The sequence below is a fragment of the Callithrix jacchus genome, chromosome 2 (genome assembly GCF_049354715.1).
Source record: "Callithrix jacchus isolate 240 chromosome 2, calJac240_pri, whole genome shotgun sequence".
In the NCBI taxonomy this organism is placed as follows: Eukaryota; Metazoa; Chordata; class Mammalia; order Primates; family Cebidae; genus Callithrix; species Callithrix jacchus.
Window position 1 is genome coordinate 117584991 of NC_133503.1, and position 144179 is coordinate 117729169.

Consider the following 144179-nt stretch of genomic DNA (forward strand, 5'->3'; position numbering starts at 1 on the left):
GAAGGTGTTTGTACTTCATCCAATAGGCAACAGGGAGGCATTGAAGATTTTTAAGCAGTGACATAATGTGACCTGCTTAGAAATATAGATTTGGTGGGAGTGAGGAGGCTAGAAAGGAGGGGTATAGCTTGGGGGAAGGAAGACAAATTTCAAATGTTTCTGTGGTAATCCAAGGCCAATATGGTGGATGAGAATCAGAGCTGATATAATGGCAAAACAACTTGGAAGACAGAATGAGTTGTAAAAAGAGGCAGGACATGAGGATCTAGAGTCTCAGTGTTAGGAGCCAAGGAGAAGAAACTATCAAGGTGACTGACAAATACTTGGTTCAGTTGACCTAGTGGATGAAGTTGTTATTATGACAGGAGTTTAGAAAGCTTGGTTGGAGTGTGAGAGGGATCAAGAATTTGTCCGCAAGTTTAGAGTGCTTGTAGATCCTCCAGGGGAGATCAAATAAGCAGGGTTTTTTGGTCTTTTTTTTTTTTTTTTTTCCTTTTTGTGGAGAACAGGGTGTCACTATATCGCCCAGGCAGGTCTTGAACTCCAGAGCCCGTGCTATCCTCCTGCCTCTGCCGCCCCAAGAGCTGGAAATATAGGCAGACAAATAACGACACAGGACATATAAGCAGTTTGAAGTATTTGATATGTTCTTAAAAGAGAGCTTGGGGATACAGATAAATTCATTTTTTAACTGGTTTTTCGTTGTGTATTAGGCATTGGAGGTCTAGCAATAAGTAAGTCATAATCCTCATTCTCACTCATGAAGCTTACTTGGAGAGAAAGACAAATACGTAATCAAACACCATTCAATAAGGCTGCATTCTCAAAAGAGTGAGTATAAGGTGATATAAAGACAAAAAAGGGATATCTACTCTTTCGAGCTAATGGGAAGAGCCTCTGAGTTGGCTTTCCTAGAAAGCCACAAATAAGGCGTGAGTAACATTTATTAAGGTGATGAGTGAGAAAAAAGACCATTTTAATGGATTTGAGATTGACCAATAGTAGATGACAGTGGGGAGGGGGAGGTGATTGCTTTGGGTGAGAAATAGAGTGAAACGAGACAAGCACATCTGGAGGATGAAATCCTGGGAACATCAATGTTTAACATGCCAGGAAAGGAGGAATCAGGTTTAGAATGATAATTCTATATAATGGAACTATTCTAAATAGTGGGATTCTAAGTAATGGAAATAAACAGTGTTGAATGAAGTAGAGTCCAAAAGCGGTGATGTTATAAAAGTTAAGAAGGAGAAAATGCTCATAATGTCAGATGCTCTAGAGAAGGAAAGCTGGAAAAGAAATTTCTACTAAACATCAATCTGTTTTCTACTAAACATCTCCACTGGCTCATTCCCTCATAAACTGATTTCTTCCTTTCAAAAATTGAAAACAGGTATTCAATTACAAATTTGTAAGCAAATTTTTATAACAGCATCATTCACATGCTGTTATAAATGTATCTAGAAACGGTTCTAGATACTGGGTCATTTATGGGCTAACAAGACACAATTCCTGCTTTGGAAGGACTTGCAGTCAAACTAGCTAAAGATAGAAAGGAAGTTCTTGGGGATTTGGTGAGTAGGACTCAATTAATAAAACATCAGTGACTGTTTCCTATTTTCCCCTGTCCCTACCCCCAGACCTTGGAAACCATTAATTTGCTTTCTGTCCATGGATTTACCTCTTCTGGATATTTCATATAAATGGAATCATATGTGTCTTTATTTCTTTCACTTAGCATACTGTTTTTGAGATTTATCCATGTATAGCATGTATCAGCACTTCATTCATTTTTAGAATGGAATATTATATCTATTCTATTGACAGACTGCATTTTGTTTATCCATAACCAGTGGCTAGGCATGTGGGTCATTTCCACATTTTGACTAATGTGAATGATGCTGTTATAAAAATTTGCTTACAAATTTGTAATTAAATACCTGTTTTCAGTTTTTGAAAGGAAGAAATCAGTTTATGAGGGAATGAGCCAGTGGAGATGAAGAAGATACCAACATGTAAGCAAATAACTGATGGAGAAAGGTTTTGTAGGAGATAAAAAGGGAAAAATTGAAGACCATTGTGTCTGTTTGAAAAGGATTTGAGAAATGAAGGAAGAAACATATTGGTTGTAGCTATCAGCTCTACTAAGATACTGCGCTTTTATTGAATATTGGATATTTTACATTAAATGAGGATGTTAGTTCTTCTAAATGTGTTATGTACTATCAACAAGGACCAAATCTTGGAGGTATTTGTCCACAAATGAGTCAAAAATACCAGAATATTTATAAGTATTTAAAAAGTTTTCATTAACACATTTAAGAGCGATACAATGAATACATTGGTCATTGCTTAATACAGGCATTTAATTTGGACCAATGTCCTACAATGTGCTTAACAGGCTTTAACATTCATTTTGTTAGGACACCTCTGAGAACTCATGCCAGATAATAAGGACAGCTGGAAGCTGATTTCATAATTTCTAAGTGCAACTGAGGTAGAATTAAAGTGTAAATGCAATTTTTGAAGTGCTTGACACGAGAGAAGCTACAAAATTGCTCTTTGCTCTGACTTGTTTTAATTTCTATATGAATGTTGTATACAATAGTCTTTTTACTGTTTTTCAAGTCATGAGCAATTATAGTTGATGAAAGGGCAATTTCACACATAGAAACTCAGCATTCCAGAAGCTATCAAAATTCTACCATTGGACTCTACCTCCCCTTACCATACCATCCCAATCTGCTAGAAAAAAAATTGTGGAGACTTTTGATCCTGAAAGTATTAACTTGAATGACTGGAAATGGCAAATAGAGGTATTTTTCTAAATATAGGAATATTCTCATCCTGAAAAGGGATGATATAATTACACTTTTGTTGATTAAATATTAATTTTACTATTGTATTATGCTTCAAATCTTTGAAGCTTCACTTCCAGAAGTTCCATTTATTCTCCATGAGAACAAACAACAAAGACAACACATTCTGCAGGTGTAGGCTCAAGCAACATGGTGGCACTGATTAAATGCATGGAGTCCCAAATGTTCTCTTCTGGGTCTTGGACTCATAGAGTCACTCTCTGCCTCTGACTTGTTCCCTCCTCTCATTTAAAATTAAACATAGAGCCACTGGCAGCTTTCAGGCTTGATTTTCATCCCAGGCCTAATGGCTTACAGGTGGCAAATTTTTTTTTTCCCAGTGACAACAACATTTTCCCAAGCCTGTTCAAGGGTAATGCCAATGAAAACATTAAAAAAAAAAAAAAAAAAAAAAAAAAAAAAAAAAAAGACCGGGAAAAGGCCATTTAAAAATAAATAAATAAAACCTTTTCTACTTTTCTTTGTTCCATAAAAGCTTTTTCTTTTCTCTTTTTCTTATGTTTGATATATGGGAGCTATTCCATTTATAACTTGAGGTCTTTTGCTCTGGGGTCTCTGTATTTAAGGCTCAGATCTTTTAATGTTTAACTGTTATAAACTGACCAATATTCTGGAGAGACTTATCTAGGAAACATACTGGACTGATTTTATGATTAACACTCCCATTTTGCTTCTCCTTCTCCTTCAGAGCTTATGCCAGGAAAAAAACAAAAAACAAAAAACAAATCCCCCCAAACTGAGGGTCAATTATTCCTAGTGAATCATAACCTATAGTGTAGCCTCTGAGTAGGTATTAAAATTATATTGTTGGTGTGTTTAATGGGATTCCTGTTTTTGGAAAACGTTGCAGAGTTGTGAAAGTGGGTAAAATTCAGTTAAATTATAAATTGTGAATGCTTTCACTGCAATTGTTACTAGTGAAAACTACCTAATAACTAACTTAACATCAGTGTCCTTTCTCACCCCTGAGTTTTAGAAGTCAGGAGTTTTTCCATATTTAAATATTGTGGGAGAGATAGTAAAGATGTTTTAGGAAGATGAAAAATTCAAAATGCTTTCATATATTTTAAAATAAAAAATTGTTACCAAAAGTATGTTGGTATACCAATAGCTAAACTCATAAAATGGTCTAATACATGTTTCTTTTAACAGAGAATTTAATATTTATAAGTAAATATCTGAGATGTGTTTTAAGAAAAAAGTCATTGTCAGTAAATAGTGTTTACTGAAAATTAGTAATTGTAATTAAATCAGGATGTATTACTTGTTTAACTTATCAACTTTTACAAAACTTTAGTTCATGTCAATAAGGGCACATCCATATGTTAATAATTGATTTCTTTCTAAAAGAAAAGAGAGCTAGAAATAAACTTGCATATTATTTTAGAAGAGAAATAGGCAGCTTGGCCTATATAATGCTACTGCTATTTGCATATAAATTACTTCACAGGTATAATCAAGAAAGGTATTTACAAATAGCAATCATGAAAATAAAAATATTGGAAAATACAAATATTTTTGGGTTTATTGTCTCACTAGTGTATGTATATATCTAGATTGATACATATGCAGAAAGGAAGAGAGAAAAAATAATGACAGAAAAAAATATGAAGTAGGGGAATTTGTTTTTGGTAAATCATTGCCTCGTTTTATTCTAGACTCTTTCTCAAATCTAGACTCAATTTGTTCCTATGTGTCAAGCCCCTGCATGCCCTCTCCAGTGAGATGGTACAATCAAGCCAATCCCTCTTGGATAAAAACCTCCTTCTCTTCACCTTTCCTGGCTTCATCGGGATGCACTGGCCACATGCAAGCACACTTCTCCACACACTGATGGGGGAGACAAACACCTGTGCAAGCCCACTGGTAGCAATTAATAAGGTAGCCATAATCAGCAGTTTTTTAAATATAGATTTTCTTTTTAACCTGAGGAAGATAAGAAGCAGATTTGTTTTTTTGCAAGATAATATTGTTTTAAACTTGCCTGTAATGCACCTATGATGAATTCATTGTGTGTGAATTATAATCAGATCTAAAAAAAGTTATGTTGTGTAAATTAAGTATAAAATTTAAAAATCAACCTGTCATTGGGTGTTTGGGAGTTTTGATCTGATGAGGGAAAATTGTCAGTGACTCCACAAAAGAAAAACCCAAACCCTTCCATGAGATAAAGATCCTGACCTTCTTTTGAGAATGCTTGGAAGGACTCATTTAAGTCAGGTTCCAAACAAAGTGGAAGCATCTTGGAAACACAACGGAACAAAAGTCATTAAAAAAATTCTGCTTAACTGGTAAGAGAGAATGTTAGGGTTCCAATCCCATTATAAAATTCAACACAGAACCGAATAGTAATGTCTGTGCTTGAAACATGAAGCCTGTGGACATGGAGAATAATCAGAAGCTAAAAAATGATGGGCTGACAAATTAAAGCTACTGCAGCTTTAATGCACATGTGTTTCAGTAACCCCCAAAATGCGATGGGATGGGATGGGAGAATTGGTACTGTTAGACATTTCTCCTCTAAGTACCTGTTTTGGCTCTTGATTTGTTTAGATCATTTTATTTGAACAAAGTTTCCTGGGATTTGTATGCAAAAGGCAAGCTCAAAAAATTATCTCCTAGCTCTGATGAGAAGGCCTGTGCTGCCATTTCCTGAGTTCTGCAGACTCTGAACTCAGTTCTGAAACTGTCTGTACCAACCTTACTTGATTTAAATCAAAGATACATGTAGTGTTGTTATTATTCATGATGATTATGTTAAACTCGGAGATGCATGGATACATATAATTGAAAAATAAACCTTTATTCTACGTTTACTCCATGGCCTCCGAAAGATTAAACCGTTACTGTAAGCAGCCCATTGTTTCTTGCATGTATCTTAGATTTTATTTCCTGTCAGCTATTGCAAGAACTACTAAGAAGAATTAGTTTCACCACACAGTAAATAAATGCCTTAATGCCCTGCATTATTGTTTACACTAAGCTTTGCAAGCACTTAAGCCACAACAGATAATTGTCAAAATGATGAAGCAGTAAAATCACACACAGCCAGCAGTTACAGTGTAGATGTTGTTCTGGGGAACAGCTCATAAGACTTAGAGCTTACAATTACTTTGTTAGTTGGTTAGGGAAAGCAATAATTTATAAACATGTATCATAAACACCAAAAAGAAAAAAAAATGCAGAAAATTATTTCAGGACCCAAGTACCCTGCAAGCTCTACTTATCTATGCTTTCATATTTTCTCCCTCTATGTGATTTATTTTGCTTAAATCAGGTGTTTAAATCAATACTGCTTGAAAAGTGCCTGTGCGAGACACTGCATTGTTGGGTATCCATGAAAGAAACCAATGTCTCTTGTGGTAATTCTGCTATTTTTAAAATTAATGCAGGTAAGGGCATTGTTTGCAATTTCTGTTCTGAAATAATAGTTTTCCCACTTAAATGCGTCTCACTCTAGTCCTTTCAGAGCTTGAGTATTATCAGTTTTCTATCCCGGGGTGAGGGTAGGAGGATGAGAACTGCCTACTAGCATGGTTTTCACTGCAGAATGTCTAGGTTGCTCTATGTTTTCTTTAACAGAGACATCAGTGAAAATTATGTTCCATCTGTGGTGATGTAGCTGAGTGCAAACAGGACCCTGCTAGCCATTATGTACCTATTAGCCCTGATTACCTTCTGATAGCTGCTCACCAGTTGGTTTCTCTCACTTTGACAGATCTAGTACTTTGTTTAACCTTTAAACCAGTAGGGCAATAACACAGCTGACAGAAGGGGAGAAATAATTAAGGAAAACTTAGCCAGGACATTAAAAAATCTCTAACAAGGCAGATATTTCTGTTCAATTTGAAAACTTGTCAAGGGATACATACAGTTCTCCATAATTGCTATAGCAAAATGTTTCATAATTTTTGCTAGCTTCAAATTAATTTTAGCAATGTAATTTAATCAAATTACTAAGTGTCTTCCTTTAAAAATATCTATAATTTACACTCTCAGGAAGTAAATTTTAATATTTCAATACTTCTAAGAAAAGTGATATCCAAGAGAACTTAATTTCTGGAAGAATCAGAAAGGAAATATATTTTAAAAATATTGTGTAAAAATCTGCCAACAGTCTGTCTTACATTTTCTGAAATGGCTGATACATGCTTTTGGAAAATCACACAAGTTATAAATATGTCTAAGTTCATATTGTTAACAACTCTAAGCATTAAAACATGGTAGACAGTAATTAGAAGAAAACAAGACCTCCTAAACTTTATTGTCTTTTATTTAGAAGTACTTTTGTGAGCAACTTTAGATAATAACTTACTAGGGAAGGAGTCAGTACTGTCTCCTCTTTTCTTCTTTTCAACGTTATCTCAGCATTAACCCCACCTCTGAAGGCCTGACCTCATCACCATACTTATTCCATTTTGCAGCCATTTAGTTCCTTCAGTGAAAGGGTATATCAGATCTCTCTAGGTATTCCTTGCATTAATTCATACACACAAAGCAGAGAAGTAGAGAGTGCTTCGTTGTTGCATGAAGATATTTAATTAAAGCCAGAACAACTTCTAAATGAAAAAGCACAAATAGTCTCTCCAGATCATTAATAATTTGGCAGTTTATAAGACATTAAAATATAATGTGCTCATTATTTTCCTTAAATCTATTGAGAGTGCTACATAATTCCTCGTGCTTAACTATATTCTTTTTGGCTCAGATGGTATCAGCTAATATAGGTGTCTCACCCTTGTCAGATTTAAGATACTGACATCAAGAAACATCACAATTGTCTTCTAATTGTGTCTGACAACAAGTCTAATTTAGCATTCTTTCATACATCGTTTATCATAAGTCTTACATTCCCTGTTATCCATTCTTATGTTAATTGATTACTATCACGTTTCCTACTTCATGGTTGTATAAATATTTCTTAAGAAACAAGTTTAGCATTTCCAATAGCTAAAAAGCCTCAAATCATATTAAAACAACATATTCTCAGCCATGTAGATATATTCCATATTATTATTTAATTTTTAGAAGGATTTCAATGAAACAACTGAGCTAGAACATTGAACTGTATTAATATTATGGATCTCTTTAGTAGTATATACTTCATATTATAAAATATGTAAAAGACAAGATCCCTTCTTTTAAGGAGTTATAGTGAGGGATAAAAAGTCCCTCCACAAGTCAAAAGAGAAAAAAAATGAACATATAGTTGCAACCGTCTACTATTTTGCATTCTTACAGTACTGAAATGGTTTTTTGGCTTAATCTATAGCCCTATATAGGACTCTTAAAGTGAACATGGAAGCTTTATGAAGTATCAGAATAAAGGGGGAATGTTTGAGGATAGTAGGTGGGAGAAGACATCTTGAGGCACATAAAACAGGCTAGAGTATCCAGAAATGGGAGGAATTGAGCTATGCAATGAATAACACTGGGTTTGACATCTGAGTCAGACAAACTTAGAAAGGATGTATAGGGGGGACAAATACTTAATGCATGCGGGGCTTGAAACCCAGATGATGGGTTGATGGGTGCAGCAAACCACCATGGCACATGTATGCCTATGTAACAAACCTGCACGTTCTACACATGTATCAGAACTTCCATACTTAAAATAAAATAAGATAAAATAAAAATGATGAATAGGGAAACTTCTCAAATGGAAATGAAAATTTTGATCTCTGTGATGTAAAGTTTACTTCAACTTTTCAGAGACAAATTAGAAATCACTAGAGTTTACTATATGCAATCACCAAAATAATACTAAAGTCAGACTTATTTTTTTGATGAAGCACTTGCTGAACATCAGAAATCAGGCTAGAAAGAAGTAATGATCACCCAGGTACCAAGATACTAGGATTTGGTCAGGGTGGCAGCTACTGGCTTCCTTAAGAAAGTGACATATGAGCTGGATCTCAAAGGATGGATGTGAGACAAGGAGAGAGGAAGAAGAAAGGTGAGAAATAGCCCAGAAAGAAGGAGTGAACTATGAACAGGCTGTAAGGTAAAGAACTCAGTGCTTTGAAAGAGATTTAAAAAATTTCATGTGACTGGAATTTAGAGGATAAGGTCATGAGTAGGGAGAAATGAGGCTATGTAGGTTTTTATTATTTTTTTTTAATGTCATGTAAAAGAGTTTGAACTTTATCCTAAGAGTGCTGGGGAGTCTTTAGAAAGTTGTAAGCAGGGGAACACCATTATGATCAAGTTTGCATTTCAGGAAGATTGTTCTGTCTGAGTGTGGAGAATGCATTAGAGGTGAACAAGAAAGAAAGCAGGAAGGTAATGAGGTGGCAGTGTAGTATTCTTGACAAAATAGAATGGTTGCTGGTGTAGGTTGGGGACAGTGGGGAAGTGAAAAGGGCCTAGCTCTAACATCTTCAGCAAAAAGAAGTGGTAAGCTTGGCAGTTGTTATGATATCGGAAAAAAAGAGAGGGAAATAAAGGGGTCCAGAATGAAGCTGAGGTAATAGACATGGTGAGAGGTTACATGCAAAACATTAAAAACAAAATATAACAAAACACAGAAAGACTACAAGAGTTAAGAAAAAAAGGCCTTTTTATTTGTTTAATGAGGGGGCTGGTGGTAATGGTCTGGTAGGAGGAGAGTAATAGAAGGTGATTTTGACACATTTAATTAAGGAAATTCAGATGGAGATATTTTATGAGGAATGGCAAATATTTTACCAGAGTCACAGCGAGACATCAATGACTAAAATTCTTCAAGGGACTCTAAAGAGAACCAGGGCGGAACCATACAGTTCAATGCTAATGGGCCATCAGACTGAAAGGATTCCTTTAAGTGAGTAGGAATAATTAACAAGAAATCCACAAAAATATGAAAATTGTCTCCTGAGGTTAGAGAAAGGTCAACTAAAAGAGTGTTAACTATGTGAGGAGTCTTTGGTTTTCTGTTAGTTTTGTGACATCTGTATTCCACTGGTTTCAAGACACAGTAGTGAGTATTGATTGCTTATCTAATATTAATTAATTCCACTTTTTACACTAATAGAATGCCAATTTTGTTGGTGGTGGCAATGTGCTGAGTTTAAAAGTTACATTTTCCAGCCTTCTTTGAAGCTAAAGCTGGCCATGTGACATGGCTCTGGCCAAAGAGATACCTGCAGAAGTCATCAGGGGTGGCATCCTGTAAAACTCTTTAAAAGGGAGGTGGACTTAACTGTCATGAGCCTTTTAATTCTTTTTTCTCTTTTTTGTCTGAAATGTTGTCATGATAGTGGAGAGGAGGGGCAGGGAGAAGAAGCCATCTTGCAATCACAAGGATGAGAGTTGTATCCTAAGGCTGCCTGAGTGGAAAGATAGTAGGAATCTGAGATATTGCAGATACAGTAGCTGGTACACTGGTCCTGGTCTCCCTATCCCTGGACTTTTCATAAAGTCACAAAAATAAAATTTCTAATTTTGTTAGAGGCCAATCCAGTCAAATTAATATTGTAAAATATTATTATTAATAATATTGTAAATGGTAACAGTTATGATTTTTGAGCATTTTCTATGTGGAAGGCACAGTGCTCAACATTCTACATGTATTGTTTAATTTAATCCTTTATTATCCCATGTAATCCCATATATTTTATATTTTATCTCCACTGTCTAGATGAGGAAAAAAAGATTCAGATAATTTAGGTAAATTATCCAAAGTTCCACAATTAGTACACTTACTAAGCTCCCTTCTAAACCCGTAATTAATTTTGCATCAGTAAATGTTGACTTCATGCTCACTTTTGGACTGTTTTGCTCTTAGCCATTTGTTATCCGTATTTACTAGTGATAAAAAAGTAATCTCATTTCAAACAAGAATAAGATGAGCATTATTGGTAATTCATCAAATGGTAAATTCTTGGTAAATTCATATGACTGTGGAGATTGGTGCCAGTCCACATGTTTTCTGATGTGCGTTGAATAAAAAAGTTTGTACCAAAACTCTTAAAGACCCCATTAAACTCCTGACATCCTGTAGGGCTCAAATATAAGCCCTGGTAGTGTCTCTCATGGTCTCTTGGACAAAAAAAAATGAGATTAAATGATTACATAGCTATTATCACTATTCAGAAATGTACATACACCAGGATGTGAACACAACTGCTTCTGTTTCAGAGCTACCTGATCTCTCTTGTGTGGGGCTATCATCTTGGGTGATGGAGAACAGTCTATTACTGGAGATCATGACGAAGTTCTCTACTAGCGCCTACTGACTGAACTGAGTTAGAAATTTGTAGTAGCCCCAACTAAAGCCATAGCCAGTGAGATGGAAGCACACATATCACAGAAATTACAGATGCTTCTAATATAGGCAGAGACAAGATACTCTTGCTAAAAGGGTCAGCAAAGCACAGCAAGCGGATATGAAAGAAAACTAATAAATTCAGTTATTCTAATTTCTGCTCAATCTGGAAAGGGGGGGGCTGCAATAATGCCTTTGTCTATTCAAGCACACACACAAACTTACCTTAGAAAGGACCATCACAAAAAGAAGCTGAGTCACTTTGTTATGAGACATTTGTAATTATTTACATGAGCATCATGCTCAACCTCTAGGTCCAGGACACTATAAAGTTAAAAACATTTGTTCATATCTACAAAACTGCAATCAATTTCAATTGCAATGTGGCCATAATTGTTGAATATATAACCACATTATTTTCTCAAAAGGAGATTTGCGATAGCTGTTGTCTTCATTTTTCAAGTCAGCAAAGCCTGTGACACACATTGTAAATGCTCGTTATGGCTTCATCACAAAGTAAATACCTTTCCTTATGTGCAAAGAATTTGGTTCACACATGTTGTACAGATATTCATAAGGTTAGAGTAATTCAACTGCATGGCAGGGAGACACAATTTATGGCCATTGATCTGGTATACTAGGAGATTATTCATATACCTTCTTCTCTTTGGGGAAAAAAAAGTATGAGCCTGAGATCTGATCAAATGTGATGTCTTTATTAGACTCAGACGTGAGTCGCTAAATATCCACCATACAAATTGGGCAAGCCTTAAAGTAGATACTTTCTGCTCTCCAAAGATAATTTTCTGGAAAGGGAAAGAGATTGAAAGGCATTCCGGTATGCCTGTGTTGTAATCAGTAAAGTTAGGCCAGGAAATTCCAGATGTATCTTTATTTCTGCATTTCTTCTTACAACAATCCATACTGTCTCTTTACACAACACAAATCAAGAACTTCAAACTTTCTTGTAATTTGAATCCACATCAGGTGCTTTTCTTACCCAAAAGGGATCCTTTGCTGAGGTAATTTCTTCCTGGAACAAGACTTGCCATGAAATGTTATTTTTCTATTATATTAATTTCTTATTGCTGTTATAACAAAGTACCACAAATTTAGTGGCTGGAAAAAATACAAATTTATTATCTTATAACTGGATGTCAGACATTTAAATCAAGGTGTTATCAGGGCTAGTTCCTTCTGGAGGCTCCAGGAAAGAATGTGTTTCTTGCTACTTGCATTGTTTAGCAACTGCCAAGCATTCCTTGGCTCATGGCCTCATCATTCCAGTCTCTGATTCTGTAGTCACATCACTTTCTCTTCTCTCTGCCCTCCTGTCTTCCTCTTATAAGAACACTTGTGATTACATCAAGCCCACCAGAATAATCCAGGATAGTCGCCCCATCTCAAGATACTTAGCTTAATCATATTCGCAAAGATCCTTTTCTCAACTAGGGTCACATATTTACAGGTTCTAGGGATTGGGGATAGACATCTGCGAGGGTCATTATTCAGCTTATCACACCTGTATAACTAGATTTTTATAACGTTAAATAGTAATTTACTTTTTGAATGACTCTAAGTCACCATTTTTGTTTAAACCACAGACTCTTCGCATTGTGAATGCTAGACCTGTCTCAAGCTTCAAAATTCCAGGGGATAATGATTTTCCTGTGGCTTTCTACTCAAGAATACTATTACATACAAATTGGAACTATGAGTGAATTAACACAGCCATTCTGAGTCCTGGACTTGAGTCTGATCTTCAAATGACTTCAAGGAGCACTACAGGTGTTAGAATCCTCGGACTCAAACCAAATATATGCATTCCCATAAAACTGACCAAGAAGCTGTGGTCAAGAAACTTTGTTGATTTTTAACGAAGTGTTCTGTAAGAAAAAGGAAGATCTTGGTGGTTACAAATTATTTCTTAAAAAGACTTTTGATTTCTTCTCTCAGCTTTGCTTCAACATTATAATTCTGCACTGTTAGATGTCATGTTATGGCTGGACTTTACTTCTATTTATTTTCTATAATTTATGGAAGGGAGTGTTATCTAGGCTTTCTCCAGATGCATGGCTGACTGGCTGGCCCTTGAGTGAGCCCGAGTGGGTTTGTCTTGCTGTCTGTGAAGAGGTTTTTATTTTTTGGCTCCACTTTCCTCCTGTGAAGAGGAGGGTTATGGGGTTGGTGTAGACGTGGCCTGGGTGAACTGCTGAAGTGATTGCTACACCTTATGACTGTAAACTATTTTTTATTTTTTTAAGAAGTTATGACCCGGTGAAATGTCATAGAGAACTTCAGGAATTTATAACCCATTAAATAGGAACATTTGCTCTGTTGGAAATATTTGGCAGAAAGCTTCCTGTTACCTCCTCCCACAGAGCTGGAGGGAAAGATCAGTGAGCACGTGTCCCTCAGGCTCCTAGCTCTTGGTCCCCTCTCCCCTCTTTCCTTCACACCAGTGACCCTGCTGAGGGCAATCCCCGCCTGCAGAGCAGGAGGCCAGCACTATCCACCTGCTCCTCCTGTAACTAGATGGGAAATCTCAACACATAGGTAGTTCATCTATACTTTTGTTCTAGACTGTGTTTTCCAACATACTTTGGCCAGTAAAATAAAACAGATATGATCTTTTATTTCCACCTACTAAATCTCAATTGTTTCTGAAGAAAGAAATTTGATTAATTGGTACCAGAAACCCAAACAGGGAGCACTACAAATTGTTGCACCTACAAACTTATCTTTCATGTTTAAAATTTAAAAATGCATCATTTATACATTGCCCCATTTCCAATATAAGTGCTTTCTTAACACCTCCTCTCACTACCTCTGTGTTTGTCTCTCTCCCACCTCTCTTGCAACCCCTCTCTCTTTCACCTTTCTCTTTCTCCTTAGCTCTTCCCTCCTTCCTCTCTCTCCCTCTCTTTCACACACACACACACACACACACACACACACACACACACAAGATATGGTTTGGGTGGATCATGGGGGCAGTTTCTCCTATGCTGTTCTTGTGATAGTGAGGGAGCTCTCATGAGAGCTGATGGTTTAAAAGTGGCACTCACCCCTTCACTCTCTCTCTTTCCTGACACCTTGTGAAGACGATGCCTGCTTCCCCTTCCCCTTCTGCCATGATTGTAAGTTTCCTGAGGCCTCCCAAGCCAGGCTAAACTGTGAGTCAATTAAATCTCTATCCTTTATAAATTACCCAGTCTCAGACAGTTCTTTATGGCAGTGTGAAAACGGACCACACATGCACACATACCCCCCAGAGCACAGACGCAGAGCTGACTAGTTGAACAATTTAATTATTTTGTATATTAAACTTGTTTTGGTTGCAATCACACCCTTGAGTCTCTGGAAATCCTGAAGAAGAAGTCTTATATGTGCCAGTTATTCTGGATAATTCACTCAATTCATTTAACAAATATTGAGCATCTGTAATGAACCAGGCACTGTCTAGGTGCTTGGACTATATTGATGAATTAAAGAGAAAAGCATCCCTGCCCTCATGGAGCTTATGTTTTTGCAGAAAGAGACAGACTACAAACAATACACATAATACATATAAGTGATATAGTCTGTTGCAAGGTGACAAATGCTACAGAGAATAAGAAGAACAGGGAGGGGGTCCTGAACATGGAGAGGGGTAGAGCAGTCTGTGGTTCAATGGAGGTCTCTGAAGGTGTGTGTACAGCAGTGAGGGAAGGGGTGGAAGTGCTAATGAAAAGGAAGTCATGTGTGAGAAGAGCACAGCAAAAGGGATTGGTGTGACGTATGACATCCTTTCATGACAGGAAAGAGTGGTCTGATGTAGGAGCTCATTGTGCTCCCCAAACATGTCTGAGATACATATCCTACTACTACTCTTATGGGTATAATGGAAATAATTCAGAATTAGTTTCAAGAGACTTGCATTATAGCCTTGAGGTTCTGCTTCCAACTATGAGACATTGGGCAAGCCACTTAACATTTTGGGTCTCAAATGTTTCATTGGTAAAATGAGAGAGATAGACATATGATTCCACTTAACTCTCTCCTTCTTGGAGTCCACAGGAGCCAATAGAAAAATACAGTAGAAAGAAGAAGGCAAGAGGAGATGGAGAAAAACAAAGTCAAATAAAACAAGAATGGGTTATTTAGACAAAGGAAGAAAAAGGAGAAAAGATAATGAAAGAAAAAAACAAGAAACATGTAAAAGTATCCAGGAAGTATTCCAACATAATGCAGATATAACTATAGACAGCTGGGCAATCACCTTCTCCCCTTTTATATTTCTGGTAAGCTACTTTTTCTTGAGTGTACTGTAATACTATGAAATATATACATACATATAGTGGGTCTTCCTCCTTGTTTTCTGGCATACAACTCCTAAAATTCTTAGACTGTCCAAAGTGCTGTCTTTTTATATGCCAAAGTTGACTGACAGCCTTAGGATGGGGCTGGTCACCAGACAGACAAAGACATAATTAGAGGGGTGGGACTTTCAGCCCCACCCCAATACTTCCTGAGAGAGGAGAGGAGCTGATTACCAATGGTCGATGCTTTAATCAATTATAGCTATGTAATAAAGCCTCTATAGAACCCCAAGAGGACAGGGTTGAGAGAGGTTCTGGATAGCTAAACACACAGAGGTTCCTGACGGGCAGCACAGCCAGGGAGGGCACGGATGCTCCCTGCCCCTTCTCCTATGCCTCGCCCTACATGCCTCTTCATCTGTATCTTTTTAAACATCCTTTGTAATAAATTTTTAAATGTAAGTGAGTGTTTTTCTGAGTTCTGTGAGACACTCTAGTAAATTAGTCAAATGCAAAGATGGGGTCATGAAAACCCCAACTTAAAGCCAGTCGGTCAGAAGTTCCAAAGGCTCAGATTTGCGACTGGTGTTTTGGGGGTACAAGTGGGGTCAGTCTTGGGGACTGATCCCTCAATCCATCAAATCTGACACTATCTATCTACAGGTAGATTTACTGTAATCAAATGTTGGAATCAAATCTAATGTACATTAGAGAACATTCAGCTGGTGTCCAATGCTTGGTGTGTGGGGAAAACCCCCGATAACTTAGTCACAGAAGCCTGTGCTGATGACTGTTGCCATGTTGTGGTGAAAGCATGAGAGAAACCCTGTGTGAGATAATGTTCCTGCAACAGGCACATAAAGAACATCCTGCTTGACTCCCTAATATTCCTTGAATGTGGGTTTCTGGGGTCTCAGGTGGAACTTAGAATGCATGTTTCAGAACCCAGGTAAAATTATGGTATTCATTTTTGTATATTAGACATAAAGATTACACAAGCTTTTAGTACTCTGGTAACCTGTCCACCTTGGATAACACTCTTTTAATGGGGAAATAGGATTCAAACAACTGGGAGCATATTTTATAACTCTGATTGCTTTCTGTGTCTTAATTAATTTTGACATCATCCTAGAGTATATCTGTTTTCAAACAGATTAACAGTTGGCTTTTGCTTATCTGGCTTACATGTTTCATTTTATAGGTTTTTCCTGACAAACTCCTCTCTCCCGTGCTTGGCATCTTCCTCCCTCCTGGCCACTTCCCCATTTATTAGCACCAACCTCCAGAGGGAAGATAAGGGAAGAAATGAAATATAAATCACTTAATTCCTATAAAGGATTGCAAAAACTGGCAAAGGGGTAGAGGTTGACAGCAAAGGCCAAGTAAAGTTTAACTTATAGACCAGAAGAGATAAGGCTCTTCCTACTTTGAGCATTAAAACTAGTCCCACATAACCATGAAGGCACCTTAAAATATTGATGAGCTTCACATAGCAACTTTGCATAGAGAGAGAAAGGGGTAAAGAACTTAGGTGAAGGAGTTGGCCTTTGAAAGGAATAGAACACCACTTCTTAAAAAAAGTTAACAGTAAGGGTGAGTAATGACAGATACATATCAAGAGAGGGTAGGGACAAAATTGAGGTACTTAATGCTTGATGAACTCTATTTTCTTCCTTCTGAAAAGGAAGAGGCATCACCATCTTCCTAGGGACAGTGGGGCAAGAGGAGGCTTGAAGAGAATGAGAAGGGTTTGGAAGAGTAGGAAAAGGAGTCAAGTAAAGATCCAACAAATTTAGGGTAGTGTTCAAGAATTAGTAGAAATTCCTAAATTTTCAGAAATTACTAGCACAGTCATGAGATTTTCCTGGGTGCTTTCAGCAGCCTAGGAGCCTAGATCAAAATGAATAGAAGGGCTAATCCCCGAGCTGGAATTTGCAGGACAGCAGGAGAGTAAGGGAAGATGATGGAGAAGAAACCATTGTGAAGAGACGTTACCTGTGTTTTCACTGAAGCAGCAGGAATTTCTCAATAAACAAGCCATTTGTTAGATGTTGGGTCCAATTTACAGATGAACAAAGTTAGAAATAGCAGGTTTTCCAAAGTGGCAAAACCCTGTATTTGAACGTAGTTCTCTCTGGTTCTAGAAATGTTCTTTTTCACTGTACCCTGCATTATGGGAGTGAGTGAATTGGAGGTTTTGGTAATATTGTCATTTAAATTATTATATTAACAGTGAGATAAATCAGGTAGGTGAAATTGGAAACTAAAATAGGTACAGGTTGAGGTGTTGGGGAATATATTAAGCTTGAAGAGCAGGTTTTGAGGTAACACAGGAGCAGGAGCACATTATAACACTATCCATACATTATAACGCTGTGAATTAGAGCAGGAGACTCCACTCACTGAGTGAATTATTTTGTAAGTGGAGACAAGGTCCAGGATGTGGTCAAGACATTGAGTTGTTATAATGGAATGAAGATGAGAGCCTAGGGAAGCTCTCAAAGGAGGAGAAGAGAAATACTAAATGTACTTCTATTTAATCTAGAAGTGACACGAGATGCTGCCTGGAGATTAGGAAGAGTCCGAACCAGGTACAAGAGTCACCAATGAAAGTGGAGACAGATAGAAAAGGGGTGCATGATAAACCAGAGGCCACTAGAGAGCAGAAATATACTCCTGCTTTGTCTGGCCTGACCTTCCCATACTCTGTGAGCTGGCTGGCCCATCAATGTCTATAGTCATCACTTTTAGGCTTTCCTATAAATCCCAGTCACCTAACACATCACTTCTTTCTAACATGCACTTTCTCTGAGCTTATTTCAAGACTACATTAAAACCCTTGTCTCTTTGAGTCTAACCACATCCATCACTGACCCTGGACTTGGCTTTTCTTACATTCAAACTTCAGGATTTTTTTTTCCTAGTTAATTCTTACTAACGAGGCTACATTGTTTGTGTCCTCCTTGTTTCTTGGGTTAGAAATCCCACCCATAACTTTTACCCCAATCCCCATCTCTGTGTCTTAGAGAGTGGTATATCTGGAGGGCAGGAGCTTCAAAGAACAGCTGGCCTTCGAGTGAAGTGGCAAAACAATATTGGGCTGATTCAGAACAAAGAGTGCCATCTACTGAAAGCCCACTTAGCTGTTTAGTAATCTGTTCAGCTGTATGAGTTATCATAAAATAGACCCACAATAGCATTGTGGGAAACATAAGATGGGAGAAAAATACATGAAATGTTGTGGCTGGGTAATTCTGAGATGCTGTGGGTAAAAGTGGATGTCAAGGCCCACCCTTACCCACTGAAAAAAGGGTCTCTGAGATTGCTTTTCTTCCTATGCGATTCTGTGAGAAGTTTTCAATAGAGAGCCATCTAGAATGGGGAAGTGGCTTTTTAATACTAAAAATGAATTTTTAATAATAATTGTTTGGAGGGATAAAATAGTTTAAAATGACAAAGTGGACCAAAGTACACTATGATAAACAGAAACAAGTTATTATATGGAGGCAAGCCATCCGATTCCTGTATGGCAAGACGATGGTACCTGAATTCATAATGTACAGTGGTCCAAGCAGATTGGTTAGAGAGCAACAACCGCATGCATTTTGCAGGGAATGTCTCTCACCCTGCTGCCACTTTTTTCAGTGCTCCATATGCTAGATTGCAACTACAGATTTAGCCCTTTTGCCCAAAGGCATCTGAACCTGTGAAAAGCCTAGCTGGGGCACTGTCTATTGTTCATTGACAACTTGTCAATTTACTTCCAGGCAAAATAACTCATAAACATGATAAGTAAGGCAGATAAAACAAGAATTCTTTCACACTTTGCAACTTTACTGCAAAAATGGCTTATTTTCCATAAATGTGTGAAATCTCCCCTCTGAATTGTGACTGTGCATTGAACTTTAAAACTGTTTAGAAACAGCACAAGCATTTCACAATTCCTATCTGTAATAAGATGAATGTTAAATATTAAACATGCATTAAAAGTGATAAAACAAAAGATTTTCAAAGGTTCACTAGTATCACCATATTTCTCTTTGATTCTCAGAGTTAATAAAAGTTAAGTTTAACAATACTCTCTAAAAAACAAATGTTTAAACACTATCTTCTAAATCTGACATTTCATATATTTATATCAGCTATTATCAAAACCCTTATGTCAGTTAAAAAACTATATTAGTATTAAATTCAAAAGCAGTATGTGGCATGTTAGCATATGTTCATACCGTAATGAAGTGGCTTTTGTTTCTGATATTTATAAACATTTCATTTATAATGTACTGTTTAAATATTGAAAGCTAATTGTGAATTCTTTTAGGTAAATATTTCAAGTAGATAATAATTTTGAAATATATTAGTCTCTAAGGCAAAGCAGTCTGTTTATGTGTAGTTATTTATGAAGTCATACTCTTTAATGAAGCCATGTTCCCTAGATTCAATTCCCTGGTAATGGATTTGATTTTAAGCTTCTTGCTTACTGTGATACCAATCCCACAGTTACACTCGGCGGCCTCCTGATTTTTCCAAGGTGAACCTCCGTAACACCAAACATCTTAATTTTGGACAGACTGAAAATGAAGAGGAAAACGAGTGGGATGGGATCCAAACCTACAAGACCAGTTTCAGCTTCCTGGGTTTGTTCTTCTTTTGTGACCTTTGCCCCTGGGACACAGCCCAGTCTCCCGACATTTCCCGATAGAGGGTTTGAGAGTCCTATTAGCCTTTTCCCTTTATTTCCTCATATTTTCTTCACTTACTGTAGAATATTTATAAACAGGAACACATATGCATCTGTTACATAACAAATGGCTTTTGGGAAATAAGTGAGAGAACACGAGAAAAGAAATTTCAAAGACTGCAAAAAAGGGGGGTGCAACAAATCTGCGATAAACAAGATTTTTTGCAGGAGACAGTGTGTAACAGTAGAAAGAGCCCGGAACTGGGGGGCCAGGGACCTGGGTTCTAATTACATCATTGGCACTAAAGTTCTGATTCTCCAGGCGTCCATCAGCTACCATCTCAGTTTGGATCCGTTTTCTCCTCTTGGTGGAAAGAGGACAGTGCTGGCTGGGCTCCAGATCTCCTACTGGTTTTTGTTTTCTTTTGAACACAGGGATCTCCTGTAAGATTTTAAATGAAGAAAGTCTTCTGCTGCTGTATAAAGAAAAGAAGATGAAGAAGAAGAAAGGTACTTACTGCCAGATCTAAAAGTATATTATTATGTGAATAATGTATTCAAATGTTATAACTGAATTCATATTTTTTTCCAAACAAAATCATGTAGATTACAGATGACTCTTGTTTTTGTTTTAAAACAGGTGATGAATATTATGAAAAGCTCAATCACCTGATTTTTTTGTGCTAATATAGGGAATATACATACCTGTATCAATGAACCTTCATTTTTAAACGCCACTCTTCTACCTGAAATTTTCCAGTGTTCTTATCATATAAGCTGTGGATTTCTAAATACTAGTTTGTGTTTTAAAAAATCCTAACAGATCAATGAATTATAGATTGTATTTTTTACATGCTGTCTGATATTCCAGTTTCCACATCTGTGTATCACGGCTTCATCATACCAAATTCATCATCCTGGCCATTGGCTATATAGAGGCAGGCCTCTTCCTCCCTAACCCACCTCCATTGTATCTAACCTTACTTCCATCCTCAATTTGTGGACCGTTATTTCTCCCCTCAGTATGAACGTTCATGTAATTTCTCCCAGGAAACTAAATCTGGTTTATGTGCCCAATTCTCTGACGGTCAAGGTCATTTAAAATTTTGTTATTATTTATTTAAATATATTCACTGTGTTACTTAATCTAACATCCTTGGCAAATTAATATGTATGTCATATCCATTATTACTAAAATCGTTGAAGACTGTCACTGGAGAAACCTTGCAAAAAGAAAGAGCAGCAACCTAGGAATAAATTGTTCAGGATTGTTGGAGAAATAGAGTATTTGTCGTAGAAATTCGCCCAAGCAGATATTGTAAGACGTTAGAAGAAAAGCAGTGAGTTAAAATAAAAGAAAGGAAATAATAGGGCTTTATAAGAGTCAGGAGTATAAGAATGAGAACAAAAAAAAAAAGAGGAAAAATAAAGATATAAACCAACTGTGTATTTTGGCGCTATCAAGATACAGAACCTGTATTGAATATGCAAATTTAGAACCTATTTGTTTAATTTAAAGCATGTTGTTTCATTTAAATACACAGCAAAGAGGCTGCTTAGCACTGGACGTCAATTAATATTCTTCCAAAGGACTGGCAGGAAGCCACGGTGGACGTCTAGTCAGAGACAGTGTGTCACACTACTGTTGACTGTAAAATTAATTACCATTTCTAAACAAGAACTCTGTGATGCATATTCTTGCAGGCAAACTACACTGCCCTTCTAGCATTAAAGGTTATGAATAATTATTTTTTTCTTAAACACTCTTTAGAGGAATCACAAGCAAAAACATTAACAGTCCCAAAAATAATGATAAAAAGAACACCCATCTACGGTGGGACAAGTCGGCATTGTGAAGACAGGATTGAATATTAAGAAGTGTCACCTACCTAAAGTAAGTGTTAGACATTCGCATGATGGCATCAGCTGCTGATCTAATGCATCTGGAGCTGCCCTGTCACTAAGGCATTGCTAACCAAGGCAGAGACACAGACAAAGCTGCTTCATCATTAATGTCAGTAAAAGGATCTGGAGGAAAAATAGAGAGTCTCTGGAGACCTTGTCTGGACTTCTTGGAGCCTGGACAACAGTCCTTTCCAACAACAGTCTTTTCCAACCCAATAGCAGCTGCAACAAAGGAAAAAAAGAGGGCATTGACTTGAGTTGTCATTAAGTTCAAAGAGGGGAGAATAGTAGCCCGGGATGAACCTTTATAGTCAGAGTTATTAATAGAAAGTTCTTTTTTATAGCTTTTTGAAAATATCACCCTTATGAAGAGTGCTAAATTACCCAGGGTTATTGTTTGGCATGTGTTGACTGGTCAGTTTTAAGCTGATAAAATTGAAATCTTTTCTATCTCTGTAAAGAGCCTAGAAGAGTACAAAATTCCTTTCTCAGGGTTGTAGCATATAGATTTAAAATAGCACTATCAATCTAGGAAAATACAGTTCTGGCTCTTAGTTGGGTACAGATTGGTTCAAGGATCATATTCAATGAGAAGTTATTAATGTTTCAGAGGCAACTAAAAGGACACATAAAATGATGTTCTGCAGGGGTCTGTCTAGGGTGGTAATATTTAACATTTTATCAGTGACTTGGATGATAAAATATGGAACATGCTCATAAAGTTTCACAGAGGACTCTAAGTTGGGAGAGGTAACAAGAACCTTGGAAGACTGACTTATAATTCAAGATGACCTTGAGAAGTCAGCAGAGGAGTCATTCATGCTCAGGTTTACATCCACTGGGTAACTTAACGAGTTGAGCAATTGGCAAAATGATAAAAAGAGGGGCATGGGTAGACAAACATGAAATGCACTAAATACAAGTAACCTGGTAAATACAAATTATACCAGAAAGAAGCATGCATAATACTGGAGGGTGCAAATCACATAATAAGCAGGATTATGGCATAGTTTCATGCTCTGTGATTTAAATTAAGAATGGCATAACAGATTGGGGACTATCCAATAAAGGCAAAAATGAAAGAGCAAAAAGTGGAATGTCTTATGGTTCATGGGTATGGAGAAGTGAGGTCAAAGTCACTTAGGTGCGGAAAGAGGATGTGGAATGAATGTGTATCAGCCCTTGGGGTGGGCATAAAAATTGTTACTGATGTTAAACATGGCTTGCTTTGGATTCTCCCAAGCAATTCAGCTGCTATTGTTCTTCCCTGTACCAGGAGCCTGGGGCTGGTCTAGAAGCCTGAAAATTCCTCCCTGCCTTGCACTCCCAGCCTCTTTGGAGCGAGTGAAAGCGCATTCTGTCATAAGCTAGTCATGGGTAAAGGGCTCCAAGGCCTTCCCTACCTAGTGTAAGATTGGAGCCTGGGAGTGAGGCGTTGCTCAACTGATCCTTGGTGGAAAGGCTTTTGGCCTTATGGAAGGTGTAAGTCTCACTGTCATTTAAGGAACATGATATTAGCTTTTTGACTATCTTTAATAAAGCTAACTATAATAAAAAATCTATTTACAATGCATTGCCAATAATACTTGCTTCCTCAAAAAGACCCAGATTTATTGTCTTTTTCAGGTACAGTTTATGATTCTTCCCACCCCACTGCTTTATTTTATTATTATTCTCATTTCCTTTTGTTCAAAACCTATGCGTATAGTTCATACCACTTATAGTTTGAAAGTGCCTTAACTCTTGGATTTCTTCTAAATTATTTATATTCTCCCCTCTCATCCTTTTTCAATCTCTTTTCCTTCCATGCTACTGTCATCTATTTGTTTATTTGTTTTTATTCTTTCTGCTTCAAAGGGAGAAGGGTGACTGATGTCCTTAAAATTCCAAATAGTAACCTCCTGAGACAGAGGTCTAGCTTCTTATCTTCTTCAAAAAACTTTGCTGAGTTCCTCACAATTATCTCCTTGTGATCAGTGTTCTAAGTTTCTGGCTGCCTGCTTATCTTGCCCCAATTCATCATTAGAGAAGATGTATTATGTAGTAGATAAGATCAGTCGTTTTATCGGGCACAAAATCTGGAACCCTTTCAACTATGAATATAGCTGAGTGAATGTTATTTTACTTTAAATAAACTATTTTAATATTTTTATTCTATATGTGTTTATACCATATAGCATCTCTTTCTATGCTATGTGGGTTTAACAGAGGAACAATTTTCAGTCATTGCTAAGAATATGTAATAGCTGAAATAGACGTTAACATCAGTGTTCGGGTTACTATCAGTGAACAACACCAAAAAAGAATTTGGTTTCTTCAAAGGATTGCCCTTAACAGAGTTTTATGCTTAAATATGAACAATATTTTGTGTTATCTATTTAGTTAGTCCAGAGTGGAGGAAGGTAAAATTTTTTAGGATCTTTTTTGTTATTTCTCCCCTTTTCTCTGGTTTAGTTTTTCTTTCCTTCATTCAATAAGCCACTGTCCTCTGTTGACCCATATTTTCAACCAGGAAGACAGGCATCTAAAAATTATTTTTATTAAGAAGTTCAGTTTGGGACTTTATTACTGTCTGGTGTACTGTGCACCTTAAAGGAGGTATCTAACAGGAATTTTTCTTAAAACAAGGAAACTCTTAAAGAAAGAATGTGAGATAATGGGGTAAGTCCTTGTTGCTAGGAACCAGTGCTCAAATAATATTGTCATTTTGCCCCTTGAGAAGGCAGAACCAGCCTCGTAGAGACTTGCTTGGGCTTCCTCTGGTTTGGAGAACTCCTAGGCTGCGTGAGAGCCACTTAGGTATAGACTTACTATATTGCTTCTGGTTTCCACTGAAGCTTTGGAACTCCCTGGGGGTGTTTTACACCTATTAATGAAAAGATAGGACAAAATTGAATAATGGTGTCTGTTTCCATAAAAAGGAAATAAGACTCAATGGACCTTGCTCCCAAAGTGCTTTCATAAATAACAAGAAATTAATGCCCGCCACTAATTTTCTAGTCTTTTTTTTTAAGACTAGAATTATATTTTCCAGTTAATAGTGACCTATTTTTGAGCAAGATTCTCATCTTGTTCCAAACCTTGAGGGAGATAATTACTACACAATGAGATCCCTATTTTTAGCAAACAGAGGAACCTGTCCATTGTGATCACGAGCTTGCTACATTGCATACATTTTATGTCTTATATCTCTCCACTCCTTACACTTCCTCCTCAGCTGTGGCTAACTAGGTACCACATAGATGATGGCAATTTTTTTCCTGGTTGTGTCAATACTTTTACTTTATGTCTGGATTTCTGCTGGAAGATTCATCTGCAACCAGTGCTTTACAAAAGTACACCCATTGGTCATAATGAATTTAGGATGTGCATTGAGGCTGATAATGAATTTGACAGAATTATAGAAAAAACACCATAAACGAAACATGGACCAAACGTCTAGATTTGCAATGCCATTTTTATTTACAAAAATTAGCCTATAGGCCGGGTGTGGTGGCTCACGCCTGTAATCCTAGCACTTTGGGAGGCTGAGGTGGGTGGATCCTGAGGTCAGGAGTTTAAGACCAGCCTGGCCATCATGGTGAAACCCCATCTTAAAAAAAAAAAAAATAGCCTATTATCCTTGATTAAATAAGCAGAGAGTCTGTTTTATTTCATTTAACTTACACCTCTGAAAGCAAACTGATTTGTACTGTTCTAGCTTATGAATGATGAGGTTGTTCTTCTAGGAGTAAGTGTAGGTGGAAAATATATAGGGATATTATTTTCATAACATGAGTAGATAAAATACCTACTTCCTAGGGTGCATATTAGATCATAATGTAAATGCACAGATGATGGTAAATTGAGATCATAGCACTTTCTAGAAATGTAATTAAGTCAGAACCCCAAAATTTAAAAGGCCATGGGACTCAAAATAACAATGGCTATGAAGTAAATGTGTTATGTATTAGTTATCTATTACTGTGCAATAATATTAGAACTTGACAATTAACATATTTATTATCTCACAGTTTCTGGGAGTTTTAGGAGTCTGGGAACAATTTAGCGGGTTTTCTGCTTCAGTGTCTTGCAAAGCTGCAATCAAGGTATTGGCTGGGGCTGCAGTTTCATCTGAGACTCGCCCAGGGAAGGATCTGCTTTCAAGCTCATATGAACATTGGCAGCATTCAGCTCTTTGCAGGCTGCCAAACTGAGGGTCTCAGTTTTTGTTGCTTGTTGGCAGAGGGCCACTCTGTGACCTCTCTCCATATGGCAACTCCCAACATGGCAACTTGCTTTGTCAAAGCCAAAAAGAGAGAGAAAGTCTTCTCTCAAAATAGACATTACAATCTATGCAATATAATTGTGCACACACACATGCACACACACACAGTCATGTACATCCCAATAAAAAACAAAACCAGGTAGGATGTACTTAGCAGCAAGGTAAATGAGATAACATATGTAAATTACTGCATATACAAAGTGCTCAATAATTGTACTTAATGAAACAAAATCTTATTACAGATGCATTTTTAATTATCACTTGATGTGTATATGGCTTTACAGAAAAAATGGATGAAGAATGGATTAAGTCAGTAAACTACAGATTTTCCTGACCTTAAGAACTTCCCTAGGTGCTTGTTAAACTACACATTTTTGGGTCCTACCCTTGAATATAATCATTCAGTAGATCTGATCAGAGTTGATGATTTTTATGATCAAACAACTTCATGAAAAATTGATTTGTGTTAGAAATTGTTAAACAATGTAAACAGATGAAATAAACACACTGCTCATGATATTTTGTACAATGGATAGAGGATATAACTGGAAGTCCAAAATGGATCTGTGTGGCAGAATGTGAGATGAATGGTGTATAACTGCTTCTTAGTGGTTGATAGAAAGCAGAAGGGGAGAATGGCAGAGATTGGTGGTCTCCTAAATGAGGAATAGAAGTATTCATTTATAAGAAAAATCACTTAAGGGCAAAAGATTTAACAGAAGAAAAGGAAGCAAAAGTGAGGGATTTATACAACAAAAGTCAATTTTGATACCTTTATATTCTTAACAGAGGAAATGAAACATTGAGATTATTTGAGATTAGACATGAGGAAAGACAGTCTGAGAATATTGGCACATATGACAAGAAGGGCAAATCTAGGGGTAGAAATGAACTAGTGAGTCCCAAATGGGGGCCTCCAATTTTGAATGTCAAGAGTATTCTATCCAAAGAGGAAATTGAGGGTGCACTGAATTCAGATGGGCATAAAGAACACGACTCAATTCTGGCAAAGATGTGAGATTTTAATCCACTTAAAATGTCAAGGAATGTTTTTATTACAATAGCTTTATAATATATTTTGAGATGGGGAGAGTGATGCCTCTAATTTTGTTCTTTTTGCTCAAGATTTCTTTGGACAGTCAAGATAGTCTCTGGTTTCATACAAATTTTAGGATTGTTTTTCTATTTCTGTGAAAAATGACATGGAAATTTTGATAGGAATTGTATTCGATTTATAGATTGCTTTAGGTAGTATGAATATTTTAACAATGTTAATTTTTCCAAATTGTGAACATGTGCTATCTTTTTATTTATTTGTATCTTCTTCAATTTCCTTTACAGTGTTTTATGGCTTTTAGTGTATAGATAGATCTTTCATCTCCTTGATTAAATTTAATCCTAAGTATTCTATTTTTGATGTTATTGCAAATAGGATTGTTTTCTTATTTTTACTTTTGGATAGTTCAATGTTAGTGTATAGTAATATTACGAATTTTGTATGTTGGTTTTTTAACCTGCAACTTTACTGAATTTGTTTTTCAGTTTAATAGTTTTTTGGTGAAATTTTTAGGGTTTTCTATATATAAGATTATGTTATCAGCAAACAGAGACAAGCATGTTAATGGAATAAAAACAGACACATCAACCAAAGAAACAGGATAGGAATCCCAGAAATAAACCAAAGTACTTATAGTTAATTGATTTTTGATAAAGTTTCCATGAACACACAATTGAAAAGGACATGCTTGTCAATAATGATGCTGAGAAAGCTGAATATCTACTTGCAGAAGAATAAAATTGGACCCGTATCCCATAAGACATACAAAAATAAACTCAAAATGGATGAAAGACTTAAACATAGACCTGAAACTATAAAACAACTTGAAGAAAACACAGGCCCGGAAGGCTGGGCATGGTGGCTCATGTCTGTAATCCCAGCACTTTGAGAGGCCGAGGCAGGCACATCACTTGAGATCAAGAGTTCAAGACCAGCCTGGCCAACATGGCAAAACACTATCTCTACCAAAAATACAAAAATTAGCTAGGCGTGCTGCACATGCCTGTAACTCCCGCTACTAAGGAGGTTGAGGCAGGGTAATCACTTGAACACGGGATGTGAAGGTTGTACGGAGCCGAGATTGTGCCACTGCACTCCAGCCTGGGTGGCTGAGTGAGACTCTTTCTCAAAAAAAAAAAGAAAAAAAGAAAATGGAAACATAGGGGGAAAGCTCCATGATATTGATCTGAGCAATGGTGTTTAGCACAGAACTCCAAAAGCACAAGCAACAAAAGCAAAAATAGACAAATAAGATTGCATCAAACTAAAAAGCCTCTAGACAACAAAGGAAACAACAGGGTGAAGAGATTCTCTGTCACAGATTGGGAGAAAGTACTTGCAAACTATACATCTGATAAGAAGCTAATATCCAAAATATGTAAGGAACTCAATTCAAAGCAAGAAAATAGGTAATCCAGTTAAAAGAAATGGACAAGGGGTCTGAACAGGCATACTCAAGAGAAGAGTTATGGATGGCCAACAGAAATATTTTAAAAATGATCAGCATCTCTATGCATAAGGAAAAAGCAAATTAAAATCACCATAAAATATCACCTTATACTTGTTAGAATGGCTGCTCTGGAAAAGACAAATGATAACAAGTGTTGGCAAACATGGAGAAAAGAGAATGGATGTACACTGTTGTGGGAATGTTAATTAGTACAGCCACTTTGACTGCTTTCTGACTATGGTTAGTAATAATGTCTTGTATATTTCAAAATCACTGAAAGAATAGATTTTTAACATTCTCATCACAAAAAAATAAGTTGGTGATGTGATAGGTATGTTAATTAGCTTGATTTAATCTTTCTATAATATATAAATCAAAACGTCACATTGCACCCCATAAATATACCCAATTTTTGTCAAACTAAATCTTTAAAAATGTTGAGAAATAAAGTTAAAGAACCGTCCAGAAAAGTCCAAAAGTCTTTCAATTCAAGATCAAATTGAATGCTTTATAATACTTTGCTATAATCCTACTGTCTGGAAAGATATATTTTATCAAATTCGAAAATAAGAAAAGTATATCCTCAAGGCTTATTTTAGAGGTCTTTCTTTCTTTTGTATACTGCACATGGCAGGTTAAAAGGGCTGAGCTGTTTTCATTAACTATCCAAATGTTTAATCAATACAGCAATAGCAAGATGCATTCTGGCTGTGAAAGACCTTGGAAAGGTCCCACTTGCCTTATTCTCCACCCCCAAGTGGGACATCAATGAACTATTACATGGTCCCTGCATATCAATGCAGTAGGGCTTAGACAAATACAATGTTAATGGATAATTGTGGGTCACCTTGTCAAAATATGTTAAATGCCCCTTGAGTACAGTTTTTTTCTCCCTATTAAAAATGACAGTAAACTGCGACCTTGTTGATATCATACATGCTTTCAGGAAGCAAATATTATTATTCAGTCTGTAACAGGTTTATTGATTTATGGGTCAAAAAATTCATTATGACTAAATTATAAAACACACTTTCTGTGTTGATACAACCCACGGTAATTGTGTGACAAAGTGCTGAACAGTCTTACTTGGGTTAGGCAAAATACCTTTATGAACATTCATTCAGAAAACACACATAGAGGCAGCTTCTAGCAGAATGATTCATAAGCAAGGCCTGTGTCCCTGGATGTTTGGGATATCGACATAGCACGGAGTCAGGGAAAGTTCATTCGGTGACCAAGGTCCTTGGATTCAGGCCAGGAATATGCCATCTGTCAGGATGGTGGTACGTGCAGGAAGCCTGAGCCTTGGACTCTTGCCTCCCACTAGATCTATTCACAATGCTGTGAACACCCACATGGATCCTCCACTGTTTCTGGTGCTGCTGAAGGACAGAGGATTGCTTGTCATCTGGTGCCATGAGTCACAAGGAGACGAATTGTGGCACTTGGTACTTCTAGATTCCAAGTGCTGCTTCGGCAGCATGACACACAGAATGGAATGGGTTAGATTGGCAGTCATGTTTGAGGTTTTCTTTTTTCTTTTTCTTAAACATTTCTTAAGAGGCTGGTAAAATGAAGATTCGATGGCCAAGAATGTAGATTATGCAGAGAATGTCAGAATTTATTTGTCATTTTATCATTTGTTACTACTAAGCCTAAGATAATGCTAGGTTGAAACTGAAAATGAGATAAAAATGACATAATTGGCCAAGTTTTTTCCTTCACTACGAAACCCATTTTTTCCCTTCTGAGAAAGAATGCAAAAATATTTAAAACCATAGGTTGTGTGCTAAGAGATGCATGAATATAGAAAGCATTATGCTACTTTAATGGGTCATGGAAAGAAAATGTGTCATACAAGTATAACACACACATTCAGAATGTGTAATAAAGGGTAGTGTCATCTTTAAAAATGAAAGGAAACAGCATAAATAACTAAAATGGGAACCCTCTTAACATGTCAGTGATTTTATTAGAGGAATAGTTTCACTTTGTATACATATCTTCAATTTACCTCTGGGCAGTCGAGTATAAAGTAACAATTTACACATTATAATGAAATAGAATAAACGTCTCAATTTAAAAATTCACTATGTGGTGGGGATTTATTCTATCAGGGAACTCATGTAAGGTCTATCACTCTATAGAACATGTAATTTGAAGGTATAGTTGCGTAAGAGCACATACATGCAGTCTTTACAGTGTAGGAATTAAGTGACATTCCATTTGAGGGCTTAATTCTATTTCATTGCAATATACCAGTTTTCATGTATTTCTGGTTGCTCCTCTGGCACTTTGAGAAGTAGAAAGAGACACCTGAAAGACTCTTCCTTATGAGCATAAACCATTCAATGGCTGCCAGATGATCCTTCTCTAGGTATCATAGACTAGTAGATGTTTAGATTTGGAAGAAGACCCAGAAATCACCAAATTGAAATTTCTTAGTTTCTAGATAAGAACAATGAAGTGCACAGATGTTAAGTGGCACAAGGCCATGCAGTAAGATACTGAAAGAAACAGGATAGATGAAAACTCAGGATTTTTCCTGATGCTTCCCACTGTACTTTGCTGCCTCCTTCAAAAATAGATCAGCCTTTCCTTCCACCAAAACATTTCATGTTCTTTGGAAATGGGAGATTATTGCTGTTGCTACGCTGCTTCTCTTGCTCTATGTTTTGCCTTTGCTATGTTAGCTAACGTTTACTGAGACATTGCTACCCACCAGGCATTCTTCTAAGCATTTTATAGGTGCTGATTTATTTAATCTTCACACAAGGCTATTATTCCTCTATAGATAGAAAACCATTTTTTTTCATCCCTCTCTTTCTCCTCCCCCACCTTTTTTTTTGAAGGGATTACCAAGGCTAAGACATTCCAAAAATTGCCCAAGGTCAGTAGCTGATGAGGGGTAGCTCTGACATTCTAACAAAGCTGCCTGGCTTCAGAGACTATTCTTTTCATTACTAAGTAGATGGAATTTCTTTTTTTCACTAGTACATGGAGTTTCTCCTGAGGTTGATTCCAGTCCTCCTCAGCACCATCACTCACAAACAACAAGAAAGGTATCCTAAATACTCTGGTTTCATCATTACACATTGTGTGCATGTATTAAAATATCACATGTTTCCTAAATATAGAATGTACAATCCTTCTGTATTAAAAAAATAAAAGGAAGAAGAAAATACCAACAGTTGCAGCTCTCTATCCCCTGGCCCACTTGGTGGCACTCTGTTGCATAACGTTCTCTTTTTTTTTTTTTTTTTTTTTTTTTTGAGACGGAGTTTCGCTCTTGTTACCCAGGCTGGAGTGCGATGGCGCAATCTCGGCTCACCGCAACCTCTGCCTCCTGGGTTTAGGCAATTCTCCTGCCTCAGCCTCCTGAGTAGCTGGGGCAGGCACGTGCCACCCTGCCCAGCTAATATTTTGTATTTTTAGTAGAGACGGGGTTTCACCATAGTGACCAGGATGGTCTCGATCTCTCGACCTCGTGATCCACCCGCCTTGGCCTCCCAAAGTGCTGGGATTACAGGCATGAGCCACCGCGCCGGGCCAACGTTCTCTTTTGTAGAGATTCCTGGCCTGTGCTACCCTAACTACTGCTGCTGAAAGTTATCATTTGATGCAAGATGTGTTACATATTAGTACTTTGTTTTTTGCCTATACACTGTCCAAGACTCACATACTTTTTGAGCAGACCATAATGTAGCTGACGATATTTAAATCTATCACTATTAAAGAGCCAGCATCAAGTATTCCAAACTAATGGTGGTAAAGTAGAAGCATTTTTATAATTTATGTAATTTTAATTCTTATAAATAAATATCTGCCATAAGTAGGTGGATATGCTTAAATGTAATAAGTTGTCAGGCTAATTATATCATTTAAAGTTTTATTAAGACCAATATTTAACTCATCCTATTGACAATCATTATATTCTATATAGTTGATTTGGGTTTAAAATGATTAGGTCGAGGCACTTAAGAAACGGCTTTTTGGTGACAAAACTGCTTACAGCAGTGATATAAGAATAGATTCCAGATAGAAGAAAATAAACTATTTTTTCAGAGGTGATTAAGTGCCCTTCACATTATTTTTTAATTAATAAGATGAGATAGTATTCTCCCTCATAAAATCATCAGTCTTTGTGGTTTGTATGCTATTTTTATCTATTTCACTTTTTTTCCTGGAATTTCTATAAGGAAGTTCAATTTTTGTGTGTGCATGATTCTTTTTGCTGTTCACAACTTAATTTGGTTAGGAAATTATATGAACCCACCAAATTTTAATTTCTCAAGTTACACATTAAATACTTCTGCTACTTTAAATTATTTGAGGCTTGTACAGAGCTTCTTATTGGCAAAGTGCTTGGCAATTATATCATCAAGATAAAATACTTCTCACTAATTTTATTACTTTTAAATATTGGTCAAATAATAGAAATAATATTTATAATATATTAAAATTTAAATTGTTTACAACTGTCAAAAACTAGACAGACAAGGCCACATGAGTCAAATTGTATAATATTCAATATTAGTTTATTGGACAAGCAAATATATGTATATATATTTATATATATATAATTTTTTGTATATATGTATATATATATATCTATATACAATTTCTACCTTTTTTATTTCAGGGATGGATCTCACTCTGTTGCTAAGGCTGTCTCTAGAACTCCTGGGCTCAAGCAATCCTCCCGCCTCAGCCTCCCAAATAGCTGAGACTACAAGTGTGTGCTGCCACTCTCCCCTTTTTATTGGAAGAGAGTTCATAGAGGACTGAGCACCTGTTTAGTATAGGTTTCTAGGTTTGGTTACAATTTATTAAGATACATAGATTTACAAACTCACTACTTTTGAAATATTAAAATATATGCCATGCATCTCTACTTCAGCACAGATTTGAACAACCGCCTTAGGTAAGGAAGGAAAATTTACTAAATTTGCTCCTTTGAATTTAAAATTTACTGAATTTACTGAATTTTAGGCATTGATGAGAATTTCTACTTGAAAAAAAACCCTTAAAAATTTTTCTACTGTACTGTTCATTATTAATATATTTAATGCACAGACACAGGTCACAATGTGGACTGATGTAAATTTGTGTTGCATTGCCTTTATAAATTAGGACAGTTGATTTTACTTATCCTACTGATTTGCCCAGATATTATCTTTATTAAAAAATCAGAGTAATACTTGTAAAATAATCTTGCAGTTCTTGCTTTTCCTCTTTTTCCTATTTTTTTCTCAACAAAAAATTATTTCTGATATTCTACTTTCACTTAAATGAAAACATTCTGTGGAAGAAGTACAAAGAAGTAATGTTTTCAAGTGACAGTCCCTGAGTTTTCAAGAAAGCCAGATTCTTCCAAATCCCTAGTCTTCCTTTGTCCTATTTCTTTTAACTCAGGAAAGTTATTGCCTAGTTCTTTATGATTTGAAGAATGGAATAACAAGAATCTAAGTGGTTAGAAGTAGAGATTGTCAAGAATACAGGCTCTAAGGTGTTGGTATTTGTGCTGTATCAGCCAATCTTTGCCTTTTTCTAGAAAAGATGCAGTGGTAAAGTCACTAATCTTATCATTCTTATTATGTACTAGAGAAAATTAAATGATCCACCTCTTTATCATATACTGAACTTTCATGATAAGTAACCCATGTGGAGTCGTGAAGTCTTAGCCAACCAGGGGTTAATGTTAGAAAATGAATTTTGCTTTCTGTATGCTTAGAATTAGCAAGAGATCTGTGAAGGGGTTGTGGGAGGGGCCAATGGGACAGGTGAAGGACCTTAATCACAGAATTTGTTTGATCACCATCAAAGTTCCTGGGTGCCATGGAAAAGTGTTTTTCTTTTCCGGACCCTTTACTTCATCTGCAAAATGGTGAGGGAGTTAAACTCCCTGGCTTGCTTTTATCTTACAGACATTCAGTGAGGTATACAACCTGCAGTATTTCTTATAAGTTATATAGGTTTTGCTGACCTGAATTCTTTCATGTTCTTCTTCATCCTACATGTGTAACTATTCCATGTTATCGGTCCCCACAATGAAAGATAATGGTGAGTTACTTGGTGAGGTTTTCATTAGGAAAATAATTTGGGCTGGAGCTGTGGAGAATAAATGTTGTGTTTTTAACATGGAAAAAAAGATCATAGGGTATGATTTTCTGTGCAACGACCATTTTTCCAGCAATATATCATAACTCTTTTCTCCTGTGTGCGCAAAAGGACCTTCCTTCATTATATGTTAGAAGGTGCATAACTCCAAAAGAGATGGAGTTAGATGAAAAAGAGCTATTCTGAACTCTACTGATTAAAATAAATGTGCTCATAAAAAAGGCAGGAGAGTAAATTACTACATCCCCAGAACAGCAGTAACTTATATACCAACAAGTTATTTTCGAGTTGCCAGAGGAAATAATCTGCTATCAACAAGGGGTAATTGCCTGAGCAAACTCATCTTTACATCTCACACACGCTGTCACCTTGTATAAAAAAGGAGAAATGCGCTACATATCAATTCAGAAAAGATTTTCTGAAACATTTTTCTGAAGATTTCTTCCTTCTCCTAGGCAACTAAAAAGAGAGAACATGAATACAGTTCAGAACACATCTAATCTTGCTCCTGCCTATCACTGAGTAGCATCGGAACATACCACAGATTGGATCCCACACCTCAGAGGCCTAGGGGCAAGATGAGAAAGGATCTATTTAGATGGGTATAGAAATTCCAATCAGATTTACCTACGACTGCCACAGGTGAGACAGGCTAGCTACAAAACCCTCCAGGATACATGTTGCTATCATTAGCAAGAAATATCAATGTGATGTATATATTCAGTTTTACAGAGAATAACAAAGGCAGAAAGACAGAGGCAGGAAAAAGGAGGGAAAGAGAGAAAAGAGCTCTAAGCAGGACAGAAAGAAAGGAGCTCTCCTTCTCAGAGTAGCATTTTGGTTTTGCATGAGGAAAGAGTAAGATTTTTGTTTTAAAAATCAGATGTAACATTTTAAAAACATAATTAGTGTACTTTAATTCTGCTCTCAGTACATTTTGTTGAACCCAGGAAGCATAATTTTAATATCTGAGATATGGTATTTGTTTTACAATTGCGAAGGACTGGGTGAGTCATTAGAGTGATAGGATGAATCTGTTTGAGTTGGACAGAAACCAGGAACTCTGAAGACAATAGGCCCACAGATTCTTAAATTTTTTTACTTTATTTTAAATTTTTTATTTGGCGAAGTGCACATTTTGTTGAAAAGATGCATTGGGAGTCCTGGACTAACAGTCTGTTACTAAGGTAATTTTTACTCACTCCAGAAAATTATCTGCATATAAAACTTTAGTATGTGCATCTGTCTGCACATACACCAGGACCTACATTTGATTAACTGAAGCCATGTCACATGACATACTACTATAAAGACTTAGGTTGTATTTGTAAAGAAAATATTTATTTTCTTTTTAAATTCTCAGATGTGTATTGGAAAAAACAAAGTATTAACATGCTCAGCATTCTTTAAAATTTTAGTAATATTTTTCAGTATATACAAACCTGTTTTAATTTTGTTTCCTCGCAAGGGACACTCCAGTCAATATACACTTTGTGATGTTTTGTGGCATTATTTCCCAGGATAGGTTGTGTGACTAAGTAACTGACATTTAAAGAATCAATGTGGATAGAATTTTGGTTCTTTTTTGTTTTTGTATTTATTTAAAAGCACATGATGTTTCTTTTTGTATGATAAAAAATATAGCATTTGACATTTTGGTTATCCAGTCATTAAGATCTTTTCTTGTCTCCTTGGATAATGCTTTCAGATTCTATTTTCTGGCTTTATAACTGTGTCTTCTCTCTTTCCGTCAGTTTCCTTCCTTCTCCTGTCCTGCAAATGTCATGTCCCCTCATCTCCCCACGTAACTCTAGCTCTACTTTCCCTCCAGCAGTAATTTGGTGCATTCCCATAGTTCCAATGATGACTTCTACAAGATGACTTCTAGTCTTCATTGCCACCACCAACAACCCTCCAGAGCCACAGCCTCATATTTTCTGGTGCTTGTTGCATTTTTTTTCTCAGGAGGGTAATTACCAACATCATAAAGTGAACATTTATGAAACCAAAGCCAATATTTTGTCTCTTAATGAGTCCTACATCCCAGCCAAAGTAGGCTACACACTACTTCCTCCTATACATTATCTCTTAACTTTGGTGCTTTGTTCAATCTGTACCTAGCATTCCACCACCGTATTACTTACTGAAATACTACTAGTCTTGTATGGTCCAACTCAACATTCTCTTTTGAGATTCTTCTCTGCACCTTGCTTATTATGGGACTTTGGAAAAATACTTTAAATTTTGAGCCTTGAACTCTTCACTGATAAAATGGAAATAATAATTTCTATGTTTGGTAAATGAAAATGAACTACTCTGTAAGCATAGGACATTATTGTTGCACTGACTGAGATAATCGGAATATAACACCATGATAAATAACGATAGGGGAAAGCAAACTTCTGTGGGCTTCATGCAAACTGCTGTTACAGTAGAACTGAGCCTACTCAGGTGAGAAATATTTTCCCATGGGCTCTGTAACTCTAATTTGACACTTAAAACATATAATTTTGTATGGCAGAATAGCTCTGACTGAGTGTGAACTTGGGCGTCAGATGACTTGGGTTGGATTTTGGCTCTATTACTAATAAGACTGTGGTTTTAGGACAGGTCACTTACCTTCTTTGTGCCTTGGTTTCCTTCCTCATCCATGAGTCTTAAGGTTGTGGTGGAGATTAAATGCATTAATATAGGTAAGACACTTAGTTTATAGCCTCCAATAAGCAGTAAACATTATCATTATAGTTATTTATGAACATATGACATGTTCTTCACTGGATTGCATGTTCCTTGAGAGAATCCTGTCAAGAATGATTTTTACATTGTTTTACCTCCCAAAGAGTCTAGTATAACGTCTAGCACGGTGACTTTCACATATTAGATGCTTAATAAACATCTGTTGAATTAAGAATTAAATTGCATACTTCAGATTATTAGCTAAGATTTTCGTACTTCCACACAATGACTTCAGACAGCCAAAATGTAGTGAGGAAAGCAACCATTGTAGGCTCTACTCTCACTTCTCCTTAAGTAAAATTTAACCCACTCAATTTAGGATGTTTTCTATCAATTCTCATTCTGACTATTCAATCACGATGTCTCTCTAGTCTTTTTTAAAGAACAGTATTTAAAGGACATAGTTTTTTTAAAGCACATTTAAGTGGAAGGATGTATTGCTTTAAAAAGTTTGTGTGGTTTTATTTTTTTTATCCCTAAAGTGAATAGAAAAAATATGAAGAATTTCTGTTTGAAATACTCAGGATACTAGATCAATGATCCAGTTAAGAAATTTGCAGGAATATGATTTTGGTGTGAAAGCCGCAAAATTTGGATAGTGTATTGTATGTTCTTACATGAAACTTGGGTTTTAATCATGAATATTTCAAGATTGCAGTTTTGTAGTTTGAATTGCTTTTGTCACCAAATGAGGTATAACTTGAGCAGCATTTAGGTCTAGTAAAAAGATAAAAAAGTGCATTTCATGACCAAAAAACTCAGGAAGTAAAAACAATCTGATATCTCTGGCAGCTGAGCACTTGCCCTCATTCTGGATTGGGGCCCTTTGCTTTCATGTATTTAATTTTTTTTCTTTCATGTTTCTCTAGATGTCTAAACCTCTAAAGAATTTTTATACAAATTATATTTTTCCTTCCTCCTCATTCCCAAGGAAAAGATCCTTGGGAGCATCCTTAAGAGTTAAGCCAATCACCATTCCAGTCCTCATTAAAGGACACAAAGTAAACAAAATGTCGGAGACGGAAGTAAAAACAGAGGCGTCTCTGAAGGCCTGGGACTGCTGCCATATTTAACATGCTATAAATGTTCTGAAAGTAAACAATGAAATCACCAGGTTTAGAGATGATATTAAACTCCCAGGGTTCTAACAGACCCAACTGATGAGAACAAGCTACAGCATATGTACGTGACTGAGTGGCAAATGAGATTGACTGAAGGCAAGAGTGAGGAAATAAAGAACCCCAAATATCTTCATATGTGTAGCTGAGCCCCTAAGTCCATTTTTGGAAAATGAAAGCTCTGTGAACTATTATTATTTCCTGAATGCTTCCACTTAACATTGACATAATTCCATCTTGTAAATCAACAGAATATCAACTGGCCTACACAAATAAAATCAGAAACAGAATAGAAAGCAGTATTTTGGCCTTTTATTAAAAAAATGTTGCAGCTGGGCGAAGTGGCTCATATCTGTACTCCCAGCAGTTTGGGAGGCTGAGGCTGAGGATCACTTGAACTCAGGAGTTCAAGACCAGCCTGGACAGCATGGTGGAATCCCATCTCTACAAAAAATAAAAAAAAATTAGTTGGGTGTGATTGCACATGCCTACGGTCCCAGCTACGCAGGAGGCTGACCTGAGTGAGGATCACCTGAGCTTGGCTAGGTGCAGAGAGCTGAAGTGAGATGTGATTGCATCACTGCACTGCAGCCTGGGTGACAGAGAGAGACCAGGTCTCTCTGTCTCTTTCTACACACACACACACACACACACACACACACACACACACACACACACACAGCTTTCACACAAATAAAACCACATCATCTTCATGTAAGGAATTTTTTTTTTTTTTTTGAGACGGGGTTTCTCTCTTGTTACCCAGGCTGGAGTGCAATGGCGCAATCTCGGCTCACTGCAACCTCCGCCTCCTGGGTTCAGGCAATTCTCCTGCCTCAGCCTCCTGAGTAGCTGGGATTACAGGCACGCGCCACCATGCCCAGCTAATTTTTGTACTTTTAGTAGAGACGGGGTTTCACCATGTTGACCACGATGGTCTCAATCTCTTGATCTCGTGATCCACCCGCTTCGACCTCCCAAAGTGCTGGGATTACAGGCATGAGCCACCATGCCTGGCCCATGTAAGGAATTTTTTAATTTGCTAAATGGTTTATTGCTTATTGTCCAAAGAACTTTCTATATAAATAAAATATGTTTTATTATACAACCATTTAATGTATGTTTATATTAAAATATCAATTATATAAATTATATATTATAAGAAATACATAAATAAATAAATATATTTGTAGGTACTACTATAATCTCCATTTTACAGATGAGAAAATGGCAGTATAGTGAAGTTGGGAAAACTGGAGATAGAAGATCCAGAAAAATCGTGATTCTGTAGCAGAGATGAAGGAGTTTCCAAATTTTTACAGACTGAAATGTGTAGTACTTCCTATTAAAAGGGGAAACTGAAAACATATGATGAAAGAATATGATAAAAATTAAAGCCAGTGGTCTTCCAAGCTATTCTCAGCAATGTGCTAGGATACCTAGAGGTATCTTGGGGGCCAGAAGAGCCAAGAAGGAGGGTCAATTTTGTTTGATTATTTGTGTTATACGTTGGACTCTGCACAGAAAAGTTCCATTTGAGGAAATTCTCTGTTGTTAAAAAGTTTGAATGCCATTGGAGTAGATCAGATTTTTCTGTGTGTTTTCAACCACACTCATTAACATCTTCCAAAATCCATCTGTTATCTTATTTTGTTTGGGTACACAGTTTGTGACATAGAACTAGACAATCAAGCACGTTTAAGGATATGATGATTGTGTATATTCACCAAATCTCCTATTTTTTTTCTTTTTTGTAACTAGTGTAGGCTACAATTACCATGCGATATCTGGATAGTCCAAGAAATGGCATACATTAGATACAGAAATAAGTACAAGTGGAGCTCATATTTCTTAGATAAATGCAGTCACCTTAACTGACTGCTAAAGAGTTTTAATATAACAATAAAGCTGTCATTTATCACGTAATATTAATGTAAGTTATAGTAGAGGCTCACTATTCAGAAAACAAAGACAAAGTGAAACTGGGTGATACCCAGTAGCCAATGGGCAATATTCTTTTATGTGAACATGCTCAGGATTTAAAGATGAGCTCAAACAGTGTATTTGTGGATCAGCTCAGCTCCACATATTTAAAAAATAAAGCAAAACCTAAAGATAGATGATAGAAACCTAGTGGAAAAAAAGGAATGCCACTGCTCCCCTTATGCTACCCAGTTTCAGATGTTTTCTCATCTTCGGTATAAAATAAAAAATATCATATGATAAGAAATTGTTGTTCATAGTGGCTCCATTTGATAATTAAGTCATTTAAAAATAAACACTTGAAAATAAGCTGAAGTAAGGTTTTTTTTCTCTCATAGGCAATAAGGCAGACTCACCCATACAGACAAGCATTTAATTGAAAATACTTTTTAATTACTGTGAATTATCTATTTCTTTCTTTACAGAAATACCTTCAGGAAAGGCAGTTGAACTAAATTTTCATCTTTGTTTTGCTGAGGCAGTCTATTCCTGACTTGCTGTAAAGCTAAGGAAAGACTCTCTGGATGTATTAAAGTATTTTCAGAAATGTATTTTTACAATAGAAACAAAACAACTTTCCCTCAAAAAAAGAAATGCTTGCTTATATTTACTTGTGAGAAAGCCGTGAAGAAGTGGATCAATGCACTGAATATCCAATAGTTAAAATACTATCTTATATGAATACGATTTGAGTGAATTTATAATTTCTATTTCTGTAAGTTATAGATTTCAGGTCATCCTTCATTTTAATCTTTGATTTTTTTTCAGGAAAAATAATGCCTGTCTTTGTCTGACTCAAAAAAGCATGCTGATAATTTGCATATGAGAGGTATTTTATTAAGATGTTTTTATATTTGAAAGCTATATCATCTCGGTATTGTCTAAGAAATACAGGTCACGATTTATGGACTTTTGTCTCTTGCGTGTGTTAATCAGTCTTAAAATGGTAGAAACATGCTGTCCTGCTAGCTACAAACTGGGGAACAGCATTTCCCACAATCCTGAAAAAGTTTAACCTAAATCCAGATCTAGATATCAGAAAAACATAGCGTGAGATTCTGCGCCTTATGACTGCTGTGGTTTGGGGGAGAAACCTGAGCAATTAATTCTGCACTAATTCCCTCAAGACTCTAACCCCTTGGGGGGATAATATGAATACAGTTTTACTTATCTGAAATAGGTTGTGCTTATATTCCTGAAAATTGTCCCATTTCTTGGATCCATTTAAATTTTTTCTGTTGGCATAGCAACAGATTAAAAGATCTACCACAGTTTTAAACACTTGCTTCATTTTTAAGAAAACAAAGTATATATTTATTTTACATTTAATTGCATCCTTTCTGTCTTCTTCTATCATCAGCCTATGCATGTAAGACTAACTTTTCCTCTCATTTCTCTAAGACATTCAACCCTGAAGTACATGATTGTAATTCAAAAATACCATGCTAAAAGAGTTTTCTTACATTCGTTTTTAATAACAAAGTGTTACACTGAGATAGTCCTAGGTCATGTTTTTATTGTAAAATGTTTATATGTAAATCACTGAATACTTTTAGTGTGAGACCTGGAAAAAAATATCATTGATTTTTACTTAACTACTGGATTTGAAAGCTTCTTTACGTATATTTGCTAGGAATCCTTTCAAATACATTCTCCCCTTCTCTGATAAATTATGTTTATACAACTCTTGGGGTGTAAATAAAGGTTTTCGGGAAAAGATCCAGAATATAAATCCTAAATAGCCTAGTATAATTTTTCAATTTGTTTTAGTAAATCAGAATTGGAAAGCAACATGAATTCAGAAAGCATACCTCTTTCAGATGTAATCCATATTACCAAGGAAACAACAATCCTTGTCCACAAAGTGCATAGAATCTGTTGAGGGCAGTGATTCTGATTCTTGAACACTGGAAACAGGAAACATCTGAAATTAAAAAATTGCCCTGCTGTCTCCCCATACCTCCCTCCAATCCTGTTTTGATTATTTTAAAGTGGGGCCTCTTCAGGTCAATGCTAATGTGCTCCCAGGGTTGAAAACCAGTAGTGTAAGGCAAGAGTATTGGCATAGGCCAACTATGTACAGCTCCCACCTCACTCTGCCTCCTTATCATTTCTGGGAGTAGATGGCTGAGGATAATTGGAGGATAGGTGATTGAAAATGAAAAGTTAAAAGCACTAAGAGATCAAAATGTTGAGTCGGTTACAGTTTATCGATGTTATTTTTAAAATGGGATGCCTAGATTTGGTCCGCAGTCTAAATAAAGTAAGGGAGTTATTACTTCTCTTGTTCTGGCTAGATATCTTTCTTCTTCAAGTCTGTGGCTGTGTTCAGCTTTCGGCACCTACCTAAAAATGTTTTTGGCTTATTCCCAATTGTGGTCAAGTTTCCAAAAAGTAATAAAGTAAAATAAAATAAAGTATAACAAGATAAAATTAGTAACAGTTAAACTGGTTTCTCTCATTTTGGATTTGTAGAATTACAAATTTTAAATTATAATCTTCCTTATTCATTTTTAATTTCATTATTCTTATTCTGTCATCTAAGTTCTATCACCAAAAATATTCACTTTGTCTACCTGCCTTGTGTAACATGCATGATCTCCAAAACAGAAAGATGATTCTTTAGAAAGCCAAATGTGTGGATTATTTTTCCGGATGTCATATCCAAATATGTATGGAGAACTTAACTCTTAGCACTCATTTTTTTGTGTGTGTGTGATGGAGTCTTTCTCTGTTGCCCAGGCTCGAGTGCAGTGATGCTGTCATAGCTCACTTCAATCTCAAATTCTTGGACAAGTGATCCTCCTACCTCAGCCTCCTGAGTAGTTAGAACTACAGGTGAGTGCCACCATGACTGGCTATTTCTTTTATAGCTATGGGGTCTTGCTATGTTGCCAGGCTGGTCTTGAACTCCTTGCTTGAAGTGATCCTTCTACCTTGGACTCCCAAAGTGCTGAGTTTATAGGTCTAAGCCACTGTGACTGGCTTTATTATTCATTCTTATTTAGGAAAATAAGAGATGTCATCTGGTTCAGACTAATTTCTTGTAGCCAGGAAATGGCACAATAAGTGCCCTGCAGTAGTGGTCTCCAACCTTTTTGACATCAGAGACTGATTTCATGGAAGACAATTTTTCCACATATGGAGGGGGGATGATTTAGGGATGATTCACGTGTGTTACATTTGTTGTGCACTTTATTTCTATTATTCTTACATTGTAATATATAATGAAATAATTATACAGCTCACCATGATGTAGAAGCAGTGAGAGCCCTGAACTTGTTTTCCCACAACTGAATGGTCCCATGTGGGTGTGATGGGAGAGAGTGTCAGATCATCAGGTATTAGATTATCATGAGGTGTGTACAACCTAGCTGTCTCACATGCACAGTTTACAGTAGGGTTCATGCTCCTAGAAGAATCTAATGCTGCAGCTGATCTGACAGGAGGCAGAGCTCAGGCAGTAATACCAGTGATGGGGAGTGGCTGTAAATGCAGATAAAGCTTCTCTCTCTAGCCAGTATGCTCACCTCCTGTTGTGTGGCTGGTAGTGGTCCAGGGCACGGGGTTTGGGGACTCCTGCCCTAGAGAACAGATATTGTAATACACTAAACTTCCCAAACTGCATTAGTATACAGCATGAAAACATTTATTACCCAAACTAGGGTGGTAAACTTCCCAGAACTTCCTTCAAGTTCTCAAAATTTCCCAAAACATAAGAAGTTTTGGGAAGCTTACAGCCTTAGTTTGGGTTCTGGCTTTGTTGACTAGAGATTTGAACATTGCATCTAATTTTTGTCTTTTTGATTCAAGGTAAAAGAGAAAGGATACTAGATTTTTCTTCTTCATTCATATACTGATTAAAGATTTGGCTTCCACCTTTACCCCTATTGCCCTCCTTTCCCGATTATTTTGCACACCCCTCATAAATTTGCTACTTGTAAGGAAATATCAAACTTTAAATCTGACATTTTATTAAGCACTACAGGATTTAGTTTTGATGAGTTCTGAAATTGCAGTATCATTATTACTACTAAAGACAAAACTAGTGAGTAAGGTTTAAGATTTCTTTGCTGTTGTTTTTGTCTTTGGAATATATCCCACAAAAGATATACAGAATACAGGTTGAGTATCTCTAATCAAAAAATCTGAAATTTGAAATGCTCCAAAATCTGAAACTTTTGGAGCACCAGTGCGATACGACAGTAGAAATTTTTACACCTGATCTCATATGATGAGTTACAGTCAAAACTTAGTTTCATACAAAAATTATTTAAAATATTACATAAAATTACCTTCACACTATGTATATAAGATATATGAAGCATAAATGAATTTTGTGCTTTCATGTGGGTCCCATCTTCAAGTTATCTCATGGCGTATATGAAAATATTCCAAAATCTGAAAAAATCCAAAATCTGAAACGTTGGCCCCAAGCATTTTAGATAAGGGTTACTCAACCTGTACAATATTGAAAAAACTTGAAATAAATCTTCCCTCTAGACAATCGCATCACCAATTTAATGCACACCTAGGTTCATTTGTCTCATTTTTTTCAGCTTTAGAATTGGCTTTTCTTCTTTTTGAATTATTCTTTCAATCAGAAAAATATTAACATAATTTTAAAGTTTTATTTGAAGACATAATCAGGGAAGTCTGACTGATATCCCTATTTCCTCTACTCTTTCCTTCCTCATTCCATAGATGTTTCTTTTTCCAAAAATAAGTATGTGCATTTGTATTTGTATCAGTATCTATCTATCTATTATCTATCCATTTATATCTGCCTTATTCTCCCTTCTTCCCTTATATGAAATGTGACATACTATATACACCATGGTGCACCTTGCCTTTTCATGTAATAATATTCTGAATTTTAGTCAATGTCAGTATGTAGAGATCTTTCTCATTCTTTTCATGGCTGCATTTTGTGGATGTACCAGAGTTTGTTCACATAGTCTCCTACTTGTAGACATTTGAGTTCTTTTTAGTTTTATGTTATTACAAAATACAACAGTCAATACCTGTGTGACATATGGTTTTTTATATGGGAAACATCTTCAGAGTAGGCTCCTAGATATGAGACTAAGTCAAAGAAAAATGCTTATGTCATTTTAGAGTGACGAGTTAATTCTTGCCTTCCTAGAATATACTGTATTTAGCAGTGAATCGATGTATTACTATTTTTATGTGCTACTGAATTGTTCTATAACACTTTAGGATTTTTGCATAATGTTTGTTAGGGACTGAATTAAGTGCCCCCTGAATGCGTGTGTTGAAGCCCTAACCCTCAATCTGTCTTTATATAGAGATAGGGTCTTTAAAGAGGTATTTAAGGTTAAATGAAGTCATAAGAGTATAGTCCTAGTCCAGTAGGACTGGTGTCCATATAAGAAGATGAGGAGACATCTGGGATGCCTGACCAGAGAAAAGGCCAGCCAAGGAGAGAGGCCCTAAAAGAAACCAAGCCTGTAAACCCCAAGATTTTGATATTCAGCATCCAGAACTGTGAGAAAATAAATTTCTGTTGTTAAGCCACCTAGTCTGTGGTATTTTAGGTATAGATTCAATACTCATTTTATTTAAAAAGTATTTAGGCTACCTAGTCTGTGGTATTTTATAATGACAGCTCTAGAAAATTAATACAATGTTCATAAGTGAAGTTTACTTTAGTTGTCTTTTTCCTGTTTAGTTTTTACCAGGTTAGGTATAAATAAGATACTCATTTCATTAAAAAGGATTTACATGTTTTTCTTATGCTTCTGTGCTCTGGAATAGTTTATGTGGAATTGGAATTATCTGATCTTTGAAGTCTAATAGATTTCCCCCGGGAAACTGGTGCTGGTATGTTTTTGAATAGCTCTCAGATAACTTTATATCTTCTTTCAAAGTCATCTCTCTCTATTATTTTGACATCAGTTTCCTCTGTTTTCAAGTTTATCTGCATAGAGTGGTACAAAGTCATCTCTTAAGATTCTTACAATTTCCTCTGTTCAAATGTTTATTTCTTCCTTGTCATTTCTTAGTTTGAGTATGAGTATTTTTTTTCTAGTTTAAGTTGTCTACTGGTTGAATGTACTTTATTAAATTTTTCAAAGAACCAACTTTATTTATTAGTTGACTTGTTTTCTTATTCTAATTCATTAAGTTTTACTTATCTTTTACTATTTTCTTATTTTTTCTTTTTGGTTAAATTTTTGTTTTGTTTCTACCTTTGAGTAAAGGTTAATTTTATTTATTTGTATTATATTTTATTAACATAAATATTGAAAGCAAAGTAGTTTCTTATGAGCACTGCTTCAGTTGTATCCCTTATATTTGGGTATTTTTGTAGTTTATATTGATGCTATTTTAGAAATCCTGTGATTTGTATATACATTTCTTTTTTTTTGCCCAAGAGTTAATAGAGTTTTCTAAGTAAAAGAATGTTTTTGTTCTTATGGCTTTGTTATAAATTTGAATTTCATTGCGTTGTGATCAGGAAATACTATTTCTGTTATATCTAGTTAATGGAAATTATTAAAGCTTTGTGGCCTTATTGATGCCATGTTTCATACATATTGGAAAAGATGGTATTGGGTCAAGGAGAATGTGGATGACTAGATTTCTCACTTTTACTGTTACTTTCTACATTGTTATAGTGTAAAGGGTCTTTTTCTTTTTTTTAAGAGTGATTGTCTTACCTTTTTTTTTTATTTTAAACATGTCTTCTGATTCTTTCTGTACTGTCTTTTGTCAATGGGGCCTTATCTTCATCTTTCCTTGTTTCCATTCACCAGCCAGCCTCTAGGTGGAGCTCTAACTGCTGCGTGCTTCCTTTTTAGAGTGGTGCCTTCCCCCAGTGTCTCATCCAGTCATGCACGCTTTTCAAGGTCCTTCATTTTGATTTTCTAGGAACCAATTGGTAGGACCTACCAGGTCTCAGATCTTTCAATATTTCCTATTCAGGGTAGGTTCGTCTCTTTCTGTAGTGGAATCCTAGTTGATCTCATCTGTGTTTTGCCACCAGTGGGATGCCCATAGCACTCTTACCTCCTTTCTCCCTCACAGCCCATCCCTTACTGGAAAGGATGACAGAGCCTGAGATTTTACCCTACTTGCAAGCGAAACTAACACACTAACAGTTTTATGGATGCTGGTAGAAGGTACAAAAGTCTTGGATTAGAGAAGGAGGATGGTTCATTACTACAAAAATAACAATAACGAGAGTTTTGGTATTTTTTTGTGCTGGTTCTTCAGGACTCAGTTTCCACAGAGCAGTGCAATAAGGGCATAGAATATCTGCAGGTAAAATTGGTTGAGTTAAGGAGGAGCATCTTGAGCTTTGTGAACACATTTTTTTTTTTTAATTGGGCAAGTGAGCAGCACGTCTCTCTTTGTTCCAGATAGACACACTGTCTCTAATTTCCATGGCTGTTTGCCATCCAAACATTCTTAAAAAGATAGTCTGGGACAAAGTGCTTTCCTCACAAAATGTGCAGAAATTCACCTAGTGGAGAGTTGTCCCCTCACTCTCTACCCTGAAGAATACTCAGGAGCTGCCTCCGCTGGTGTCATGTGTGAATTTTCCTCCTCACTTCTTAGTCTTCTCTGTTGCCCAGTTCTGTTGTTGGTATAGTTCCAGATGACATTATTTGCCCTCTTTTCATCCTAGAATTTTTTTTTTGGAATATATATGGTTGTTTACATTTAGGTGGCTACCATTATTTCATAGAAACCTGGAAACCTGGAAACTCTACTTTATTAACTCCATTGAAAAAATTATCTACATAATAGTAATAATTATATAAATGCTGCATGTTGTTCTTAAATTTTTAAATCCATATATAGACACACTATGGAAAGCAAAAATAGATATAGAATAGAATGTATCATAGACCTTGGTGATATGAATAATTGTTTAGCCAATAGAAATTGGTAGGAAGCAGGTAGCAGAGGTAGAAATGTAGATATAATTTCCTTATCTTATATAATGCACAATAAGTATATATTGTCTAACAATATAACATTGTAAGTAGATATTGTCTATTCATTCCTAAAGAATCAATACAGGCTTGAGGTTAATATTTCATGATAAAATGTAGCTCTTAGAGAAATTAAAGTAATAAAATATGATAAAAAATCAAGAATTAGGAAGAAGAGAGGGGTGAGAAGTATTGTAATTGGTTTAAGTTCTTTATTTTTCATAGCAGGGAGTGAGTAGATAACTATCTGAAAGTGATAAAAATATAGGATCATAAACATTTAATGTACAGTACTAATCACTGTAAAAAGAGGTAAAAACAGAAATCATTAAAAGAAATTGCCTCTAGTAATGGGACAGGAGATGGTTTGAGAATAGAACATTTCACTTTTCATTTTATACTCTTCTGTACTATTTTTGATTTTTGTTTTACCAAATATATGTGTGGTTTTATAATTTAAAACAATTTTATAATTTAAGAAATAGTATTTTAAGAGCTGACAAAATACCTCTAACATATATAGCAGCCAACACAAAAATCACTAGAGGGTTGGAGCCCTCTCCTTAGAGATCTCTAGATTGTGATTTGCTATAATGTGGAATCCATATGTTATCAGCTCCGGACACATAGTTAATGTCCTGAATGAGACATTATATTTATAGCCTAAGGCTAGGGAATGACAGATGGATCAAAACATTCTATAGATAAAGTATGTCATTTCCTGGATGATTGTAAATGCAGCTATGAAACTATTTAAGAGACTCACTCCTTCCATGAGTGAGAGTCCCTGATTTTTTTCATATGGGTGTTACCCAATATCAAAAGTATGTTGCTTAGAAATGGAGAGGAAAGACAAAATACTACACTTAGTTGAGCTTACTTATTAATTTTTGGAGTTTTATCTTCAACATCAGAATGCACTATTAAATTCTGATGGCCTTATCTGTCTTAGTAGAGCTTTTTAAGAGAAGTATAATAGAAAAGAATAGAGTAACTGTGTTTTGATTCTAGTTTCTTCTAGCTAGAAACCTTGTGCTTTCTAAGCACTCTTAGGCTCAACTTTTTTATTAGCCAAATGCAAATGATAATTCTGATTTTACAAGAATTGTTTTAAAACTTAAATAAGATAATGAACCTATGTGGCTACTTTCTTGGCCTCATTAACCCAACTTTGGTCTTTATAACAGAAGACTTAAACTGAGAGATTCTACATTGTTAAAATGGTCATATGGTGAATTCATTAATTTACTCCTTCAGTAAATATTTATTGAAGGATTACTGTGCACTCCAGTGAGCACTGTGCTAGAAGCTGGGACACAGTTTTGAGAAAAATAGACAAGATGCCTGCCCTCAATGAGCTTATCCTCTAGTAGGTAAGACTACATTGGTCAAAGTATCATGTTAACAATTGCCAACTGAGATAAGTACAGTGAAGAATTTCAGTTTTATGATAACAGGTAGCAAAGAAACAAGGTTTAAACTAAGTAATCGGGAAAAGTTTCCCAGAGAAAGGGATAGTTGACCTGAATATGAGAAATTAATGAGTTGAATAGAAAAAGATAGGAAAGAAGAGTTTTCCAGGAGGAAGGAGCTGTATAAGTAAAGGTACTGGGATTAGAGGAACAAATCGTGATGCAGTCAAGAAGGCAAAGAGGGCTTCTGTGACCCACAGAGGGAGCAGAGGAGAATGGTGCAAATTCTCCTCTGGGGCAAAGGGCATAATCTTTTTGGCCCTGGAAGAACACCTAGTACTTTGCCCTGTAAATGTTTGATGCATATATGAGGAAAATAATAATCTCAAGATTTATTAAATGCTTTCTCAGAGTCAGATACTTTGCTTGCATTAATTCATGTAAATTCATCAGTCCTCAAAAGAGTCTTGTGAAGCAGCCACATCCCGATTTTACTAATGAGGGGATAACTGGTTAAGTGGTAGAGTATAGATCAGAGATCACACATTGCACACTCTTAGTCTCTGTACTGTATTAATATCTTTTAGGAATGAGCGAATGAATGAACACATGAAATCACTTTGATTTGCAATCTTGCAGACTAAAATATGAACATGGTTTTTCTTTGGACTACTGGGCATTAGCTTGATGACTCCTTGTACTTGGTGAGCATTTTATTAGGAGATAAAATAAGCACTATTATTAACTGAGCACTTATGTGCCAGGCACTGTGCAAAACTGTACATGCATTATTTCAGTTATTTGTTTATATGGCTATAAACCAAGTTAGTCTGCAAACTGATTCAGATGGGGGCCTTGATTTATTCATCTCTGTTCCAATTGTGCTTGGCCTATTGTTTGTCTTCAATAAATCTGCTTTTCCCCATTCTGTCCTTTCATTCCATATTTAAGTGCAATTTTAATTGCATAAGTGCAGGGAAAAGGAGTAGGTGACCTTTTAAGAACTTCCAGGAGCTGTAATTCTGAATGTCCAATCAAACTGCTGTTAACTCAAACTACATTTTAGTATGTAGCAGCAGGCTCAGTTAATTGAAAGATTGTCCTTAAATTCAAAAAAGGCTGATGCAGAAAGATGCTTATAATTCTCAGCCAAATGTACTTTCTCTAAAATGTGCTTTAACATGCCTAATGAAGTTGTTTACTCTTATACTCCATCCACATTGAAAAGAGTTGGAACTGTATATTTTTAGAGAGGAGATAATGTTGCAAGACTTTTATGGTTATTTATCTAGGTTCTAATCCATCTGAAATGATTCCATCCTCAGGCCTGCCTCAGGCCAAAACAATGTGAGAAGAGCTAGGGCTGACCACAACCCCCAGTTCTCTGTATCCTTCTATTTATAAAACTAACATCATAAAGACATGTTGCAAAATATTGAGGTTCAAAATTAGTTGCACTAAAATAAATTCTAAATATGTAATAGGGTATTAAAAAAGCTGATTGCCACAATACAAGTCAAATCACCTACAATTAAATATATACATGTAATATATATTACTTATAAAGCTATTAATCCAATTTAACAACATCCAGGGCGCTAGTATTAAGAAATTGCCAAAAAGCACTAACTAAAATTTACAGAGATTAATAAAAAGCATAATTATGAAGTAGACATGGAATTTTCCAGTTGGTAAATGAGGCTGTGAAATTGCCTTTTGTTAAAGAGGAGTATTAATGACTATGCTAGTACTTGACTAATATTTTATGATACTTAGTCTGCTATTATGTGGAATGCTTTATACATCATCCTAGATGATAGTTTAGAAATAGTTTTAATGCCTATTTTATACTTTGCTGGGGAATTACAGTCTGTTGATACTATATGTTAGAATAATTTAAAAATGCAATACATACAGTTAATGATAAGAGAAATTATTGAAGCTTGCACAGTTTTTTTTTAATCATTCTGGGCTCATTTTGGTGAATATATGATATTTGTTTGACCAGATGGAAAACTTTCACCTGCATCCTGATATAAATCAACACACAGTTATTTGCCAAAATAGTCACAATTTGATGATAACATGTCAGAGAGGGCAGGAGAAGATGGATGCCTACTAACATTTACCTACAGAGAAGCTAAATTTTAAAATTGTGAAAAGAAGTACATACAACATCACATTGAAAGGGAAGCTTTGTAAAATAAATTGGCATAAAATTAAATGACAAGGTTATGTTTTATTATTCCTTCTGTGGTTCTCCAGAGTGTATTTCCATCTCCCCTTGCTTTCTCTGTGTGGCCCTATTCCATGATTTAGCGCTTATGTCTTTGGTTTTGTTACAGATGCTGTGAATTTAGGTGTTATATCTACTCTCATATCTTCAACTTTTGTTTTTATGTCAATAATACTCAAATCTCACCTCTTTGATCTTGACCTTCAGAACTCAAGATCCAATCTCTTTCTTCTAGTTGAACATTTCAACTTGGGCTCTCTGGCTATTACTTTACCTTATTTAGTGCGCACGGTCACACTTTCCATCCTCCCTGACTCCCCTCCCGGATGTTCCTATTTGTCAATAAGTCCCAAGCCTTTGTGTCAGCACAGTTTTGGAGTGGCCATTTCTGTCAGAATGGCCACCTCTCTCCAATACCCAGGCCTGACAATCTAGGGGTGTCTGCTTTGCTTATACAATAAATATTAGTGTCAGAAGTACACATATTAGTCAGGGTTCTCCAGAGATACAGAACCAATGTATATATTTGTACACATACACACACACATACACAAGTTTATGTGTGTGTGTGTGTGTATATATATATATGTAATTTGTTTTGAGAAACTGGCCCACATGATAATGGAGGTTTGGAAGTCCCATGGTTATTTACAAGTTGGAGCTATAGGAAAGCCAGTCTTTTCAAGTTCAAACACAGAGAACTGATGATGGGAGTTCTGGTCCAAGTCCCAAAGTCAAAGAACCAAAAGTACAAATGGTCTAAGTCCCAGTCAGAGGGCAGAAGAAAACTGATGTTTCAGGTCAAGCAATCAGGCAGAGAGCGGAGAATTCTCTGTTCATCTGCCTTTTCGTTCTATTCAGACCCTCAATAGATTGGATCATGCCCACCCACATCAGGGAGGGCAGTCTACTTTACTGAGTCCACTGATTCAAATGCTAAATATCTTCTGGAAACATCTTCACAGACACATCCAGAAATCGTGTTGATATGGTTTGGCTGTGTCCCCATCCAAATCTCATCTTGAATATCCACATGTTGTGGGAGGGATCCTGTGGAGGCTAATTGAATCATTTTCTCATGATAGTGAATAAGTCTCCTGAGATTTGATGGTTTTATAAAGTGAAGCTTCCTTGCACAAGCTCTCTTCTCTTGCTGCCGCCACGTGAGAGGTGCCTTTTACCTTCTGCCATGATTATGAGACCTCCTGAGCCCACATAGAACTGCAAGCCTATTAAATCTCTTTCTTTTCTAAGTAGTCTAATCTTAGGTATGTCTTTATCAGCAGTGTGAAAATGGACTAATACAAGTGTTTAACCAGACATCTGAGTATCCTGTGGCTCAGTGCAAGTGAGGCACAAAATAAACCATCACAGCCTCCAATACTATGTTAGATACTGAAGATAAACAGATGAATAAGACATACTTGTAGCTCTCAAGGAGCTCTCAGAAGATGTATGCAGCTTTTTTCTACCCCTATGTTGTTAACTATATTGTACTCCGGTGTGACACTAGGTGAACATGAGCAAAGTACTCCAAAGGCCTTGTGCCTAGAATTGCTGGAGGAATGCTATAAGGAGAAATCCCAAAACAATCTAGATTTGTGCCAGTCTTGAGGACTAAGATTCCCATAGGGAAGAATCAGTGAAAGACTTTGCAGGCGGATAATTGCCGAAGAAAAGTTAAATTTTCTCTGTAATTCCTCTTGTATTTTTTTCTCTCTTTCCCATACACTGCTAAATCCTAGTCCAGACATTAACACACTTGCTGCTTCTCTTGGCAGTCTCATAAGGCTCTGGTTTTAGGCTTACACTTCCTCATTCCCATCTCCAACATGATGACAGATACATTAATTCTCCCCAATTCTGTTTACATTCTAGAATGTCTTATAATAAAATTCAGAAATCTTAACCTGAAAATCAAGGCCTTTATAGTGAGACACTAAACTCCTATTGTAATTTTATCTCCTATTATTAGGATGCCAATGAACAATAAATAAACAAAACAAAAACCCAAGGAAGTTTGTATGTTCTTCAAAAGGGACCAACTTGTTGTTTTCTAATGATTCATTGAGGGATAGTATAACACATGGTTTTGGAGCAAAAAGAGCCCTGAGTTCAAATTCTGACTGTGTGGTACTGGGCTAGTTATTTAACTTCTCAATGCCCATTACGATCTTCATTCATAAAAGGGATGACACTGTTGATGAGTACATACTGTGTGTGACTCTGATCTCATGTACTAGGGATATTGTAGCTGAACAAGTCCCAGCCCTCTGGCAGCTTGCATTAAAGAAGGAAATAAATTAATCAATTATATACTTTTTGATAATGAAAGTGTCATGAAGAAAATATTATCACACTAATATAGACAGAGATGGAGAATGGGAATGGTGGAGAGTTCTTATTAGGCAGGGTGGTCATGAACAGGTTCATATTTGTACCAATCTCATAGGGTTTTTGCGATGATTAAATGATGTGTCAGTGTGGTGCATGTAGTAACCCCCCAGGGAATCTTAGCTGTTACATAGTCCTTGTTTTCGACTTCTCTGAATCTTGCCTTATACTATTGCCCCGTCTGGAAAGTGCTTTCTCTTCTCTGCTCATTTCCTGCAACTTTGTCAAGGCATGTTTGAAGCCCTTCCCTCTTCATGGACTTGCATTATGTATCTCCAAATCCCAGGAAACAATATTCTGACTTAAAAATACTTGCAGACATTTAGCCTTAATTATGTGCAGGCTTGTAACATCTCTTGACAAGGACTATTTTGAATTTTTGAGTTATGATTTACTTACATCTACGAATATTTGTTCTTTCTAAATAGAATATAAGTTCTCCAAGAACAAGAAGTGACTTATTCTCTGGATTTTAAAAATAAAGAGGTCATATACACAAAGGCTATTTAATAGGTATTTTCTGATTCATTAACAAAATACTTTATAACTTTTACCATTAGCCCCAGCCTAGAAAGAATCATCCAGAATATGGAACAATATGGCTTGAAGACCTGGAGATTAGTATGGGCAGTTTAGATCAATATTTAGATTACCTTTCAAGGTTCTGTGTTAGGAACTCCCCAAAAGGCCCAGATTGATGCCTATTTTTATTGCAAATTTTTTTCTATTATGCAGCACTTCAATTAAAAAAGATTTTATATGCTTATTAACGTATTGTATTATAACAACAAAGATGACGCCACTTACAGTTTGCTGAGTGGGAGTAATATTTGCATTCTTAATTTAAAATACTGTTTATTTAAAGAGTGTATAGTCTTTGAAGAGAATGGGAGTTTAGGGCTGTACATTATTGCTTTGCTGCATGCAATTGAAACTACAAAAAAAATGGCAGCCACAGCACTTTATGTCTAAACTGTCATCTAGATGAAGCTCTGGTGTCTGGTTCATTTCCCAAATTGGGTAATTGCAGCCATGAAGAAATACTGAAGTTTCCTCAGTGTCAAGGAGTCAATAACATTATCTTCGTATACAAAGCACAGCCCATAAATGCTAAAATTTCTCTGTGATTTTCTGTTTAATTCTCTTTTCATGAAATGAACTTTTACCCACCAGAGCAAACAAGCACTGAACCAGCTCTTCATATATACAGCAAAGAAAGGCATGTGATTATTTAGCATTTGAGGCTCAGTTGTCATCTGCTTTTCCTTCAACTGTTTGTCTAGATTATTTCTTTCACGTTCTCTTAGGTTTTCTTAACAAACAAAACAAAAACTTAAAAAACAGAAGCAATAAAATTTTATGATAAAAAGAAATTAAAGGAAAAGCAAAGTGTAGAAAATAAAAACCATTGAAAAATCCCTCATTCAGAAATAACCATTAGTCTATTGTTGTGCATTTGCTCACATTGATTTATATGTATGTATGCAGGTTTATAAAAGTTTTATTTTATTTGAATTGTGATGATCTGATTTTCTGTTAATAATGTAGTATAAACGTTCTTTTTATGTCATCAAATACTCTATATTAGTGTCATTTTTATGGCTACCTGTATCCCTTTTACAGATGTGCCTGAATACATTCAGCCAATATTCTATTTGTGGTCATTTATGATGTTTTAAATTTTATTCTGTACAGTACAATGTTGAATATGGCCTGAAGTTTAACATACTCTTAATTTTTCTCCTGATTCTTGCCTTCTTTTTCCAATTTTGTGGGTTTATTGTGGTGTGTGTGTATTTATATGTGTAGATATATACACACATACACTTTAGGCATAGTTCCTATGTTAGTACTAGCATTGAGCTAGGTAGCCATTGATCCATCACCCTGTATGTAAAGCTGTTGGGGCCAAACATGTTTTCATAATTTAGAATTTTTAGCACTGAGAAAGACAATACAGTGCATATACCATGTATTACATCACATTGCCAGTGAGGACTGGGTCAATATCCTGAAATCAAACTTATAAATATTTCTAAAATAAAACATATGACCATTTACACTAAGTGGATAAATGTTGATTTGAGTCAGATTTTGCCACCGAATGCTATTTGGAGTCAGCACCATTTGAAAATAGTTTTCAGATCTTTTAGAGTTTTAGAATTGTGGATAAAGTACTGTGAACCTGTAGAACTGATAAAATGCATTTCAAATGCAGAGTGATAAATAGAGTCAAGTGATGAAACTATAATGCATTTACATTATATACTTTCATATTTCAATAGGGCAATATTAAAAATTCCTGGAGGGAAAAAGCTACCTAACACCTCTTTTATTTTTTCCTAAATTTGTTTGTAGGAAGGAGCACAGAATCTTTTCTGGTCTATATCTAATTGAAATCACGGGAGCTTCTAAGCTTCTTAAACAAGTTTTTGTTGGTGGTGGTGGTATTTAACCCTTATCTATTACAATATAATTCTGTATAGTACATAAACTTTTCAGATTAGGAAATATGGTATTTAAGGATACTAAACAAAATATATAAAGATGAATAGCAGAGAAGAGAATAGAAACCCCAGTTGAGTATTACACAGTACTAGCTACCTGACACTGTATGAACAGAACTTACAGGAAGAGCCCCATTCACCACCCCAGTGGATGTAGCTATCATCATTAACTGGAAGCTCAAACGAGTGGTCATATAAAGTTGTGTCTACTGGGGAACCCTGCAGAATATGGATAGAGGTATGCTCTATCTGCTGGGATAATTAACCCAAATAAATGCCTGTAAAAATAATGCAAGACACCCAAGGTGCAGCCCTTTGGAACATCACCAGCAGCAGCAATAACATGCAATGAGAAATAGTCTCTGAGTTGCTGCTTCATGGAGCATATCCCCACTCTAGCCTGCAGCAGAACTAAGTTTTGAGTCCCAGCAGAAATGAATGGAAATTCTAATATTCCTAAGGGCAAAGTGAGGGAAGATCACATGGGCAAACAAGACTTTTTTTCTTATGAATATATGGAATGGGAGGATTATGTCACTGTTTTGTATGATAGAGATGCCATGGATCTAGAAGTTGCTCATTGCCTCAAAATAATTTATCTGGCAAATCAGAATCTCATCTAAAAGCTTACAAAGTGTTATGAAAAAAATAAAGAATATTACCACCCTATATCTTATCTCTTTAAGGGGAGTACTGTTTCTTCCCAAATGAAGATTTATGAATCACAGTTAATAAACATAAAAACCTTATCAATGCGAATGTAAGTGAAAAGATTGCGTTTCTCAAAGAAAAAATAATGATGCAATGTAATGATCTTATTATAATATACTCTGCGACAACATAACATAGTTTTATTATATTTGGAATGGACTTTTCATCCAAGTGGCTGCCATCAGTTTCTAAAGTAGAGGGATCTGCAGCCTAATGACATATCAGGAATTGATGGAGCCCCGGTGGAGAGCTTCCATGAGGTGTGGATGGCAGATGTGAAATCAATTTAAAAAAATAAAATGTATTTTTGTCTTTACTGTCGTGTACATTAATGTCTGTAAGCCTCTTCCAGTGTATATATGTAACTTTTGCAGTAAAATTTGGATGAAAAATCAGTAGAAGTTTAGAGTCTTTCTTCATAGGAAGTGTATGATCACTTTGGCAGGAGGAAAAATAAATATGTGAAAACAAACTCAAGTCAATAGAATGTATAATCGGTAACATATGATTAGTATATAAGTTATAGCATGGATAATGTTGATTCTAGCTAATTACCTTTGAAATTGAGGCAGGGCAAAACCAATTATGAGCGAGTTCATAATTAACTCCAGGGACTCCAAATTGAAAATCTCAAGGAGAGAGGATTGAACATGGGTAGTCATGTAGAATAGAGAGGAGAAAAGTTATTCCAGGCAGAGGAATGACAGGCAGAGAGGAATGTCGGGTAACTAGGTTGGTCTCATTCTAAGTGAGCAGCACATGCAATTACAAAGACATCAACACTCTTGTGTCTCTTGCTGCAGAGGTCTTGATGCTGTGAATGATGATGAATGTATCTTTGGGACTCCAAATTGACTGATTTTATTCTATCATTTTTGGAGGCAAGTCTTGTTATAAGCTACACTAATAACTTTAGAAAATGTATTAAATTAACTGTGTATTATTTACTGCAAGCACATTTCTCTGGTATAAATCTGTCTCATTTATGCATCAGGATGAGAAAACAGTTTATTGCCATTATATATTGTTTAGGGCTGAAGGTTAAAATCTGTCACAATATCTCTTCAAGTCCAAATTCTGGCTAATTAAATCTTTTTAAGATAAATTTTATTTTTTGCTTCTATTATATTTTATTTCATAAAATATTAATGTAATACATGAATATAATAAATGTAATATGAACAAATATTTATTTTATGTCTCAATTTTTTTATATGATTCAAATTTGTCGTGGTGTTTCTGATAAGAGCTCCCTTAAATTTTATTAATAAAAAAGATGAGATTGCGGAACTGATCGTGATTAAGGTGTTGTAAGCTATCTAAGAATAGATCAGAAAGGCTTGGGTTCAAATCTCAAATTCATTATTTGCTTGTCTATGATGTGGGCAAATGTCTTACCTTTTCCTTAGTTTTCTTGCCTATACAATGGAAATAATAATAGTATCTATCTTACAGAGAGTTGCAAGGAAAGTCAATGGTATAAGGAGTGAATACTGTGTTGCCTTGACCATATTATCTTTTAAATAAGCAGAATCTAGTGCCTTTATAAATTATTTGACCTCTTTAAGTTACATTTTCTTCAGTTGCACAATTTTACTAGTCTCTTAGGTTCCTTTGCTCTGAAGTTCTATAAATCTGTTCTGAAATTTCCAAAAATCTTAAACAGAATCCCAAAGGAAATGGAGATAATAACTATAATAACATAATAAATTTATTTTGACATTTGTCCTTTTTATTCCCTAGACTAAAAAACAGTTGGGTGATAACTGCAACTCTTTGTGGGGTAAGGTAATAAAAATGTAAACTCTAAGTAGCTATGAAGAGATTTTTTATTGTTTTTAGAAACTAAATGTGCTCCATTCTTTGCAGGTTTTGCTGATTTATCAAGAATCTGGGCATTCAAAATTGACCTTCTTAGCAACTTGCAAATGACTTAGTCAATATCATTACTCACTATACGTCATATTGTTTTATTGGAAAGAAGTATTCATGTATGTTCACTCAGAAAAATTTTACCTGGAGCCAGGTTGTATGGTGGCTTTTTAAACAAAATATTTGATTCAGTGAAACCAGTTATCACATTGAAGAGCAAAAATACCATGAGCAGAAGCAACAAGCTTGGTAGTTGCATGCACAGACCCTGGAGCCAGATTCTGCATGTTTATTCCAGGCCCCTTTACAGTCATTCAGGGAAAGTACCATCCTTAATATCTTTCAAAAGATACATACATATACATGTGTATGCATATGTGTGTGTATATATATATGTGTGTGTGTGTATCAGCTTTATTGAGATATAGTTTATATACCATACAATTTAAAGTATATAAATCAATGGTTTTTACTATATTCAAAGAGTTGCGCACAGCCACAATCATTTTTAGAACATTTTAATCACCTCAAAAAGAAAACGTAACTATTAGCAGTCACTCTCTATTTCTTCCAACCCCGTTAATCATAGGCAGCCATTACTTGACTTGCTGCCTGCATGGATTTGCCTATTTTGGACACTTCACATAAATGTAATTACATATTATGTGGTCTTTTATGTCTAGCTTCTTTCACTTGGCATAATATTTACAAGGCTCATCCATGTTGTAGCATGTATCAGCACTGTATCCCTTTTTATTGTCAGATAATATTCTATTGTATGTTGAATACATTATATTTATTTACCCATTAATCAGTTGATGGACATATGAGCTCTATCCACTTTTGAACTATTACGAATAATGCTGATATGAACATTTGTCTGAGTTTCCACTTCTCTTGCATGTATACCTTGGAGTAGAGTTGCTAAGTCATATGGTAACTCAGTTTGTCCTTTCAAGGCCATCTGAAACTTTTTTTCCCAGGAAACTACACTATTTTCTTCTACCAGCAGTGAATGTAGGTCTCAATTTCTCCACATCCTGGCTAACACTTACTATTACCAGTCTTTTTGATGATAGCCATCATAGTGGTTGTGAAGTGGTATCTCATTGTGGTTTTCATTTGCATATGTGACATAGGATTTGCAAATATTTTCTCCCATTTTGTGGTTGGTATTCTCACTTTATTGATGATATGCTTTGACTCTCCCTTAATGTAAAATGAGAAAAATAATGAATTTCTATCTCATAGGTTTGTTTGGGAGAATTAAGTGAACACATTAAATGCTTAGAATAGTGTTGGTATATAGTAGATGTGCAATAATATTAAGTATTAGTATCATAACCTCATTTAAAATTATGCTATTTCACTTAAAAAAATCTACAATACTTAACGGCTTCATTTGGAGAAAAAGAGATGACTAAGGGAACTCAAATGCAAAGAGGAAATGAACTTCATTTTTTATGGTTTCTTATTCAATGTTTAATTGTTTTCTCTCCAGGGATTATTGTAATGGGTTTAATTAAAATAAATTAATAAGAGTTTTTATACTCTTCTTTCTTTAAAATAATTTCAATTTAGTAGTTGAAAGTCATTCTAAAAATAAGCGGTTGCTATATAGAAGAGAAAGGCAATTTAATGAATAGATTTGTTTACCATGATAAAAAGATTTTTAGTAATGAAAATAAAATGCTCTCTTTATGCATATATGTTAAAAAATATAAACTCTTCTGGGGGAAAAAGGTTTCATTTTAATAAGTGCAACAGCCTTTTTCTTACTAACTATTCCAAGTTATGAAATTTTTCACTTCTATTTTATAAATGCAGAACAAGATTCTTTTTCAGAATGCTGACACATCATAGAAGGCATAAATTAAAGTCATGTTTACAGATGCAAGCTCTATCATTTTTAAAATAAAGTAGAATATTTTTGTTTTTAGCAAAATCATTTCCTGTATAACTGTGATGATCACAGAAAAAAGATGGAATGAGCATTTGGAGTCATAGAAGGTAAACAGGAATAGCCATTAGCTACTAATGGAAAAAAGTTCAGCAGGGGCATTAAATCTGTATTACAGAGCCACTAATTTGTGTTTTGTCATATTGATAATGAATATCAGCATTACCATTGAAACGAAACTAGGCATTCTCTCTTTAATCCCAATAGGGAATTTAAATCAATAATGCCCACATTATCCATCTATGTGCATATCTATATATGCACATGTACTCTTAAACTACAAAATCATATAATGCGTTTCACTTTCATTTCAAATCTTTAACACAGTGATGTACTTTTCTATTCTTCCAATCAATTTATTCTGTTAGTGTTTTCAGCATTTTAAATCCCTAAGCTAAGCCAATAATGTTGATTACTTACCATAAGCAGTGTAAACGCTATTCTAATACAGGTTATTTGCAATTTGACATCCTCATCTATATGCATTATTCTGCAAGGAAAATTAAATGAAACCCTTGATTTAGAATCTGAAACACTTAGAAGTAATGATCCTGTTTACTGATTGACTGAAGTTGTGGTTTTTAAGCACTACTTAATAGAGGAAACAAAAAGCAATACTCAAATAAAATGGAAGCATCTGAGTTACTTTAGAAAGCATTCATAGTCAAGAAATAATGCACTTTTATTTTACTTTTCCCTACTTATGCCTCAGTGCTACTTAGCCAACACTGTTATTTAGTTCAATGTTACCTATTTTTTGAGATGCATGACCTTTCCAAATTTAAACTTAATGAATCCTATTAGTAATTCCAAGATTAGTAAAACATTATTCACATAAATCAAGTTTTCTATCATGTATTTGTTTTAATTACATATTAAAACAGACTTCTAAGATATCTTTTAAAAAGGGTTAGTTTTATTTACAATATTAATTTATCTTTTTAATGTCATGTATTTGACAGTATGGGGTAGTTGTCACAGTACCTTTCTGAATTAAGTGAAATACTATAATGTTTATAAATGTTTGTAGAAATTTTCAAAGCAATAAAATATCTGCAAATCCTTCTATGAAAACAGAAAGATCTGAAGTGCTTTGCCTTCTTTATCTCTTTTATTTGTACAGTTAGTCTCAAGCCTCAATTTCAAATGAGAATATACTAATAAAATCAATCAATCAATCACTTTTGCATGGTGGACATTTAGCATTCAACTTACTCTATGTTTGTATTTAAAATTAGGAATAAGTAAAGTTATTTCAGATAAGATAAAATAAAAGCAAATATCCTAAAGTATGTATAGTAGTTTCGGTTGAAAAAAAATGTAAATAATGAAATCATTTGAGAAAACAAAATAATTGATTTTTTAAAATTTGGTTCTAATTTTTTTCTAAATAATTAACATAAATTGAGTTGAAATGTTGACTTTCCTGCTCTTTTCAAATAGTAAAATAACTTTCCTCTCTTGATGTCTTCCAATTGAAGTACATTAGACAAAGTAGAGATATTATGCATTGTTTTGGATATATGTTGCCATAAAAAGTTAAGTAGACATTGAACACATGAAGCAACTGAAATATTAATAAAAGTATATTACACATTAAATGCAAAAATTATCGTTTCTAGAAGCGTAATATTTGGTTTATGTAGTTTTAATTATTTTATCAATTTCAAGAATTTTACTTGTTTTTTTTTTTAAAGAAGTAACTTTAGTCTGTTCTGTATACCTGAAAACAATTCACATGACAAATACTTAAATTCTAGCAAAAAATCATTATGGATAGATAATACTCAGGAGGACACCTTACAATGAAGTAAATGGCTTTAATGTATAGCAATTATATAGTTCATATCCCCACTCTCTCTCATTAGGCTACTATAAGGAATAAAGGAAGAACTTTAATGTGGAAATGTGGAATTCTCACTAAGTCAGAAATAGTCATTGAACTTTACCTGTAACATGATGCTGAAAATATTTGAAGGATGTTTTTGCTTTGTGTTTTAATGTACTACTTTTCCATTTGGACATTCTACTGACATTATATTAAAGTGATAAGTTAGTGTAACTACAAACACACATATATGTATATGTGTATGTATTTCTTTAATTTCCAATATATTGGGTCAAAGAAATAAAGATTTAGCATAAATAAGCAAGACTTTCTAAAATAATTCAGAAGTTAAACTGTAAACTGGAACATATTTTATACAAACCCACATACATATATGTATAGTATTTTTTTCAGTTTCTAAAATAGTGGGTTCAGAAAATGATGATTTACTACAAATAAGTCAAACTTTTCTCAAACAAACAATTTGGAAGTTTAAACGACTAAGAACATGGTTAGTTGATGATGACAGCATTTCTTTTCAACACCCTTAATGGAGAAAAATAAGATTAGGAGACCCCTAACCATTGCACGTCAGGCTTTGAAGTGGAAATGCCTGTAAGGGTTCTGTATAATGTTAAGTACTTAAAGTTGATCAACACCCTACACATGATAAGGAGATTAAGTGCTGATTAAACTCCTATCAGTAGAATTCAAATAAGTGATCTGGCAAGACAAGAGCTCTAATCAAGTGCTCTTGTTTGTCTGTCATTGGCTCAATATCAGATACAATCAGTCACCATTGTTTTTTTTCTGTTCCAACCACAGCTACTTTAACTTTGTTTATACATTAATTTTGAAAGTAATTCCTATGGCTAGGTGTATGGAATCCATTTAACCGTGCTTAGGTGAGATTATGGCACTGAATTATAAGGAGAAATCCTTGGCTAGAAGATGTCTATAAAGATTAAGTTATTTTCCCCCTTTCCCAACAATTAGCAACACTAGACTGTTTAGCAGAGATCAATTGTAATTGAGGAACTGAGAAAGGGCAATAAACAAATTATGGTGCTTTCGGTGCTTTCGCTGAAGTCTGAAGCCTGTTGGTTTACAGAACCTCTGTTATTTAATCCAGAAGCCCTGTAGGTTGTAAATTATCCATTACAGTTGTCACTAGACCCTTAAACAGAAGTTATGTACTAGTTTAAAGACAGAGGAAAAGAGTCTCCTGGTCTTTGTTTCACCCCAAACAGACCGCACAGAAGTAAATCAATTTAGAAAGAATGTTTAGGACATCAAGCTTTTCAAATAATGTAAAAATGTTTCCCTGTCCATAGCATAAGAAAATATAATTGGAGCTGTTTAGTTCTTGCAACCAAAATTCTGATCCCGAAGCATCTTAAAATGTTTGATTTTGACTGACTCCACGATCTTATGATTTCGTTGAAGCCTAGTAATAAAATAATATTTCAAATTGTTATAAGATTGTAGGATTTATTTTTTATTTTTTATATTTTAGACAGGGTCTTGCTCTCTCCGCTCTGTCGTCCAGGCTGGAGTGCAGTGGTGCCATCTTGGCTTACTGCAATCTCTGCCTCCCAGGTTCAAGAGATTCTCGTGCCTCAACCTTCTGAGTAGCAGGGACTAAAGACTCGTGCCACCACACCAGCTAATTTTTGTATGTTTTAGTAGAGACAGGGTTTCGCCATGTTGGCCAGGCTGGTTTCTTATCTCCTCAAGTGATCCGCATGCCTCTGCTTCCTTAAGTGCTAGGATTATAGGTGTGAGCCACCGCGACCGGCCCAAGGATCTTAAATTCTATAGAAGTACAAGAAGGATAAAGAGAAAGACAATATTTATTTATTTATTTATTTGAAGGGAGGGAGGGAGGAAAGGAGGAAGGGAGGGAGGGAGGAAAGGAGGAAGGGAGGGAGGGAGGAAGGAAAGGAGGGAGGGAGGGAGGGAGGGAGAGAAGGGAAGGAAGGAAATCAGGCAGTGAGAGAGACATTGCCGACCTGGATCTAGAGGTCTACAAGTTGATTTCTTTTTCTTTCTTTTTTTTTTTTTTTGAGAGAAGGAAAGAAAAAAAAAGGAGTGAAGGAGAGGAAGAAAGAGGAAGAAAAAGAGAGAGAGAGAACGGAAATGTTGTTTTATTCTAAAAAAAAAATGGGTATTAATAATGGCCAATTAATATTTCATTTAAACCTATGAGTAGGTGTGATGTGGTATTGACAAGAATGTATATTTTGTGTATTTTAAGTGGAGAGCTCTATAAATACTTATTAAGTTTACTTGTTCCGGATCTGAGTTCCAGTCCTGGATATCCTTATTAATTTTCTGTCTCATTGAGTCTAAGTCTCTATGTATCTGGGTGTTAGGATCATTAGCTCTTATTGTTTATTTTATTTTTTTTTAGAGAGGGAAGGAGGAAGGGAGGGAGGCAGGAAGGGAGGGAAGGAGAAAGGGAGGGAGGAAGGAAGGGATGCAGGAAGGAAGGGAGGAAGAGGGGGGAGGGAGGGAGGGAGGAAAGGGAAGGAAGGAATTCAAGCAATGAGAGAGACATTGCCGACCTGGATCTAGAGGTTTACAAGTTGATTTCTTTTTTTTGAGAGAAGGAAAGAAAAAAAAAAATGAGTAAAGGAGAGAAAGAAAGAGGAAGAGAGAGAGGGAGGGTGAACGGAAATATTGCTTTATTCTGAAAAAAAATGGCTATTAATAATGGCCAATCAACGTTTCATTTAAACCTATGAGTAGGTGTGATTTGGTATTGACAAGAATGTATATTTTGTGTATTTGAAGTGGAGAGCTCTATAAATATTTATTAAGTTTACTTGTTCCAGATCTGAGTTCGAGTCCTTGATATCCTTATTAATTTTCTGTCTCATTGAATCTAAGTCTCTATGTATCTGGGTGTTAGGATCGTTAGCTCTTGTTGTTGTATTGATCCTTTTACCACTATATCTTTGTTGCTTTAAAATCTATTTTATCCGCTACGAGAATTGCAACTCCTGCTATTTATTTATTTATTTATTTATTTATTTATTTATTTATTTATGCTCTCCATTTGGTTGGTAAATCTTTCTCCATTCCTTTGTTTTGAGTCTTTGTGTATCTTTGCATGTGAAACAGGTCTGGATGTAACATGCCGTTGGGTTTTGGCTGTGTCTTTTGATTGGGGGATTTAGTAGATTTAAATTTAGGATTACTGCCATTTGATGTTAACTGGCTGTTTGATCCATTTGTTGATGAAAATTCTTCTTTATGTTGGTGCTCTTTACTTTTTGGTATATTTTTAGTAAGGCTAATACTGGTTGTTTCTTTCTGTGTGTAATGCCTCTTTCAGAAGCTCTTGTAAAGCAGGCCTGGTGGTAATAAAATCTCTGAGTACTTGCTTGTTCATAAAAGATTTTATTTTTCCTTCAGTTGTGAAGCTTAGTTTGGCTGGATATGAAATTCTGGGCTGAAGGTTATTGTTGCATTGATCCTTTTAGCACTATATCTTTGTTGCTTTAAAATCTATTTTATCAGATACGAGAATTGCAACTCCTGCTTTTTATTTATTTATTTATTTATTTTTGCTCTCCATTTGGTTGGTAAATCTTTCTCCATCCCTTTGTTTTGAGTCTTTGTGTATCCTTGCATGTGAAATGGGTCTGGATGTAGCATACCATTAGGTTTTGGCTGTATCTTTTCATTGGGGGATTTAGTAGATTTAAATTTAGGATTACTGCCATTTGATGTTAATTGGCTGTTTTATCCATTTGTTGATGTAAATTCTTCTTTACGTTGATGCTCTTTACTTTTTGGTATATTTTAGAAAGGTTAATACTGGTTGTTTTTTCTATGTGTAATGCTTCTTTCAGAAGCTCTTGTAAAGCAGGCCTGGTGGTAATAAAATCTCTGAGTACTTGCTTGTTCATAAAAGATTTTATTTTTCCTTCAGTCGTGAAGCTTAGTTTGGCTGGATATGAAATTCTGGGCTGAAAGTTCTGTTCTTTAAGGATGTTGAATATTGGCCCCCACTCTCTTCTGGCTTGTAGAGTTTAAGCTGAGAGATCTGCTGTAAGTCTGATAGGCTTCCCTTTGTGGGCAACCTGACCTTTCTCTCTGGCTGCCCTTAGTATTTTCTCCTTCGTTTCAACCCTGGTGAATCTAACGATTATGTGCCTTGGGGTTGCTCTTCTTGAGGAATATCTTTGTGGTGTTCTCTGTATTACCTGGGGTTGAATATTGTCCTGCTTTGCTAGTTTAGGAAAATTTTCTTGAATAATATCCTGAAGAATATTTTCCAACTTGGATTCATTCTCTCCGTTGCATTCAGGTACACCTATCGAATGTAAATTTGGTCTTTTCACATAGTCCCACATTTCTTGGAGACTTTGCTCATTCCTTTTTATCCTTTTTTCTCTAATCTTGTTTTCTCGTTTTATTTCATTAAGTTGGTCTTCGACCTCTAATATCCTTTCTTCTGCTTGATCAATTCGAGTGTTTAAACCTGTGCATACTTCTTGGAGTTCCTGTATTGTATTCTTCAGTTCCATTAATTCACTTATATTCCTCTCTAAGTTGTCTATTCTCATTAGGATTTCATCAAACCTTTTTTCAAAGTTCTTAGTTTCTTTACATTGGGCTACAACATGTTCTTTTAACTCACAGAAGTTTCTTATTATCCATCTTCTGAAGCCTGATTCTGTTAATGGGATGCACTTGTTCTCCATCAAGCCTTGTTCCCTTGTTGATGAGGAACTTTTGAGGAGGACAAATTGCATGTAATATCACATCAAGAAGTAGAGTCCGAGAGTTCTTTCTTAAGCAAAATTTGGCCACCTTGCTATTTGAACTGTATAATGTTTTCAAGGACGTAAAATTAAATACACAGGACATAACAAGAAAAGTAATATATGAGTAAACCTTCAGAGTCACAAAATGACATTTTAAACAAACAATCTGTTTAAAACATATTCAAACAAATGGGATAATAATTGGAATAGCGCCGTCTGCGTTTAAACTTAGTAAAATGTTCATCATATGTGTGACTGCCATGGAAATGAAGTGTCTTGTAGAAGCATTCCATTAAAAGCACATGGAATATAATGTTAAATAGAAAGTTACAAAATTTTAGAGGAATGCAAGTGTCAATATTTTGTAACATGTGATGTGGTTCAGAAACACTAAAAGACCATCTGACAAAACATCTCGTTACAAAAATGCATTAAAAATAAAATTGAAAATGTACATTAGCATTTGGAAAGATAATCATCACACCTGTGACAAATGAAAGGTTAAAGCTTTGATGTTAAAAAAAGGCATTTGCAATTCAGGAATAAATGATGTCGCAATGGAAGAGTTTGCAAAAGAAGAAATGGAAATGACCTGATGGCCTCAAAGATGTAGAAATAAAAACAGCAACACACTTTTTTTTCTAAAACAACTTATTTGATTGGCAAAATGGACACCATCTGCTATATTTTAAGGCACGAAGAAACCAACGAAAATTGGAGGACACGTAAATAGGTTTTCTTCTATGCAGTTAAGTTTGATAATGTGTGACAAAATGTTTAAAATCTATATATTTCTTTTGTTTTTGGAAAATACACTAAAAAGTGGTATGAAAAGACGTAAAATAAAGGGTATTCTTCACAACATTGTTAATAATACCAAAACATTTGAAACTACTTAAAAATTCATAAATGAGAAGATGATGAAGTTATTTGTGAATGCTCAGTGGACTCATTTATTCAAAATGAAGACACAGACCTATATTTATTGGCATGAAATTATGTCCTTGATGTATTATTGAGTTTAAAAATAGCTATAGAATATGAGCCTATTTATTAAAAATAATTATATGAACATGTGTTTCTTTCAAATATATACATATATATTACATGCAAAATGTATTAGTGTGTGTATCTGTATTTATCTATATACTGATATCTGAAAGAATGGTCACTGGAATATTGATTATGGTTTATCTCAGACTTTCAGGGTTGTTTTTTTCTTTTTTGATGACAGCATAACAGGTGTTATTCATCTGCAACTTCACCAAGATCAATATAGTTTGTTAAATTTTCATAAGAAATATTTTATAGAATGCCTGCTGTTCTAACATAGCAGGTATGTTAACATAGCAGACTTGAGTCTAACATGAAGTCTAACATAGCAGACTTGAGTCTAACATGAAGTCTAACATAGCAGACTTGAGTCTAACATGAAGTCTAACATAGCAGACTTCAGCTTCTTTATCTTGAATGGAAAATGTCTTTGACTGAAGAAAATGCCGTTATTTTCCGTACACTAGTCCTTTTAGTTGCAAATGTCCCCTTTTACTGACCAGAGGGTTCACTTTAAGGACATTTCTTTTTAATAACAATTTAAAAAGGAGAGAAGAACTTGTATTTACATTTGCTTAGTCTTTTCAAAATTAATAGATGCGCTCCTTAGAAATGTGTCAAGAATTATAATAGTAAAATGATAATATTTCAAAAATATGCACAATGAGCATATCAAATAAAATCTACAGTGTTGCTTAGCTTCCCCCCCCCACCGTGCTATATAAAGTAAATCTTGGGGTGCCACTTTTCTTTTGTAAGTCATTAAAGAAGAGTCATCTATCATCTCCAGCAAGTTCTACTCTACTCTTTGTTTTTATTTCTCCATTTTAATGGAAAAAACAATTCATGGAAATGAGAAACAACTTGGTGACAGAAGTAGCCCTCTGGAATAGGGGGCAAAATTCCATTCTCCAATTTGCACTGCAGGCTTTAAAAAATTCTGTAGAAACTGTTTTTTTTTTTTATTACATATCCTTTTTCTCATCTAATATGCAGACTTGCTGTTTATTGAGGTGTAAGTTTTGTTTGTGGAATGAGTATCAGCACAATTGGGAGCCACAACATAGTTTAAAGAGTTATCCTGGGAATAGACAATGCAAAATATTGCCCACATTTTGCAATACAGATTTTTTTTATTACAGCAGAATAGAATAAGTAGAAGAAAGTAATTTTTTTAAAACAAGAAATTTCTGTGCCTTTGAATGTTGACTATGTCTGGAGGGAAAATACAAATTGGATGCCAGCATGGCAGAGAAGGCTGTTATAACCACTAGAGATCTGAATGATTGTGAGTGGCTGAACATTAAATTTAGCTGGGATAGTCCACATGGATTATGAAGATAGTAGCATGGATTATGTGAACAGAGCAGGGCACCCCATTGTTCTAATAATAATATGTACGTCTCTTTACTGGGTCAATATAGGTAGTCATTTAATTAAATTAACCACATAACTGTCATCTTTTCACTGAATAGTTTTCAACCTTCACCCACTGTCCGACTTTGTGGAGTCTCCAATATCTATTTTGCTACTTTGTATGTCCATGTGTTCACATTGTCTAGCTTTTACTTGTAAGTGGGAACATGTGTTATTTTGACATTATTTTTTGAGTTTTTTTCAGTTAGAATAATGGCTTCTGGTTCCATCCATTGTTGCTGCAAAAGACGTGATTTCATTCTTTTTTATGACTGAGTAGTATCCCATGTTATATATAAACCTCATTTTCTTTATCCAGTCACTCATTGATAAATGCTTAGGTTGATTCTGTGAGTTTGCTATTGTGAACAGCACTGTAATAAACATATGGGTGAAAATGCCTTTTTAATATAGTGATTTCTTTTTCTTTGGATATATGCCCAGTAGTGGGATTGCTGGAATGAACTGTAGTTCTATTTTTAGTTTTTTACTTTTTCTCTTCTTTCTTCTTCTTCCTCCTCTTTCTCCTTCCCACAATAGTAATAATAATAAGTAATAGTAGTTTATATTTTAAAGTAACAAATATTATTTTCATTTAAAAAATAGATGTAATATCTTCAATTGTATCTAGTTTGGAGCATATTTTTCTTATGAAATAGTATTTTTGCCAAATAAATATTTTACTTGGTAGAGTTCAATAGCTTAAGAAGGAATTTCAAAAGCAAATGCTTATTTTATTGATGCATGTTTTGAGTGGAAATAAAAGATTTTGATCATTGTAGCAAAAGACTTCCTTGCGGCGGGAGCACAAAAAATAGTCTGTTGCTGTTAACGAGTGTTCCACAGTCCCTGTGAAGGGTTCTTATATGCCAGGAATGCCTAATCACTAGGAATTGCAAAGTATAAATTTTCTTGGTAAGACGTAAACAAATATTAAAACAGAAAGTTTCAAAGCATTCAACAGCTCTTCTGATCTATCCTGATAATACTCCATTTGTCAATGGCTGAAAACTGACAAAACTGTATTTTCTGAATAAAGCATGGTTTGAAAGAATTTTTTTTTGCTATTTTAATTCAGGGAGACCTTTTGGAGAGTGAAATTTATATAATAAATCATTAAGATTTCTGAAACACTTTAATCTTATGGGGAGTCACCAAGATAGAATATCTCAAATTGTATTGTTATTAGCATTTAGTCATTTTATGATCTATCTTCGGAAAGGAAAATATGAAGCATGTGACTATATGTTTATATGTGAAATAGAGATTTAGGTTGAAATGTAATCATGCATTGCTTATGTTGGGGGTATATTCTGAGAAATGCATCATTAGGTGACTTTGTCATTGTGTGAACATCATAGAGTGTACTTATACAAACCTAGATAGCATAGCCTACTACACACCTAGGCTGTACTGTATAGCCTATTGCTCCTAGGCTACAAACCAGTGTGACAGATTACTGTATTAAATACTATAGGTCATTGTAACACAATGGTAAGAATTTGTGTGTGTAAACATAGAATAGGTATGGTAAAAATACAGTATAAAAGATAAAAAACAGTGCCCCCATATAGGGTACTTACTGTGAATGGAGCTTGCAGGACTGGAAGTTTCTCTGGGTGAGTCAGTGAGTGGGCAGTGAGTAAATGTGAAGACCTAAGACTTTACTGTACACAACTGTAGATTTTATAAATACTGTACACTTAGGCTACACTAAATTTATAAAGAACTTTTTACTTTCTTCAATAATAAATTAACCTAACTTACTATAGTTTCTTTTTACTTTATAAAGTTTTTAATTTTTTCCCTTTTGATTCTTTTAAAATAACACTTAGCTTAAAATATGAACACATTGCACTGCTATACAAAACTATTTTTTTCTGGATATCCTTCTATAAGCTTTTTTTATTTTTGAAAATTAATAAATTTTAACTTTTTAAACTTTTTGTTAAAAACGAAGACACAAACACACGTATTAGCCTAGACCTATGCAGGGTCAGAATCATCAATGTCACTGTCCTCTACCTCCAGATCTAGTTTCACTAGAAGGTCTTCAGTGGCAATAACACGCATGGAGCTGTCATCTCCTATAACAATGATGCCTTCTTCTGGAATATCTCCTGAAGGACCTGCCTGAGGCTTTTTTACAGTTAACTTGTTTTAGAAAAAAAATAGAAGGTGTATACTTTAAAATAGTAATAAAAAAGTATGGCATAGTAAATACATAAACCAGAAATACAGGGTTTTTTATCATTATTAAGAATTGCATACTATATATAATTATATATGTTATACTTTTATATGACTAGCAGTGCAGCAGGTTTTTTCCCATCATGCATTGTGCTACATCATTATGATGGCTACAATGGCATTAGGACGTATACAATTTTCAGTTCCATTATAATCTTATGGGACCACCATAATATATGTGATTTGTCATTGACCAAAATGTTGTTGTGTGACACATGGCTGTATTAACTGTACAACTCAATCTTTCAATTGAGATATCTACACTGAACAATGAATTCAAGAGAATTCACTTAGTTGCAACTCCACTAAACTACCAGTATTGGTTGGTTCTCCAGCTCTTACTACCTTTTTTCTTGTGTTTTTTTTCTTTTTTTTTTTACATTTTACATATTATTGTCATTGCATTTGAGTTCTTAAACTGAAAAATAACATTAAACATCAACAAAGGACAAGGGGGAAGTAATTTAATTTACTTTTTACTATCTCCTTCCTAGAGACTGAACTACTAGTAAAAACAATTTAAGAGTTGGCAAACATTATTTATCTGTACAGTTGTTCTAAACCTGTTTGCTATGTTTCCCAGGCACATTCATTCTTTGGTAAAATTTATTATTTTCAAGAATAACAATATGAACTCCAAACTCCGGGAAACTTTTATATTGCATTAAGAGACACCAAGAAGAGTTTGTCAATCTGTTTCTTTTAGATCATGTGAGACAGAACTATTTCCCTCAAGCTAGAGAAGCTCTGGCTTCTTATCCTAAAGCACCACCAGGCTAGAAGAAGGATTTTTTCCTTCCACAACTATTTTCAGCCCAGGAAAGGTCATGTTCAGCCCCTAGAGCCACCTGACATTAGTTTAAATCCAGATCCTGATATGACAAACTTGTAGGCTTATCTGGCTGGCAGGACCTGGTCACTTTAGTTCCAAGGGTCCGAAAATCTTATCTATCACATATTACAGACTCTGAGTTAAGAATCTAAGAATTCTTCAGTGTCGCTTAGGTAAATCTGGGTGGTTATCTCCTTGGCACTCTTTTGCTCAAGGAGTCACAGAGAAGGTATATGTCTGACATTAGGAAGAGAGCAATCTAGGCTCCAATCCTAAGCAGTTTGAAGAAGCTCCCATTAGCTGCCTGATGTTAATGGGAAATCCATATTGTCAGTTTGATGGGGAAAGAGAAATCAGATATGTCCAGGCAGATAGGGGATCCAGAGTGAACCCTTGAAGATCCAGAGTTACCTTAAGCATCTAGGACCTCAAACCTCCCAGCCAGATGACACTGAGCCTCTTGGAATGTCTTTGATGGAAACCCAGTCAATCCCTTGAAATGACCTTATGAATATGACAGATCTGGAACATGTAACCATGACTTCAAACCACCTTTTGACAAAGTCTGTAATGATGCTTGATGATGATGGAACTTTGATGCTTCAAAGTTCCGTGGGGACTTTGAACAGGTATTGGGATTTGAGAAGATTATTAAAGAGAGTTTTTTAGATATTCTGGAGAAAGCAATGGTTGTTACCTGGGCCTTCTTTATTAAACTCCCAAATTGCAGTAAAAAAAAAAACACTGAGCCATGTATTTTGGCAAGGATCCCCTGAAAGTCTATAGTCCAAGGAGTTGATGGCTGGCTCAGCTTCAAAGAAGGGCAGAAGGAGGTAGTAAGTCAATTAAAATTTATTAAATACCTATGTGATGCAAGCACTATGCTAGATAAGCCTCACAACTTTGTCTTTATCATAAATAAATAAAGGAGGAAAATAGCAGTTTATTACTATAATAACAATGATAAACAAAATCACTTGTAAAAGGAGATAAAAATAAGTAAATCACACTCAATCTTTTAAAATCCTTCTTAACATGCTGTTGGATCAGAGATTTTATAAACTCATATCATTTTCCTGCTGGCAGTTACTTTAGGTCTTAAGATGAGATTGAGACTGCCTATGTAAATCCTGCAGATCTCAGTGAAGTTTCCGTGGGGACTTTGCTCACTATTTTGCAATAAGGGGTAGCTTACCGAGCCTGGAGAAATGCCAGTGGTATGTCAGAAGTCTGAGAATCCCAAGGGCAAAGATATGAAGTCTTACATGGGTAAATGAGAGAGATTGGTTTAGTGACATTTAAAAAACTGAACTGGTATCAAAGCTAATGGGGCTGGATGAGGCCTGTTCTGACAGGTTATTTGATTGAGTACTATACGATATTTAAGAATGAAGTTCTAACTAACCAAACCTGACTGATTTTTACTCTATCCTTCTCAGTAAAGCTTCACACTCAAGAGTTACTGTATGTGTGTTGGATATAGCAGTACCTAGGTAAGTAGATTGGATCAGGGCCTGGGCAGAGGAGAGTGTGAATTCACAGACAACCTCACTTAGGGTTTCTGATTCTGAATGGGGTGGGTATGCTGAAATGGAAAACAAAGTCACCAGAGGTAAGAACTGCATCCTTCCACTTGGTCACAAATTCTGTTGTGATGTCAGTGCAGAGCCCATTCTACTGAATCATTATTGCCATCAGCAGGAACAATGAGAGATATTAGACTATGGACTTTGAAATGGACCTATCTTAACATTGGCAAAATGGTGGAGAACTTCAAATTCTAGTTCCTGAAGATGTCAAGCTCAGTCTTCACACACAAAAAGGACAATGTGACAGCATTAATTGTTACTGTCTGGCTCATGAACCCAGTAATGGTTTCTGTCATCATAATAGATGCTATTATCTGTAAAACTTAACACCACTAAAACTAAATTTCTTATTTTATGCAATTTTCTTCTGTATGGTAATAAACCATCAGATCTCATTAATTGAAGAAAACATTGACATCAAGGCAGTGTTAGTATGGAAGAATTACTTGTAAACCTGGTGATCTGGAGAGTCTGTCATTTTTTTCTGATGTGGTTGAGTACATCATCTCTCCCAACTGCACTGATTACAGTTTAGATTTAGGCCTCATTTACATAATACATAAGCATGCAGAAAATATACCAAAGGTCAAATGAATACATCAAGAGTAAAATAGAGGAAACCTCCCAAATTAATCTTTTATTCATTTTATTGTCTTTTTCGGATCTAATTAGAGTGCTAGCTAAGCCATCAAATAATTTTTTCTCACAAATACTTTAAAATAGAAACACATCCAATATACAATAGCTAACCCAGTTACTTTCATGCATTGCCTATTTGTAAACTATTCACAGATTTCAGTTTCAAGAGTGTAATTCCTGGTGTTTCTGGGCAGTTACTTGGGAGATGTTTCAAAATGAACATGTTGTTTCAGAGTATTTATAACTACCATCTTATAGAAAATGAAAATGAAATCTACTCAAGATTTAAACCACCCTTATTATTAACAAGCACAATGATGAGGTTTAACCAATCATGGTTCCTTTTTAAAAAGCTTCTCTATATTTTTCTTATATATGTTTTTAACAATTTTCAGTCTGTCTCATGATATCATTTATTAGTGACAAGAAGATTAATAAAACTTTCTGCACTTAAGCCAACAAATTATAATATCTAGTAATCACCAGAGATCCCAACATTTTTTCCAACTGGAAAAGGAGAGAAGCCAGGGGAAAGAATATTTTAAGAACAAATCCTTAGGAACTAGTGACAAAATCCTTGTCCTTGAAGCTTATATAAATAACTTTCCAGTGTTTTTTTAACCTTTTCTCTCCCCTCCTCAGTTCCCTCAGCAATGAGGCATGTCACTCCACTTGTTCACATCCATCTTTTTTTATTGATGTCCACTTTGGTGTCTGTACAGGTCATCAATTTTGCTGCCTCTTAGGCAGCCAGTGGGAATGTACAAGTTAAGTCACTGGATTTTGTGTGTCAGCCTTGAGGAGGAGGGCAAGGGAGGAAGTGTCAGCTTTCTTTAGCACTAACAGTCCCAATCAGATACTGGCACTGGGCCTCATAAATCTTGTGGATGACCCAGGTGAACCCTGAGGCTCAGCGCTCACTGAAAACTGATCAGGCCTCTGCTTAGTTTAACAGGTCGTTCTCAGTGACAAGTGAAGGGTTCAACAAATGCACAAAACAGATATATATTAGTTGAAAAACTAATGGCTTTTAAAAGAATGTTTGACAATTGTTTAAGGCTGTCTGTAGATCCATTATACTGATAAACGACCAACATGGTGTATACTAAAGTGGAGCCGGTCAGGAGTATACCAACTTAAAGTTGGGTTTTCTTTCTCTCTTCTTTTTCCTGTTTTTCTCTTTTGGTCCTGTGGCTGTGAACTCCAGGAGCAACACATCCAGGAAACTTAGGAAAATACCTGTGTTGCATAAATTTAACCTTGCAGTCCAAGTAGAATTAAAAAGATTCTGAGACTGCCCTCAGTGACCTGCAATTGACCGCTTGAACTTCTTCTAAGTTAGGGTCAGTTGGGGCCCAGAATAAGAGGTCAGAAGCTGGTCAGCGTTCCCTAGTCCTAACATGCTGAATAGGAAGACTTTATTGCTGTGATTTATGCAATTTGCCGAGACAGGTTAAGGAGACGTTAAAACACACCACAGGGCTGACTTGCACAGGGACACCCTCTTCTTGAAAAATAAATTTTGATTGTCCAGCTGAAATCTCTTAGGGATATGCCTTGAAATATTTTACCCTCTGTGTCTACAGATTCATTCCCACACTCGACCCCTGAACGTGACAGGGTTAGTGTTTCCAGATTTATTTAAGCAATGCAAATGCACCAAATGAAGAACTTTCAAACCTGATTAATTGCAAAGGCAGAATAACTATTGGTAATGAATTATTTTTGGGGGGAGCAGTAAACTCCTTCAAAAGTTAACTCTTAAATCAGAATGCTTCAGAGGTCTAAACATTAATAATAAAATACTTATCACACATACTTAGTATTTAAAACTATAATACTTAAACCATTCCAAATGAAAAATTTCAAGATGCAGGTTTGTCTCCAAAACTTGGTTCTCACGAACTATTATAACTGATATATTATCAAGCCTTTTTTGGCATAATAGAGATTAAAAATATTTCTGTTTTTATTGAGAATAAGTTTTAGGACCCTTAAAAATAAGTTTCTTTTCCTGGTCTGTGCCTACTGGAGTCAGAAACAGATCATGATTTCCACTTTTATAGCAATTTGCAAGATGTGGTTTCCATTCTTTGTTTAGCTTCCCCATTTATAGCAAACCAACAATGATGATCTGGTTTTTGTGATACAAGTCGTGGTATAGCCATGAATGTCAGTTTTACTCAGGCTTAAAGCAAAAAATTGAACCCAGGTCTTTTACGGATGAAAAGCTACTTGGTGCTATAAACCTTTAAGCCACCTCTCTGCCTTTTTACAGGGCATTTAGTGCTTCTGGGAGCATGTGCCTCCATAACTCAAATTGGCTCTGATCTAATAAATGCAATTCACAAGGTATTAGTCTATTATGTGGTCTAATTTCATTTGGTAAATGAAAGAAAAAGGTAAAACAGTGAAAGATATTCACTTTGAAAAATGGCTAATGTGGAACATTCAGCAGCAAATTTCCATAAAGGTTTTAAAGACACACTTTAAAAAGGAAATATGCATGCCCCAAATATGTGTTTGCATGCTGGATTGGATGACTCACTAGACACTCTATCAGTTTGCTGGGTAAACAATAACCAATCAAGTTTGGTTGGATTTGAATCAAATTTGTATAAGAAGCTTATGACAGGACAAGCTTAAAGGTTATAAATTAACAAATGTGTGGAAAAATGCTTCACACAAATATAATTTACCTAATTAACCTCAAGATCTCTCTGTTTTGTCAAGGTCACCCTGATTTTTCTTTCCTCCTCTTAGCACTGCCCAATGATGTATTTTCTTGGATACAGGGCCTAGCAGTAAAAGGCACATCTCTGATGTGTCTTGAAAAACTTCTTATATGTTCTTTGCAAGCTATGCAATATTTTATTTTGGGGGGATGGAGGGGTGGAAGGACGGAAAGGACCCACTATCTTGCATCTTTTTACTGTAATTCTTTGCTCATGATGGTGGAAAGCCTACCTGTCACCCAGGTTAAGGATATAAGTGAAGCTTGTTAAGGCTTGCTCAAGAGAAATCAAGGAAAGGACGAGAAGATGCAAGCAGGGACTCTCCCCTCTGATCGGACTGTCATAGCCTTTGTCTTCTCAGCAGCACAATTGTCTTTAACCAGTGGGTTCCCACACTTTAGTGTGGCTAAAGTGTTGTTTTCCTGCTGCATTTAATCTGTTGTAAAAAGGGTATCTTCATTCTTGAACAGTAAAAATTAAAGCTAATGTTCCCAGTTCACTGTAAATAGCTTTTTGGAAACTCAAGTTAATTAAATCTTCCATTATGAAGTATTTTCTATTACTAGAAGAAGTTAAAAGTAGACAGGAGCACAGGGTAGCCATTAATGAGGTTACTGAAGATCCAAAGAGATGTTGCATTATGAGAGTGGTTCCAGAGAAAGTCTGTGATTAAGCAGATCTCTAAAGAAATGTTTTTGCTATACCAATAATCACTATTGATCAATTGGTATTTTTTGAAAGCTCTTAGAGCAATCAATGAGTAATTTTATCTTTTGCCCTTGGTACTAACTGTTGATTGATTCATGGATGACTTTGTTAAAAAGTAAAAAGATTAATATTGAAAACTTGGTACTAAGTAAAAAATTAAGGATTTAGTGTGGCATATAGTACAGCTCTCTTTGGGCAGTTCAATCATTCTCATTCTACATGGACTAAACATACTCGACTTTTTGTGTTATTTCTTTAATTCATGCCAACTCAGTCTGTGGGATTTCCTTATTACTTTTGCTCAAAATGTATACTGGTGAGTCTTTGAAAAAATGAATGCTTTCCATTGCTTTACCTGAGATTTTTCTCTCTTAGGGTTAAAAATTAAAATAGACAAATATGATCTTGAGTTCTTATTGTTACCAACAAGTTTTGCAATCTCAAGCCTGTCAATTTTAGGTATTGTGGTCAAAGTCTATCTCAAACAACATAAAATTTTTGTTTTTTTAGGACAGCAAGATAACTTTACCGAGAGAAAATAGTTGTCATCTTAGTCTGCCATGAGGCACCACTGACAATAAATAATTGGCGGTTGTTTTCCAGACCTGAGAAACTGCAAGCTGCTTACTCCTATGCTCGGCAATTGGCTTTATTCAACAGCTGCAGGTCACCGACAGGGGCTGGGAGGATTGCCTCTTTGGATGCCTTAGGAATAATTTTATCCTCTGTATATTACTCAGCTCTGCTGTTCTAGGATGTCTTATTTAACATATCTCAGGGAGTCTTTGTCTAACAAAGAAAAAAGTGTTTAAACTAATAGGAGACTAATTTTCTTGGAAAACCAATTAAATAATTACAATGGAAATATTTCTATTAATATATTCAGTTCAACATTTTGAAGGCCTATAATCATGAAGAGGGTAACTTCATTCTTTCTTTATGTAACCCAGATAATATGTTGATATACCTTTCATCATTTTGTTTCAGTGAATAATAAGAACCAATATATTAATACTAAGGCTTCACTGTGCATACTCTACTAAGTGTTTTTATCTAAATCAACTCTTTTAAACCTCATAATACTATTATCTGCATTGAACAGATGAGGAAACTGAGGCACAGTGAGTAAAACTCAAGGAGAGTGCCATCTGTGCTCATTAACATAGCTCATATACCACATCAACTAATTAATCAGTGTAATTGATTAAACTGGGGCAACTCTAGGCAAAATTATGCAGTAGAGAACTACTTGACATTGTTAGTGTCCTCTTCCAGTACTCTTCTCTTACATTTAGGAGTAGTCTTTTTCCCATCCATTTATGTCTCTTCCATTTATGCTTTATCTACAAGAAAGAATGTAGTATTCATCATTTATATATGGACTAAATCCATTCACATTAATATGATACCTCTTCCTAGGTAGTTTACATTTGTATATTCATTCACTTCACACATAATTACTTAGCCTTTATTTTTTTCCAGAAACGACTCCTTCCTTCCTTTTCTTCCTTCTTTCTGTTCTGGCCTTCCTTCCTTCTCTCCTTCCCACTTTCCTTAGCTCCCTTTCTTCGTTCCTAAAAATGTCTGGGCCTCAGCAAACAGATGAAGGGGATGGAAGGTCTTCTTGTGGCTTTTGAAATTTTGTTAAACCACATACTGGCCTCAAAATAAACCTTCTTTAACCATTTTGAAGACAGGGAGGCCAACAGGGTCAGTACATCACTCACTCCTCCAGGACCAGATAGTCCTAATCCCCAGGAGAAGCTTAAAACAATACATGGAGACCTATTTGAAGCCCTTACTAATTCCTCTGGATTTTAGTGGCTCAGATTTATAGATGTAGGCAGTCAAGTAAGCATTTTATTCAAATTGCACAAAATACAATGATCTCTAGTCATAAGCTGGCAGAGCATGCACCCTAACCTTTTAAGGGGAAAGACAACAGTAGTTCTTTTGGTTTATGTAATAGTATATTTGAGTTTTGCCTTTAGCTTTGCTTTTTCCCTGCACAGTTGCAAATGTAAAGTTAATTAAAACTACAATATTTGACCAAAAATTTTATGGCAAGTATTCAGGCCATGAATGAATTCATTTAAAATAATTCCATGTTTGTAACAAAATTTGTGCTTTTAATGAATGTAGTCTAAACCATGGGTTTAATGCGGAATCAAGTCAGTTAAACTTCATGCTTTTTCTAGCCCTGTTGTAAATGTTTTTTATAGTTCTAATGCTTAAGGGACTTTTGTCAAACTTTTTGGTGACAACTAGATCAAAAAAACCCACAGTTATTTGGCTCTATTTCTCTCCAGAGCTGGCAATGAAAAGGAGTTGCAGAATGCAATTGGCAGAGCCAAATACACACAAAGACAATGTAATAACATTTCAAATGAACAATTCCATAGGGTTCTTTGTTGAAAGTATTATCGTGTCTCCTTTTAGTGATTTAGTGTTTTTTTTTTCTAGATTTCATTCCAGAGCTTAGAAAATAGCAGATGTATAAATAAGAAGAAAAAAACCACAATGTTTTATACATGTCTTAAGCCACCAAAATACATCCAGGGAAAAAGCTAAAACAATAAAAAAATTGAAATTGAAATTTGTTGAAATGCTACTTTTTGTATTTTTTTTTGTGTTTCACTTATTTTTTATACCCACACTTATTCCAGAAATGTTTTAAGTTTCCTCAATTACAAAAAGGAAAAGCAGCACAATATCATTATTTTATAAGGTGTCCACAAAAAAGGACTAACAAAATTGAACATAAAATAGAATAAAAATGACTAAAGAAAATGAACACATGAAAAGATGTAAAACAAACTTTAGGGAAATTTAAGTTAAAAGTTTTGAAGAAATTTAAATTAAGACTTCAGTGAGATGCTACCACACACCTATTAGGATGACTTAAAATACTGACAATACTGAATGCTGTTGAGAATTTGGAGCAAATGGGATTCTTGCACATTGTTGTTAAGAATGCAAATGGTACTTCCACTCAGGAAAACAGTTTGGCAATTTCTCATAAAGTTAAACATATATGTACCATATGAGTTAACAATATCACTCCTGACGCTTCTTCTATGGAAGTGAAATTTTATATTGACACAATGCCTGTACATGAATGTTTATAGCAGTTCTATTCCTTACTGGCCTAAACTAAAAATAATCCAATGCCTTCCAATGGGTGAATGGATAAACAAATTGTAGTACGCTCATACCATGGAACACTAACAGGGAATAGACTACTGATACATGCAATAATTTGGATGAATCTAAAAAATGACACACTGAGTAAAAGAGGTTGGTTTTTAAAGGATACATATGGTATGCATCAATTTATATGACATTCTTGAAAAGACAAACTACAGTGATGGAGAGTAGTAGACATTGCTGGGAGTTGCAGAGGAGAAAGAGCATAATTAGAAAGGCTAGAATGAAGAGGCTTTTGGTAATGACAAAACTCTTGTATCCTGATTGTGATGGTGGTCACACAAATTGATATATGTGTTAAGACATATTAAGTTGTATATCAAATTTTAAAAATAATAAAATGACTAGAGAACATAGGTTTTATATCTGGCTCTAGGTTTTCTAATGGATAAAAGGGAATTTGCTGAGTTATGCAATTTACTAGATAATGGAGAAGGAAACACTGAACGCTCTGAGGAAGTTCCACTACTGTTTATGTTGATAACAGATGTAATTTTGTAAAGAAAACAATGACTGATGCAAAGAATAAGATCCTGTGTGAATAATAATAAGTTTTATTGGAATGTTTCTTTCTGGGTCCCTGGATATAGGCAGCCGGCATCACTGCAAAACACAGTGAAGTGAGGTGTGTCAACTCCATGTAATCTACGAAAAGATTCTTTTTATTTTGCTCAATCCTGAGCATATCCTCCAAAAGATACTTTCTAAAAATATATTTATTATATATTCATTTAATACAGATTTTATACATTAGCTTACTTCCCAAATAATTTATTTGTAAGTTAATGCTTACACCTTGCATCTTCCACCTTATGTATCAAACTATGTAACGGTGAAAGATGCAAGGTGTAAGCATTAACTCACAAAGATAAAATGAGCTCATTGCAATCATACAATTACAAAGTGTGTGGGAATAAAACATCACTTTTCAACAGCATTTTAATGTCATAAGGTTTAAATAAGAGCATAAAGTTATACACATATAAGTGATGAATATTCAATCAAACTTAAGAATTTAAATTTCCCATTCAGTCACTTCTGTTTAAAAAACTTAATTTACAAGTTTAGTCCTAGAAAAACACAATAATAAAATGTAATATATTTTACACATTAATTACTTTTCCTCTTGTTTTGGTTACATTGGACAGAAGAGAAAACATCTCTGGTTAATATTTGACATTAAGTCATGAATGTCATTTACTGCCATAAATGTGTGTATATTTATTCGTTGGCATGCCTGGGAGAATTCAGCATAGTATTTCACTCCAATTGTTAGAAGCAGAATTGGTCTAGATGAAATAATTCCAAATCTCTTGGACTTACCAAAGAGATAATGGAAAAATCAGGAGAGATATGTTATAGTACAATAGGAAAACCCTATTCCTTGAATGCTTCAGTGTATATCACTGCTATTTTACCTATTACATTCGAAATTTTGTAACTATAATTACATATCTCAAAGATGAGCTTTCTCCAACTCTGTCAAATCTTTTCTAGGCAGCAATTTATTGACTCATACTGTGACCGGCTGGTGAGGCTCAGCTCCCTGATGGGATGCACCCAATGTGCTCAGGTCTTTGGGCTCTCATCCACCCAAGAATGGGTAGGAGGCCTTGGCGTGATGATATTGTTCAAGTAAATATTGGACCCCAAGAGCTTTTGCAGCAAAGTGATTTATTAGGCAGAGAGAGAAAGAGAAGTAGGGAGAGAGAGAGAAAGCCAGCTCCCACGCTGTCGTGGGAGGGAATCCAGAGAGGGAAATCTGCACAGGTGAGGGGCAATGGGTCTTTTACTCTGGGAATTATCCCCACCCCACCCAAGTTCTTGTACCATGAGATGAGTTCCTTCAAACTTCCTCTGGAATGACTGATCTTTGACTCTGACATCTGATTGGTTGTTTGGCCCACAGTCCTCCTATAGCTTCTCGCAGGCTTTCTTAAACAAAAGAAGCTCACCTGGGCAGGCTGTTTCCCCACGCGAAAGTTAGACAAAGACCTCTAAGCTCCTGGATGGCGAAGTGAAAGAAGGCAGGTCAGGCATGTGGCTGGGAAGTTCTTGCCTTTGAAACCATGCCCTATGTAGACCCAGGAAGAGAAGTTAACATATTCTTTCAATAGGTCATTCTGATTCTAATGAGTTGGGAGGTCTGCCTACTCAATGTCATTTTGTTTAAGGTTTATTGCTAATCGTGGCATTCCTTTTAAAAAACAAAACACTTAAATTTCATCACTTTTTGTTGGAGTCTAACCATATGTGCTGTTTGCCAATATACCCTAAATATATCATGAATTTTTTTTCTTTTAAAAATTTTTTTTAATTTTTATTTTTTGTGGGTACATAGTAGGTGTATATATTTATAGGGTACATGAGATGTTTTGATATAGGAATGCAATGTGAAATAATCACATCATGAAGAATGGGGTATCTATGCCCTCAAACATTTATCCTTTGTGTTACAGACAGTCTGTATTACATTCTTTTAATTATTTTAAAATACACAATTATTATTGACTATATTTGCCCTGTTGCACTATCAAATAGTAGGTCTTATTCATTCTTTCTAATTATGTTTTTTGTACCCATTGACCATCCTCACCTTCCCCTCAACTTCCCCTTACCCTTCCCAGTTTCTGGTAACTATCCTACCCTCTGTGTTCATGAGTTCAATTGTTTTGATTTTTAGATTCCACAAATAAATGAGAACATGCTATGTTTGTCTTTTTATGCCTGACTTATTTTATTTAACATAATGATCTCCAGTTCCATCCATGTTACTGCAAATGACAGAATCTCATTCTTTTTTTATGGCTGAATAGTACTCCATTGCTTATACATACCATATTTTCTTTATCTATTCATCTGTTGATGAGCACTTAAGTTGCTTCCAAATCTTTGCTATTATGAACAGTGCCGCAACAAACATGGGAGTGCAGATATCTCTTTATTATACTGCTTTCCTTTCTTTTGGGGATATACTCAGCAGTGGAATTGCTGGATCATACGGTAGTTCTTTTTTTAGTTTTTAAAGGAACTTCCAAACTGTTCTCTGTAAATAGTTGTACTAATTTACGTTTCCGCCAACAGAGTATAAGGGTTCTCTTTTCTCTGCATCCTTGCCAGCATTTTTTGTTGCCTGTCTTTGGATATAAACCATTTTAACAGAGGCAATATTATATTTCATTATAGTTTTGACTTGCATTTCTCAGTTGATCAATGACGTTGAGTGCCTTTTCATATGTGTGTTTGTCATTTATGTGCCTTATTTTGAAAAAAATGTCTATTTAAATCTTTTGCCCATTTTTTATTGGATTATTAGATTATTTTCATGTAGAGTTATTTGATCTCCTTATATATTCTGGTTTTAATACCTTGTCAGATTGTTAGTTTGCAAATATTTTCTCCCCTTCCCTGGGGTTGCCTGTTCACTTCGTTGATTGTTTCCTTTGCTGTGCAGAAGCTTTTTAACTTGATGTGATCCCACTTGTCCTCTTTTGCTTTGTCTGCCTGTGCTTGTGGGGTATTGCTCAAGAAATTTTTGTCCAGACCAATGTCCTGGAGAGTTTTCTCAATGTTTTCTTGAGTAATTTAGTGGTTTGGGGTCTTAGAGTTAAGTCTTTAATCTATTTCAATTTGATTCTTTTTTTTGTATGGTGAGAGGGGTCTAGTTTTGCTCTTCTGCATATGTATATTCAGTTTTCATAGCACTGTTTATTGAAGAAACTTTCTTTTTTCCAGACTATGCTCTTTCTGTCTTATCGACATCTTTTTATAGTCAGCAAATTATTTCCTGAGAGGAAGCTGAACACAACTCTTTCTGTTTATATGTGTACCTTTTGATATTCTGAAGAAAATCATGTCACCTTGAGGCCAAAGTCAAGTTACCTATATAAAGAATTTTTTTTTTTGCCATCTAGTGTGGGCCGGTATAAAATAAAATGGTGGCCATTTCATATTTCAGGACAATGACAATTCAGGGTGAATGGCAATCTAGTTGTCAAACTCAATGAACATAATGAACATATTCCCCAAAATATATAAAGCATATGATCACTAAGCCAGAATACAATATCTGTAAATTGTATAAAAAAGACAGATCTTATTGATTACATTTTATCTTACTTTACACCAGTTAAAAAAACTTTAGGTTTTCCTTATTGCTCTCAGGAGAAAATTCTAAATTTTTAGGATGGCATAAAGTTTCCTCTAGTATTGGTGTCCTAGTTACTGTTGTCATCCAATCATCTTACTTGCTTATACATACCTCATTCCATAGTAGTCTACACTATGTGAAGTGACTCTGTGTGTAGTTCTATCAGCCTGAAACATTTCTCCTCCCTGTCTGCTGGGTAAACTCTTCAAAGTCCATCAGAACTGGTCACTTGTGTGATTTCTGTGAAGACTTTTTCTTCTAAGGTTGAGTTAGGTCCACAGGATCCCGTGTCCAGTTCTAAAGAGAAGCTGTGACATTGTTTTCAATCATTCATTTACTTGCCAGTTGCCTCCATTATACTGAATTTTTGGAGAAAATTATTGTATCATCTGACCTTATCAGACTGAAATATGGTTGATATTCAATAAGTATTTGTTGACTGAACTAAATGTGTGTGGCAGTGGTAATGGTGGGAGGGGATTGCATTCAAGGGCGGGAAGAGGAAAGGCACATACCAAACAGCTTTCCCTCTGAGGACTAATTTGAGAAAACTCAATACACAACTGTGAGAAAGATGTTGCAGACAAGACTATTGACTGGGATTTATGAACTGTGCCCAGAGAACAGCAGGATTTTTAAGGCTATATGGTGTTCCATAATGTTTAAGAAGTGAAAACAAAAGAATTGGGAGTTATTAAAATGTCCACACCTTTCAGTTTGAGTCTTAAATTAATTTGCCCATTAGGTTTTTTTTTAAAAAAAGCAATTTAAACTGGAAAAACTGCTATAAAATTTCTCTGTGACCTTGGGAAAGTCATTTAACATGACCAGGCCTCAAAATGCTTATCAAAGAAATGAAAAGGATTTAGTATTCACACCAAAACAATATTTTGTTCTTCAGTGACATCTTAATAGATTAACAGAAGCCATATTTTACAGGCTTACTACATAGAATCTGACTTCTTTCTGTGACTTAATTGATGGGTTACTCAATAATCTCCCTACCCAACTTGTTTTCTCTCATCAGCTTGCTACAATATTTGAAATTCCCACGAGGACCTCCTTCAGTTCAGGATTATCTCTAGAATGCCTTCTTTAAAATGCAAACAAATTATCTAGAGGATAGATACATAAACTCATTAATACATATTCAATATGGATTACTGATCTTTAAAACTTAAATCTGATTGGGTCACTACCTGACTTAAAATCTTTCAGCAGCTTCCCAGTGGGCTTAGGATAAAGACAAACTGCTTAATGCAGGCTCTGAGCTCCAGCACATTGAATTCCACCTCCCTGCTCACCTCTCCAGCCTCATCCCCACTGCTCTCCTGCTCTGTGAGCTCTAGCCACTCTGCCTTCTTTCAGCCTCCTGCAATCACCCTGCTTCCATCTGCTACAGGAATCTTATATTTGCTGTGCCCTTCCTCTGAGGTACTTTTCTCTACTTTACCTACTTAGTGCCTATATATCTTTCATCACTCACTTAATTGCTATCTGTTCAGGGCAGTGTTCCTTGACCTTTATGACTAATGTGCTCCTATTCCAGACTCCCCTAGCACCTCCATTTTGTATTCAGAGGCTTTCTCCTGTAATTGTCAGAAGCTGGCCGCATTCCTTACTAGACTATAAACTCCTTGAGGACAGGAATTACATCTGTTCCTTAGTGCCTAGTCTGATGCTTATGCCTTTTGTAAGTATTTGTTGAATGATTGAATACAGGATTAAATGATTGAATACCTAAATATATCAGTCAGACTAGTGAGCTGTGAGACTTAAGAATGGAACTTTGTGGAATAAGATTTAAGACAAATTAAAAGCCAGACTTCCCAGTGGAAAATCCCAGGATCACCACTCTTCCCTTAGGCTGTTTCTTCTCTCCCCTCTTCTCCTAGTCCTCTCCTTCTTATTCACTTCCTTTCAGCCATGCTGACTTCCTTGTGGTTCCTCCAACACACTAGACATGCCCTGATCTTAGGGGTCTTGGGGCATAGGCCATTTCCTCATAGGAACTCTCCTCCAGGCATCTGCATGGCTGACTTCTTTACTCAGAAGCCACCTCCTCCGTGAGGCTTAACTTGACCATCCTATTTGAAAGTACAGTCCTCTTTCTCCACTCCCTACTCTTGCCAATAACTCATCTTCTTTATTTATTTATTTGTTCTTATAGCCATATTATCTCCTAACATCTTACACAATTTTTGAAATTATATTTATTAACTGTTTTTCATCTTAGAATGTAAGCTTCAAGAGGCCAGGGGTCTCTGTTTTGTTCATTGATACACCTACATACCTGCCTGGAACAATACCTAACAACATAGAGTAGGTGCTCCTCAAGTATTTCTTGAATAAATGAAGGGAAGGACAAGGGCAGAAACCTCATTCAGGTGAAGTGTACAGTGACAAATATCAGGCAATAAGCAGTCCCAACAGAGAGCAGCAGGAAGGAGTCAGGGTTTTAAAAATAATCATCTGCTCCTTCATTTTGAGTTAGGCCCAACCTGCTTTTTATTTAATGAACATAGCGAAAGATTCTAATCTTCTACAAAATAATTTATATAATAGATAGGCTTATGGGCATGACCATGCTTCTGACAAATGAGAGATTTCTGCCTTTGAGTTCTGCTGTGTAAACATGACAGATGGTTATATAAACATAGTACTTAAGAACTGTATTTGGCAAAGGAGCAAGAAATATTCTTACAATGACATTCTGCACTTTTCTTTACAAGAACCAGAAAATTGTATAAAGACATGAAGTCCCTTTCCCCTAAATCTGTAAAAAGTGTCCTTCACTGTGTTCACCCAAGTTAATCATATTTCCAAACTGTTTGACCTGCATTGCTCTTTCTGCAATTGGACAACGACTCATTTGATATTTAGGAACACGTATTTAGGCTTTGATCTTCAATGTTGACTAGTTATTTGATATTTATTTAATTCCTGCAAATCTCAAGACTCATGAAGTACGAGGAGAAAAAAATGCAAGTATCCTAAAAACATTTTTATTAATATTAATACATTATATTTAAGTGGGAAATTTGCTGAAATTTTCTATTTAGTAGACAATTTTAACTGAGTTAGTTTTAAAACTTAATTGAATCAGACTTAGAGGAGGTTATATAATTTTTGAGATCAACCTTGAGGTCATAAGGAAGGTAATACAGAATTTATTCTCAAATACAGCTCCCAGGAATGTATTTAGCTTATGAACAGATTAAGAAGAATCTTTTGTTTCTTCTTCTGTTAATGCTTGCTCTTTGAATCTTTACATGATTTCTCTATGTGGTTTTTCTCTCAAAGGATGATTTTATATGGTGGGACCCTTCCTACCCCTTCCTACCCTTCGGTCCTGGCCTCTCAACTGTCTCCAATCTTCAGTCTTTTTGAGAGAATAGGAAACAAAAGAGAGCTAATCATACACAGTCCACACTCTGGCCTTCTTAATGAAATGATTTAGGTTGCTGACATTCTCTTTATTAATGTTGTAGTTGTATAAACTGTGTATTTCATTGAAATTTCTTATGATTTTGTTATGTTGGTATTGATATCTCATATTTTGTAGGAATATGTCTAATTGGTATCCACAGTCTAAAATGGCATGTATTCTGTAATAACAGCTATTTAGTCAATAACTCAGAAAATGACAATACCAAACCAAACCAAACTGTGGGTAGGTGGGATCATGAGATATTTGGCTTGAATGAGAGAGTCACAAACCTTGTTATACAAAAACTGGAAAAACTGGGAAAGCTTCGTTGTCTCCATGAATTTTAAAGAGTGCACAAGCTTAACCCACTGAACACAACTCTGAAATGTTTCTAATTCCCTTATTATCAATGAAGGTAGACCAGAGAGTGTGGAGAGAATTTTACCTTAGGGAAATGTACCGCTGTGCATTCTCGGTAACTGTATAGTCCATTGCTGCCTGTGTGCTTGAAAATTAACAGCATGTTAACAGGACTATTGCCTACACTTGTGGCACTGTCTGCATAGGATTAGGCCATTAAATATTGATGGAGATAATTATTCCTGCACTTGAACATCAGAAAGATGGAACTAAAAGTAGTTTAACTGGCATTTGCCTTTATGCTTGGTAAATAGAGGGCTGGATTTTAAAGTACAGAAGGATAAGTATTACCATGTACTCAGCTCCATAGCCAAAGCATCATTGATCAGAAAGTGTGGTTTGTAAAAATGTTATAGTAAAAGTTAAATGAAACAATTCAGCTGAGCCTTGTTGAAATTTACTGGAATAGAATGTGATAGAACTGTGCATTTAGAACATACAAGCATGATTTCTTGCCATTTGTTGAATTATTTTTTATTTCAAAATGAAATTCACATGTGTTATTGGAAGAACTGCTGTTATAGTTAGTATCTTTTATAATCTAGAAGATTTCTTATACCTTTATCAGATAATGCCTTAGGCAGGCCAGTTGATTGAATAAAAGTCTCTAGGGCTTACTCTATTTTGTTGCTGTGCCGTGAAGATAAATCTGGTTTATCTTCCACAACCAGATTTTTTATTGAAAGATTGTGTCCATTTTAACCTCAGTGCCTAGCACAGTGCTTAACACATCCTAGATAATCAATAAATATATGTCGAATTCATGTTCATAATATCATCCTTAACCTTGATATTGGTACAGAGTTATGGAAATATTTCATCTGATGGAACTGAGTTTCGCCAGATTTGAATGAGGACACTGGAGCCTCAGAATGTGGTTTACATTATTGGTAAAAACAGTGATCTTGGCAATCAACAGACTTGTTTTTGGATCTAAGCTCTATTATTTATTAGCATGGGATTTGGAGCAGATTTTTTAAAATTTTTAACTCTTAGGCTTTTTTATTAGTAAAATAGGGATAATATTCCCTACCTGATAGAGCTGTTTCAATAACTAGGTAATATATTTAGAAGATCTATCCACAGAATCCAGAACACCATAGCTTCTCAATGACCAAAATTACTTTTAAAAATTGCATTTAAAAAGAATTTGAGCCATTTCAAGGATCAAAGTCAGTCTGTCTTTTGTCCAGAATGTGGTAAACAAAAAAAAAGGAAATAATTCAAGTGTCCTGAAAGCATATTACAAGCAGATTATTTGTTTAATTAAAGTGACTTTCAGTCTTATTTAAATTTATCTTTTTTTATTTATATATCTTTAATATTCTAAACCTGTGTGGCATGAATCACTTGCTGGGTAAACTAAACCTACCTAAAATTAAATCTGAATGTATCTCCTGATTTGGTGACCACTGTTACGAACTAAATTGTATGTTTCTCCCTAGCTCCCAAATTCATGTTGAAGCCCTAAACCTCAATACCCAGGAATATGACTGTATTTGGAGACAGAGTTTGTAAATAGGTTATTAAGTTAAAGAAAGGCTGTGAAGTGGGTCTTTATTCAGTCGATTTGGACACAAATATAAAATTGATTTGTGTCCTGCTAACAGAAGGAGGTTAGGACTCTCAGAAGAGACACAGAGGTGTGGCCACACAGAGAAAAAGAACAGATGGGACACAGTGAAAGGCAGCCATCATAAGCCACAGAGAGAGGATTCAGAAGAAACCAGCTCGGCTGACACCTTCATCTTGTACTTCTAGCCTCTAGACTATTAGAAAATAAATTTCTGTTGTTAAGGCACCTAATCTGTGGCATTTTGTGAAGGCAGCCCTAGCAACCCAACACAATTTGGTACACTAAATCAAATCCAATTAAATTTTAATTTTATAGAAACTGAAACAAATAATTTAAAGATTTACTTAGTAAATTTCTTCAGATTAGGTTCAAATATATACATGATATATGAAAATGTAAGAAATGAATATTTTAAAAAGTATACCAGAACTTAAAACTTCCAGTATCTTTTTTTTTTTTTTTAAGTTACTTATTCCAACAATGAAACTGATGCTTAAAATATTTTGGGACCTATCTTTATACCGTGTTAATTATGCACTCAAGAAAATAAGTGTGACTATATTATAGCCACTCCATTTTTGTTTGTTTATGTTATTCAGTTTAGTCATTTAAACATTTTTCATTGCAATTGCTACAAGTTTGGTTGTTTCTTAGTATTGAATCCATTCTCAAGGGATGATGACTTTTCACCATGAACTTTGAAAACAGTTCCAAAGAAAACTTCAAAAAGGTTTTGAGTGCTTAGGATCAATGTTGATCCAGTGGGCACCTTGATGTTTTACCTCCTGCAGTCCGAAGCTCTTGTACCCACTGGCATAATCTCCTGCATAGGTGTCCCTGGCGCTATTCTATTTCTTTTGCCAGCATGCTGGGTGCATCTCCCTGATGTTGTGCTTCCCAGGGTTCACAGATTTATGGTGTCATTTGATTTTTGCTTTTCAAATATCTTGAAATATTTCTTTTGGCTGACCTTGTTTGGGTGTGCTTCATTTTAGCTATCTGTCAACTAACTTCCCTGTGCAGGCTGTTTCTAAGCTTCCTTATCCCCATCCTTTGCTTGGGTTGTTACATCCTGCTACCTTTCTCTTCAAATTTTACTTCCATAGATTTGGTTCTGTTATTTTAGCCAGTTAAAATTTCTTTTAGTTTCTGATACTCTCAGTGCAGTGGAAGGGAGGCAACAGTGTGAGAGTTAAGTGAGGACTCTGGGGTTGGACTGTCTGTGTTCGAATCTCAGCTTTTCTTGTTGCTACTATCTGTGATTCATTTGACTACTTACCTTTCTGAGCCTCAGCTTCCTTCTTCTTAAAACAGGGGTTTCAGTAATACCTACATTATTGGTCACTGTGAGATTAAATAAGTTGATGTGTGCAAAGTTTAGCACACAGTAGGCCCTCAGGAAATGTTAACTTGAATCTTAGAGCATCTGTTTCTAGAAAGTAACAATGTGTATGCCTCAGCAATGGCTGACTTCTGTGCAAAAAATGCATGCTAGAAATCCAGCTGCCTCTGAAAAGCTGTGAGTTGTCACTTTATTTCAGAAGTCACATTAAGATGAATTTCGTGTCTCCTATCTTTGAGTGAGGCCAAAACCAAAAGCAGCTGATTTTCACCCAAGAAAGTGGCCCTGAAAATTATCATTGCACATTTCTCTCCCACTTTTGTTTTAAATTAGACTCCTCAAGTCTCTACATGGATATGAGGCTATTTAATATTTCATTTGATACAATTTTGATACTAGAAATATGTAGACTTTGGGTGGGAGAAGCAGAAAATAACTGAATAAATTTCAACAACCTTAATTTGGTTTAGCTCAAGACTGCATCTGTAGCCACACTTCCATTCAGGTTCCAACTTCTATCATTCTTGAAGAAAAAGACAATGTGAACCTCAAAGGAACAAATTCATGAACACCAATTAGAAGTGCATTTTGGCATCTGTGAGATGAAGAATTACAAATTCAATTCACGTGGGCCATTTGTTAAAGTTCTTACCTGCTGGTCTCAGGAAGGAAGGAGTCATCATCGCGTGACATAAGAGAACACAAATACTGCGGATGAAGCCTGTGGAGGTGCTCAGTATGTCTGTCTTAACAGATATTCATGGTGGAATGAGTCATATGCTCACTCATTTTTAGTTACATTTATTGACCAAGCTAAAAGTGTTACTTAAGATACATTAAAGACAGATGTTAAAGGCTAGACACCATTTTCTTTAAAAATTATTTTAAAGGAATGCTTAATGTATATGCATATTCAACTTTATAATCCCTTTCATTTCAACTACACCAAATTTCTACTGCCTGTCCTAGAGAACCCCTGTAGAATTCGAAAAGCTACAGTTTTTACTTTGAACTTTTTTCTATGTAGATAGAGTTTCATTCACAACCAGATAAAGATATCTTTGTATCCTACTTATTGTAATAATAGACCGGATGGATTCTTGGTAAAACCTGAATATTTTTAAATGCTCTATATGTTCTAGCTCTAAATTGCATGTTTTAAGCATATTGCTTTGAAATCCTGAAAAAAATGCATACTGAATTTTGATGTGTTCTAAAACAGTCATGAAAATTAACATCTTCCCTCAGCCCAGGGCCAAACAGATTTTTTTGCAGGGCCAAATTAGAATCTGCCTACAGGCTTCAGATAAAAAAAGGTAGCAAGCAGGCAACTTTTTAAAGTCAGAAAAGACAAAGTAATCTTACATGGCTATCCTTTTTGGTTATCTAAGTAGCTGGGGAAGGGAACAATCTTTTAATTTAGCCATAACCCTCTGGAGTATGTGAATGTTGGTTGATCTTTGCCAGGATTTTAGCAGGCATAATGGTACTGTACATCCTGTAGGTAACTAATTGTTTTAATGGGCATATAAGTTGCAGGGAGTAGAACTTACAAGGCATGTTAACTAGGTTTTAAGGTTCACATTTGAGTAGACCTAACTTATTATTTGGAACTTGGAGGTCAGAAGCCAGAACCATAGATTACTGATTACAGATTATCATTTCTATATGCTCTGAAATACCATAGGTGAAACTAACAGCATGGACTATAATATAAATTAGATGGAGTGCAATAGCAGAGAAGCAATCCCTATGGCATCAGGAAAGGAAAGAGAGCATAGTGCAGTCCAGAAATAGAAGACCTGGGAATAGGAGCCTGTGAACTTGGAGACTCTGTGATGCAGAAATGTGGATATAGATGTATAGAGCCCAGGACCAGTTCATTCGTCAGACATTTATGGGCACCAGCTACACAGCCAGAATAATGCTAGATGCTGAGGGTCAAATATAAATAAGACATAATTTCTGTTTCTGAAGAGCTCAAAGTCTATTGAAAGGACAATAAGAGGATAAAGGGAAAACAATCTAGAAGAGCTAAAAGGAATAATAATGAGCAAACAGTTTTTGAGTGTTAAGATGGCCCACTTGCTATTTCCAGCCTATTAGCATTTATTTTCAACTGTATAACAACTCTGTAAGTTAGGAGCATTTTTTATTTTCATCTTACACTTAAGGGAACTGAGACTAGTAGAAGTTAAGTAATTCACCCAAAGGTCACAAAGCTAATAATTGGTACCACAGCCAAGAAAAGGAAAATAGAATAGGAATAGAAAGAGAAGTCATTTATATATATTGATCATTGATAGATACTGAATATGTCTCATTATGTACATCCTCACCATCCCTCCACACATACTGTAAATATGCCTTACATGTTTCTGCTTCTCTAGTTTCTGTATAACATTATCATACTGGGGAATGTATAAGTATGTTTTATACATACTTATACATTCCCTTTTTCTTGTGTCTGTCCATCTATGAAGACCAGCTGAAATTCTACTTCATTTATGAGTCCTTCTCTGAAGACTCTTGATGGAAATGCTCTCTCCCCGCTCTAAAATGTTGTTACCTTTATTTTTGTTCACTTATTTGTGAAATTTTATAGAGTATACTATCATCGCTTTTCTTGAATGTAGCAATTTAGAAAGTATTTCCCCTCAATGCTACACATAAGAAGCATACTGTGTTTCTTGATGTGTCAATGGATAGATTGAAGCAAAGAAGCCCCTGTCATTCAGTCACCATTGCTGCCTTGCACCAATGTCGGATGTGCCATTGCTTCTCATGGTTCCATTACAATTTACAGTGCTAATCAGGGATTGCAAATGAAGTCTACTCTACGGTCTTTTGCTGATGGAAACTCTTCTGGTAGAACTGTCTTCCAGCATTCTGTGCTGCTGGGTCTTTTGCTGGATCACTTTTTGGTTTACTCTGAGTATCTCACTTCACTGTTTCATATTCTTTTTTAGTCTTGTGAATAATATCATACAAGGAGAGGCTGGAAAGAAGTAATTTATATATATTGATCATTGAAACATACATATCAATGTATATGTCTCGTCATTATACATCCTCACCATCCCTCCACATATACTGTAAATATGCCTTGTATATTCCCACTTCTTTAGTTTCCTATAAGCAATTATCATACTTGAACCAGCCAGGAGTTTCCTTTGCAGCAGTATTTTATGATCCTTTGCAAAAGTGCCAAAATGAGAATCCTTCTTTGCAGCTCTCTCATCAGATGATAGTTCAAATGCCTGTGGTGCTGGCCATGCCCATAGCCAGAGACCCTTGAAGTAGATGGGACCGCTCTCTTCTCTGGAGCCCCTGATATGCTTGGCCTCTAGGATGGTCATTTTAACTGACAGAGTAAACAGTCTTTTCAGCTTCCTTTGAGTTCTTTCCCTGAGCAGCCACCTCAGAGTAGCATAAGCTCTAAGGAATTGGTAAAATACCGTAATTGTTCTCCATCACACTCCCTTATTTACTGTGCTGACAAAGTCAGATGACTCCACGAAGACATCACGTTGGCTGTGATACCCTCCTCCCTCAACTGTATAATCTTTGTATTTTCTAAATGGCTTCAAGTCTTTGAGGAGTGAGTCCTAGGGAAAACCAGAGTTCAGAATTCTCAGTCTAGCCAAATGAGGTTACACACAAATATGAAATTATAATTATGTTATTCTTGAGTGGGAGTTGGCTAAATGTGAGACTCTTTCCCTGGGAATAGTCAGATTATGGATTCAGTGGACTGTAATAGAATCTCATGATTTGTTCAGAAGGCCAATACTTCAGGTGTGCCAACTGTGAAGCAGTGAGTTTTAGGATGAGAGTGCTCATGATTCACTTTGTTAAGAAAGAGATACCACAAATCTTTCATTCACGGTCAATCTGTAAGGTAAAGTGTAAGAAGTTTGAGAAAATGCATATGTTAACCTTTGTGTCTATGTGGCTTGTGAACACACCCACTGGACTAAATGCTGAAGAAGGGGCAGGTTTATATGTTGCTGGTTCTATGAAATATAAGGATCTCTATGTTTATCTTAACTCATTTACCCATCCAGTTGATAAATTATGCTTGCTAGTTATTGAGGGAAGAAAAATATCCTCTTCAAAATTCTCTCCTTTGTAAAAAATGAGATTTTTATTGTGCATACAACAAGATTTTATGGGATACATATAAATAGTAAAATAGTTATTCCAGTGAAACAAAGAAACATGTTCATCACTTTGAAATATCCCTTGAAGGGACTCTATTTGACTTAACTGGCAGTTCTATGTCTGACAATGCTCAAATTAATGCTAAAAAAAAAAACTTAAAAAATAAATGTGTAAGGGCAAAAGAGAGGAACATACATTCTCTCTTTCCCTCTCAGTCACCCTCTCTGTCTTCTTCAGCAATGCCAGATGACACAGGAGTTGAACAGAGAAAATAGGCTATAACATTTTGCAGTGATGTATATTAAGCATATTTAACTTTATGCCACGTAATGTGTAAGGAGCCAAAGAAAGAAAGAAAAGTGAGGTACTGTTGCTTCCCCAAGTTAAATGGAATGAGTAGAAGGAAAAGAAAATGCCCGTGAAAAGGATATGATAAGAAGAGTAGTGAAATGATTAATCAGAAAAAGTCATGTGGGAGGAAAGAGTTCACAAAATACTATACAAATTTAGGAAAATATTAGTACTTTTAAAAAGCTTACAACAATTCATAAAATTGTATTTTTTTTGCAAAAGAAGCATGCCAACTTAATCCATTATGGTAGGACATGTGTTATTTGTTAGCTTTTGTTTTTGTTTTTATGAGATAATGAATTGTACTCATCTCCCTTGTGATTTGGAGCATAAGGTTTCATATATGTGGGATGTAACAGTGGAATAGAAATATTAGCTGTTCTAAATAGAGATCATCCTAGCAATGTTGGTCTCATTAGCTCAAAAAGATAAATCTCGATTCTAGAAATAGTGAAAGAAATCAAACAAGGAAATGAAGCTAAGCAAAATTCCATTAAGGTATGTTCTTTATGACAGTTAGTATTAATTGGGAGGGCTATAATAAACACTATCTTGTTTCTACCAAATATCCTGATATGATCCCTTATCATGTTAAATGGCCATTGATAATCAGAGGCAGAAATAAGTCAAAGTTTTACATATTTGAAATTTGAGAAAGGAAGGTATTGTGAAGAAACGTTCTCTAGTCAAAGCAATAGTTTTTCAGTTATAATTTCAGAGAAAAATGGTTACTAATTATCCCTTACAAATACATTTGCATATAAAATTTAAGTGGTAAATGTTAATAATTATCCTAGCAAGTACTGACTAAATCCAATTCTTTGGAACTTACAAGGTTTTCTCAAAACATTTAACAAAACACTCACATATTTAAGATTTGGGGTTTATGTTAGTGTTCATAGTATGGTACTGTTGCTGTCACTCATCATCAATAATACATTAATTCCTTCCTATATTCTTCAGGCATTTAGTATAGGGATATAGACAGGAATAAGGCACAGTTACAGATCTCAAGAACTCACAACCTTTTGGAGATGATGAAGTCACCACAGTTTTCAAGGAGCCCATTTCTTTTCATTATATGTATTCAAAGTGTAGAGTGGTAGGTAAAGTCTGGAGGATGGAAGTGTTGGCTCTGAATCCTTCTACTAGCTGATAGTTGTGCTCTAAGGAAAACTGAGTTCTATCTCAGTAAAATGAGATAGAGCCCAATTAATACTCATTGAGTTAAGATAATATGTGAACTGATCCATGTAAATCATTTAGCATAGTTCCTGGCACACTCAAATCACTTACAAATTTTAAGCTCTTATCATTAACATCATTTGAACCTGGATAAGAATTCCTTTCTCTTTTTGCCCAGGAAAATGCTAAGCAATTTTTTATGGATATACAGATCCTAGGTAGAAATACTGAAACCAAAACTTAGGTTTTGGTGATGAGTGATTTACATGCTCAGTATTTTTCTTTCTACTACATTAGACCTCTTTTGAAATAGCTTAATTTTTATTAGTTCCTTGAAAGAATAATGCTTATAATTAACATGGGGAAATTATTCATGTAGTTCTCTCTAAATTTCCTTTTTTTCTGGCCTGTTTTGCTAATTCTTCTATTAGAGTTACTAAATTTGTTCCTTCACAGAAATATGTCTGATATTGCGGCATGATACTTGCAACTAAATGATGATTAATAATTACAGGATAAATTATTCACTCTTTCTCAACTAATTATCACCATGTTATGAACTCATCAACTTTAGACCCCTGATTAACTCTTACTCTGTAGCTATTCAACTTAGTTTCTTAAACTAAGAAAAAAAATGTTAAGCATATACTAAAGCTTTGTCAGTTCTGTTTTCAGGCTACAGTATTTTTTTTTTAACTGCTAAGTTATACACCCCATTGGAATCCATTACCGTGGCAGGGTTTTCTAGGCAAACAGCACACCAGAGGGAAGTTTGGCTTTGCGTTTTCTTCTTTCTGATTTAGTTTATTCTTTGGTTGCTAGTTTGCATTTTTCTCTGAAGAAGATTAGAATTATAATGCATATGCAAAAGCATAGAGCAAGTAAAACAACCCCCTCCCCCAACTAAAAGCATGACCTTGGACAAATCACCAACTTCTGTCTCAGTTTAAACATCTATAAAAGGGGATAGTAATTCCTATTGTAAAGCTCTGTTTTGCAAAAACAATGCGATGATGTGCTGGAGCTAGCCAATTGTTAATGGTTCAGGAATATTGCAAGCCAGTTGTTAAAACCTCCGTAGTTTAAAATTGGCCATGAGGGTAGTATCTACACCATGGAAATTGACAAACGCTGCAAGTAGAGTTTTTATTTTCCTTCCCAGACATGGGGTTTACCAGCAGCACATCACTGAATAACACTTGTAAACCATTTAGCAAAGTTCCAGATCCGCATTAAGAATTCAAAATCTTAGTTCTTATGAGTATGATTATGATGTTAATTCAGAAATTTGCATAGGAGTTTTTTCTTCCTGTAGTTACCTCTCTAAAGGCTTGTACCAATTTATATCTCTATGCTAACAATATAGATGTCAAGATGTTTGTGTTAAGAAATCTGCCTTCAGTACTAGCTCAATAGAATAAATTTAAGGAATATGAGGTTTCATGCGAGAACACTTCTTATTAGTTGGTAGCTAAGATGCTTTAATAAAAGAGAGATGCAGAAATGCTGCTGCCTGCAGGTCATTGTAAACTTCTTGTTTTGTTCTTCTTCTTCAGTGGTAGTACAGAAAACATTTCATGGATTAATCTGGACTAACACAAAAAAATAAATATTTTCTAAGCATAATGTACAAACTCATCTCTCTGTTCATCCTGTATCTTCTATTTCTTGTGTTTCTTCCATGCAATAAACTTCACTTACCTGGAAGTAAAATGTGCTTGGAAATTATATACAAATATAACATGTGTTTTTAATGACTCTGAGAACATCTTTATAGCTTTGTCTGCTACTTGATCTGGACATCAGAAAAACATGAGTAGAGGCAGAGCAGAAGGGTTTCACAAATCTTGCTTGTGCAAATAATTAGAAGCGGCTGTTTGAATTCACATTTCAATTGATGAACTCAGAAATGGGCCATATTTTTCAGTAGGACTGTGGCCACTAGAAAGGTGTGGGAGTCAGCTACAGCCAGATAGCAGACTTTAAGGATAGAAAACTCTCCATTTAGATATAAAATGTGGATATTTTATAGGATATAGAGAACAAGAATTAAAATATGTTGAAGGGGCCGGGTCCAGTGGCTCATGCCTGTAATCCCAGTACTTTGGAAGGCCGAGGTGGGCAGATCACCTGAGGTCAGGAGTTCGAGACCAGCCTGACTAACATGGTGAAACCGTTTCTACTAAAAATACAAAAAAATCAGCCCAGCATGGTGGCGGCCACCTGTAATCCCAGCTACTCGGGAGGCTGAGGCAGGAGAATCAGTTGAACCCGGGAGCTGGTGATTGCAGTGAGCCTAGCCTGGGTAACAAGAGCGAGGCTCAGTCTTGAAAATAAATAAATAAATAAAATAAAATATGTGGAAGGAATACACTTACATATCTAGGGTCAATATTGACCAACAAAAAAATACATTTTGACCAAGGCAATTTTATTTTTGATGGACATGTTTAGAGAAGCTATTGTTCAGATCTGGTTACATTTTATTTTCCCATCATCTTATTGGTATATATTGTTTTGACTCACAAAATATAACAAATGTACAAATTAAATAAATATATATTATATATATTCTCACACTATTTTTCTGATTATAAATGTTTTACAAATCAATTTAGAAATGAAGAAATAGAGAAATGTACAAAGCATTGATGATTTCATTCCTCAAATAAAGTTATTGTTAAAATGTGGATAATAATCTTTTGGGCTTTTTAAAAAAAATTCAAACAAATATAAACCCATATGAATGTAAGTATGCATATGTATGATTGTTCATTTGCTTGTTTATGTATTTATTCTAAACATGGAGCAACTTACTTTTTTATTTAATATAGTGTAGTTATTTTTCCATGCTAGCACATGTAGATTTATCTCATTATTTTTAATCTTTATATATAATTTTGTTGCTTTCAGGGACCATAATTTGTGTAACTGATTTTTTTAGGAAATTTAGGAGTTTGTAATTATCAACATTAAAAACAATGTATGTTCATATGTATATATCTACCTCTACATCTATAAATAGTTGTATATTTGTGAATATTTCTCTATAAAAACGTAGTCAGAAGCAGATAGCTTATTACCATTTATAATTCTCAAAATGATATTACAATGCGCTACTGTTATTATGCCCCTTTTATTGCTGAGCTAACTAAAATGGCAAAAGGGTGAAATCACCTATCCAAGGTCATGAATCTAGTCAGTGGAAGACCCAGGCTGAGTCCCCACACTGTACCTACACAATCTGACTCCAGAGTACTCTACTAAGCTGTCCGATTATTGCTGTCTCTTGGTATTTCATTTATAGACATATTTTAACATTTATGAAATTGGAATCCATCTCCCCATTGATGCTATCTTACAATTATTGTCAGCCAGGAAACAACATAGCATAGATGTCTTTGCTGACACACGTGCACATTCTGTGGTTATTACTGATTCCATGACTAGACAGCGGTAACTCTTCAACAAAGCACAAAGACTGTTGAAAGCAGGAATATGCATCCTGGTTGTTTAAAAAACTTCCATAGATATCTTCATTTAAATTAAAAAAAAACCCCACCAGTAACAAAATTCATCAAATGGGTATCAGAAGTCTGGAAGAAACCCCTAGAAATGATAGTAGAGGATTCTATAAAGAAGTATTTGCATCACCAACAGTCTTTCCAGAACAGTGGCTAATACCTGCAGAAAAACACGAATTTCGTAACTCTGTGTCAAATACATGCTTAAGAACAATTGGACCCCAAATATAATCTTGTTTTAGTTCATTTAGGTTGCTATAACAAATGACTGTAGACTGGATAGCTTATAAACAAGACAAATTTATTTCTAATGGTTTTAGAGGCTGGGAAGTCCAAGAAAGAGGCTGGCAGACATAGTGTGTGGTGAGAGTCTGCTTTCTGGTTCGTAGCCTTTTTGCTGTGTCCTCACATAGCAAAGCACACAAGGGATTTCTCTGGAGTTCTCTTTATAAAGGCATTAATTACTTTCAGGAAGGCTCTACCCCATGACCTAATGGAGGCCCCCATCTCCAAATACCATTGTGATACAGATTGGGTTTCAACACAGGAATTTTGGGGGACATATTTACTCTGCTGCAAATCTCAACCAATTGGTTTAATTTATATATTCAGTTTTGTGTGTATATAAAAGTGATACATTATAAAAACCTAGTCTAAATGTAAAAGGCCTCTTTGGGTAAGTAAAAATAAAAACAATAAATGACAAGAAAATATTGTACATAGTACAGTTTACATTTTTTCCCTTTCTCTTAATATATAATTTAAAGGTCGATAGCATTTTAGATTCAATAAAATATATTAGTACCTATCTTATGGAGTTGTTATAAGAATGACTAAATGCTTAGAACAGCACCTAGCGTGAGATGAGTATTTGATAAATAATAGCTATTAAAAATATTTCATAGAAATTGCAAATTTTCTTTCAAAAAGGGTGAGCCAATTTACAATACTAATTAACAATTTTATTACAGTAATTTATAACCTAAACATAATTTGGTATAATTCTTCATCAAAGAAAACGAAGTTATTACCTTAAACTATCATATGTGACTGTATAACTTGTGCACAGGTAAGTGTAAAAGAAAACAAAATCTTCTACATAGTCTCATAATCTCTTAATTCTACCAATTATTTTCTCAAGTAGATGTTTATAATTTCTGAGTTTCATATAGAAACTAGGATTGTACTTTTGCCAATGACTCTTTGACCTTTAGGTAATAATAATTATTATTCAACAGATGAATTTCACAGTTTTTCTTCAGTATCCATGGGGATTCATTCTAGGACTGCTGCAAATACCAAAATTCATGATGCTTAAATTCCTTATGTAAAATAGTATAGTATTTGCATATATCCTATTTATATCCTCTTATATTTTTAAAATAATCACTAAATTACTGGTAATACCTAATGTGATATAAATGCTATGTAAATAGCTGTTACACTGTATTGTTCAGGAAACAATGAGAAGCAAAATAAGTCTATACATGTTCAGTATAGGTGGAACCATCATTTTTTCTTTTTTGAGTATTTTCATTTAGAGTTGGTAGAATTCATGGATGTAGAACCCATAGATATGGAAGACTGACTATATTTTTAAAAATAAAATATTAAAGGAACTTTCTTTATTATGTATATTTTTAAAGTAATAAAAACATAATATATAACCAAATTCAGGAGTATTTTAAATATATTTGAAGTGAATCAGTTTTCCATGCAATTTCTTTTTGAGACCATAGTCCTTTATTGATTCAGTTTTCTCATCAATGCAAACTTGACATTACACTCAGGCTTTAAGGTACTGGAATTGTTGCTTCTTACTTCATTTCTCACTCCAGATGGAGGGGTATTAAACAGCTATAGACAGCAATTAGAGAAATTAAAAAAGTATCCATAAAGAAATGACAAAAAACTTTCCACCTGTTATATTTTCATGCATCATCTCCTACTTGATATTATTTTCTTATGATTTTTTTAGAACCAGAACACAGGAATTCCTGATTTCCTAACTTTCATGTCGGAACCTAGGATATAGTTCTATAGTCACAAGAAGATGTTGAAGGAAAGATTCTGAATCTTCTCAAGTTTCTACAAAATCTTTTTGATTCCAATAATTAACATATGCTATCAAATGTGGCTGCCATTTCTGATGCAAAAGGTACAACTAAATATATTTTAGTGTTGTTCCCACATAACATTGATGGGTTTTTCTTTCTCTTCTCCATAAGGGGACACATTCATTGAACTCTTGGAATCATTAGAAGGTTTGATTTTACAGTCTTTCTTGGTAGACCATGTGCTTAGGCTTTGTTGTGGGCCAGGCCCTGGGAATCAGGACTACCCACAACCATTGAAAAGACCAAGGTCCAGTTCCACAGCTGATAAACTTTCACTCTGAGATCTTTGAGAGCATAAATGAAATATTGTTCACCTCCATTTGTTGCCCTGCACTGTCCCTTCAGTTTCCACAAGACTAGAAGAGTAGAGTCTTTAGGCATAGGTGCACTTCTGTAGGGTCAGAGCAAGTCAGAGGGAATTACCATTTAATTAGGTGGAAAGCTTATTTTCTGAATCATTTGACTTTTTCATATACCTTGTAAAAGAAAGTATTGAAACACTTACACTTTCAAAACAATTTTTAAAAATTTGTGCCTGTTGGACACCTCCAAGAAAAGCAGGATTCTATTGGTAAGAGAAATATAGAAAAGCATATAAAGTATATTACTCATATCTTGAAGTATTCATCACTTACTGCTAATATACTCATGTATGAGAAAGCATATTGCACATTACCTGTGGAATTGCATTCTTATGTATTTTCATTCAGTCATTACTTTAAATCTCTGTTCTCATAATTGTTGTAGATACTCCAAGGAATGACCAAGTCAAAGCCTGAGTTGTTCCAAAATTATTGCAATGGAGATTTCAGTTGTTTTGGGGCTATCTGGGGAAGCAGTTTAATTTATCTTCATGAGGGCAGCCAATAATTGGGTCACTCATGGATATCCACTTCAAGTCCATGAAATTATGACTTCTACCCAGTGAACAGCATGGCTCTGCTTACCTGATTAGGGGTGTTGTGGCTGGATAGTTTAAGCTTAAAAATGTATCAGAGCTCATGCCAGCATATCCAGTACAGTGGTTGTTAAGATATATAAACAACTGTAATTGAAAGTGGAGTCAAGCATTTAGAGGCAGAAACACTAATTAGAACTAATTGACAAGTGTTATAACACTCACCAGGGTAGCTCTTTACATAGGAAAATGATAGTTGTGTAAATACAGTGATTAATTGTATTCACTTAGCCATTATTTTTCTTCTTGGCATCAAGCTGGCCCAGTACTTGGCCACTGATCATAACTTTAAATTTATGGTAGGTTTCTAAGTGAACATTTCTGTTTCTCAAGCCTGTCTTGCCTCTTTCACTTGTATACATGTGTATTTGTGTATGCACGTATGGTGAGTGTGTGTTTTATCACATTTATGTGTTTATGTTTTACTCTAACATCTCTGCTAGATCTAGACATGGGTTGTAACTATCTTTAGTCTCTGTCTTAGAAGCTACTTTCCATGAACTTCTTAAAAACATTATTCCACAATGACAAGCATAAATATAATTATTTCTTGTACTTTTTTATGACTTAAATATCCTGGTAGGAATTTGAAAGCAAGTCTTCACGTCTGTGATCTAGCTTTTGCTGCAAGTACTATAATTCTCTTAAGAAAAAGAAGTGTTATGCTGAATTTATTATTTATCTATAAGCACATTTTTACCATATTAAAAATGTAATTGGAAGACTACTAAAATAGAGGTTTTGCTGAGAGCAAAACAAAACAAAAAATACATTTGACAACTCCTCATAAAATGAAAATGGTGAGGGTAAGTCTATTAGTGTCTGGCCAAAGCCAGACACTCCAGATGATCACTGGCATAGAAGGGCAAGAAGGAAAGCTTGGAGAGCTGGTTCCAGCTATGATTCTATCACTAATGATAACTATAACCAAGAAAAGCCACTTAAGCTCTTTTAATCACAGGTTTCTTGTCTTTAAAATGAGAGAAATGAAGCAGGTGTTTTCCAAGTTCCTCCCTTTCTTTAAAAAATTAGTTCATTGAAAATTATTAATGTTTAAATATTTCCAAGGTAAGTACACCAGACTGAAGTTTGGTCCATTTTCATAAGGAGTGGTAAAGAGTCTTTGATGATGTTAATAATGGCTCAGATGAGATTGAGTCCCACCTGGTTTATAACCCTATAACTCTTTTAGGGCTTTACCCATTTTCTCAGATGTAGAGGTGGGATTGAGATAAAGTTAAGGGGATCTGATATACTTGGGATTCTTTTTACTCCATCCAATTCTTCTGTTTTAATTACATAAGTATTACAAATCACCTTCTGAATTTATTTATTTTTACCATTTTAGGGCAGAAAAGAGGATAAATTTGAGGGTGTTGGTGATCCACCCACACATAAAATGATAATTTACAAAGAACTCAAGCAGATTTACAGGAAGAAAACAAACAAGCCCATTCAAAAGTGGGCAAAGGATATGAACAGATACTTTACGAAAGAAGACATATATGAGGCCAACAATCATATGAAAAAATGCTCATCGTCACTGGTCATCAGAGAGATGCAAATCAAAACCACATTGAGATACCATCTCACGCCAGTTAGAATGGCGATCATTAAAAAATCTGGAGACAACAGATGCTGGAGAGGATGTGGAGAAAAAGGAACACTTTTACACTGTTGGTGGGAGTGTAAATTAGTTCAACCATTGTGGAAGACAGTGTGGCGATTCCTCAAGGCCTTAGAAATAGAAATTCCATTTGACCCAGCAATCACATTACTGGGTATATATCCAAAAGACTATAAATCGTTCTACTATAAGGACACATGTACACGAATGTTCATTGCAGCACTGTTTACAATAGCAAAGACCTGGAATCAACCCAAATGCCCATTGATAATAGACTGGATTGGAAAAATGTGGCACATATACACCATGGAATATTATGCAGCAATCAGAAATGATGAGTTCGTGTCGTTTGTAGGGACATGGATGAATCTGGAGAACATCATCCTCAGCAAACTGACACAAGAACAGAAAATGAAACACCGCATATTCTCACTCATAGGTGGGTGATGAAAAATGAGAACACGTGGACACAGAAAGGGGAGTACTAAACACTGGGGTCTACTGGGGGGAAAAGGGGAGGGCCAGTGGGAGGGGGAGGTGGGGAGGGATAGCCTGGGGAGAAATGCCAAATGTGGGTGAAGGGGAGAAGAAAAGCAAAGCACACTGCCATGTGTGTACCTACGCAACTGTCTTGCATGCTCTGCTCATGTACCCCAAAGCCTAAAATCCAATAAAAAATTAAATAAATAAAAAAAAAAAAAGAATATCTGTCTGATTTTTGTAACAAAAGTCATTACAACCTCTTCTACCCTCAGAGTAAGTTAATACAAACGTGAATTTTATTACATTCATTTCCTACATCTGCTATAACAAAGTACTGCAAACTGGGTAGCTTAAAGTTATTCTCTCAGTTCTGGAAGCTAAATCAAACTGTTGGCGGGGCCATGCTCCCTCTGAAGCCTCTAGGAATGAGTCTGTTTCATGCCTCTCTCCTCGCTTCTGGTGGTCGCCTGCAATCCTTGACATTTCTTGGCTTGTAGAGGCATCACTCCAATCTCTGTTTCTGTTGTCACAAAGTGCTATCCTGTGCTTCTGTTTCTCTTTGTCCAAATCTCTTTCTTTTTAAAGACACCAGTCATTGAATTTAGAGCCCAACTTGTCCTATATTATTCTTAAGTATGGCTTATGTTGGCCAAAACACAAAATTACATTAAGTAATATTTTTGCTGATAAACTTTACATGTGTGAATTGATGGGATAATAATAGAAAATTGAGTGCATGCCAAATGTATTCAGTTGAACAATTTTGAGGAGTCAAAGCTACTATTGAATGTGTAAAAGAAAAATGAAAAAGAACATAAGATAATGTTGATTTCTTTCAATCCTAACTTGTTTCCTTGATGAATTTTCCTCTTTTACAAAAAATAATGTCTTTTAAGTTCTCCATCTGCTATAAACTTAAATATCTACTATTCTGTTTTCTTTATTTTTATTTTTTCTTTTTCTCCCAACATATTGATTCTTGTAATCTATTTTTAGCTTTGTCATGAAAGTAAAAGCTGGTTGGTTTAAAGGTGATTTATTAGACTTGACTATTGCCGGTGGATCTTGATCTAATTTAGTTACATATTTTTTTTTTTAAGGAAGTTACCGTGACTCATATATTGACAAGTTTTAAAAAATTCTTCTTTTATCATCATTTTTTCTGAATCTCTCACTTCTCTAATACATTTACAATTATATTTTAGTTAAAATATTAATAATAGAAGTATAAATATGTATTAAAATTTATAAATAATACATCAAGCTCGAAACATTAATGTATACACTTAATTGGAGGGAAATAGGAGGCCCAGTGATAGAGAGCAGGGTGTATTCAATGAAATACTGAGCAGTGAAGTGACATGATCACATCTGTGTTTACATATTTTAAAAATTTATCTTTTTAAATAATGAAGGGAAGTAAGAAAGATAGTTCAGGCATCTACATAACTAAGGATTATGGTCTCTAAACCTGACAGTAAAAGTGATTATTAAATAGAAGGGTATAGATTTAAAAGAAGTGTAGAATGTAGAATTGTAGTATATGGTTATACAAAGAAAGGAAGGATTTGACGACACACAAGTCTCTGTATTGGGTCAATTTAGTAGGTGATGGTGGTTTCAGCAGTCTGCAGAACGTAAGTGGTACGTTAATAGAATTTTGTAAAAAAGACAGTTGGCTTTGTCTTCATAATTTGAGATGCTTGTGGGCCATTAAAGACGGCACGTCTAGACAAACTTGATTTGAACAAAGCTCAGGAATAATATCTTAGGGTGAGCAAATTTACTTAGTGACTATAATTTTTTTTCACTTTTTTTCCAAAAGAGAATTTTCAGTGGTTTATGAGCAATAAAATAAAATAAAGTGAAAATAAGGAATAAAAATGAAGCAAAAAAGCAAACAAATGTAAGAAATTTAGATAGAGCCACAAATGATATTGTTTAACAAAACATATTGCCACAAGTCTTATACAATTGCTTAAATAAAGTGGGAATGTTTCTCTAAGCTTTGCAGCAGCAATCATTAGATAGGGAACTCCATTTAAAGGGCATGGAGTTCTATGTTTTGTAAATTGCATCCCCTGCACTGGAAGATATATGACATGCAGTAATTTTTCAATGCTATTTGTTGAATGAATACATAAAATAATCCATAGATTCTTAAATAATTTTTATTGCTAATTCTTTTCCCTAGGCAAAAATATTTCAATGTTTGAGATATATTCATAAATCTTTTATTCCAAGGACATTAATATTTTGTTGATTCATTTGTCCACAAGAGATCAATATCATTTTCACTTTAGGGAGGGCAGAAGATCTAGATTTTTTTGAAATAATTTTTTACCCTTAATATTGGCCTGTCCATGGATGCTCCAAAAAGGTTTGCTCATGAGGGTTTTACTTCATGAATGATCTTAGAAATACCTTTCAAAGATTCCATTATAAAGACACAAGCACACGTATGTTTATTGCAGCCCTGTGTACAATAGCAAGGACCTGGAACCAACCCAAATGCCCTCAATGATAGACTGGACAAAGAAAATGCGATACATATGCACCATGGAATACTATGCAGCCATAAAAAATGATGAGTTTGTGTCCTTTGTAGGGACTTGGATGAATCTGGAAACCATTATTCTCAGCAAACTGACCCAAGAATAGAAAGCTAAGCACCGTATGTTCTCACTCATAGGTGGGTGTTGAACAACGAGAACAGGTGGACTCAGGGAGAGGAGCATCACACACAGGGGACAGTTGGGAGGGTAGGGGAGAGACAGTGGGGGATGGGGAGGGAGGAGAGGGTGGGGAGAGATAACACAGGGAGAAATGCCAGATATAGTATGCACCTAAAGTAAAATAAATAAATAAATAAACAAATAAATAAATACCTTTCAAAGGAAGGTGCTTATTCTGAGCAAGTTCACAATTAATGGAGACAAAAAGAATAATTATTGAACTTGCTTCTTCTAATTTTCAAGATACTATGCAGGAATTTAATTCTCCCTACCTAGGCAAAAGTTGCTTCAATTGCATCATTTTCCTATTTCCTATGAGCGTGCAGCCATCCTGAATGGCCCTGCAATTCCTAGATGAACAGAGAAAGTCAAATTCAGCTGATAATTGGCTAGAGGATGGTTAGATTCAGAACCCACTTAGAATGACTACATACATTATGACTACATATATGACCTTGTAGTATACTGATTTGAGAAGACAGAAAAAAAAGCCAATCATATAATGTGTATTAAATGCCAAAATCTTTCCAAGGAAAGGGATAAAAAAAAAGTGACTACATTTTCTTCTTTCAAAAACACAAGAGACCTTTACCGAATATTCCAAATGTCCTTGAGTGAGTCCTAGGCCATTTCGTTGGCATTTATCTCTTCTCTATCTCTCCCTGATACAGTGAGAGTATCTCTATGCAATTTTAAAGATTTGTGAATGTTTCCTAAGGAGCAGGTGACTACCCTTTATTGGAACAGAGGCTTCAGCTATTCTGAAGAGAAAAATTCCCTCTTTGCTCCATCCTCACCAACAATTGTGTCTATTTACCCTTATAATTGGCTGTGATTCTTTCTCTCTATCTGTCACTTTTCAGCCTCAAGCCCTACCTCTTCACTTATGCATTTGAAGAAACAACTTAGGGGGAGAAGCCAACACAGATCCCCAGGTGCTTTCTAAGGACTCTCACTGCATCTGGTTCATGATGGGTCTCACATGACCATCCCATATAATCATTTATTTGAAGATGCAAATAACCATGCTTCATTCTTGAGTCAGCCCAGTTGTTTCCTCCACTTCAGTGTCACTAATTAGATGATACTGCCCCTTACTGGGAGACACAGGTTAGCTTTCAAAAGACTTTCCAGGTGCCTGCTCGTTCCAGATGCTCCTCTTACTGGGAGACACAGGTTAGTCTTTTCAAAAAATTTTCCAGATGAGGCCTGATGGGCCAAGAGTCTGAGTTGTCATGAGTCTCATTATTCTCTTCAGCCTGGAAGGTGTGTTGAAGAAGATAAAGCCATTTGGTTAAAGCTTATAACACTCTTAAATAATGAAAATCTAAGGCCAAACTATAATGTGGATAATATTTTTAAAAGTCTTTCTCTATATATATTGCTACATTTTATCACTCTGGTTTCTTGGAGACTTCCCACCAGATAGCACTTTGAGTTTTTGTGCTGGAGGAGAATGGTGCATAATTTCTAGAACAAGAGGGTCTTCATTTAGAACTTATTGCCCACTTAAATTTTTATTTGAGCACCTATCAAGAAAGCCAGTTTTTAAGAAGAGATATAATTTTGAAAATTTCTTTAGTAAATCAAATCAATCCTTCAGAATCCAGATCATGAAGTATTCTCCATAATGTGGAAACTATATATTTTTCTGGCTAGGATTCTAGACCACAAGCCTGGCTGCCCTAGAGTAAAAAGAAGACATGATAGAACTGAAATACTGCTCCTTATGGTCTGCAGAAATTATGAAAAGGGAAAGGAGAGACACACAGAGAAAAAAAGGTGAAAAATCAAAATCTCCTTTGTAGCATCTTCCACCTTACCTCAGTCAGGGTTGGGCTCCAAAGGAGGGAGGAATTTTAGAAATTCAAGTATTGGAAGCTTTACAACAGAGGAACTAGCAGTGGGGTTTTACTGGCATACTCAAGTGGGTGTTGTTATTCTCAAGGAGAAGCCTCAAACAAGACAACTTCAAATGTGACACCGAGGGGTCAGAAAAGGGCTAGACTTACTAGCTGGGGACAATGTTACTCCTCTTCCATAGATGTGCATAGGAGGTAGCCTGTGTGCCTCAAGTGGGGAAATGCCTGCTGATACAGCTGATGATCCATCAGGTGTTGGGGCAGGGTACAGAAGTCATCATGTGTGGAGGATTTTGACACCACAGTGGTGGGTGCCAGAACATCATAATAAGAGAGTCAGATGGCCTTAGTAGCTTTTTGAATGTCACCAGCCCAGGGAATAGCTAGTCCAACCTCTCTGCAGCCAGAGAATTCAAGAATCCGAAATGAACCACATACTTTAGAAAGCCTCTCTTATTGTCTAACTAGTGCAAGACCACATACTACCTTATACACCAACATGCACTTTTAAAGAGGAGTAGGGGTAGGGAGTAGAATTTTGTAAGATGTAATATTTTCTTTAGTCATCCAGGCAGAAAAGCAGTTACCCATAAAAGTTATTTTAATCACTGGGCTGGACTAAAATTGATTGGACCAAATTGCAATTACCTCTAACCATACCTCCACTACCCAGAAGAATAAAGAATTTTTAAGAAAGATTGGGTCAGTTACAGAAAAATAAATGTATTTTCTTTGCACACTGGGATGTGAGTATATCGGAGACTCTATTCTTAACTCTATTTTATATTTGCCCAGATAATTAGGAAGTGGGATAATCCAAAGAACTTTCTGTATTAACATTATGCATGTCCAATGTTGTATACTACAGAAAAGTCTTAGGATCATAGAGCAATAAGTATTGCTCCATGGCCGATACAGTTTAAAAATTCAAATCTATTGATAGTTTCAGAGGGACTGCAGTGAGAGTGGACCCAGCAACACATTTTAGAATAATCCCCGGATAGTGAAGCAAGAAAGACCTGGTTTGAGTGTGAGTATAAATGAGCTGAAAAATTACATTTTCCTCCACTCTAGGAAAGTACTCAGGTTCAGGGTGCCCAGCACTTGTCAGGGGCACAGCAAATTCCATCTTTATTTTGATGGAGGAAATGAGAGATTAGACTGAACAGCTGATTTTTATCCCAGTCACTCCACAAACTGTCAGTGTTTGTTTGAGATCTCTTCCTAGTAGGCTGTTTATCACTCTGACTTTCTTTGTTCTTCTTGGCTTTGATCTCAGTGGACCAGATTTTTGTTTTAAGTAACTCTAGGGGAATTCCAGGACAAGAGCAACATTCTCTGATTTGATGTTTGGAAGCACTGGTTTTGCTTTCTCCATCATTTGTCTTTGCTTCTCTGTGTGCCTCTCTCATTTTCTTTTTTCACTTTACTTCATTTTCAGAGTGCAGATATCAGAGAAACAAGAATATGGGTCTTCCACAGAGTTTCTCTTTTGGATTGATTTTTCAAAGAGCTGCCGAATAGCAATAAATGCCTTGCTCTGGTTCTGCCACATGGGAGTTAGTCCAAAGACAAGTGTTTATTTCCTTGGTGAAAAATAATATCCAAGCTGGATTGTGAGCATTGGTTACAAGTAAAGAATCATATTAGCTGATTTTTGTGATACCAAACCCTTTCTAGACATGTACATTTAATTGTTGTTAGATGTCTTAAGGTCATATTTATTTTTTGGCATGCTTGTTATTGTTTTTAGATTACTTACAGGTTTTTGGTTGTTATTGACATTTTATATATATATATATATACTTTCTGTACATATACATAAATAATACCATAAGTGCTATTCTTTTTTGCAGATTCTCCCCCCTTAAGAGACATGTCCTTGTATATGTACTGAGGACTCAACTGCATCTGAATTTGTTGTAAAGCAACTTAGAATCAATATTTTTTGGGGGGTTTACAAAAGTGTTTTATTAAGTCATTTTTAATACATATCACGCACACACATATATATTTAAAATCAAAATGTGATATATATCATATTTAAGATGGTTTGAGATAGGTAAAATGACACAGCTGGAGTTGCAATAATCTAGTGCAGTGCAATGATGAAAATCATAGCAAGTCTTTCTTCATATAATTATTAATAAAAGAAATATGAATTTACTTTTACTTAATAAATGCAGTATACTTAGCATGAAAATAATCATCCAAAAGTAGAGAACAGCAGTAAAAAGGCAGAAAAAAAAGATCTCATATTTGATGTTAAAAAAATGAGTTTAGGTGACAGTAAGATGCCGTCTATTCTGGAAAACCTTCCTTCACTGCCCTGTGCATTTGAGTTGTGTCACTCTTAGGTTGAAGGCAATTCCAATACTTGGATAATACCATCCTTTGGCTCCAGCAGAGTTAAACTCTTTTAATATGACCTTAAAATAGCCCATTCTTAAGCCAAAAATGGTTGTCATTGTGTCTGCAGAACAAATGGATGATGTGTGCTAAAAAGTAATATTTATATGCAGAACTGGTTGTCTCATATATATATCTTTAAACCTTGTTAGTCTTATTATTGTATCCAAAAAGGTTCATTCTTCATATATTACTAGCTTCATGTATGATCCTCTCCTCTTATAGTCTACATAAAATAAAGATATAGAAAACCCTTTAGCTAGCTGAAATTCTCAGAGAATTTCCAGTTGGAGGCATTTTTCTATAAAGAATGGCATAAAAACAACACCGGGAATAAGCCTTCTCTAAAAGTTGGACATTTTATCCAATGAGTATATTCATTCTCACTTGTGATGTGGACACATCATTCTTTAGCTGCTGCCCTTTAAGAAATTATCAATACTTATCACATAGGACTTTGTCCTCAACTGGTACCTGTAATGCAGTCTTATTAAAATTTTCACAGTCTTACCAAATTTTCAAATCAGATTTTACTAGTCGGTCAATGAAAAAATTGGTGAATGTGTATAGTTTATTATCTCTATGTCTCAGTTTATAAGTTAACACAACACAATGTAACATACTAATGGCAAAATGCAAAGCTACACATAAACAAAAACAAAAGGCAAACAAAAGCTAAACACACGGCAACATAGATATGGGGTACAGAAAATGTATTTATTTCTTATTATCAGTTAGCAGTCTACCTTAAAAAAATTTCGGCAATTACATAAATTTTGGGCCAGAATTTTGAATGAGAGATGCAATTATTCAAACTAGTTTTCATAAGTTAAGAAAATCTCATAGGGACTTTAAAAAGTAAAGTTATAACTGGGTATATATCCAAAGGATTCTAAATCTTTCTACTATAAGGACACATGCACACGAGTGTTCATTGTAGCACTGTTTACAATAGTAAAGACCTGGAACCAACTCAAATGCCCATCGATGATAGACTGGACAGGGAAAATGTGGCACATAGACACCATGGAATATTATGCAGCCATCAAAAACGATGAGTTTGTGTCTTTTGTAGGGACCTGGATGAACCTGGAGACCATCATTCTCAGCAAACTGACACAAGAACAGAAAATGAAACACTGCATATTCTCACTCATAGGCGGGTGTTGAACAATGAGAACACATGGACACAGGGAGAGGAGTAGTACACACTGGGGTCTGTTTGGGAGAATAGGGGAGGGACAGCAGGGGTTGGGGAGTTGGGGAGAGATAGCATGGGGAGAAATGCCAGATACAGGTGAAGGGGAGGAAGGCAGCAAATCACACTGCCACGTGTGTACCTATGCAACTATCTTGCATGTTCTTCACATGTACCCCAAAACCTAAAATACAATAAAAATGTTAAATAAAATAAACATATGATATATAAAATATATTACAAAAAAAGTAAAGTTATTAATTTGGTGTCTTGACCTTAGAGAAGGCATGCTGATAATGCCTGAATTCATCTCAGAGAATTCAGCAAAGCCAAATACCAGAAACTCTCAGAAACAGAGTTAGTTCTGAGAATACGGGATCATGGAAAGTGAACCTTAGATAATTCATATATTTCTGAATCTGCCCAAATATGAACCTACACCACATGAAGAAATGATAGAACTTAACATTGAACCATATAAATTTACTGAACCTAAAACTAATCCTATAATGTGCTTATTTTACTATAACCCAAATAAAAACAAATTCAGAATGGAGCCAAAAAAAGATAGTGAATGAGCCTCAAAATATTCTTGAATTTTAAACCTAAATGAATTTAGAACCATGACCTTCAGATATGTAGCTAAGATCGAATTAAAAGGACTCCAACAGCCTATTCTTCATCCTTGAGATTTGGTTGGCACATGTTGCCAACAATCATGCATTTGGAGGATGATTTACAAAGGCACATTTCAGAAAATCAATGCATTATTTGGAATCTTGGAAGTATTGATTTAACACAATCGGTGCTTTAAAAAACTGTATTTTCCCTACTAAACATACTTTTCTTTTTTACCTTTGCATTATATATGTATTATTTTTTCTCTTACCAAAGTATAAGCTCCCTTGAACCAGGGAAAATAGTCTACAGTGTTAGCTCTATTTCTCTGTGCTCTCCCTTTCCAGAATCTAGACTCTGGGACCTTTGTATATATTAGCTGCTTAACACATATTTGCATGAAGAAACACTAGTAAGTAGAACTCCTGAGATCTAAAATATTTTCTGAAATACATAATTCTTCCTAATTTATTTTTTCAGAGAGTAGCTTAGTAAGTTGAGTGAATGTAGCTGCTAATGTTTTACAGCAATTTTAGAAATATTATGGAAAATATAACTAACTCTCTTGTATCTGTGTGGAATGTGGTCAACTTCACGAACTGAAATTTATTCAATTAACATTAGTAATTTATTTAACTAAAAAACAGTTGTTGAGTTAGTAATAGGTTCCTAATAGGTGCCACTCTAGGTTGGTTACTGGGGATGAAATTTAATGTTCATAACTCTCAAGGAGATTATTCTCTAGAACTTTGTTAAATATCCCTATGTATTAAGGACTGCTGAGGGTGCATTAACTATTTTTTTTTCTTATTTAATTATCATAGCAGTTTATGATCTCCATTTTACAGGTATGGAAACTAACCCTTAAAGATATTAAGCAAATTGCCTTCCAAAAGCCAAAACCTCAATCAAGAGCTGTCTGTTTACCAAATCTGTGCTTGCAAATATGGCCATTTGACATGATTTTATGGACTCTAGAAACTTAATAAAAATAAATGAGTTTCAAGCATAAAGTTTGGGAGATTTCACAGAAATGTGGAAATATTTGGATTCTCTTGTAAAAAAGAAAAACAGAAAATATGGCAATAGTAGGCCTACGTTCCACATAGCAACAATTGGCTATGACTGAGTAGTAATATCCCATTTTATACTGGCAGTTATTTTTCCAGTCTGATGTAGTTTTTCCTGGCTGGCTCCACTTGTTTATGCTATTTGCATTATTCTTACAGGCATTTAAGTTTGAGATCTCTGCATTCTTCCATGTTTTTTTTTTACATGCTAATTTATTCTATTTAAGAAACAAACACACTGGGATCTGATTTAAGAATAAGGTAGGAAATTAAAATAGTGGCTTTATTACTGATAGAGCTATTAAAAGATAAGATCTGGGTATAGAGCAGTGGGCTTCCCATTCCAGAGCTCTAATATTAGCCTTACCCATGATGTAGAAAAAAGACAGATGAATGTAAAAAGGAACCAAATAAAACTCTTTAAGTTAAAAACTAGGTTTTTAAAGATAAAAACTACATGGATAGTTCTAGACATAGCTGAAGAGAAAGTTAGTGACCTGGATGGTAGATTTGAAGGAATCACCCAAAATGATTACTAGAGAGGTAAATAGATAAATAATATGAAAGACCATTTAAGAGATATGTAATGAAGGTCCACTACATGTCAGAGGAGTTTCATATAGAGCAAAGGGGAAAAAATGGAGAGAGAAAACATTCAAGGTAATAAGTTCTGAAAATTTTCCATGAAAGAACATGCAAATCCATAATTTCTAGACACAGTGACTCCAAAAGATGATAAATAAAAACAAGTCCACTCTAAGACATATAGTGGTGAAACTGTATAATATCAAAGACAAAGAGAATATCTTAAATGCAAACAGAAAAGACAGATGACTTGCTGGGTGACAATTTTTTCTCAGAAGGCAGTAGACTAATGTCTTTAAAGAACTTAGGGATTTTAATTTTTGTCTCTATTTCTATGCCTAGCCAGATTATCATTCAAGCATAAGGGCAAAATAAAGAGAGTTTCAGACAAGAAAGACTTAGTACATTTATAACTCACAGACACTTTCTAAAAGAATTTTAAAATAATACATTTTAGTAAGAAGAAAATCAACACAGAAAGAGGGAATAGGAGTAATAAAAGTAATGATGATTACAACAATTAAGACATATATGTGTATATATTTACATAATATAAACATACAAATATATTGGTAATCATGTCAGAAACAAATCTATTTTTGAAGAATAGGAGGTTAAATAAATTAGGGACCTAAGTGCTAGATAATAATGTGAAAGATGGAAGGAGATTATTGCACTCAAAGTTTTTCAAGTGCCTGGTAATGTTTGCAAGTGGTTACGTCTATTTTTAAATATGGATTTTGGATAAAAAGGTGTGATAAATATTTAAGAGAGTGATAGACAAAAATATTTAACAACTAATATGGTCTGGACAAGAGCTAATTATAAAGGGTCACTGACCAATAGTATTGGCCCTGATTCAAGGGTAGCCATTAAAATAATGGAAATTAATGCACAGTATTGAAAAATGCAGTTGAATAAGAGATAATACAGTATTTAAAAATCAATCCCATAAAACTAAAAACTGAGTCTAGAAAAATTAAGTGACTTGTCCCAGGTTGCACTGTGAGCCAGATGGAATTAGGACCAAGCTGGGATTTTTAATTAAGCGGGTACTGTTCTTTTGTGGCATTTTGTCCCAAAAATTCAATTTTCTAATTAGTATTTTGAACATATTTACTGTATTTACTTTATTTGGGTATTTATATGCTATTGTTTTTATTAATGATTCACACTTTAGTGTTTTTAAACATCTCCTCTTATGTTTTATAAAGTATTGTAAATATGTGCATTTCTAAGTGATAATGTGCTTTAAAGATGTCACCTACAACTTAAATACTTTTAAAATGTGTGTACATTTTGTCAAACTGAAAATATATAAAATGGAAAATAATTTCTGCTTCTAATAAGTTATTTAAATATTAAATCATTTAAATGTTTGAAAATATACATTGTTTTTTAAATGTAAGAATTTATTTTCTGTATTTATACACATAATTTATTTCTAACATTTCAGTTTTCCTGAGGAAAATAGTCATTGTAAAATTATGTCTTTCTTTGTAACATGATTTCAAAAGGTAAAATATGATTTTTTAAATTAAACGATTTTTGGTATCCAAAGCAACAAGTTGAACACTTTAAAAAGACAGCAATAGGCAGTCTAGAAATGATTTTCTGACTTTAGCAGCTTTTCCTTATCTTGCATTTATTCCTTAATCCTGAATACTCCAGAAGTAGTGTAAATTGGTCTCCCTTTTCAATAGAAAAAGAAACAATAAAAATGAATCTTTAAGATTCCATTAAAATCATTTGATAATACATTGGAGAATTATCATTAAAGTTTGATAATGGTTTAAATTTGGTTTGTGTGTTATTCTTGGAGATTTTAGCTATAGAAATTTTAAAAGTCCAGTTAAGTCACATTAAATCATTAAAAATTGAATTCCTGTTAACTAATAGAACAAACATTTTTGAAGACCTACTGAAAGTTTACTGTTTTAACCACTATTTTATAATAGGTTATTGGTACAATATTGAATAGTATTTCCTTGAACATCATGCTATATATCTTACACAGAAGTGAAAATAAGAAAGAAATCTAGCAGAGTTGTCCCAGGAGAGGAAAAAAAATAAATTCTGGGTCAGAACTGTAGGGACTACATTAGACCAAAGTTGGCTATTACCTACAGAGGGACTTGATAGAAAATAGTTTCTTTTCTTATGAGTCATACTAGCTTTAGAGAAAAGGAACATTGTCATGGGATGACTATAAATAACAAGGGGCCAGAGAGAAAAGGTGCTAAATATCTTCCAGCACAAAAATAAAGGATTAAGTTGTGCAGGCACAAGAGATTAAACCTAAAGCTACTGGAATTACGTTTATTAAATTCCTGAAACCCTGGGGGCTGTTTAGTTTGAGTACTTTCTCCCTAAGTTTCATTCCCTATATACATGTGTACAGTGAATTATGCATTTCTTCTGGAAAAATAAAGAGAAGTCTAACCTACTCATAAAAACTTCCAGAGATGATTAGCCCCTTCTCCTAGCCACCACCATGCATTCCCTCCATCACCCTGCACATGTCTGACAGGACAATAGGCACAGCTGCAACAGTCAACAATAATGTGCTCCAGGGGTGCGGGCTCTGGTCTGGCCCTGGGTCACCTTTGAGGATGATGTCATGTCATCATGCTCCATTATATCTGGTTATTAATCCTCCTCTTTAGACTTGTCAAAGAGAGGCTGCAGAGCCTTTGCAAGGCAGAGCCAGCATTTTGGAAGAAGGTTGTGTTAGTGACACAGATGACATTGAAACTAGGACATTATAAAAATTAGTTTACAGTGAAAATCGTTCTTTGTCAAGAGTCTGGGTCAGACAGAGGATGATTCATCAGCACACAGACCACCCTTGGCCATAAAGCAGAGTGTATTGCTTGCTTGACACTAGGAAGAGTTTTATTTAAATGGATAGCCAAGATGTTATTTTTGGATCTGGTCAGAATCCCATTGAAATTGAATTTTAAGACATCTTTATGTTCTACTGATTTCCTCAATTATTGAGCTTTACCTCTGGTATCAACTATTTTCGATTACATTTTCACACTATAAGTTTGCAAGAAAATTTCATGCTGGTTATTATTATTTTTATGGGTTTATACACACAAATATGAAACATACAAAATAGGTTAGAATTTATTAACATGAAACATTTAGTATGCAAAGAGATAGGGCATTATAAAGTTATATGTCATGAGCATATTGAATGTGCCCAATTGCTTTTAAATGTCTAAAGTATAACCATTATGTGCTATTATAGGGATTATAAACTATATTGAAGTAATATATTTAAGCATCCAAAAATCAGAGTAAATAAAAATAATTCTGCTCATTGGCTCCCAGTTAGGAAGGAATGAGAGTAATAACAATAAAATAATAATGTGCAGGGAAAGACAAATACATCCTGCAGCAGCCTAAGCTGCAGCAGTCCCTGATTCAAGAGAGGGAGCCGGAGGCTTACAAGTCATAAAATGAATATTTGTCTGCCAAAGAAAGGCTGCACACGTCTTTTTCCCACTCTTGCCCTCCAGGGGCCTATCCTGACCTCCCTTTGTCCCGGTTGAGAGGGAGAACAGAAGGTATGAATATGGCTAAGAATATTTTTCTCCAGGAACCTGTGACTCTGGGAGTAGTACAGCACCTGCATCTCATGGGAGTAATTTAGCACCTGAATAACAGTGACCTTGCCGAGCGGGGTCTGGGATGAACATCTGACTTGGACCTTACCTTGGGGGTTGGTCTCATTAGGAGATGAAGTGACGAATGATTTCAAGTCTTATCACTTAACAAATGAGAAAACTGAGAAATAGATACGTGAAATGCTAATTTATTCCACTTCAATTTTTCCTAGAGTTCCTTCTCTTGAAACCTAGAGACACAATTTTCCATGCTGGCAACTGTAGACTCGTTTCCTGAGGAACACGTGATAGATGCAAGTATTCTAGGACAATGGTCTTTGCTTGCTGTCTTATCCCAGGCTCTCTGCGACACTCATTTGAGTACTTACATGTGCTATTTCACCTTGTAGCCTCAGGAGGGTGGGCAGTGGAGGAGAGGAGTCAAGTGGATAGGACAGGTTAGTGCTTGGAAGAGTGGGGCAAGGCAGGGAATGCCTCCTTGTCAGTCCTTGTTAGGAACGGTCATAGTCAGTGCGGCAGAAAATCAAGCTCTTTACATAGAAACATTTTTTCTTATGGCAAGACATATGAAAATCTTAAAGGTCAAGCTGTGTGCTAGAAATTGTTGAGAAGCTTTGAAGCATTTTCTAACTGAATCATGAATTATAGTGTATGTTAAAATGATTATGTTTAAAAATAGGAAACATACACAGTTGAAAGTGACTTTGAAAATTCCCCTGATCTATGTACACTTGCAATCTTAGACATGTATCTATTAATTTTTATACATATCTTAAATAAATTTTTTATTTTAGGATAGTTTCTGATTTGTGGAAAAATTGCAAAGCTAGTACAGAGAGCTTGTTTTCACATACCTCAGCCCCAATTTTCCCTAATATTAGCCTCTTAAATAATTATTATATTTGTCACATGTAATACATTATTATTGAAATATTATTAACTAAAGTATTATTTTATTTAGATTCCCTTGGCTTTCACCTATTATTTTTTTCTTCTCTTTCAGGAACCCATCCAGTAGAACCATGTTACATTTTAGTTATTTCCTCTTCAGCTCCTCTTGGCTGTGATGGTTTCTCAGACGTTCCCTGCTTTCGATTACCTTGGAAATTTGAGAAGTACTGTTCAGCCATTTTGTAAAATATCCTTCAATTGGGATTCATCTGATGTTGATCTCATGTTAGACTGGGGTTATGCATTTTTGGAAGACCACAGCAGTAAAGTGATATTCCTGTCATGTCAAGTGTTAATACTATTGAAATGATTCATCACTGTTGGTGTTGATGTGGTGGCTGAGGTGGTGTTTGTCAGTTTCCTCCACTGTAAAGTTGCCCTTTTTCCCCTGTTCTTAGTGTATGTACTCTTTGGAAGGAAGTTGCTCTACTGTCCCATGTTTCAGGAGTGGAGAGTTGGGCTTCTTCTCCATGAGGGCAAAGTATCTACATCAATTGTTCAGCACTCTTCTGCATGAGGGATTTGTCTATTCTGCCCATTTATTTATTTACTCAAACATTTATTTATCTCAATATAGACTCATGTATTTTTATTTTATTCTTTTGTGTTTAATCCAATACTATTTTATTTATTTTGTTGCTCCAGTTGTTCCAGCTTTGACCATTGGGAGCTCTTTCAATTGGCTCCTGAGTCCCGCTGATGTATTCCCACTATTGTGGGTTTCTTGAGAACTTGCTTACTTTCTAGCAATACAAAACTCTGAAGACTAGTATTAGACATTTCTCTTCAAGGAGTTTTCGATTTTTTAGATTGAAGAATGGTATTCAAATCCAGGATTTGGGTGTTAACTGTGCTTGTTGCTATTGAGTGTCATGGTGACTAGGTCCTCTCAGCTGACAGGGAAAGGAAATAACATGGGTATATACAACCCATGTTGATGCATATATCTTTAAGTATTTCTGTATGTAACCATCATCACCATCTGCATCCATATAAGCTAAACATGAATTCATATTGAGGTCTCCAACTTCAACCCATTACTACATGGATCATTTGAACCTTTTCCCTTTGCTTGACTGTAAATTATCACTTCACTAGTGAGAAAACTGTCTTCTACCATTCACCATTTATTTATTTAATTGTTTAATTTATGTACATACATATAATAATTTTGGAAGCATTAATTCATACCCTTATGGAGAATAACATTATCGACTACAGTACATTGTTTGCATACAGTTCCTTTTGTCTTTGATCTTACAGACTTGACTCATTTCCAAAGTCATTTAGGTGAGCCCTTTCCTATCCCATGAGCTCCTCCAGTGAATCTCATTCGTATACAGTGAAATTATTTTGTCACATTCTGCATGCCATCCTTTTATCCTCATGCTCTTAAGTGATTTTTAAACCACTGCTTACATTAAGATTCATGTTTCAAGCTTCCTAAAACATGTCTTGTATTAATCTTCCCAAACTCAACCCCTGGCAATCACTGGACTGTTTATTCACTCTCTATTGTGTTTTCTTTTCCAGAATAGCATATAAGTCACATAGTATGTAGACTTTTCAGACTGACTTCTTTCACTTAGCAATATGAAATCAAGATTCATTCATGTCTTAGTGAGGTTTGATATCTCATTCCTTTACATTGCTAAACAACATTTCATTATATGGATTTACCAGAGTTTGCTTATGCATTTACCTTTTGACAAGTATCTTGGTTGCTTCCATTTTTTTAATCAATTATGGAATAAAGCTGGTATAATCAGTCATATGTAGGTTTTTAAGTGGACACAAGCTTTCAAATTTATTGTGTAAACAGCAAGGGGTACAAAGGTATAGTAAGAGAATGCTTATCTTTGTAGGAAACTAGCAAACTCTCTTCCAAAGTGGCTGCACTGTTTTGCATTCCTACCAGGAAATGAATGAGAGCTCCTTTTGTTTTGCATCTTCACCTTTGATTGACATTGCCAGTTTCCTGGACCTATATGCATTTATTCTATATTAAGTGGCATGCAGTGGTATCCCATTGTTGCCATGATTTGTATTTTCCTAATGATAAATGATGTGGACCATCCTTTCTTATTCTTTTCTTCCATCTCTATATCCTTTCCCAGAAGGTATCTGTTTAGATCCTTTGCCTGTTGACCTTCAATTGGGTAGGTTGTTCTCCTGTTTTTGAGCCCTGAGTGTTCTTTATATATTCAGGTACAATTCCCCCATTACATGAGTGTTTTGTAAATATGTCTACAATATATGATCTCTTTCCTCATGCTCCCAATACTATCCTTCAAAGAGTAGAAGTTTTTATTTTAATAAAGTCCAACCTACTAATCTTTCATTTCATGAATTGTACTTTCAGTGCTGTACCCAAAAACTCACCACCAAATGCAAGATCACCTAGATTTTTGCCCATGTTTTCTCCAGAAGTTTAACAGTCTTGAATTTTACATTTATGTCTATGATCCACCCTGAGTCAATTATGGTGAAATGTATAATAAAATCTGTGTCAATGTTAAGTGTTTCAAATATGGATGCCCCTTGTTCCTGCATCTATTTGAAAAGTCTACCTTTCTCCATTGAATTATCCCCTGTCAAAGATCATTTGACTATATTTGTGTGGGTCTATTCATAGGCACTCCATTTTATTTGATCTATGCATCTATTGTTCACCAGTACCACACAGTCTTGATTACTGTGCTTTAATAGTAAGTCTTAAAATCAGATACTAGTCCTCTGACTTTGCTTTTCTTCAGTATTATAGTATTCCATGTTTTTTGCATTTCATATAAACATTAGAATCAGGTTGACAGTAGCTACTAAACAGCTTGCTGGAATTTTGATTGCAATTGCTTTGACTCTACAGATCAGTTTATCAAGAACTGACATGTTTACAATATTGAGTCTTCCTGTCTATGAACATGGAATGTATTTCCATTTACAGTGGTCTTCTAACATTTCTTTCATTCGTGTTTTGTAGTTTATTGCATACAGATCCTATACAGATTTTGTTAGATTTTTATACCAAATATTTCATTTTTGTGTGACCTCATAACATTTCCTAAAAGTTTCATTTCTAATTGCTCATTGATGCTGCATAGAAAACATATATAAAAATATATAGTCTACATATATTCAATATAGAGAAAAGCAATTGATTCTGGTAATTTACCTCATATGCTGAAATCTTGCTAGATTTGCTTATTAGTTACAGGAGGGTTTTTAAAATATAATTTTTGGAATTTTTCACAAAAACAGTTAGGTCATGTGTGAACAAAGACAGTTCTATTTCTTCCTTCCCAATTTATATACTTGAAATTTCTCTCTCGTTTTATTCTACTAGCTCAGACTTCTAGTACAATGTTGAATTGGAATTGTGAGAAAGGACATCTTTCTCTTGCTCTTGATCTTAGGGGAAAAGCATCCAGTCTCTCATCATTAGGTATGATGTTTCGTGTAGGTTTTTGTAGATGTTTTCTATGAAGTGAGGAAACTTCCTCTCTGTTTTTCCTGGGAATGTTTATCAATGGGGTTGGAATTTTTCAAGTGCCTTCTTGGTGTCAATTAATATAATCATATAATATATATTTTTTTAGTTTGTTGACATGGTGGATTATTTTGATTGAATTTATAATGTGGAATCAGTCTCGCATATTTACATTATTTGGTTGTGTTTATAATTCTTTTTGAATTTTATTTACTTGTATTTTGTTGAGGATTTTGAATATATCTGCATGTTAGTTTTTAAAATTGCTGCTGTATCAAAGTATCACAGACTTAGTAGCTTAAAACAACACAAATCAACTTTCTTACACTTCCAGAGATTGGAAATCTGAAACGACTTGGGCTAACTGAAGATATTTGCAGGCTGGTTGCTTCTGAGGGCTACAGGAAAGAATTCAATTCTTGTCTCTAACTTTGGAGGCTGCAGGTATTCCTTGGTTTATAGTCAAACAACTTTAAGGTCTGTTTCCTGTGTAATGCAAGCTTTTGCTGTAGTCAATTTCCCTCTACCTTTCTCTTAAAATGGCTTCTGTGATTACATTAGGCCTACCTGGCTAATCCAAGATAAACTCTCAAGGTTCTTAATTACATCTAAAAAGTCCTTTTTACCATATAAGGTAGTATAAGTGCAGGTTCTAGATATTAGAATTTGGAGGGTTAGGAATCATTATTCAGTTTATTACCATATTTATGAAATATATTGAAGTACAGTATTCTTCTTTGGCAATGTCTCTGTCTTTTTTGATGTTAGGATAATATTGACATTATAGAATGAGTTAGAAAGTCCTCCCTCTACTTTTATTTTCTGGAAGACATAATTGGTTTTATTTCTTAAATATTTGGAAGAATAATCAGTGAGCCCATCTGGATATGATGCTTTCTTTTTTGGAAAGAACTAATGATTCAGTCTTTAATAGATATAGAGCTATTCAGGCTATGTGTTTTTCTTTGTACAAGTTTTGATAGTTTGTATCTTCAAGGAAATGGCTTTTTCATCTAAATTGTCAAGACTGTGAGTGTAGAGTTGTCCATAGTATTCCTTTATTATTCTTTTAATGTTTATGGGATCAATATTGTTAATTTATTTCTTCTTTGATATTGTTAATTTATTTCTTCTCTTTTTTCATGTCTGGACTAGTTAGAAATTTATCAATTTTAATAATCTTTTTAAAAGTCAGCTTTTGGATTCATTAATTTTCTCTATTATTTTCTTGGTTTTGATTATATCAATTTTTACTCTAATTTTAAATTTCTTTTCTTCTGCTTGCTTTAGGCTTAAATAGATTTTCTTTCTTTAGTTTTCTAAAGAGGAAACTTACGTTACTGACTTTGGTTTTTTCTGATACATTCAGTGCTGCAAATTTTCCTCTTTGTACTGCTTTTGTTACTTCCCATAGATTTTAATAAGCTGTATGCTTTTCTTTAGTTAGCTCAAATGTTTTTTAATGTCTTGAGATTTATTCTTTGCCTCGTGATGGGTTATTTAAATGTGTGATCTATAATTACAGATACATAGAAATTTCCATCTATTTTTGTAATTGATTTACAGTTTAATTAATTCCACTGTGTTCTGTGGATATACCTTTTATAATTTATACCTTTATAACCTTTAAGTGTAAGATGTGTTTTGGGCCCAGTATGTGAATGATATTGGTAAAAGTTCTATCTATGCTTGAGAAGAATAAGTATTCTGCTATGATTGGAAAAAAAATTCTAAAAATGTCTATGAAATCAAGTTGATTGATAACACTGTTCATATCATCTATATCCTTACTAATTTTTGCTTGCTATCTTTCAATGACTTAAAAAAGGAATGTGGTGTACAGTATGATTTCCAACTATAGTAGTGGATTTATCTATTTCTCCTAGCAGTTCTATCAGTTTTTGCTTTATATATTTTAACACCCTGATGTTAATTACATACACCTTTAGAATTGTTACGTCTTTTTGGAGTATCTGTTACTTTATCATTATGTAATGTCTCTCTTTATTACTGATAGCCTTCCTTGTTTTGAATTCTGCTTTTTCTGAAATAAATATAGCTACTCCAGGTTCTTTTGGTATGTGTTAGCATATATCTTTTTCTATCCCTTTATTACTAGCCTATCTGAGTCTTCTAAAAAGCACGTTTCTTGTGGACAACATATAGTGGGTCTCATTTTCGTATCAACTGTGATAATTTCTGTCATTCGATTGATCTATTTATGAGTGATAAAGTGACTATTTCTATAGTTATTTGTAACTAGCAAAGTATTTTGTTTTCTAATTTTTCACTTTTTTCTTTCTCTTTTTTTAATTGAGCATTTTACATAACTCTGTCTTATCTCCATTATTCATATGTAAATTATACTTTTTAATACAGATTTTTAAAGTGCTTGTCCTGGTTACAGTATACATTTTGAAGGAATGTAAGTTCCATGTCTTGTTACATTACCCTCATTCATTTTATTTATCCCTATACTATATTTACAAAAACATTTTTACTATTGCTGTCATAAACACTGTTTATATTTTAAATCAATTGAGAAAAAGAAAAAGAAATGTTTTGTCTTCATTTTATCTTTATCCAGTGTTTTTCCTTTTTTAATGTATAGATCCAAGTTTCTCATATACATAATTTTTCTTCAGTTTAAAAATAACTTTTAACATTTCTTGTAGTACAGGCATATTGATAATAAACTTCCTCAATTGTGTTTCTGAAGTCATTATTCCTGCCTCTTTTGTTTGTTTGTTTGTTTGTTTGTTTGTTTTTGAGACAGAGTTTTGTTCTGTTGCCTAGGCTGGAGTGCAGTGGTATAATCTTGGCTCACTGCAACCTCCGTCCCCTAGGTTCAAGTGATTCTCCTGCCTCAGCCTCCCAAGGAGCTGGGATTACAGCTGCCTGCCACCATGCCTGGCTAGTTTTTGTATTTTTAGTAGATATGAGTTTCGCCATGTTGGTCTCGAACTTCTAACCTCAGGTGCCTTGAACTTCTAACCTCACTTGCCTTGGCCTTCCAAAGTGCTAGAAATATAGACATGAGCCACCATGCCCAGCCTCCTGCTTCAGTTTTGAATAATTTCATTGAATCTAGAATTCTATATTAGTGAATTTTTTTCTTTCAACTCTTTAAAATATGTGACTCTACTCTCTTCTGGCTTCTAGTTAAAAGTCTGTAATTCTTTTTTCTTTTCTTTTTTTTTTTTTTTTTTTGAGACAGAGTCTTGCTTTGTCACCAGGTGCCAGGCTGGCGTGCAGAGGCACAATCTCGGCTCACCGAAACCTCCACCTCTGTTCAAGCAATTCTCCTGCCTCAGCCTCCTGAGTAGCTGGGACTACAGGTGTGCGCCACCATGCCTAGCTACTTTTTGTAATTTTTTTTTTTAGTAGAGACAGGGTTTCACCATGTTGTCTAGGATGGTCTCGATCTCTTGACCTCATGATCCGTCCTCCTCTGCCTCCCAAAGTGCTGGGAAAAAGTCTGTAATTCTTATCCTTGCGCCTTTATAGGTAAATTGTCTTTTTCTCTGGCTTCTTTCAAAACTTTCTCTGTCTTCCATTTTTTGTAGTTTAAATATAGTATGACTGAGTTTTTATGTTATTGTTTTGTTTTAATTTTTAGTTTAAGGTCTATCATTAATCTTGACAATTTTGCTTCAAATATTTCTCTTACTTTGTTTTCTCTTTCTTCTTCAGAAGTATTCTAATTATGTATTTGTTGTACTTTCTGAAATTATGGATTTTTTTCATTATCTTTCTTTTTACATTTCCCTTTGACTTTTTATTGACCTATCTTCTAATTCACCGATCCTTTACTTGACAGTGTCCACTAAAGGACTTGGAGCTTCCCCTAAGTCTGTGGTACTAGGGAGTCAATTGAGGGCATGCTTCACAACTATTATTGTGCTTTAAATTTCCAGCATTCTATTTTGATTCTTCCTTAGAATTTCTATCTCTTCACTGTTATAACCACTTGCTTCTGCACAGTGTCTATTTTTTTCCTGTTAAGGTTCTTAACAAATTAATTATAATTATTTTAAATTCCCTGTTTGATCATTCCAATATCTGTATCATTTCCCAGTTTTGTTCTAATGATTGCTTTCTCTCTTAAGATTATGCTTTTTTTTGCTTTTTGGTATGATTTGTAATTTCTGTTGAAAGTTGGACATGGTGTTTAGCCACTGAGCAACTGAGATCAATAGGCTTTTATTGTGAGGATTTAGACAATCTTTCTAGGAGTTTGACTGTGTTTAATATGTGCTGTTACCAGAGGTACTAGAGGTTCAAATTTCTCTATTGTTATTGTGGGTTTTTTTCTCCCTCCTTGATTTTGGGCTTTCCTAATACTCATTCTCGGAGAAAGTGTGTATCTTGCAGGTCTTTCAGTTGTAATACATTGTTATCGTATCAAGCCCTATTGGTATAGTGGTAAACTGTGGGGAAGGTGAAAAATTCTATTGTCTTCTGATAATGGCTTGGTGTTCCAATCTATTTCCTTGAAGCTCTAACTGTTGGAATATGTTTCTTCCTTAGGTAAAATAGGGAGGCTATAGGGCCTAAGGTGGAATGGATGCCCTGTCTCTAATTGGAATAAGTCCCAGACAACATCTTTATTACAAAGAAGACTCTGAGAATATTTCATAATAGTTACTCTTCCTCCTACTGCCAGAGCTATGACTGTACCTTTCGAATCTTTGCAGTGAGGTCCTAGTGGGGTTCTTAGAAGTAAATCCCATCTAAGTGTGGAGCTTCCCCTAAGTCTGTGGTTCCTAGAAGTTGACTACCCTCCATCAATCCAAATTTAATTCGTAAAAATTATCTTTAAGAATTCGTACTAGTTTATGACTCCAGTGGCTTCTGCTCTGCTTAAGTACATCTCAGTTGCAATATCTCAGGAGGTTGTTGTTCTTCAGATATCAGGATGGTGATTTTCCCTGAAACCTTGGTTGTCTGAGAAGTCCAAGGAAAGTGATGGATTTTCAGATTGCCAGATTTTTTTCCTGTTGTATGGACAGGGATGACTTTTATGCTCCTTATATACTGGAGCTGCAATTAGAAATCTTTATCTATTAATTTTGCTTTTTCTATATGTAATGCATAGCCTCAGTGATACATGTTGAATTTATACCATCATCATTATTTCTATGGTTGTAATATCTTTCTCACATTTATTTCTTTGCTCTTGTTGGAAACAGAATATTTACTCATTAAAACCTCCATAAAACTTAATCTCTTTGCTCTGGAAGTCTTTTCAATTGATAGGTAATAATTAGCTAAATAAATTCTAGGCAATGGGGAGACACAAACTGGAATAAGTTTTCTACTCTAGAAGAGTTCAAGGTCTAGTGGTATAAATAGACAAGTACCAGGATAAATGAATGGGCAGGGTGCCAAGAGAGCAAGAAGGCATACAAGTTAGACTTCAGGTCAGGGAAGGGATCTGGAAGAAGTTGATGGATTAAGAGTAGAGCTTAGGTAGGTAAAATGAAAGTTGAGGAAAAGTGGAAAAGAAACATTTAGGTTTGGGAAACACCAGATGGAAGCATGAAGGATCAACAAAGAAGCATGAAAATCACTAGGTACAGTGTGAAGAAGAGCACTATTTGTGGCGGAGTGGTGGGCTCCATCAAGGCATTTGAATCTTATCCTGAAATCTATATGGGAGCCATTGAAGGCTACTGAGCTGCAGTATGCTTGGCACTGCATTTTATATTGACAACTGCCTATCAAGGGGAGGACAGGCAGGTTCAGGGACCAAAGCCTTTATGGAGAATTCAAGAGGGTCTGAATTAAGACAGTGACAAAGGGATGAAATAAGGAATGAATATATAAGATATTAAGGTGCACATATTGTATATGTGAGGGAAGTGGGAAAAGAAAGCATATAGGGGTTTAGGCAAGTCTCTGGTTTTTGTGATTTCAGGATTTCAGGGATGGGGGATATCATAGTGCCATGCACTGAGATGAAGAATACAAGAGGAGGAAAAGGTTTTGTTTGGAAAGTGAGGCAGAGAGGCATGCTATTGCCTTTCTAATGCTGTTTCTATATACAAGAGTGCAATAATAATTTCTTATTTAAGTATTCTAAAATTGACTATGGGGTGAAGAAGAGGTATGAATAGAAATTGCTGTCATCATTCTGACAAATCAAGTTGCAATATATCCTACTCTTGAACAGAAAGTGGAAACGATTATTGTAACTAAGTTCCAAAATTAAATTCAGTGTCTCGTTTCAGACCATACCTTCACAGAGAGGTCATGTCCTACTTATCTATGGTAACTCCAGCAAGAACTCCCTTTTGGACAGCAACTTATTACTGGACTCAAAGACCTGCTTAAAAGGATAAGGAAATAGGCAATGGAAACAGCCACAGATTAAATACTTTCTTTGATTACTTTCTGACAGATTGAGGAAAATTAGATAAGAAAATTTCTGACTAGCAAAAATTCCAACAAATACATGAGATTGTGAAAAATCCAACTAAATCTCTAGAAGAGCATCTCATCTGGAAAAACAAGACTTTTTTCTGATTAATGAATAGAATTTAAGAATCACATTTCTTTATAGTCAATGATAGGTACATTTCTTACCCACCGACCTCTTTGGTAACCATCATTGTTAGTAATCTCTCAGCTCCTTTGAAGTCCTATAATATTGCTCATACAGTGTTTAAGCCTTCTTCTTTGCTTTATGTTTATTGTATATATTAGTCTTATTTTCATTTTTAGGCTGTGAGCTTCCTAGGAGAAGGAATGAGTAACACATAATAGGTGTTTAGTACAGAATAATCTTTTTAACAAACATTTACTGACTATTCATGATGTGCTTAAGAAATATGCCTTTAATGGAATGGCATGTTAGTGAGTTGAGTAAGTAAATTTTGATTGTGACTTTTCTAAATAATCAATACCTTCTTTTGAAGGAGATTATATTAAGCAAAGAATTAAACCAGTTTCTCATTCTTTGATATTGAGAAAATCATCGTTTGATCTTGATCCACCAGAGAACATAGATCTTTTTGTTTTAAAAATAAAGACATATTTTTGTTGACAAAATACAAACAGTAGCACAAAATGGGTCACTATAAAGAGATAGAATAAACTTTTAAAAACTTAAGAGTAATGATATTGGAGCACACAAAGTGTAGTGAAAAAGAGAAGTCTCATTCAGAGTGATACACTAACACATAAACACACTGTTAGGGACATATTTACAGTAAAAGTTATAAGGTTTTTGTACTGTAATTAGAACTTATTGTCTAATCTTACTTCATATTTGTCAACAATAATGAGCTCAATTTACTTGGAGCTACTCCGCCTTAAACATCAGAGGTGTAGGGTTTTACTGACATTCATTTTCAGTTATGCATCTGCAGGTTCACCTCTGTTTTGTTTAATCCACAGAATGAATGGAAACCATAAGCTAGGCATATACTGTATCAGTTAAAGGTTTGCCAAATGAGTTCCCATGGCTTCCTTTTCTCACTAAATGCATGCCCGCATGCTGGAAAAGGTCTCTGAAGTGGAATGCATCCTGGCCTTTAGGCCTGGGGATACATTATTTCAAGCATATCAGGCTGCTTAGTCTAGTGCCTTTTACATGGGAAACAGCTAAAGACCTTGTTCCCTCACAAAGATTTTAATAAAAATCTAAATAAAATTGATCCTGTGTTTGGCTTTGTTTTGATTTGGGGGACAGAAACTTTGATATGTTTATTCATTTATATTGTTTTAGCTCCCATACCAACCACAACGAAGAAGAAAGCACCACAAATGGTTTGTTTATATAAATCATGGCTTTTAAAAATCATGTGCCACATTTCGTTTCTATTAAAATAAAGGTATTATAAGTCTAGTAACAGGAACTCTGTGTACGATCTATCAATTACTAAAAAAATATAAAATAAAAGTATTCTCAAAAAAAAATAAAAGTAATCTCTTGCAAACATATAAAGTGTCATAATTTCACAGGATTAACAAGTATAACAATAGTGTTCTGTAAATCAGATAAATGCCGTGTGCCAATTTTTCTAAATCCCTGTTTTTTTTTTTCTTAATTTGTGAATAAAAGTCATATATTATGCCTTAAACTTCCAAGATAAATTTGTTCGTTAATTACTTAAAGTGTGATATCAGATTAGAGGTGATTTGCCTGGTTTGGGAATGTCATTTGGTGATGGTCTGATTAATGCACTGCCATGAGCAAAGGCGACAGATTAACTATAGCATGAGCAGTAACACACTAATTCCTCACCAAAACTCTCAACAGTTGAGTCACACGCAGATTCAATTATTTTACATGTTTGGCAATTTTTTTTCCCTAATGGAACAATAAATATTAATTCATTACTCTGAAAGAAGCTTAAGAAAATCTGGCTGACATACATTACTCTCTATTAAAATTTTTTTCTTGTTATAATGCCAACTTTCCTTTTTGCAACATGATAGAGTTGTATTTTATTTTAAAAGGAACATGATTAAACTTCCCCACAAATATTTCAAATTTGTTATGGGCCACTAAAATGTCAGATCTCTGATAGTTCTGTCAACTCATTCTTTTTCAAGATGATATATGAAACATACTAGAGAATGGAGTATATTATAATCTGGAATTTAGTACTTGAACAGAGACTTTTTTAAGGCACTAAGATTACTTAAAAAAAAAAAAGACAGAATGCCTTTTTGTTGCAAATGTGTTTTCCAACACCAAACATTCCTAGAAACACTAAATCATAATCTCAATGTCCTTGCATTTACAACCATGATACTTTTAACATGGAAGTTCATTTTCCATTTTTCCATTTTTCAGTTTTACTGCAAGCACAGAAGAGATCAGTGGACACTCTCTGCAGCCTTTTTAGAGGCAAAGCTGAAGTCCGGGAAAACTTTGGTGGGCGGCCTTTGCTGTCCAGGCCCCTTGTAAAGGAACCTTCTGTCCTGTAGTGGGATTGCAGCTTCTTGGAAAGGGGAGCCATTTATCACAGTCCTAAATGAAAGCATTCTTTAAACACAAATGTCTTTTTTTCCCTTTGTCTAATTACTGAGAGGAAAAGTGAGAAGGAAATGTCAAAACAGAGAAACAGTGGTGTATAGAGAGAGCAGCCACTCTGGAGCTCAACCAGCTTTTGTGAGGGTCTGGGCGATTTGTCAAATGGTTGTGGCATAAGTCAAGCTCTGAGGTTGAAAGGTCTTGACCTAAGGAGTCCTGAAATCAGACAGTGTAAGCAAGGGGTCTGCTAGAATTTTCAGCTGTAGTGGAGATGAACAATGATGGGAGCTGGACATAACAAAACCACATTTGCATAATGCAGGTAAGTAATTTTATTGAAACTGACAAGGATGTGACAGGCTAAGAAAGAGAAGAGAACACACTCTTGCTGGGAACCACTAAAGCTCCTCAGTTAGGTATGTGAAAATAAATGACAGCTAATCTCTTCACTAAGAAATCTGTAAACAATGCCATTTTACCCAGGACTCACCCATGACCTTTTGTAGAGCTGGCTATAGAATCCTTAGTCCAGTCTTCCAGAATATAGCAAAGGGAATGGACTATATTCAAATATGTTTTAGGCTTTAAATTATAGTAATTACTTACCTAAATAGGCACTCCCTCCCAAGTAGGTCTACAATGAAAAGGAAAGGGTAGAAACTTTTTTAAAGCAGATGGTGATTAAATATTTGAGATCAATGCTATATAAAACAATATTTTTACTTAAGAATCGATATTTTGGAGGAGACAATTTTAACTTGAGTATCCTGTACAAAGAATGTAAAAGGTGAAATGCCTTTAGCACTTGAGTTTGCTAACATATATTACATATTTTATTAATCTTTACCAGTTGATTTTTTCAGTTGTTTTTTTTTCCTTTCTATTGGAAAAGGTGTGGATGTAAACAAGGCATGAATTTAATGTTGATGCATATAATTTCAAAATTAAAGTATTTAATGTCTAGTAAATACTGTCATTGAATTTTGATAAAATCTATAACATCAGCAAGATCTACAAATTAGATTTTATGTAGCCAGGATAAACCTATCCATAAAAAGTATCCCAAATGATAAGGTTATCAGTAAAAGGGTTTCCTTGTTTCAGATAAGAAAAACTAAATTCTTAAAAGCACTTTCCATGTTTTTTATATTTGGCTTTGCTTTTATGTGTGGATTGCCAGGAGATAGCTACATATCTTTTGCAATCTAGGCTGCTCACCAGTCATTGGTGACTTTTATAGGCAAGGGCAGTAATGGATGGAAATAGTAATCAGGCGAGGGAAGAATGCTACTCTAACCTAGTTTTACTGAGGAGAACCATGTCTGCAATGCTCTTCAAACAAGCAAAAAATAAGAAACCCACTTAGTCAGATGTGAGGTGCAAAATCTCCAAGTCTTTTTGGTGGCAAATATACAGGCAGTCCTTCTGCAGTGTATGGAACACATGTACAGTTTGACCAAAATGTGGATCATTTCGTTGAATGGAAAGCAGAGAGTTCTGGCTAGATCAAATGTGGATCTCAGTATTATAAGCAGTCTAATGCATAATTCATGAGGCTTAATGAATATTCCAATTCATGACAGCCAACTGGCTCCATAGGTCACACCTCCCAGTCTCATATAAATAAAGAATGAGATACTGGAAAGCATACCAGCTGAACCAAACTGAGTGCCAAAAACATGCATATTAATGAGGCACTATAATAGATACTTGACTCTTTGGAAGTGCCTATATTGGTTTCCAGCTACAGAGGGAAAGAAAGTTCACAATGTACCTTTAAACACACCATACTGTGCACCATAAAATACAGCTCTTTCTATGAAATATGGAATCAAATTATACTGATATGATTTCAGATTCAGTCATTAACTCCATAATATCCTCTGACACTCCATCAACATTGAAACATTCTGGAAAGATCCCCACCCCCTGCTCCCATGTGCCTTTGCAAGTCTCAACTTGGTAACTAGGGAGAGGAAGTCCTTCAACAGTGCCGTTCTTTTATGTGTTCTGTTTAGACCTTGGATCAGGATGAATGGTAGCTCAGATGAATGCATTTGTGCCATTTTTCTTGGCCCCAGACTATGTTTCCTCACTACCATGACATCTGAACAGAAGGAGAAAACATCTCCCTTTTGTAGCAGGCTAATTTAATTTGTACCTTCCACCTAGGGGTAAATATGTTTGTCTGTCTGTCTGAGCTTTTTGCCCACTTTCTTTTCTCACGGGAAACCCTTCTGAGTCGAAAGCAGGAAATTGCTTACTGCTCTAACTTTATTTTAAAGTAATTTAATTTTAAACCTTCTCACACCCACCCTAAAGTGAAGCAACTGTTGGAACCCCCTCGGGATACCCTTAATGACTTCTGCATGTCTCCCGTGTCACAGATGTCAAAGGCTTGTTGTTTCCAAGGTACTTTATTTTTTGGTATAGATGGTTTAAAAGACACTGCTTTGGGCTGTTTTACCCACAGAAGATGTGCATTCATTTTAAAATAATGAAGAAAAAAAATCTTGCAGCTTTTACTTTGATCCACATCTTTTCAAATCTGTATTTCAAGTCATTCATTTTTACCAGATTTTTAGTTGATCTTGGGTGTTATTTTTGCTTGACCTTGTTTGTTTTGGAGAGTTTCTCAAAAATCTAAATAAGCAACCAACAACACATCTTTTCCTAAGTAAAATAGCAGTAAAAATATCTAAGCATTTGATGTAAGTATTGTTACTATGTCTTAAGGTATAGAAGATAGGGTGAACCTCAAATTAAAATTATGACTAGTAGCAAAATAATCTACTTATTCATAAAGTTTAAATAGGGCAGAATTTCTTATTTACATGAAATGGACTTGTCAAAATAAATTCTGTTTCTCTTAATTATTGTAATAATTTTTAATGCACTTTAAAGAATAAATTTCTTCTTTTTTCTTATGTTTGTGAGTACACATTTAAATTCTTTTTCATGGTACTTATATCTCTCTATACTTCTTTTAATATTAAGTTCACAGTTAATAGTTACACGTTACAAGAAATAAGACTTATGCTTGACATTGCATTATAAGCATAATTATTTGTTTAAAAGAGAAAAATAATTTTGCTAAAATTATTTTATTTCTATTTAATATAAGAGATAGTTCTTGAATATAATGAAGGATTCCTGTATTAAAGTAAGAATCTTTTATATTCCATGTGTCTTCTAATATTCAATATAAATATTAATTATAACCATGTTAATGATAAAGTTATATTAGCTGAACTTGAATTTTGAATTACATGGAGTTAGTTCACAAGATAAATAAGCATAGTAAAACAGATTTGTTTTATTGAACAAGTATTTAAAATTTCTTAGATTCAAAATATTTAGACATTTTTATGTAGCTACATATTAAAAATGATATGAAGAGATTTTTTTTTCCAAAGAATTAATGAAAAAGAATATTACAGTTGGGTATAAGAATTTTTCATTGCTTTCAATAATTATCAGTTTTCTTCTTAGATCCATGTGTCTTCTAAATATATCAAATAAATTGCTCAATTCTAGCATATCCCTAAACAACTTCATTTCTAAGGCATTACTTTTGACAAGGGGGAAAAATCCAGTTCGTGTGACTTCGAACGTTTAACGTGCTGCCAGGGAAATTCTTCATGTTTTCAGTACAAACTGACTGTACCAGAAGAGAGCTGTTTTTAGTAAAACTACATGATATTTCCAACTTAATCCAAAACTGTGCATTAAGTCTAGATACCAGTCCATTAGAATGTAAACCTGGGACTGGCAGAGTATTTCTGCAAATGGCCAGATAATAAATATTTTAGGGTTTGGGGTGGGCAGGGGGAGCCCATATGGTTTCTGTCACATATTCCTCTTTGTTTTTGTTTTGTTTTGTTTTGTTTTACTACTCTTTAAAAATTTTAAATCATCCTTAGCTTGAGGGCCATGCAAAAACAGACTACAGGCCAGATTCAGAGCTGGCCATAGTTTGTTAATCCCTAATCTAAGGTTTTAAGGCTTCGTTGAATATAGAAAACCATTTTCTTTTTGCAGACACGGTTGTTTTACAAATGTTCATTTCAAGCTCAGAGTTTCTTTCTTAGTTAATTTTATACCGTGCTATGATTCATGCAAGGATATCTTGATCAATAAGGCTCAATACAGGTATTCTAACTGGTGGAATTAAAAAAAACATAAGTTCCAGTAATTATTCACAACAACCCCAAACTGCTATTACATATCCTACTATACATGATATTCTTTTATTGGAAAATAAATTTGTTGTTGTGATTGTGGCTGGGTATCTGGACAACTTTTCACAGGACATTAGCTTTCCCATGTTGCTGCAAAGTGAAAGATTCTACGTAAACATTTCTTCAATTCACTTTAAGGTAAAATAAGATATTTTACCATATGTATTGTACTTTTGAGATCTTTCTTTAACACACATTTAAGGCCAAAGACTTTTAATATTAAATTACTATAAGAGTTTAAATAATTCAGGGTATTTTTCCAACAATTACTCTTAATACATCAGTAAAATGTATATATTTTTAAATTTTCTGACCAATATGATATAGATTGTTCTGAAACATACAAAATAGTATGTCTGAAAAGGCAATTCCCTCCTCTTTATAAGAATGACCATCTTCAAATAAAGACAGTTTGATGATGTGAAAACTACCTTTAAAATGTCAAAAATGCATAATTCATCTCACTTTTACTAACTTTTTTGTCAAAATAGTGTATATTTAATGATTGTACTTTTGGGTCAAATTTTTTTCAAATCTGCAGCATTCAGATCTTTCCTGAACTGCCTGTCTCTGCAAGGTTCTGTACTCATTATGTTCTCCTGGTTCTCTCTCAGTGTCTGGGGATGGAACACACATCAAACAAGTGTTGAATGTGAAATAGACATTCACAGTGTGATGAGAAGAAGAGAATTTTGCCTTTAGGCAGGTTGATATTTTAAACACAGTGTCAAAGACATCATTTCATTTTACAGCAATACTTAAGCTCTAACATTTTGTCTTAAGACAAAAGAGAGCATGGTCTCATGACCACAGGATTGAGCTAAACCAATGGTAGCAATACAAAGACTACTCAGGCCCAGCCAATGGTGTTTGAGAATGTCAAGAATTGTATCCAATGGAGAATCTTTTTCTTAGAAGTATTATAAGAACCGTTTAGCAGCAGGCAAAGAACCACGTGCATGAATATTTAGTTGGTGGCTTTTCCTGGACCTTTGTTTTTTTCAACAAAGGTCACTTGGTACCTCCTGTATCTATGCTGGGGATGCTTTTGGACAGAGAATTATTAGAAAGAAAAAGATGATCCCTGCCCTTAAGTATCATAGAATTCTCTTTCTTTTTCCTTTATTGACTTTTTAAAAAAAGACATTTTCAAATCCTATCTTTATGGTTATTATAAAGTGGTCTAAGATCCTAAAGTGTGTGTAGTGTATCCCAAGTCTTCTAAATAGCACAGTCTTGCAAGGAATAGCATTTACTGTATTTCTCTGAAATCATTAATGAACTTGTCTCCTGTATTAACTAGAACAGTTTTAAAATCGTCTAATCACCTGGGCACGGTGTTTCAGGCCTATAATCCCAGCACTTTGAGAGTCCGAGGTGGATGGATCACCTGAGGTCGGGATTTCAAGACCAGCTTGGCAAACATGGTGAAATCTCATCTCTACTAAAAATACAAAATTAGCCAGGCTTGGTAGTGCATGCCTGTAATCCCAATTACTTGGGAGGCTGAGGCAGGAGAATCACTTGAACCCTGGAGACGGGGGTCATGGTGAATTGAGAATGTGCCATTGCACTCCAGCCTAGGCAACAAGAGTGAGACTCCGTTTGATAACAAAATCCTCTAATTTATATAAAATTGTTGTGTGTAAATCTGTATGTGCACTATTCTGTAGAAGGGGATCCACGACTTTATATCGTGTTTCAGAATTCCATGATCCAAAAGAGATTAAGAAACACTGAATTTTACCAAATATTTCTGAAAGCAGGGACTCCTTAACAAAAACAAATTAGAATGTCAGTTTACTTATTTACCATGAGAAACATATAACTATAAAAATACTACATTTTTGAGCTTATAGTTTATAGTATTCTTGTACTATAGGCATATCAGCCAAGGAATTGAAATTATAATTATCCTCTATGTAAACATTTATGTCCTCAGCAATCTCATTCCAAAGTATTTTCTTAGTAACTTAAATGAGACTTGTGATGTTTTGTTGGTTTGTCTCAAATTGTATTTTCTTAAAAATGATAAAGTAGTATAAAATTCCTATTACCTTTGAAAGGTGATCCTTTCTACATGTTCAAAAAATATTTATTGATAATAAGGAAAGTGGCATTAAATAAAAACTTTTATTATCTATTGTAAACCTGTAACATAAGATGGATATTTTTAGCTGTGGATGCCCTTTAAATGGGATGCTTTAAGCCCAATATGCATTGGAGAACAGGGCTGCAAGGCCTGTCACTGGAGTGCAAGCTCTGCGAGGAAAGGGATATATTTCACTTATTTTAGTAAGATCAGTATCTACTAAGTACACTCACTGTGTGTATTTTGCACACAGTGAGACCAAAGCAAAAGCCTTTTGGCTTATTGAATAACAGAATGAATGAAGATGTTCTGCCTAAAGAAAAAAGTTAGATGAAACTTCTGAGTGAATTTCAAGTTCCCGCAGTGAAATCTGGATATTCATTTGAAGGAGAATACATTCTCTAGAATGTCTTTATCTTTTAAAATTTTGTTCATACAGTAAGACAAAACAACAAAAAATAATAAAATGAATGAAATGTGTCCCTTCCTTCACAGAGCTTGCATTCCAGTGACAGTGCTTGCTGCCCTGTTCTTCAGTGCATTTGGGCTACAGCATCCCTTTTAAAGAGCATTATCAGCTAAAAAATATCTGTCTTATGTTAAAAGTTTACAATAGATAGGCCAGGAACAGTAGCTCATGCCTGTAATCCCAGCACTCTGGGAAGCCAAGGCGGATGAATCAAGGACTCTGAGGTCAAGAGTGAGACCAGCCAACATAGTGAAACCCCATCTCTACAAAAATTAGCCGGGTGTGGTGGCACATGCCTATAATCCTAGTTACTTGGGAGATTGAGGCAGAAGAAACATTTGAACCCAGAGGAAGGTGGAGGTTGCAGTAAGCCAAAATTGCACCACTGCATTACAGCCTGGGTGACAGAGCAAGATTCTGTCTAAAAAAAAAAAAGTTTACAATAGATAAAAACAAAGAAACAAAAAAGACAACATATTGAAACACAATGAAAACATCTAAAATTCCCCCTTGAAATGGTTTGAATCTGTGTCCCCACCAAATCTCATGTCAAATTGTAATCCCCAGTGCTGGAGGTGGGGCCTGGTAGAAGGTGATGGGATCACGGGCGTGAATCTTTCATGAATTGTTTAACACCATCCCTTTGTGCTGTTCTCCTGATAGAGTTCTCATGTGATCTGGTTGTTTAAAAATATGCAGCACCTTCCCATTCACTCTTTCTTGCTCCTGCTCCTGCCATGTAAGATATGCCTGCTTCTCCTTCACCTTCTGCCATCATTGTTAAGTTTCCTGAGGCTTCTTCAGAAACCAAGCAGATTCCAGCATCGTGCTTTCTGTACAGCCTGCAGAACCATGAGCCCATCAAACCTCTTTTCTTTGTAAATTACTCTGTGTCAGTATTCATAGTAATGCAAGAACAGATTAATACACCTCTCCTCTTTGAAATCTCCCTGATAGCTTCAGCTGGAAGTGATTCTCCCCTGCTTTAGTCTCATACAGTATTGTGTGAATTTCTCTCAATGTGTTTTTTTCTTGCTTGCGATGTGTTAAGATGTAATTGTGCATGTCACTGGTCCACCTGAAGCCTCCTGTTTCCTCAGCCATCTTGGTAGTTTTGACTAGAACTCTAAGTTCCAGAGCCCATGACTGGTCAAATCAATCCAGCTTTCATGGATTTCTGAGGGATTTTGTCTGGATAAGATATGGAATACTGCCTCCTCTGTCTTTGCCTGCTCTGACACCTGCATGTGATATCTGTCTTTCACCCTGAGCCAAACTGAACTTAAAATTTATTTCTTTCACTGGTCTCCACAAAGATCCACACACATATAGCTTTTGGCAGTTTGAAAATATTCCACAGACTAACTGAAGGTAATGTAGAGGTAGGCTTCTGTTATCTTATAATGTTTTCACTTGAACCTTTTCTCGAATCTCTGCTCCTCTTTCCCTTTCTCAGAGATTTCCTCCACCTGCAGTTGTGTGTTCCTCTTATCTATTACACAAAACAGCTTCCTCTTCCTTCTATGCCCTTTTCCTGCTGACCGTCAAACCTGGAACACCTATCAATGCATTTTCCCAGATAAATATAGCCCTGTCCTTCAGAAGAATTCTGATGTCAGTTGTTCAGGTCATTATGCTTTCAGCATAATGTGCATGTAAACTTAACCTTTATTTGTATTTC

The 144179-nt window shown here is 35.1% G+C and overlaps 1 long non-coding RNA gene across 1 annotated transcript; it reads left to right on the forward strand.

Annotated features, from left to right (window-relative positions):
• The first annotated feature begins 20242 nt into the window (after window positions 1–20242).
• LOC118151467 (uncharacterized) lies at window positions 20243–107966 on the forward strand. Its single transcript, XR_004739801.3, has 3 exons — window positions 20243–20616; window positions 43485–43580; window positions 107399–107966. It is a non-coding gene; the product is annotated as an uncharacterized LOC118151467 (long non-coding RNA).
• The last annotated feature ends 36213 nt before the right edge of the window (window positions 107967–144179 follow it).